This window comes from Eptatretus burgeri, chromosome 4 (assembly GCF_056783735.1).
Source record: "Eptatretus burgeri isolate ZD-2024b chromosome 4, Ebu_testis_v1, whole genome shotgun sequence".
Taxonomy (NCBI): domain Eukaryota; kingdom Metazoa; phylum Chordata; class Myxini; order Myxiniformes; family Myxinidae; genus Eptatretus; species Eptatretus burgeri.
In genome coordinates, this window is record NC_140964.1 from 132,522,194 (window position 1) to 132,652,605 (window position 130,412).

General features: G+C 47.0%; 1 protein-coding gene and 1 long non-coding RNA gene across 9 annotated transcripts; one reads left to right on the forward strand and one right to left on the reverse strand.

Moving 5' to 3' along the window:
• Positions 1–6,554: 6,554 nt before the first annotated feature.
• On the reverse strand, positions 6,555–90,532 carry LOC147029146 (uncharacterized). Of its 8 annotated transcripts, none has more exons than XM_085876273.1 (7): positions 90,099–90,475; positions 56,157–56,279; positions 55,825–55,906; positions 55,468–55,640; positions 26,313–26,745; positions 18,103–18,237; positions 6,555–10,863 (listed from the first exon to the last, which is right to left on the reverse strand). In XM_085876273.1, the coding sequence occupies exons 4-7, from the start codon at positions 55,594–55,596 to the stop codon at positions 9,473–9,475; spliced, it is 2,088 nt and encodes a 695-aa protein (XP_085732399.1). In that variant the 5' UTR covers positions 55,597–55,640; positions 55,825–55,906; positions 56,157–56,279; positions 90,099–90,475; the 3' UTR covers positions 6,555–9,472. The 8 variants fall into 8 exon arrangements, with proteins under 8 accessions (XP_085732399.1, XP_085732398.1, XP_085732400.1 ...); XM_085876272.1 differs by having other exon boundaries at positions 55,779–55,906; XM_085876274.1 differs by adding an exon at positions 56,869–56,987 and having other exon boundaries at positions 55,468–55,906.
• LOC147029147 (uncharacterized) lies at positions 60,838–62,076 on the forward strand. The gene is made up of 3 exons (XR_015056810.1): positions 60,838–61,312; positions 61,406–61,564; positions 62,033–62,076. It is a non-coding gene; the product is annotated as an uncharacterized LOC147029147 (long non-coding RNA).
• Positions 90,533–130,412: the final 39,880 nt, after the last annotated feature.

Consider the following 130,412-nt stretch of genomic DNA (forward strand, 5'->3'; position numbering starts at 1 on the left):
ACTTTTCAGCACTTGTATGGACTGGATTTTAGGGAGGATGTCGGAGAGATCACGTTGCGGTGCATCGTTTGGGAATGTCAAGATCTCGGACCTTGATTTTGCAGACGATGCAGTCATCTTTGCGGAGACTTTAGACATCCTTTTGGGGGCCCTCGAGGTGCTGAATGAGGAGTCGGAGCCGCTGGGATTACGGGTTTCTTGGGTCAAAACTAAGATCCAGGCTTTCGGTGACATCTTGGATGCTGCTGTCCGGTCTGTGTCTGTTTGTGGTGAGGATGTTGAGGTCGTGGAGAGATTCACTTACCTTGGCAGTGATATTCATGTCTCTGCTGGCTGCGAGTCAGAGGTCAATAGACGTCTGGGTCGGGCCTGGGGAGTCATGGATTCACTGGATCATTGGGTGTGGCGCTGCCGGTACCTGTGCGAGAGGACGAAAGTCCGAGTCTTCAGGTCCTTGGTACTTCCAGTCTTGCTCTATGGTTGCGAGACTTGGACTCTGACCAAGGATCTGAGACGGAGACTTAATTCCTTTGGTACCAGGTCTCTTCGGAGAATCCTTGGCTATCGCTGGTCGGATTTTGTATCCAACGAGCAGTTGCTGAGAGACTCGGATGAGATTTGTTACCTGCATAGTCCGTGAGCGTCAGTTGCGGCTGTATGGACATGTGGCTCGTTTTCCTGACGCTGATCCTGCTTACCAGATTCTCTCAGCGAGGGAGTCTCATGAGTGGAGGAGGCCAGTGGGCCGACCACGTGCCTCATGGTTGCAGCAGGTTGACCATCATCTCAAGGAGATGGGGATGGGCCTGGCATCTGCCTGGGGGATGGCCAGACGGAGGCCCCTGGAGTACCGGCGGAAAGTGGACGCAGCGACGCGCTGTTCTGGCACATGCTCCCATACCTGACCTGGGGGGTGGGGGGGGTTGGAAATCACTTAAAACATGTAGAAATGCAAAAAAAAGAAATCGAAATTTTGTAGGAAAAAAAGTTGGAAAAATTTTTTTTCTCAAACAATTTTTTTTGGGGGGGAAGGGGGTGGGGTTGGAAATGACTTAAAACATGTAGAAATGCAAAAAAAAAAATTTTTTCTCTAAATTTTTTTGGGGGGTTGGAAATCACAAAAAACATGTAAAAATGCAAAAATAAAATTTTTTTCTCTTCATTTTTTTTCGGGGGGTGGGGAACAATTTGGGGGGGGGGTTGAAATCACTTAAAACGTACCAAAAAAAACGCAAAAATTTTTTTTTTCTCGAACAATATTTTTGGAGGGGGTTTTGAAATCACTGAAAAGATGTAGAAATGCAAAAAAAAAAAATTTTTTCTCGAAATTTTTTTTGGGGGGGGCGGGGGGGACCAAGTCCAAAATCTAATGGCATGATCCTTGGAACATACATACCCCCCCCCACCAAGTTTTGTCGAAATTCCTCGAGGAGTTTTTCCGTAATACTGTTCACAAACAAACAAACAAACAAACAGAAAGGGGTGAAAACAGCAACCTCCGATCTTCGATGGCGGAGGTTAAATATTCGTTGGTTCGCTCTTTGAGTTGAATGAAAACATAAAAGGGAAGAAGTGCTTTCATCAGTCAGTCTCAATCTCTCATAGTCTCAATTTTACATTTGCTTGTATGGGAGGGAAGGGGATAGGTGGGGAGAAAATCACTCCTATTTTGGGCTTGAGTCAGAAAGTTTTTCCCTATCCCCCGTCCATTTGAATGAGAGTCCCAGAAATCCCATTTATCATCCACTACCCATCACCATCCCACACAACCCCCTCCCCCTCCACAATCAACCATCATCCTCCTCATAGTCCCCCCCTCCTCCATACCCCCATACTTACTCATCACCCGTGCAACACCCACCACCATCCCACACACACCCCTCCACCCACCTCCCCCCTCCACAATCCCCCATCCACTGGGGCAGGACATGATGGTGTGTCACAGCATGGCCAAAAATGGCGTCCGGGGAAAGTATGAAACGGGGTGATCCTGCAACATTCAAGACACCTGGTCAGCCTGCGATGATGGGACAAAGCATTCGTCGCCAATTTTGTCTGTGGTGTCTGAATGTGCCTGGACAGTGCCAGCTGTGGAGCGATGATGGGTATTTCTGGTCGAGTAATACACTCAGTGTACAAAACACGAGGCACACTTTCCAAACATCGAGATACACTCGCTTTTGCCATCAGAACAGCTCGAATTGTTGGGGTAAGGACTCCACTAGTTGTCAAAAGTGTTCCATGGCGATGTTGCCCCATGTTTACTCCAATGCTTCCCACAGTTGGGTCAAGTTGGCTGAAAGTGGATCTCCACTCTGAATGCCTCGTTCCATCTCATCCCACAGATGCTCAATTGGATTGAGATCGGGTGAGTTGGCAGGACACTGCAGGAAGCTGAATTCACTGTCATGTTCAGGGAACCATTCATGGACAATGCTAGTCTTGTAGCATGGGAGATTATCCTGCTGAAGAAATCCATTCGTAGATTTATACACTGCTGCGATGAAGGGATACACCTGATTGGCAATGATGTTCAGATATCCTGCGGCATTCAATTGTTGCTCCACTTTTATCATGGGGCCCAATATGTGCCATGAAATCACATCCCACACGACCAGCACCAGTCTATAATGTTGACACACGGAAAGATGATGCATGTACTCTTGTTGTTTTTCTCCACACTCAATTCCTTCATCAGCGTGAAAAAGTAGGAACCGGGATTCATCAGACCAGGCAGTGTTTATCCAATACTCCAGTGTCCATTGTTGTTGTTCCTTCACCCACTGTAACTGCAGGTTCTTGGTTTTTTTTGCTGAAAGAAGTGGAACTTTGTGCATTCGTCGGGTGCCACGCCCCATTCATGTCAAGGTATGGCGAGTTGAGCATTATTTTACGGGTCTTTTCGCACCAATGTTGCACTGGACTGTAAGTTGACTAACTCCAGGCCGTCTGTTGCTCTGCACAATTTGTGTCAGCCTGCTGTGGCCTCTCATCAATGAGCCGGTTTCCACCACTGGCCTGCCGTTAGCTGGATGTCCTTTGGGTGGTGGACCATTCCTGATACACACGGGAAACTGTTGAGCATGAAAAACCCAGCAGTGTTGCTGTTCCTAACATTCTCAAACCGATGCACCTCCCCCTACCATACCCTGTTCATAGGCAGTTAAATCTTTTGACTTTCCCAAATACCCTCTGAATGTCATGTGCACACAATCCTTGTTTGAAGGCTTAAAAATTCTCCTCCCCTTCATCAACACTGATTGAAGTGGATTTAACAGGTGCAATCAAAAATGAATCATAGCTGAAACCTGATCAGTCTCTTCAGTGGAAGGAGCACGTGATCCTTCTGTTTCGTACAATGAGTGGGTAGGGAGGGTGTACACATTTCCCTACAAGTACACATTTCACCAGCCATTCTCGGAGAACAGCCTCAGTGGTGGTGAGTCTGGCAATCCATCAGGCAAATTGGCAGGGAATGAAAGCAGCCATCACACTTCAGGACTGGCCTCCCATATCTATCACCCTTGTTATCAACACAGCTTGGGAATTTTTTCTTCAGAGACCTGCTCTCCTTCATGCACATCCAGTGGCCTGCAAAAGTATTGTTGCAGGCCGGGATCCGGTGGCGAGAATGACCACGAGGTGGGGGAAGTGACCTCGTTTCCCACCAGACTCCCGGAATTGGAGGCCGTCGCTCACGCACAAATCCGTGAAGCGGCGGGTCACTTAACTGACCGTGGACGCCAATACCTCCACCGAGTAGCGTAGGGTCCGCTTGTCTCAACTCAAACTACTTCATTAACTATGCAGTTTCAACTACCAGGGAACCACGCCCTCAGTACACCTTGCCCGAACTGGATCACTCCACCAACTACCATCTACCAACTACCTTTCAAGTTCGGATGCAGTCGAGCGACCCTGCCAAGGACATTCCGGCAAGAATCAACCGATTATCGGGGATAAAAACCCGGCTAAACTCAGATGCGAACCATGTTGGACCAATGAAGAAAAAGACAAAAACGAACTGGGAACATTTCTACAATTATAAATTTGCAATTAACTTCCAAAAGAAGGACACAGAGCAGACTTACGCGGGAATAAAACAGGCAAGATTGAAAATGATCAATAAAAACACTTATGCAATTCTACTTAAAGATGGCGCCACACACTCAGATGAAAATAAACCCAGATGTATGACAAAGGACCCCCGCAGCCAGAGAGAGAGGTGAGCTGAGGTTGCAGTTCTTTTGGGGACCTGAACGTTGGAGGGAAGGGATGCTCCGTGGTGCGGCACCTGTCAATGGCTGTGCAGCTCGGTCCACGGCCGCACGTGTGGAGACCGTGTCTGCGAAGGAGCCCGGGTCAAGTTGAGCGGTGTCAGAGGCGGGGATCAGGGCTGCAGACAGGACCCTACGAGAGATCCAGTCCAGTTCGGGTCGAGGTCTTCCCAGCTCTCTCACACTCAAAACGAACGACCCCCCAAAGAGCGCAACCACTCTACAACCTTCCTCCTTTCTTTCGCTACCAGCTGACGATCTGCCTTACTCCAACGCTCCTCACTCCAACGCTCGCCGCTCTCAGGGTTGTTTCGTAATTTATAGGTCTCCCTCAGCGGGGAGTGGCCTTGGTGAAACTGACGTCACTGTCCGTCCTGATTGGACGGAGCTTCAATGGGTCCGCCTTTTCTGGGCGGGATTTCGGCAACGCAGGGAGCCCGCCCCCTCCACAAGTGTCTGGACTCGTCAAGCAAAAGTTGCAAAGTTGAATTGGAATGTTGGGGAAGCGAAAAGGAACTGCGGACTGGAAGATTCTGCCTCTGAAAGCGAGGGTCCGAGTCGGCAGCGGGTGGACAGTGGATCGTTGTTGGATGGGATAGAAAGATTTATTACCCACTAAAATAAAACATCGCAACGCACCCCTTTGATTTCCTACTAAACCCAAGGAGGAATCTGTCTGCACATATACTTAAAGGCACAACTAACTTCGGGCACCTGTATGATTGTATGCATACGGTTCCGAGAACCATAACCCCCTCCAACGTTTTCACATTTTGATGCCACCTGAGCATATTTCATGATGTTTTCAAATAAAACATCATATCGTCTTCACATACAACTCCAAAGTAATAAAGCAAAAAATGAACACAAAATGTGAACAAATTGGATCAACAGGTAGAGGAAAGATCAAATGCATGTGAAAAGGCTGAATGTCTAAACTCTGTGTATGCATCTCAATCTTGTGTCCGAAACCAAACGTTTTCTGTACCCACCCATAGCCAGTCGCACCAAGCTGTCCCTGGACTGTATCATTTTCTCCAAACAAGGTGGAGAGCTTACTGTCAAACCTCGACTGAGACACTGCAACCGGTCCAGGTGGCATCAGCCCACGTGTCCTAAAAACCTGCTCTTGCTCACCCTCTCTCCATTCTATTCACCCTCTCATTTGTTCATGGTCCTCTGCCATCTGTGTGGAAATCAGCAAACATTACCGTGCTGCATAAAAAGGAGCAAAAACAGATCACTGCAACAACAGAGCAATCAGCCTTCTCCTCATCATCAGCAAGGTTATGGAATCCATCATTGCTTCGGACATTAAATCCTCTTCTCCAATGGCGTGATTTCCAATCTTAAATTTGGATTCAGACCAGGTCACTCTTCCGTGGAAAGGCTGTTTCTGCTCTCCCAATAGTGGATGGATGTCCTCAAAGCCAGACAATAAATCAGAGCCATCTCCTTGGACATATCGCATGCTTTTAATTCGGTCTGGCACCCTGTCCTGCTCACTAAACTCTCTTCCAATGGAATCCAAGGCCATCTCCACTCATGGCTCGCAGACTTCCTCTCCTGTCACAGCCAACATTTGGTCCTAAATGGAGTTCTCTCATCCCCTCTTCCTGTCTCGGCTGGAGATGCTCAACGCAACATCGTGGACCCTGTTCTTTTTTTTGGTTTTCTTCAATGATCTCTCCTTTCTGGGAAATCCTCTATATTTCTTTGCTGATGACTCCACCTTCTGACAGACCATCTGCCATCCCTCAGATTGGCAAGCAGCAGCCTTTTCACACTCTGCAGATCAGGATAAAATCATCAGGTGGTCCAACATGTGAAACATGTCTTTCAATCCTGACAAATCTCACACTCTCACAATGTCTCTCCAAAAGGAAACGACCATTTGAACCACCCCCCCCCCGACTTTCTCAACAATCTTCTGGAAGAAGTCCTTTCATTCAAGCATCTGGGAATCATCATTTGCAATGATCTTTCCTGCGAAATCCACGTTTAAAAACTGGCCTCCAAAGTCAGTCTGCGCATCCTCCGTCGTGCAAAGTACTTCTTTGGCACACTTGATATTCTGACCACATACAAAGCTTTCGGCCAAAGCCTAATGCAGTACAGCTCTCCCCTTTGAGCTGGTGCTCCCACCTCTCACCTTTTTCAGCTTCACACTGTGCAAACCAAGGCATTTAGGATCATTGGTATCTCCTGCGATGAGGCTGAGTCTTTGAGTCTGTCGTGGAAGTTTTGAAACACCTTGAAGCAGAAAAGACTTGAAAATCTCAGTTGAGGTTGTTTATTGAAGAATGAAACAGAAGGAACACACACGTGCGTTGAAACATAGCCTGTTGCGAAATCCAAGCACTCACTTCACATTAGATTACATCGTGAAAATATGTAATTTTCGCAAGACGTGGTTTTCTCCACAAGCAACGTTTCCAAGAAAACTAATTAATGAACGAAAGAAACAGAAGGTTTGAGTAAGTACAGATGGGTTTTTGCAAAGTTAAAATCACAAACACAGCATGAAGAATGGTTCCTGATCTGAGCCTCACTCGAAATAGCCTTGTCGAGGAAGTGAAGAGAATGTGACCCTTTGGCCAGGGCATGGTTGGTCTAACGCAGCAGAGATGAGGTCTGCAAAAGGATTTTAGTCAGAAAGAATGTGCACACCATGAACAAACCTCCCTCCTTGATTTTCTCAGTATATATTTATTAAATTTGAATACATTCGCAAAGGCTAATTAGCATTTTACCTCATTGAAAGTTCAATTAAAATATACTTTCGCACAGGTCTCTCTCTCTCCCTCGCCACAGAAATGTTGGTGGTCTTTCTGTCTTCTACCGTCTTCTCTCCGGTTTTGCCTCCTCTGTTCTGTCTGTGATATGTCCACCGCCCCCCCCACCCCCACCCTCCCTACCCATATTTGCGCATAGCGCTCAAGGTTCCCCAGTAATCCCTTTCTCGTAAAATTACCAAAATCACGAATCGCTGCTCACCTTCATTCTATCATTCCGGTGTTTTTTCCCGCCTTTAGAATAAGCTCCCGAGGTCTTCAAAACAACTGTTCACCACCACCTCTTATCTTCCCCCCATCCAAAACCACGATAATTATCTACCCCCGTTAATCCACCCCAAACCCACCTCTTTCAAATTCCCAGTTTTTCTCCAAAAGTTCCCTGTCGTGTAAGGTCCTGAAAGTCCCTGTGGTGTCCATCTTGTTTACCATGTTCCCCAACCCATCCTTCTTCCTTCCACAGATCTAATATCTGTTCCCCACTCTTTTGTCCTCTCATCTCTTGTTCCCATTCTTGTACATTCTGTGTGTTAGCACCTCGACAATGCACACAAAAAATAAAAAAAATCTAACGATTTTCAGTTGCATAATATTCAGACCCTTTGCCGAATTAACCCAAAATCACTTTTGGGGAAAATTAATTGTTTGAAAGGTTACAAAATAAGTGTAATCGGTTTAACCTGAATGTTATCACTGGTTTAAAAATGAAACTCCTCCACATATCCAGGGAGTCTATTGCAGTGCAACTTATTTGGTCACTTGTTCGCCCTTTGAGTACGGTGAAATCCATACTGAAGAAGGGGAGGACGTATCACACCACCCGGACTCTTCCAAATCCCATCGCTCATCCAAACTCGGCAGCCAGGCAAGCAGGAAACTGTTCTGGGATGTCCCTGTATATCCAACAATGACTTTGATAGATCAGCAAGGCTCCTTGTGTGAGATCGGGGTGAGTGTTCATCAATCAACAATATTGCATTCCCTTCACAAATATGTAATCGAGGGACAAGTGGCAAGAAAAAAGCCATCACTGAAAAAGACATCGAAAAGCTCGTCTGGAGTTTGCAAAAAATCATCTTCGTGATACTGTGCGCATGTGGAGAAAGGTTTGGTGGTGAGAGGAGACAAAAATTGAAACTTTTTGGTCGAGATTCAAAGCGTTACATCTGGCGTAAGCCAAACACGACACATCACCCAGTCAATACCATCCCCACTGTTCGTCACGGTGGTGGCAGCGCCATGTTAAAATAATAACACCATTCCTTTCGTGCCAGGAAGGCACATCGGGCTGCCAAGGCAGTTTAATTGGCAAGGAGTACAGTCTTGGACAGGTCACACACCATGACACAGGTTACCCCGAATGGTTATGACCTCAGTGTGCTGCTACTCATTTCACCAACCTTCGAAGGATGACAGGCTGAGTCAACCCCATCTTGCATTAAATCAACGGTCACAAGAGCTCAAACACAGGACCCGAAGGTCCCAAGTCAGCCACCTAAACCGCAAAGGCAACAACAGGTGAGAGCATCATGTTACGGAGCTTATTTTCATCAGTAGGGACTGCCAAGCTCATCAGGATAGAAGGAACAATGGACGGTGCAAAGTACAGGAGAATGCTGAATGAAAACCTGCTTGAGTCAGCCATGAATGTCCAACTCGTATGAGATTCACATTTTCGCAGGACAATGATCCGAAGCACAAAGCTCAAGCCACACTGAAAGCCAATCAACAGGATCCTCTCCTTGTCAAGGTCTGAGTGCACCAAGGCTCCGGGCCCCGTTTCATTCCTCATCTTCGTCAACAATCCTGACTATGTATAAAATTGAATTGTAGTCTTGACTTTGCTGATGATGCCACGTTCTTCAGTATGTTTCCTTCTTTCTGTTTCTAAATTGTTGATCTCCAGTTGTGTCGAGTTTATAATTGCACAGCGATATTGGAATATCGGAACTGCAAGTTGGTTTTTCGCTTTGGTTAAGTTCATTGGAGAGAGGGATGACTTTAGAATGTCTTATTCTGCGTCGGTATTCTTGGCTGTTTGTTTTACGCATTTTTGTGTTGTATCTGGGGGGCTTCTTCTATTCCAAGGTATTTGGAGGATACTTCATTTTCTCGTTCCAGTGTTGTTTTGCTTTCATCGATTGAGATGTTGTCTGTTCTTATTGTTTTTCCTTGTACAAATGCGCACTTGGCACAACTGTCAAGACCAAACTCCATTCGAATATCTTCTGTGTTCTGCTTCACTCATTTCAGTTGATCTGCAAATTTCTTATCATTCGGTGTGAAGAGTTTTAGATCATCCCTGTACATTAGGTGTGTCATCATTCTTGTTTCTTCAATTGTATTTCTGTCTGTTTCCTCATACGCTTTTTAAAATGGTAATTTTGAGAGAAACCTTCATCATATTTGGAGCATCCTTGAAGACGTTCCTGTATGGATTCTCATATGGCTCTTCAAATTGAATTTATGAGAGAAACCTTTATCACAAGTGGAGCATTTGTAAGGACGCTCTCCTGTATGGATCCTCATATGGCTGTTCAAGCCGCCTTTTTGAGAGAAACCTTTCTCACATATGGAACATTTGTAAGGACGCTCTCCTGTATGGATCCTCATATGGATATTCAACCTGCCTTTTTGGGAGAAACCTTTATCACAAGTGGAGCATTTGAAAGGACGCTCTCCTGTGTGGATCCTCACATGGTTATTAAAGTCACTTTTTTGAGAGAAACCTTTATCACATATGGAGCATTTGTGAGGATGTTCTCCTGTGTGGATACTCATATGCCCTTTCAAACTGATTTTATGAGAGAAACTTTTTTCACACATGGAGCATTTGTGAGGACGCTCTCCTGTATGGATCCTCATATGGCTAGTCAAACTGCCTTTATGAGAGAAACATTTATCACACATGGAGCATTTGTAAGGACGTTCTCCTGTGTGTATCCTCATATGCCCAATCAAAATGAATTTATGAGAGAAACCTTTTTCACATATGGAGCATTTGTGAAGATTCTCTCCTGTGTGGATCCTCATATGCGTTTTCAAACTGACTTCATGAAAGAAACATTTTTCACATTTGGAGCATTTGTAAGGACGCTCTCCTGAATGGATCATCCTATGGCTATACAAGCCGCCGATTTGAGAGAAACCTTTATCACATATGGAACATTTGTAAGGACGTTCTCCTGTATGGATCCTCATATGGATATTCAAATGGCCTTTTTGAGAGAAACAATTCTCACATATGGAGCATTTGTAAGGACGCTCTCCTGTGTGGATCTTCATATGGATATTCAAATTGCCTTTTTGAGAGAAACATTTATGACACGTGGAGCATTTGAAAGGATGCTCTCTTGTGTGGATTTTCAAATGTGTTTTTAAAAGGTATTTATAAAGAAAACCTTTACTGCAGACAGAACATTTGTGTGGGTGTTCTCCTGCATGGGTGGTCCGATGGCCATTCAAGTTCTCTTGAGAAATGAAATCCTTATCACAAATGTAGCATTTGAAAGGATGCTCTCGTTGGTTGTTGTCTCCATTTGCAGGTTTTTTGAGGTCACCTGTTGTTGCAAAATCCATCGTGCTCACATTATACTTGTGATGTGTTCTCCTTTCGAGAACAGGTGTGCGTTTCATTAATTTCATATTAAGTTTTGTGTTGCGAGGACCAGACATAGACTTGGATTTTAAGGGTGGTGAGTCTTGACCTCGCAAATGTTTCTTCAAAAAAGACTTCTTCCCTGCCAAGCTGCACCGGGAGGTAATTTGTCCATTTCGACCTCTTGATTGTTCTGCAAAAACAAAAAGAAGAACAAGTCATTGTGCAGTTTTTTTTGTCAAAATATTACACACCATTTGTAAAGATTCATAAACCACAGACACCCACTCCCCATGTGATGAGTGACCAAGTCTTTCAGGCTGGAACCATAAAATTCCAGTGTGAATCATCGTGAAAGTTCTTCTCCCTCACTTTTAATAATTTGAATTTTTTTTTGCCAATCACAAAGTGTGAAAAAGCCCGAGGGTGTGGATTTTCAATTTTCACAGTGACGTCACATCTGTTCGCCGCCTTCATCCAAATGACTGCTTCACACGGAGAAACAGTGCATCTCGAGCTCAGATTCTGATACCGATTCCACCATTATCAGGAACTCTGAAGGTTCTCAGAATATTGAAACTGATATGTAAGTTCGTGAAAAAACGATTGGAGACAAAATTATTGATGGAAACTCTTTCAGGGGAATTATGGAGCCGAATCGTTTCAAGTCTTGTGTGACAGTTTCAGAGCAATAATGCGGAAGTGAAGATGGAGCTGTTAAAAAATATCAAATCGTCGGTCACGTTCACAGCAGCTTGATCGGTTTTGCTTTACGTTCAATTGACGGTTGAGAAGGGAGGGATTTTGTGTTCAGTGATGAATCAGTTTATATAATTAAATCAAGCAGAAATTCCCGTGATCGCTCGACAGGACAGATAAAATGGGTGACATGCTTTGCTAAACTGTCGCCGGCGGACTCGTTGTCTTATATGTTCTGGGATTGTCCTGTTTTATACGTTCCCCAGATACAATTTGTGTCTGTGCCATGTCCATGAGATGTTGATGTCAATCTCTGGCCCCCATGGAGGGGGTCGCTGTACTTTGGCAGAGGGGTGGTGTTGTGTATTGTGGGGGGGGGGGTGGTAGTTGCTGGAGGATGGTGAAGGGGTGGGGGTACCCTGAAAGTTTTACCATCCTCCATCAAATCTTCTCGGAGGAGTAGATGGTATACTTTCTGTCCACCACATGTCGATGGTGGTTCATCTGATTTGTGGAAATGTGCTGACAATAGATAATTATTTGCAGGTGTTCTTGCATAACTGCCAGGAAATAGCAACGGATGTTTCATTCAACGCTCAAATTGTCTGTGCGCATGTGCCGGTAGGTGGGAAGAGATGGTGTTCGTTTTGAGCAACGACTATTTCTTTCATGTCATCATCTTCTCAATTGTGGCAGACAACCACAAGACCTCACCATCACTTTTGTTTCACAACAGTGCTCTGCAACATGCTTTGAACACAAAAGCAAACATTGTTAGCCCGATCCACACTCAGGTATTTCGGACAAACCTTGTACAATTTCGAGCATACTTAGGGTGTTTCAGGCGTTGGTGTGGCATGAAACCTTAGTTTGTATTACCACACACACCAAGGACAAATCGACTCGGAAAACTTGTTTTTTGTGGACAATGTCGAGTCTCGTGTGAAAGGTAACACACAGAATGTACAACAAAAGGTGAAGGAGACAAGAGGGGTGTGAGAGGGAAGGACAAAATGATTGGGAAAAGACAAGCGATCTCTGGGAGAGGGATGGGGTGGGGTTCACAGTGTAGACAAGATGGACATGACAGGGACTTTCAGGAACGAAAGCAGAGAATTTCAAATGAAGGTGAGCAGTAATTCTTAATATTGAGTTTTTTGAAAAAGGGAGTTGCTGGGGGACCTTGAGGAAAAATGGGGGGGGGGGGAGGAGGGCAGGGACATATCGCAGACAAAGCAGGAGGAGATGGTGGAAGCCAAAGACCCCCAACGTGCCTGCGGTGACAGTGAGAGACTGAAAGACTCAGCCTCATCTTTGGCGATACCAATGATCCAACGTGCCTTGGTTTCCACAGCATGAATGAAGGAAAGGTGAGAGGCAGGAGCACAACCCATAGGGGAGAGCAGTACTCCATCAGCCTGCAGATGAAAGCTTTGGATGTAGTCAGGAGCTCAGGTGTGCCAAGGAAGGACTTTGCACGATTGAGGATGCTCAGTCGGCCATTGGCTTTGGAGGCCAGTTTAGAAATGTGGCTTTCCCATGAAAGATCATGGCAGATAGTGAGACCCAGAAGCTTGAATGAAAGGAAGCTTCAAGAAGATTGTTGAGAAAGCAGATGGGAGAAGGGGGGTAGGGGTTGCAGATTGAACTTTTGGATCGACATTGTGAGAGTGTGAGATTTGTCAGGATTGAAAGACGTGTTCCACATGTTGGACCACCTGGTGATTTTATCCAGATCTGCAGATTGTGAAGAGGCTGCTGCTTGCCAATCTGATGGATGACAGATGATACGGCAGAGGGTGGAGTCATCACAAATCAGCAAAGAGATAAAGAGGGTTTTCCGGAGTCAGAGAGATCATTGATGAAAACTAGAAAAAGAACAGGGCCCAGAACGCTGCCTTCAGGAACTCCAGCCTGGACAGGAAGAGGTGATGAGAGAACTCCATTTCAGGCCACACGTTGGCTGTGACAGTCGATGAAGTCTTTCGAGCCATGAGTGGAGATGGCCGTGGATACCACAGGAAAAGAGTTTGGTGAGCAGTGCAGGGTGCCAGACCCCATCGAAAGCACGTGATATGTTGAGGGAGATGGCTCTGATTTCATTTCTGACATTGAGAATCTCCATCCATTGTTGGGAGAGCAGAAGCAGTGTATCCAGGGAAGAGTGATGTGGCCTGAATCGAAATTGATTATTGGAAATCAAGCCATTGGAGAAGAGGAAAGATTTAATATCTGAAGTGATGATGGATTTCAGAACCTTGTTGATGATTGGGAGAAGGCTGATCCGTCTGTCGTTGCAGGGATCTGTTTTTGCACCTTTTTTCTGCAGAGCGGTAATGATTGCTGATTTCCAAGCAGATGGCAGATGACCATGAATAAATAAGAGGGTGAACAGAACAGAGAGAGGGTGAGCAAGAGCAGCAGAGCAGGTTTTTACGAAACGTGGGCTGATGCAGTCTGGACAGGTTGCAGAATCTGAGTCGAGGTTTGACAGCAAGCTCTCCACCTTGTCAGGAGAAGAGGACACAGTCCAGGGACAGCTGTGTGCAACTGGCTCAGGGTGGGTTACAGGAAGCGATTCAATTTGCAGCAGATTCAAATTGACAGCCAGTGTCATTGCTTAACACCAACGATAAAATCATGTAAAAAGTGCTCACAATGCATCTGAATAAAAAATAAATTGTAAATGTTGTGAATGTAAATTTTGTAGTTGTAAATTGTAAATGCCAATTGTAAATTAGCAAACGTAAATGGAAATTCCTGAGAGATCAGTTTCACATTCCTGAGAGATCAGTTTATGATCCTATATTTTTGGTGAGACTGAATTGGTGAAACTGCATCTCCTCGTTTTGGGTTGCCATTCCTAAATCAGGAAAAAAAAAAATCATTTCACAGTGTGTGTCCATTCCTTCTCATATGGAACTCATACCAAAACAGGATTTGCAGAAAATTTAATTTTTCTTGCAAAAAAGTACAAAAAATAAACAAATAAAAAAATAAATAAATGCATCGTGCCTGTGAAAAGTAAATAATAGCCTGTGTCATCCCTTCCCCTTTCAGAGATGCATCCATCAGGGCTTTCCACTCAGGCATCTTGTGCACACTTTTTCAGTGAACTCTCATTGGCTCTTCTCCACCCCTCCTTATCTGGGTTGTCTTTTTCAAGTAATTCTAAAATTATTCCTCTTCACCTTTTGCCGATGACCTGTGTGTTGTGAAAGATGTTTTTATGTTGTCTTGTCTTGTCTTGCTAATTTTGAATTTGCCTCATCTGCAAGAGTAAATCAGAACAGGACAACTCTTTGGCAGGGACCACTCCTTGGCTTTTTTTCACAATATCTTGGCTATTCGTTGTTCACCTTAGCGTCTTGGTTTTCTTGGCGTTTCGGTTTTATACTATCATCGCATTTCCGAAACCTAGTGAATTCTTGGCTTTTTCATTGGCTCACCTTGGCATCTATGAAAATGCGGAGTGGTCACACTGCTCTTGGGCAGTTCAAGAATAATTTAATCGAATTGCTGAAACAAAAATCTCTGAATGCAAATTTGGATCTTCACCAAAATGTCACAGTCACACACCCAACTTGTCGAACAAGTTTTTTCTGAATCAATGCACAACTTGATGAGGTGTCATGCTGTGTCTCGTTTTTGCTCCATCTCTCAATGCTGAAGAAGGGTTTTCAGCCACAGTCTCATAAAACGAGCGAATTTGAGTCTGTATGATTGATGTCTCATAAATGAAGAAGATAGAAGCACATCTGGTGCAAGGCCGAGGCTTCAGATTTTGGGACACTCACGAGACTGTACTGTCAAAATGAAACGTCCCAGAAGATAAAGCAAATGGATTCACATTTGCACATGTGGCATCTTAAAATAATGCTTCTTGCTTCAAAACATCATATCTTAAAGTCTCTGATCAATTATCTATGTTACAAAGCAGGAGTGTCTGTCTGTCTGTCTATCCCTGAACTACTCCCTCAGTTTTAGGGATAGCCACACCAAACCTTCTGTGGAACATTATGGGGTCCCAGCCAGTGTGCTCACATGGGTGGGAGCTTTTATAAATACCTCAATACAATGACGATTTTGAGTTTTGATCTGTACGAAGATTCTCTCAATCCGGATACAACGTCAGAATGGCGTTTGCCTTCGCAACACAGTATTTTGTGAAATTAATGGAGTCGTATTATGGTGCTGTTTGATTGAAAATATAGAGAGCTTGAGTTTAAAGCAGAATGAGAAATATGTGAGTAATTTCACCCGTGACATTCCTGGATTCGGCATTTGTAGTCTTTTTTTAATTCCAAGTTGTTCATAAACCGGTTGTCCCTGACGTGCAAACCAAGTTCAAGGTCCAACCCTCCCAAGAATAGCACGGATACCTCACCAGTTTCAAATAAAATAATTCCATCCCGTCATTTTTGACTGGCTTTGATGATAGTTTTTGAAAAGACCAAAATAAGGTAGCTGGCCATTAAAACTTGGCCAACTGTGCTGAAGTATCTGGGACACAGGTCGTGGGTACAGCACATCATCATGGAATTAAACTGGGAAAGTGCAAAAAACAATATTGTTGTGGTTACCAGATTCGCAAACCACCATTCAGGTCCCTTAGGTGAGGTATCTCGGTAAGTGCATGTGTAGTTAGGCCCAAACCCGTTGTCTAGTGGGAATACATGTCATTTATACGTGCTGCGACTCTTCAGGATAGCCGTTTTTCTTTTACTATCTTTATTTTGGACCAACCGCCATGATCACAACCACAACAACAACCACCAACCACAACGCCGCTTCACCACAACCGCCACGACCTTCCCGTCACACCTCGCCACCGTAGCATCGCCACCGTTCTTGCCCCGCTGTGGGTACCGTGTTGGACTCATGCAGAACGCGCGTCGAACAGCGTGTACAAAATCACGGATTTTGTGCTTCAAAAACGGATCAAAAACGACACACGCCCACTTTTTGCCGTCCAATCGGTGAGCGAGGGGCGATTTGGCCCCGCCTCCAGAACGATCGATATATGCAAATTTGTGGATCAAAAAGCCTTCACGCCCACTTTTTCTCGGGCCAATGGGGAGCGAGGTGAAAGGTCAAAGGGAGGGGGTCAAAGGCGAAGTTACGGGGGGATAAAAGGACGGTGTTCGTCAGTCAGAGAGAGTCGCAAAGGAGAACGAGAAGGAGTCGAGAACGAGAAGGAGTCGGAACGGAGGGGACGAGTGTGGAAGACTGGAGCCCGAAGCCTGCAGTGGCTGGAGAAGCTGAAGAGAGTCGGACGAGGGGGTGCTCGCGTCGGTGCCAGGAGCTGCACGCCCGAGGGAGGCCGGCAGCGCGACCTGGCCGAGGTGGAGACGCACACCAGGGATAATAAAGATCCTCTATACCCCGAGCATCAGCAACCCCCTCCTGTTTCCCCCCGCGCTGAGATAGTGCGACCAAGGGGGCCCCGTTCCCACCCCCTGCCAGGCACTGTCCACGAGGCCCGCGGGTTGCGGGGCCATCGCCGCTCCGCGTCTCATCACCAGACGGGTAGGCCCGACCCGGTCTCGGCCTCAGCCCTGCCTCATTCTTGAGGGTATTTCTTTTCCTTGGTTTTGGGTATGTGTTGTCGGCGCCGTCTGTGAAGTAGAATTGTATAAGTGTTGCCGTGTGCTCGGTAGTCGGTATTAGCTCTGCACTGTGTTTTCACTTTTATGTTTGCTTTTTGTGGAAATGGAATTGTGTTTTCTTTTTTTTGTGTGCATTTGGTGGAATTGTATTTGTGTGCTTTCCGTTCGTCGCGAATAAATGTGCTTTATTGTTGAACTGTTCTCCCGCTCGCTCGTCTTTTCCTCCATTGAATCCCCATCTTGCTTCACGTAAAGGGTTGGTAGTGGGCTGAATACGCCCGATAATTAATCGAACCGTCGAGGTCGACGATAACACCGCTCGGTTATTCTGATAGTACGGAACGGGTCGCTTAAGTGGCCCGTGTCCGAAGTCGACCTGCGGCGAGGTGCGATCGCCCGGTCTACCCTCCGCGTGGGTACTTAGGTAGTTCGAATTTGGCGAGCAACCCTATCCCACGCGGGGGCTGATTGGCTCGATCGCGGTGAGACCGAAAGGTCCACCCGTGACTGGTTCCCGGCGTTAGTCCGAGAGGGTCACGACTGGATTGTCCGTCCGGTGGGCGACGTGCCGCGATTCGAGTTACGTGGCCGTCGCACGCCGGCAGGCGCGAAGACCGCAACAATATAAATGTGAAAATGTTGAAGTGTGCTGAACTGGAGCTCTAAAAACACAATTCCCTTCAATGCGACCAAGCAATTTTGTTCTCGTGTTTCTTGTTGTCCTTCAGCAAGGAATCATGATGGCATGTTGTATTAAAAAACAAAGAAAAGAAAAGAAGGGAGATCTGAACTTTTTTCATTTTTGCAAAAAGTGCGGATGAAATATATATTTAAGGGAATGAGAAAATAGGGAGAAGGGTTGAGGGAATGGGGGGGAGGAAAGAGAATTTGGGGTAATAGGATGAAAGAAGGAAGAAGAGGATGTATGACGAATCTGGACTGCAATGCAAACAAAACTTTACAACATTGAGGAGCAAATGTTCCAGCTGGAGTCAAAATATAATTATTTTCCCCACAAACTTTGAGCAACTTTCCTGCCATTTTGCAAGATGTGCCTTACACAGAACATGAAACAAAAGACATATTTCAACATCACACAGCACTTTCTGTTATGTTATACAAACTTGTTACAAGAAGAGAAGCACTGCTGGATTCTCGCATTGATGAATCGTTTGACTCTTTAATCGGGACAGATGAGTTCAAAAGGTTTTGAGGAATGTCCATTTGGAAAGTTGTTCCCTCTTCCAGATCACCTTCACCTGCACACAAGCCAACATTAACCCAACCACTGAGAGGGTAGATGTTCAGAAACTGCAGTTGCTGAAGTTTAGTTTTGAACTCCACAGGGTGTTCAAGATCCACCAGCAACCCCTTTCTGGTGGAACTTTCTTCCCTTTCCTGGGAAAGCCATATTTCAAACCTCGCCTCCAAAGCCAGTCACCGACTGGGAATCCTCCGTCGTGCAAGGTCCTTCCTCGGCCCACCTGAGCTCCTGACCACTTACAAAGCTTTTGTCCACAGCCTGATGGAGTACTGCTCTCCCCTCTGGGCTGGTGCTCCTGCCTCCCACCTTTCTCAGCTTCATGCTGAAGAAATGAAGGCATTTCGGATCATTGGCATCTCCCGCAATGAGGCTGAGTCTTTGGGCCTCTCACTCATTCACCGCAGGTTGGTCGGTGGTCTTTGTCTTCTACCGACTCCTCTCCAGCCTCGCCCCCCTGCTCTCTCTGCGATTTGTCCCCACAATTCCGCAGGACGCTCAAGGTCCGCCAACAACTCCCTTCTGGTAAAACTACCAAAATCACGAATCACTGCTCACCTTCACTCTTTCATTCCTCTTTTCCCCACCTTTGGAATAAACTCCCTCACTCTATTCATTCCCATTCTTCCCTCCAGGCCTTCAAAACAGCTGTTCACCACCACCTCTTATCATCCCACATCCAAATCCTCGATCTTTTCTACCCCCGATAATCCACCCAAGATACCTCCTTCAAATTCCCTGCTTTCCTTCTATTCCTGAAAGTCCCTGTAATGTCCATCTTCTATTCCCCATGTTCCCCGTCCCATCCCTCTCCCTTCCACAGATCTCCAAATGTCTCTGTTCCCAACATTTTGTCCTTCCCACTCCCTTCCCTCATGTCTCATGCCCCCCTTGATGTGCGTTGTGCGTTAGCTCTCACACGAGCCTCGACAAGGAATAGAAAAAAACAAAAATAATACTTCCAAAATCACGAATCACTGCTCACCTTTATTCTTTCATTCCTCTTTTCCCCACCTTTGGAATAAACTCCCACACACTTCAATCCCACTTTTCCCTCCAGGTCTTCAAAACAGCTGTTCACGATCATCTCTCATCTTCCCTCATCAATAACCACGATCTTTTCTACCCCCATTAATCCACATCCTTCAAATTCACTGCTCTCCTTCCATCCTGTTTTCCCCATGTTCCCCACCCCATCCCACTCCCTTCCACAGATTTTCTCATGTGTCTCTTCCCCACTGTTTTCTGCTTCCCTCTCCCATCCCTCCTGTCTCCTTGTTACACTGACTGTGTGTTTGCTCTCGTGTAAGCTTTGCCATTGTATTGATTTTTAAATAAAATTAAATAAAATAAAACTCAGACCTTGATTTAGATTTCAATAAAAAAATTCAGATTTAAATAAAAAAAAATTCAGATTTAAATGGATTCTTCTTTTTAGAACAAAGACAGAGTTGTTAAAAAAAATCCATGTTTCATGAGTTTTATCATGTTTTGGGGTCTTGTCAACCTTGTGACGACTTTTGTTTCCTCGAGACAGTTAAGTTCGCTATCTTTTCGGTGCACCAGCATGAGCCGAGATGACAACGAATAACGTGTATTGCGGACGGCCCGTGCAGGGGCTGATCCGAGGATCTCATCAAACCGTCTGATCGGTTGTAGCGAAATGCGGCGTCTACAAAAGACAGATTTAATCAACATGAGCTGATGAATCAGTCTTACTGGGAATTCCTCATTCATGGAACAATGCCTTAAGTCCCAATCCTCATCAAGGACGGAGCTCAGCGGTTTTGATTAACAAGAAGAAGGGCAATCAGAGATTGCAGACCCTCGCCAGGACTTGTTTTCTGTTGATTTGTTTCGTGAATTTTGTGTTCTGTTCATGGACTGGTGTGTAACATCATTAATAACAGATACAACGAGAAAGACCAGTTCAGAGATGCCAACTTTTGGAAATCAGAATTAGGGAGGATTTATAACCGACACCAAATAATGTGCGCGAAGCGCACATCTCGAGCGCGGAGCGCTCGACCCTTGCGGCGGGGTCCAGGGCCCACCTTAGGGCCCTGGAAGCTCTGGGGTTCTAGACGCTCTCTAGTGCCCTCTGAGCCCTATTTTGGAGCATTTAACATGTTAAGAATTCCCACTTTTTGAACAAAAAAAGGGGAAAATTGTGCACTTTTTAATGTTACATGTATGTTAATATTAGTAAGTTAGGGGACAATCAAAGATTAACAAAAAGCACAAAAGAAGCAATATTTTTCTTACCTTACTGGCTGGTACTACTGCTGCTTGCTTTTTCCATGGCAGCTTTGCTGAGTGACAGCTGTGTGGCTCTTTTAGCCCTTCTGATTATGTCTTTGCTGTATTCTCTCTGGTAGCAAGGGGTGCTATGAGCTAGTTTTTCAATTAAGAGAGCTTCCAGGGTTTTGACACTCAAATTGGGACGAAATTCAGTATGATTCTTCCGTACAAGACTGAGTGCCCGCTCACATGATGCGTTCGAATGAGGAATGACCAAGATTCCCTTCATCACTTTGCTCAAATTAGGATACTTCTTGGCACCAGTGCAGGGATCTGTGAGCTGTGAAATCCGATGCCACTGCTCATCCACTCTCACTGTCTCAGTAGCAATTGTAGCTATGGAGGCGTCTGCCTGGTAGTGAGCGAATTCACTCTCAAGACTGTCTATGTCACTATCACCGCCACTGAACAGACAGGGGAATTTCTTGATGAAAAACTCCACACAGTCAAACCCCACTTCTTGGTGTAGCTTAACATCCAGCACCTGAGCATGCTTGGCTAATTCATCATCTAGCGGCCAGGTTTTGAAGATGTAATTGCAGGCTTTCACATAATATGAGCGAACTGCACTGAAGAAACCTTGGATGTCTGACTCACTCAGAGTGAAGGTGGATTTCTTGAGACTCCTTTGTTCCCTTATATACAGTTTGGCATCGTTCCCAATCATGAGGTCCTCATCATTCTTCTGATGATTTCTGTCAGAGAAGGGTACATTTACCAGAGGAACCGATGACACCGATGGTTTCAAAAACCGTACGAAGATATCTTTCAGAAGACCATTCAATTCTCCGTGCAGGAGATGAATACAGGGTTCGTCTCTTTGGAGCAGAAGATTCCCCTTCTCAAAAAGCTTGTTAGCATATCGAAGGAAGAAACAATAGAGTTTTGTTTGTGGAGACAAGAACATCCTGTTGACACGTTTTTCTCTAGATTCCTGCACAGTGTTTGAGGAAGATGCGCTTTTAGTTGTAGAACTCGTAGTACACTTAGCCGCAGGGCGATCACACTTGCGTTTACTGCCAGCAGAAGAGGTCAGACTCGTAGTACCAGATCCAATTTTACGTTTGAGGAGAGAGCTTGAGGTAGGTGCAGCCAAGGAAGAAGACCTCTGATTCGAAGGTTTTGCTGAGCTTCTATCAAGTGATTTGGCAAAAGCAGAACTTAACTTGGGTCCTTCTTTGCCTGTAGATGGGACTATCACAGTCTTTCTCGACTCTGAAGGGATCTGCTTTGTAGATGAACGTGATGAAGGGCCGGTGATGCTACCTGCTCTCAGCATTGGTTTTGGTGCTGTCCCTGCTGTCTTCTTCGCAGCAGATACTGCAGTGGTAGTGGTGAATGCTGCTCCACTAGTGCTTGATCCTGCAGTGCCAGTACTGGCAGTAGATACAGTGCCGTCCTTCTTGCTCGTTGTTAGAGTCTTGGCTACAGTTGGTTGCATTTTTCTTCGTACTTCTTCTTTGAAGAAGAGGCGAAGTGGCTCCCACTGTTCAATCAGCCTGTCTAGGCACTGACCAAGGGACAGCCACCTTGTTGCGACATGCTTCAGAATCTTGTGTGTCGGGGCATCACAGAGTTCTTGCAGTGCTTTCACTCCTTTGACGCGTTTACTACTTTTGTCCAAGTAGTAGTAAATATCGATGAGAAAGTCATCTAATTCAATGGGTAAGGCCTGAGCCGCCTTCTTGGCCGTATTGTGCATCATATGGCAAGGGCATCCCATGATGTAGCACTCTGGATTTTGTTTGTGGATATAAGCAGCGACTCCTTTGTGCTTGCCCACCATGACAGAGGCATTATCAGCACAAAAGGAAACACAATTTCCCCACGGAATTTTCCTGTCACTGAACTCATGATCAAGCAGTTTGAAAATGTTTTCTCCAGTGGAATCTTGTTTGCACGCAGGCAAACTTAGCAAACCTTGCTTCACAATCCCAGCACTGTTGTCATAGTACGAAATCAGGACAGGATATAGCTGGGCCTCACCACTGTCATTGCTACCGTCTGTAGCTAGGCTAAATGGAGCTAGTCTAGCAATATCGGCAATAGATGAAGCAGTAACATTTGACAACTCACCAATTACACTGGTCAACAACAAATTTGTTGTCTGCATTTTTTAAGCTGATTTAGGACGAATCTGATGCGCTGAATCCAAAACTCACATTAGTTTTGTTCAATCAGGTCAAGTTTTTGAGATATGGCCACATGTCGTTTTTACATTTTTGTTCACATGTACGCATGTGTGGAGCATTTTAGAAGAAGTTGGTGGGGGTAAAATGTCATGTCAAATAATTGTTTTGATTGGAAATAATATGACAAGAAGTATTCAGGTACGATAGTTCTGGGTGATTATGTCGAAAAGGGATCAGTTTGAAGTCATAAAACCTCAAAATCTTCCAAAAATTGGTGAGGCAAAGCATAAAGTTCGTGGATCAAAACTAAAGTTAATGGGGCAGATTTTGTAATGATGTGATACAAAAAAGTTGTATTTCTTGAAATAACGAACTCTGAAGAATGTACAATACCTACATGCGCCAATTTATGACATGCGCTTCTGCTCAAGCTTGGAGTGCCACAGTACGAACCCAAAGATTGGAGACTGTTCATTGACAGCAGCAAGCGATCACTGAAATGTGTTCTGCTACACAACGGCAACCAGTTTGCCTCTGTACCCATCGCTCACTCGACTACACTGAAGGAGAAGTATGAAGCGGTGAAGTAAGTGCTGGAGAAAATTGGTTATGATCAGCATAAGTGGTTTATTTGTGTTGACCTGAAGATGGTGAACTTTTTGTTGGGACAACAGTCTGGCTTCACCAAGTACCCATGTTTTCTGTGCATGTGGGATAGTAGGGACCGTGCTCAGCATTACACGAAGAAGGACTGGCCTGTGCGGGAGGAATTGGTGCCATGCAAAGAAAGGAACGTCATCAACGACCCTCTGGTGGACAGAGACAGAATACTCTTCCCACCGCTGCACATCAAGCTCGGCTTAATCAAGCAGTTCACCAAGGCTTTGGACAAAGATGGTGACTGCTTCACTTACTTGTGCCAGGCTTTTCCAGGATTGACCATGGAGAAGTTGAAAGCTGGCATCTTTGATGGTTCTCAGATCCGTCAGCTCATCAGAGATCCAGAGTTCAAAAACTCAATGAACGAAGTGGAACTGGAAGCGTGGAAGACATTTGTTTTGGTAGTGAAGAACTTTCTTGGCAACAATAAGGCCAGAAACTACGCAGAACTTGTCAACAACATGCTGACTGCTTTCAGAAACCTGGGCTGCAACATGAGCATCAAGATGCACTCCCTATTTTCACATATGAACCGGTTTCCTGAGAACCTGGGTTCAATGAGTGACGAGCAGGGGGAGAGATTCCATCAGGACGTGAAGGAGATGGAGACCAGGTATCAGGGTCGCTGGGACGCAGTCATGATGGCTGACTACTGTTGGAATCTGAAGAGAGACCTCCCTGCCGCTGAACATTCCAGGAGTTCGAAGAAACGGAAGTTCAAGCCCTGAAGTTTGAACAGTGGTGACGCAACATGCAATTTACTTGTACTTACCTTTATCAATGCCCACCATTCAGATGACAGTAATCGATGTTTCTATCATGTAATCAATAAATGTTGTTGGCAAAACATTTTTTTTTCTTAAAAACATGTTTAGGATGATATGTGTTGACAAAAATCAGCTGATAATGCCACAAAAATGTAATTGATTTTGTCACAAGATCTGATTTTTTCAAATCAACTTAGCACAAAAACCTGACCTGATGGAGAGAAACGGATGCCATTTCCTGATTCAGCAGTGCCAGAATACCCTAATTCACTTGTAGAAATCTAGACAACATTCAGAAAGTAAAAAATTGTTGACCAGTGTTCTTTTTTCTTCTTTGTTCTTGTTTTTTTTTTTTTTTTGTTCTTTTTTTTCTTTTTTTTTTCTTGCTTTTTGTTCTTGTTTTTTTTTTTTTTTTTTTTTTGTTCTTGCACATCTTGCACATCTTGCAAGTTTTTGTTCTTGCACATCCATACTTTGAAGCAACTTTTGAATCTGGAAACATCTTTTGAAATAGAGGTCCAGCATGATCTGAGACTGATATGGGCAAGTTATGTTCCACAATCAATCCACTAAAGAGAAGTTCCGCTCGGGTAACATCCTCTTCCTCGCTTGTCCCTTGTTTGGTGAAATAATTCAGAAGTGTACCGGTACTCGTGCTCGAAGATCTCTCCTTTGCAATGTCTGTGTGCCGTTTGCTTCCAACGTGCTTCCGAATATCATCACGACCTCCGTGCTCAACTGAAATATCAACGCTGCATACTGTACAATACGCATGATGAATTCCTCTTTCAGACTTTCGAATACACGGGTATTGGAGACTGTATTCGGTCTTGCACTTCTGAGAATATTTCTTGGTCTTCGTAAGCTTCTTTTCTGCCATTTCGTAATCAACATGGAGGGCTTGAAGCATCGGTAACTTCGAAGTCGATGTTCCACAGCTGCAGCGCGACTCGTAGAACTCTAGCGGCTGTTAAACACCGCACGGTGGTCGCGACCGCCGGGCTGGTACGGGGCCCAGCTGCATGCAGTGAGCGTATCGCATGCATATACACTGTGCATACATACCGCATGCACTAAATCTCAGTGCATGATCGCATAAGCGAGATCCAGACCCAATGTTTCGCTGCTCCTCATTTGAATTTGCAATTTTTTACATACAATTTGGTAGCAGCGAACGTTATGGAGTTACCACATGCTATACGTAGCAGACGATGCTTTTCATTCAATTCTCATACTAGTACATTCTGATTAGTGAACAGTGCAAAAATATCAAAATTTCGGGAGGATAAGGATAGTGATCGTAAGAGCGGGAGTTTGGGTGAATTTTCGGAAGCCTCCCGATGAAATCGGGAGGGTTGGCATTGCTGCCAGTTCATAACTGCTGGCAATAATGATCGGGTGTTAAGACGTCCCACTTTGATGAAACCCCACTTTGACCTGACATTTTACAATGACCCATCACATTTATTTTTATTCAATTGAATTCAGAATGGGAATAAAATAAATCAAATTCAAATCAAATAGAAGATCAAATCCTGCATTTAAAGGACTGCATTGGAGTCATCAAAAGGAAGCCTAACAAGCAAAAATCAAGCACGAAGTCATCAGGAGGAACATGGATGGGATTCCAGTTTCAGCTGCTCTCTCTCAACTCTCATGCCAACCATGCTGAAGTGAGCCATGTTGAAAAAATAACAATATAGTAATAATAAAAAAATAAACAACCCAGATTCAAAAATAAATAATAAAATTCTGGCTGGAAAACCATGTATAGGTTGAACCATGATCAGGTTGAAATTTAAAATGTATATTCCCATCACCACTCGATGATAATTGTGAATTTTCATGCCAATTGATATGCCTGGTGTTGGCTTTATGATTGGGGTGGTCGGTATGGGATCCGAGGATCCTGAGTTCAAATCCCACTCAGCTGTTCAATGCATGCCAGGTGGGGTTGACTCTGCCCATCATCTTTCCGAGGTTGGCAAAATGAGTGCCAGCTTGCTGGTATCCTGTGTCGGAGTGGTGACCCATCCAGGATTGTGCACAATGGCCACGGAGACTGCTTCAGCAGCACCAACATTCAAGTCCACATTTATGTTCAACAATACTAAATTGTTCCAAAGGAGATTGTACAAGTTACAAAAACTAAAAAGGTTTATGGAAGATCAAGGTATTTATTGACATGCAAGGAGTATAAAATAGTGACATACCAGACTTGGGTGTTGATCCATCATCCTGACGGTGGAGGTTGCAGACATCACTGAAAGCAATTCCAATGAAGCCAGGAACGTTTTCCAGCTGCACATTTTGGAATCCAATGAAGTTTTGACAGAAACTGGAAAGTTCTCGAACAACATTCTCCAAGTTAACGAACAGACTTCCCAACAGAGGAGAGCCCGCGAGACACACAACCTGCAGCTTCAAAAAAGATTTCACAAATTTGCAGAAGTCAGCATACATTGCAAATTTAAATTTCTCTTTGGCGAGAGAGAGGAGCTCTGTTCGCAATGAATCGGAGTCTGTACAAGCTCGAAGCACCTTGTGATTCTCAATTCCAAGCACATTGATCACTGCTTGGGCTGTTTCTGTTCTCAGGCCTTGTGTTTGAAGCCATTCCAAGAAGTTGTCCATTCCACCGATGACCTGCAAGGGACACAAGCCTTATGTTAGGTAAAATGAATGTTTCTATTGTTGTGGTTGTGCCCTCGACCCCGTTGGAATCTGGCGAGACATCTCAATATGACAGTAATGGTGGAGCGTTTTGAGGTCTTCCCCACCAAATTATGTGCATCTGCTGTGATACTGTTTGTTGTGGAAGTCCGAATTGACCCAGAATTCCACCAATTGCCAAATATGTCAAATCCAAGTAAGGCTGAAGAGACTGATGTGGGACGCAGTCCAGGTGTGTGGCATTGAATCACCACGGCCAATGAATCCCTTAAAGACCCTTTCAAAAAAAAAAAAAAAAAAAAATCACCCCAGAAGAACCACGACAACCATAATTCACCCCCGAGGCCAGTCATATCTTGGAGTGCTGTTGTGGACTTGGGGTCGGGGCATCCTTACTTTGCATCCTTCTCCAGAGCACAGCAAGGAAGTGCAAGAGTGAAAATTGGGTGTTTGCATTAAAAAAAAACACTCCTTGTGAAAATGATTAACTGCCACATTTAATTATATCCTTCATCAGGTCATGCTCGGCCACCTCACTCTCTGGGGTCAAAAGGCGTTGCCTGGGTAACCTCGCTGGAGTCAGAAGCCGCCGTGTTTTTTTGGCCTGCATTTGCAGCACAACCATGCATTGACTTGGAACAGGCCGCAACGATTTCTTTACGATAAAGTCTTCTATTTTGTTTTTTTCCCCCACTTTCCTCAATCATGTTATCGAAAGAATGCCTGTTCATCATTTCTCCGACACGTTGTGCACATCGCTTTAGTAAGTGCTATAGTTTTCAAATAAGGAACTTGGAGCGACTTCATGCATTATATCTGACACAATTTTCCACGATCTACTCTCACAAAGTAATTAAAGTATATCATCAAAATATTATTTCGGTTTTGAGGATCAGGCATCATCTTCTTAGGTATCACTAAATAATCACTAATCACGGATATCACTGAGTTATCACTGATCAGGTATCACAAAATAAGTGTCAAAATCTTATAATTTCAAGAAACGAGTGTTAAAACTAATCCGACATACCCATTTACTTTAAGCAAGCAAGGCTATGTTCCCTCCTTCTCCATCGATACACAAGAAAATGTGAAATTTCCAAAGCATTAAACTTATCTTTTTCTGCTCTTTGGTGAAAGTGAAACGATTTCATACATTCACTGTGAGACCTCGCATCCTGTCCCCCTGAGGGACTGCCTTTCCATAGCATCTGCCAAATCTGTGTATATTTTTGGAAGTTTTGCGAGGTGTTTTACAGGGTATCAAAGCAAATCTGGCAAAAAAAAAAATGGACGTTGAAAAAAAAAGTTATTACGTTTGCGCGGACCCCGAACCGACGTGACGCGTGCACAGACGAGCAGGCAAGATGGCGGATTATCTGCAATGCTTATGTCACAGGCGATTGAACTTTGCGATGTCTCCAAGGTTGTTCTGCATCGAGCTGCAACTTTTTTGTGGATAAATTAATCATTTGAACAAATTCAGTTTATTTCATCAACTCCTGCATGCACGGTGAAGAGAAGCTTTAAAGTTAAAGGGATCCTTGATGATTTGCAGTGACAGCCTGGCCAACCATTCCATGTCAAACATTAAATTGGAGTTCTTGCAGGAGTGCTTAAGCCAATTGTCGAGCACCTTTCAATCGATAGTGGTCCCGCGCACACATACTGCGTCCTCCTCGGTGAGTCGTTCACTCACTTCACTGCGGAAGCTTTTGTTCGTGCTCCGTCACAGCTCAAGGTGGTTGTGAAATACTCGCAAGTTCCGAGTTGTTTGCCATAGTAACGTTTTCTAAATTACTGAGCCAAACATTTTTTTTTCCATGTCCATGTTCCTTGTCCCATAATCTGTTCATTCACACTCAGCTGTTCATAAAAAAATTAATGTTTGTGAACATATCCCTGAAACGTCGATAGAAATGCAACATTGTTTTTCAGTGAAAGCTACTCAGGTTTTTGGGTTGCTACCTCGGGTTCCCTCGAGACTCGAAAATCGCAGGCAGTCACACATGAATAACTTCATGACGCAGAGGGTCGTAAATCGACTGTTAATACCAATAACTCGACCATATAGACTTAGGGTCCTCTGTCGGATGAATACCGGTTACCTTATGGTCACGTTTTCAAATTACTGGGTGACACACCCTCGGTGCACCTTGTTCAAACCAGATCACCTTTCCAGATCAGTTGCAGCCGAGTGTAACTGCCCACGGACGGACTGGCTAGAAAAACAGATCGTTGGGGGATAACGTCCCGGCTTAGCTCGGATAGGAACCACACTGGACCAATGAAGGAAAAGTCGAAAACAAGCTGTGAACATTTCTTCACAAGCATTTATTAAGCGACGAAAGGTATGGGGCACAGTTCATTGGTTTATGATTATGTACAGCAGGGACAGCAAGGAATTCATGGGATGCGACAAAAGGCAAGCAATTTATAAAAGCAGACAGAGCAGACTTATCCCATTAGAACTTAACTTATGCAATCTGAACTTATGCGATGAGAGATGCCATCACACACACACACAAACTCGAGGAAGATCAGATAGTCAGAAAGGAGAGTAGATGAGGACGAACATCCTCGCAATACCTGGCACGGTCGGCCGACCAATGCAACCCGTACGCTTTGGGGGTGGGAGGAGGGAGAAATACTGGTCTCAAAGTTGGGGGAGTGGGAGGTGTCGTGTGGTGCAATATGGGGTGTGTGGTGTCATTCCAGAGGAAACTGCGATTGCGAATCAGTGGGATGCTCTTTTGTACGTCAAAAGGGGATGAGATAGAGGAGTGGAAACAGAGATGGGAGAGAAGATGCATGAGGCAAAAGATCCCTTGCCTCGAGTTGCATCGGTCTGTGAGTGTAGCATGTACCTCAGTGGGAGGCTCCGCTTGAGCGTTCCCACCTCAAGAGTCGGCCCGTTATCTCCTGCTTATTCACTTTGCCAGGGCTTGTGGAAAAGAACGTCAGTCGCAAACCAACCACGAGTGAAGATCCAGCGACGGGCAGACGAGGAGCAGTGAAGAAGATGGCGGAGCAGAGAGGTAAAAAATGAGGACGAGGCAGTCAGGCAAAAAAAAAAGGAGGGAGAGGCAGGCAGGCCAAAAAGAGGGTGGATGGCTTAACGATCCACCTTAAACTAGTCCCAGGTGAAGGGTGGGGTGACAACCCGAAGCGACGTGCCGTGACCAAAATTGTGCTTCCCTGTTGGGCCACGCAGTTCCACCAACACCTTGCCATCCTCCTTGAGCCAGAAGCGGTCTCATTCGCACATCCAGCGTGGCATGGCCCGGAGCTCTGCACCACTCTTCCCGCGACCTCCATCCCTCGCTGCCCACCCTGCCCTGTTCTGGTGATGGGATTGATACGACCCTCGTCCACTGTGCCCATCCGAGGCAACCCAGTGAGATGTGGTTGGTGCTGTGAACATTCTTGGCTTTTCCCCGCATCACACTGTCCGAGTCACCCGAGCCGTGTAGCACACCTCTGTTTCGTGGTGAATTGTATCGATACGGAGGTACGAGGAGGCGCAGGATAATTTTCCGCAAGTGCGGGAAATGTTGGTGGTTGAGGTGATGAGTTTTTGGGTGAGCAATGTGAGATACCGTTGTCAATTGGTACGCAGATTTGAAGGAGAGGGCGTGCCATGCGCGCGCCAGACAGTCTTTCTTCTTCTTGTGATTTTCTCATGGGAGGCTGTGCGGATGCTTGTTATTCATATTGTGTGTGTTTGCTTGCTTGCTTGATGTGATTTGTACCATGGATAAAAGAATATGGTTGTAATGGAAATCAGGATTTAAGGGAAGATAGAGATACAATTCGACTTCGCTGAAAGACCCATGCAACGCACTTCGCCCCGTTAATCCACTGGATATGAGTGTAAGATCAGACTGCACAAAGACTGACGAAATAACTGCCTGGGGATCACTGTATATTGGGTGCCATTGTCTCAGAGGCATGTGGTTTTGCAAAACCGCAACAGAATGACAGTATTCCATGTGTGGGGATGTTACGGGGAAAAAAATGGCTGCCCATTCAAATGTGGACATCATCATATGCTTCAAAACTCCGACAGAGTGAAATTGTAAGCATTTAAAAGCCATCCATTAAATAGGCAAACACACAGGGAAGGAAACACAGATTCACTGTTGGATGTTACAAATCTCCATATATTGTGTCCCATGTTGACAACATATCTATATGAATATGTACGTGTACAGGTGTGTGTGTGTGTGTGTGTGTGTGTGTGTGTGTGTGTGTGTGTGTGTGTGTGTGTGTGTGTGTGTGTGTGTGTGTGTGTGTGTGTGTGTGTGTGTGTGTGTGTGTGTATAGTTGCGGGCCAGCGGGGTCGGGTGAGAAGACCACTAGGTGGGAGAAATTACTTCGATTCCCACCAGACTCCCCAGAATTGTAGGCCGTCGCTCATAGATAATTCCGTGATTCGGCAGGTCGCTTCACAGACCGCAGATGCCAATATCTCAACTGCGTGACCTCGGGTCCTCCCGTATGCGGAATCGGGTTACCTAATTAGCCACGTGGTTTAATTAGCAGAGAACCACACGCTCGGTACGCCTTGTCCGAACCGGATTGGATCACTTCTCTGGATCGGATGCAGCCAAGCGACACTGCCAAGGACGTACCGGCAAGAAAGAATGGATCGTTGGGAATAAAGACCCGGCTAAACTGGGACCAATGGTCGATGCTGGACCAATGAGAGAAAAAGAGAAAGGTGAACTGGGAACATTCCCATGATAATTATTTATTAACAAGCAAGCGAGTAAAAGTATGTGGTACGACAAATATTTATTGGGTATGTAACGGACGGAAAGAGGAGAGAGGTGCGGTGCGACAATAATACAAGCAACTTACGAAAGTAGACACAGAGCAGATTTGACCTGAGATTAATAACAGTTACAACAATATTCCGCTTCTGCAGACTTACTTAACAGAGAGGCGCCAGCACACTCAGACACACGCAGAAAAAGAAACCCCAATGTGAAGGGACATTGGCAATCAGGGAGGGAGGTGGTTGAAGTTATGCTCTCGGTACCTGGGCGGTTTGGGGGAGGGGATGCTCTGTGGTGTGGTTCCCGACAGTAGTCGCGTTGTTTCTGGCCCAAGCCGCAGGTGTGGAGCCTGTGTTCTGAAGGAGGAGCTTGAGTGGAGAAGGGCGGAGTCCAGAATGCGAAGGTGGAGCAGTGGGCGGAGGCTCGAAGCAGGTGAGGTCGACGTCGTGTGGGCGGAGATGAGAAGCAGGATGCAAATTGTCAAGGCAAGACATGGACACAGTCAAGAAGCAGGAACACACCACGCGAAAACACTCTGAATCACACACAAGACGGAGGAGCTCCTCCGTCTTTTATGGAGCCCGAAGCTCAGAGGAGGGGATCATGCCGAATTCGACGTCATCGCCCGAATCGGGAGCCTTGATTGGCCCCGACCCATCATGTGGTCCACCAGCTTTGGCCGGGTTTCGGGTAGACGTTGGTGCAGCCCGTCCAGCTTAATGCAAAAGCGTACGTTACTCACAGCACATGTCAGGTTTCGGGTCGACGTTGGTGCAGCCCGCCCACCTCACTGCGAAAGCGTTCGTGACCGATTTATCCCAGGAAAGATCAGAGGGAGGATACCGTGGGTTGTCGTGGAATCTCAAAGTGACAGTCCAGCACCCAGCGCACGTCGTGGATTTTGCTTCTCCCTCTCTCTATCGAGTGCAGCCTGCATCTGCTGGTTGCATCATTGGTTGGGACGCGGATTTTCCCGCTGATGTCGTGTCCCCCTTACCAGTACACTGGGGCTCATTTTGACGACCTCGGAAAGATGACAGGCTGAGTCAACCTCCTGGTGTGTATTAATTCAGCGGCCAACGGGGCTTGAACTCAGGACCCGAGGATCCCAAGCCGCCACCCTAACCACTAAGCCAACACTCGGCTGATTTTGCCTCAGAAAATAAAAATAATGAAATTGAGGGGAAAATGATTTAATAACCTGAACTATTAGACCATCGCAACGCACTCCCTGTTGTCCTGCTAAACAAAAGGAAGGGGTCTATCGACACGTATTTTAATGGCATAATTGTCTTTGGACACCTCTCTGTTGTATGCATGTGGTTCCGAGAACCGGAACAATATTGTTACGAATTCGCGCCCGCCTGCACGCGGACATGCCGCTTTTAGTCGAATCGCGGCCGTATGCCCACCGGACGGACAATTCAGTCGCGACTTTCCGGAACAATGCCGAAAACCAGTCACGGGTGTGCTCCAAGCGCACACCACGGCCTAGTCAATATTCTACTCGCGCGTGACAGGGTCAATGGCCGAATTTGTCGATATACCTAATTATTCGCGCGGGCAGACTACCGAGAGACCATACCTCAACGAAGGCCTGCTTGGACACGAACCGCTTGAGCGGTTCGTTCCGTTCTGAGATAAATCGAGCGGTGTATTATCGCCAGGCCTCGTTGGACCCGATTCTATTATCTGCAATCAAAAAGCCCGCAATTATTCCGAAATGCAATACGGCAGCTCAATTAAGGGAAAATGACGCGACGAACAGGTTACATTCAAACAAGCACATTTATGATTTTACACGTATACAATCAAGCAATAAATGGGTGAAACACGCATGCAGTTACACAGCCAAACACAATGCAAAAGAAAGAGCCAATACCGTCTATTTATTATGTACAATCACTTATACAGTTCGACTTGCGGACATGGCGCCACAACATTCATTCGAAAGCAAAGAAAAGCACCAGGACAGACAAGGGGCAGATTGGACCTCTTTAGGTCTTTATTGCACGGAGCCGTGTAGACCGCAGAGGCTCCGTGAGGCCGCGCAGGTTACCTTCCTCGCTGGGGCGACCCACGATGCTCCCTCCCCACGGCAGCTAGCGTAACCGCGGCTCGGCCGCAGCCTGGTGATCCGGCCCCCAGCCGGCAACGCCTGAGAGGAACGAACGGGTCTTTGCTCTCTTAGAGTTGATGCTCTGTAAAAACCCGTCCATTCCTCAGCGATGCTTGGACTGTCCCGAAGCCCGATCACCTCGGACCGTCTGGCGCTGGTGGGCGAGCTCTCTCCGGCTCGTACACGTTCCGCAGCTCTGCGCGGTACAGCAGGCTTAGCCGCGCTCCCCATTCGCGCCTCCTCCGTTCTCCTCAGCTTCTCCAGCTACTGCAGGCTTCAGGCTTCGGACTTCCACACGGCTCCTCGACCTCTCCAGACTGACACTCCACCGACTGACTGCGCTTGGCGTTCCGCTAGTCATTTTCTCGGGTCCGTGAGGCGAGATTTTGACCTCCGCTCTCCGACCTTCGACCCCCATTGGCTCCGCCCCTTTCTCTCTTTTGATCTGAATTCCGAGGCGAAGCTTGGAGCGAGCGGACGTGGTAGAAATCACCAACGCTGAAGAGAGAAGGAAACCATCGCGTTTGTTTGCAGCGATGCCGTTCGATGCGGACTCGCCGTGGCTGGCGCCAAGATGGCGGCGCTTTGGAGATGAAGGTGAGGCGATGTTGTTCGTGTTGTTGGGTATCGGGGGAGATGCGGTTTGGGAGATGGTGAGGAGATGTCGTTGTTGTGAAGGCGGTTGTGGAGAGGGTGGGTGGTGGTGGCTGTAGTGTCCGAGGTGCAGACAGACACGAGAGTGAAGTAGCGACTCCACTTTATTGCTCAATCGGATGCACACTACAACAACCCCAAGCGGGCGAGTCATGATATATGAAACCCAACCACGTGATACAGCACACTCCTCCCCTCGTAAAATGACAATTATAATGATGAAATGACAATTATAAAATGACAAAATGAAACCAATCAACATTCAAAATCCTCCAAGTAACGCGGTCGTTTTTTGATCCGCCTTGGGCGGACAGCGCCGCCCGACGGCCCAAGCTCAGACGCCTCCTGGCTTGGTCGAGGTGACACCCTCATCAGACTTGCCCCATCTGAAACATCAAGCGCCCCTGGCCGAGAAGCTTGCTCGGCTCCCTCGGGCAGGACTGAATCAGGTGAACACCCCGTGGGCGCCGGCACGTCTGGCCTTGGCGATACAACGTCTGGCCTCGGCAACATCACAGGTGGGGCCCCATGTCGCTCGGCACAGGGGGGCGGGGGGGTGACGCTGAACAGCGATCATGCATTTGGTCCACCTGCCGCTTCCACACCTCCCCACCATCAGTCCGCACCATGCAATTTGCCAGTCCCAGTGTCACAGAGACCACGGCCGGCACCCATTTGGAATCGTGGTAATAATCACGCACCATTACCCGCTGTCCCACATCAAAGCCACGCACCAGCACCGGGCGCGACACCACCCCCAGCCACCGACCTTCCAGGTCGCAGTAAATCGAGTCTTGACCTCAATGCCCATCCATACAGACAAATGGCAGGAGAATCACTGGTAGCAGGATGAATAGCATTTCTGTATTGAAGCAAAAAGATATCAACGACTGTCTGCACAGGTGCAACCTCCCCTCGACACAAAGCCCGTTTCAACATTTTAACAAATGATTCCGCCTGCCCGTTCGTGGCAGGATGATACGACGCGGACCTCAGATGTCGAATACCGTTTTGACGCAAAAAAATTATCAAATGTACCTGCGATGAACTGCGGACCGTTATCAGAGACCAGAATCTCGGGTATTCCTTTATTAGCAAAGATCGTCCGCAGTTTCTCTTCCGTAATGTTTGCCGAGTGGCGTTGGCCACCGTGAAGGTCATGGACGGCGATGTGCGCGACAATTCCGACAACCCTGGGCAAGTCCTGCAACCGGTGCGAGGTGACCCCGGCGACCTGGGGCGGAACGTGCAGCCGATGATGAGCCTGTTTTCAATTGGTCCTGCAGAGACAGTGGTTGATATCTTTTTGCTTCAATACAGAAATGTTATTCATCCTGCCACCGGTGATTCTCCTGCCATTCGTCTGAATGGACGGGCATTGAGGTCGAGACTGGATTTACTGCAACCTGGAAGGTTGGTGGCTGGGGCGGTGTCCGCCCGACGCTGGTGCGCGACTTTGATGTGGGACAGCGGGTAATGGTGCGCGATTATTACCACGATTCCAAATGGGTGCCGGCTGTGGTCTCTGTGATACTGGGACCAGCAAATTGCCTCCACCTTCCGAGGGCCTTTCAACAGCCCCTCCAGCGTGATGATGTGCCCGAGGTATTCCAAGCGCTGCTTGAAGAACGCGCACTTGTCCCTGTTCAAGCGCAGGCCGCACGCTTCCAGCTTCGTCAGCACTTGGGCAATGTTCGCAAGGTGCTCATCTGCCGTTTTCCCTGCAATGAGCACATCGTCCAGGTAGGTTTGAGCGGGCAGGCCAGTGCAAACCTGATCCATGGCTTTCGGACACAAGGCCGGGACCGAAGCAATCCCAAAACAGAGTCGGGTATATCGATAGAGTCCTTGACACGTGTTGATTGTCAAAAGATCGCTACTCCCGGGATCCATCGCCAGATGAAAATATGCGTCACACAGGTCAAGCTTCGTGAAGTATTGACTCCCTGCCAGCCGTGCAAATATCTCATCGATTGACGGCAGCGGATACTGCTCCACGCTGAGCCCCGGGTTAACCGTGGTCTTGAAGTCCCCGCACAATCGGACGTCTCCATTCCGTTTCAGCACCGTGACGACCTGGGTGGCCCAATCTGAGTACGACACCCGTTCGATCACTCCACAGGCCTCCAGCCTATCCAGTTCACCCTTGACCTTGTCCCGCAGGGCATACGGCACCGGTCGTGGTTTACAAAAACGAGGAACCACCCCCTCCTTCACGAAGAGCTTTGCCTGCACGTCCTTGAGTTTTCCAAGGTCGTCAAAAAACAAACCTTGATGTCTTTGAAGAATCTTCTCCAACTGATCCTCCCTTGAGCTCGGCACGGGTTGCACAAGGTTTACGGCGGCCCAGTCTAGCCTGATGCGGGCCAGCCAGTCCCGGCCTAGGAGAGACGGCCCCCTCCCCCACATCACATACAACGGAAGCGCGGCGACCTGGCCTTGGTAGACTACAGACACGTCTGCCATCCCGACTGGCGTTATCTTCTCGCTGGTATACGTGTACAGCGTGAGGTTTGACCTGATAAGCTTCAGGCCGTTGAGTCGACACACAGTCTGTTCGCCTATGATCGACACAGCCACTCCCCTATCAATCTGAAATATGATCTGCGTCTTGTTCACTTCGATTTCCACTGTCATCGGTCATGTCGCTGCAGGACCAATTGAAAACAAGCTCATCATAGGCTGCAGGTTCCGCCCCGGGTCGCCTCGTACAGGTTGTAGGACTTGCCCCGGGTCGGCGGAATCATCGTGCACATCGCCGTCCATGACCTTAACGGTGGCCAACGCCACTCGGCACACACGTTTCAGATGGCCCACCTTGTGACAATGTAAACACACGGTGTTTTTATAAGGGCACACACGCCGCAGGTGTCGACCTCCACATCCCCATGTCTACGGGATCACCTCGCCGCTTGCGCGTACACGTTGCGACGTCTGGCCCCGGTCCGCACCGAAGGTCGCGCGTGCGGCCTGGGGCGCTCGCGACACCGCGTGGACCCCTGGGCCATCTGGCATGCTGTTGTCGGCGATGGCCTGAACATCTCCGAGAGTCTGCTCGACAGCTGTAACAGTTTTGACTGCCGTATTGAATGTAATATCTTCACCCCTCAGCCGTAGAATCGCCGAAACCATTTTTGCATCTTGTAATCCGGAAATAAATTGATCTTTGAGTCCAGCCGGACGGTCCTCTGCCGTGAACTTGCAGGCCATGGACGAATGCTTCACTTGTGCCACGAAATCCATGATGTGCTCTTCCGTACCTTTCGCGAGGGGATCAAACTGGTATCGAGCTAGTTATAATGACTTCTCTGGCGCCATGTGTGCTTTCATCTTCTGCACAATGTCCTGAAATGAAAGTGTGTCCCCACTGCGCTTGTCCGGTGCCACCAAATCACTCAGTAGTCGATAATGTTCTGTTGACAGCGAGGCGAGCAAGATCGACTTTTGCTTGCTCTCGTTGACCATGTCATTCGCGTGGAAATAGCACCACAATTGTTCCGAAAACAACTCGAAGTCGTCCCCGACAAAAAGGGCACCTTTCCGTGCGCCGTGACTCAGTTATCAACCATCCTCGTCGCCAACTGTAGTGTCCGCGGTGCAGACAGACACGAGAGTGAAGTCGGGACTCTGCTTTATTGGCTGATCGGATGCACACCACAACAACCCCTCGCGGGTGAGTCATGATATATGAAACCCAACCACGTGATACAGCACAGTGGTGTGGTGGAGAAGGTGGTTGGTGGTTGGCATGGTGGAGAAGGTGGTTGGTGGTTGGTGTGGTGGAGAAGGTGGTTGGTGGGTGGCGTGGTGGAGAAGGTGGTTGGTGGTTGGCGATAGCGAAAGAAAAACGGCTAACTCAAAGATCACAGCCCGGGTGACACAAATAATTCCCATAAGACAACGGTGGGGAAATCTATCTGAACACTGACTTATCGGCATAACTGATCTCAGGACCGAGATGGTGCTCTGCGAATTTCCACAGCCGTAACAATATATATGAATGGAGGCAATACCCCTGGGCAGTCATTGGTGGAATAATTATACTGAGCAGGAAGTCAACATGGAACAGAATCAGCAAAATCTACCAATGTGATGGCAAATTTCTATTTTGGAGAACAACCCCCCCCTCCTCAACTGCCATTAATCCCCTTCAACCCCGACTTTTTAAATCGCATGAAAAAACTTTGGTGAATCACAGGTGATGAAGGCTGCAGTCAAGTTTCATCAGAATTGTATGTGTTGTTTATGAAAAGAAAGCAAACAGTATTTTAGGGGGCAACCCCCATAGACCTCCTTCGGGGCCGAAATTTTTCAATGCCATGAACAAACTTTGGTACAATCAAGGTGATGAAAGTTGTGGGAAATGTTTCATAGAAATTTTGTGTGTATTTTTCAGAGAAATAACAGCAAGTATATATGGATGGACGGACGGACGACACGCCATCCCATCAGCTCCCCGGAACGTAAACTGAAAACGAAAACACGTTCCATCCATGAAGCTGTCCGTCAGTCAGTGAGTCCGTGAAGACGATGTGTCAAGTAATCACCTCCTGCAAGCCTGGAGTTGGCTTCATGGTTAAGGTAGATGTCTTGGGATCCGACGGTTCTGAGTACGAGTCCCGTTGGCAAATGAAGTAACCTGGTGGGATCGACTCAGCATGTCATCCTTCCGAGGTCAGCAAAATGAGTACAAGTATACTGGTATCCTGCATCACAGTGGTGACCATCCAAGAGTGTGCCCAATAGCCCAGGAGACTGCTTCGGCAGCACCAACGCGAAGCACAGAGTATTGTCCCGATGGATGGTTGGATGGACTGGTGGAGGGGCACAGCATCAGCAGCACAAACGTGCTCCAAGAAATTATAGCGACCTGGCAGCCAAGCTGCAATATGGAAGAACAGAACAGAGAACGTCCTGTTTGAATGTTTCTTTTGGACTGCACTTATGTCGATTAGTTCGGTACTATTGGAATGCACCTTTCGACACTTTGGACTGCTGAGACCCCTTTGACCAATGCAGACCATTCAAAACCCCTCGGACCTTCAACACTCCAAAAGACCAGAAAGACCCAAAATACCCTGAGTACCACAAAAATCCAAAACACCCCGAGGACCCAAATATCCCTGAAGATGCTTTAGACCCTTTACACATTTCATATAGATGAGGCAACTTTGACGCTTGACCACTTCGACCTTTTTATATCAGTCCTAATAAATGTCAGTGTGTGTATGTGTATGTGTATGTGTTTGTGTATGTGTATGCATCCTCAACTCTAAAATCATTCAACTTTGCAACCTTATCCAGAACACACCAAGAAAGTGCAAGCGTGAAAATTGGGTGTCTGAATTGGGTGAATTGGGTGAAAAACATAAAAAAACACTCCTTGTGAAAATGATTAACTGCCATATTTAATTATATCCTTCATCAGGTCATGCTCGGGCACCTCACTCTCTGGGGTCTTAAGGAGTTTCCTGGGTAACCTCGCTGGAGTCAGAAGCCGCCGTGTTTTTTGGCCTGCATTTGCAGCACAACCATGCATTGACTTGGAGCAGGCCGCAATGATTTCTTAACGATAAAGTTTTCTATTTTGTTTTTTTCCCCCACTTTCCTCAATCATGTTATCGAAAGAATGCCTGTTCATCATTGCTCTGACACATTGTGCACATCACTTTAGTAAGTGCGATAGTTTTCAAATAAGGAACTTGGAGCGACCTCATGCATTATATCTGATGCAATTTTCCAAGATCTACTCTCACAAAGTAATTAAAGTACATCATCAAAATATTATTTCGGTTTTGAGGATCAGGTATCATCTTCTTAGGAATCACTAAATAATCACGAATCACGGATATCACTTAGGTATCACAAAATAAGTGTCAAAATCTTATAAATTCAAGAAACGAGTGTTAAAACTAATCCGTCACACCAATTTACTTAAAGCAAGCAAGGCAATGTTCGCTCCTTCTCCATCGATACACAAGAAAATGTGAAATTTTCAAAGCATTAAACTTATCTTTTTCTGCTCTTTGGAGAATTTCATCGAATGAACAAAATTTTTTTTGGAACGTGCTAAAATTAACGAGCTTCATCAAGTGAAACGATTTAATGCATTCACTGTGAGACCTCGCACGCTGTCCCCCAGAGGGACTGCCTTTCCATAGCATCTGCCAGATCTGTGTATATTTTCAGAGGTTTTGCAAGGTTTTTTACAGGGTATCAAAGCAAATCTGGAAAAAAAAGGACGTTTAAAAAAAAGTTATTACGTTTGCGCGGACCCTGAACCGACGTGATGCGTGCACAGACGAGCAGGCGAGATGGCGGATTACCTGCAATGTTTATGTCACAGGCGATTGAACTTTGTGATGTCTCCAAGGTTGTTCCTCATCGAGCTGAAACGTTTTTGTGGATAAATTCATGATTTGAACAAATTCAGTTTATTTCGTCAACTCCTGCATGCACGGTGAAGAGAAGCTTTAAAGTTAAAGGGAGCCTTTATGATTTGCAGTGACAGCCTAGCCAACCATTCCATGTCAAACATTTAATTGGAGTTCTTGCAGGAGTGCTGAAGCCAATTGTCGAGCGCCTTTCAATCGATAGTGGTGCCGCACTGTGTCCTCATGGGTGAGTCGTTCACTCACTTCATGCGGAAGCTTTTGTTCGTGCTCCGTCACAGCTCAAGGGGGTTGTGAAATACTCGCAAGTTCCGAGTTGTTTGCCATAGTAACATGTTTTCTAAATTACTGAGCCAAATTTTTTTTTTCCATGTCCATGTTCCTTGTCCCATAATCTGTTCATTCACACTCAGCTGTTCATAAAGATTAATGTTTGTGAACATATCCCTGAAACGTCGATAGAAATGCAACATTGTTTTTCAGTGAAAGCGACTCAGGTTTTTGGGTTGCTGCGCCGACATCAGTGAAACGTTTCATAAAGCATACTATAGATATATGTATATACTCTCTACAGTGGGGAGAACAAGTATTTGATAGACTGCCGATTTTGCAGGTTTTCCCACTTACAAGGCACGTAGAGGTCTGTAAATTTTTTTATCATAGGTACACTTCCACTGTGAAAGACGGAATCTAAAACAAAAATCCTGAAAATCACATTGAATGATTTTTAAATAATTCATTTGCATTTTATTGCATGAAATAAGTATTTGATACATCAGTAAAACAGAACTTAATATTTGGTGCAGAAACCTTTGTTTGCAATTACAGAGATCAGACGATCAGACTGAGGACTGAATCAATTACTTGTTTTCCCCACTATGTGTGTGTGTGTGTGTGTGTGTGTGTGTGTGTGTGTGTGTGTGTGTGTGTGTGTGTGTGTGTGTGTGTGTGTGTGTGTGTGTGTGTGTATATATATGTGTATATATATATATATATATATATATATATATATATGTGTATATATATATATATATATATATATATATATATATATATATATATATATATATATATATATATATATATATATATATATATATATATATATATATATACAAATCGCCAAATGTCGATATACCTAACTACCTGCACGGGTAGCGTACCGAGGAGTTGTACCATGCTGCAGGTTGACTTCAGACACGAACCGCTTAAGCGGCTCGTTCCGTGCTGCAGGGATAACCGAGCGGAGTTATCGTCGACCTCGACGGTTCAGATTATTTATTGGGTGTCTACACCCACTACCAATCCCTTACGTGACGCAAGATGGAACTTTCAACGGAGGAAAGGACGAAGTGAAATGGGGGAACAATTGGACAAGCACATTTAATGCACGACACACGGAAGCATGTATTTACAGCAAAAGAAAGCAGGGAAAAAGTTAAAACCGAATAAGCAATTATTCACAGCACAGTCACTTACACTATTCTACTTTACAGGACACGGCGCCACACCATTCATACAAAAACCCAAAAGAAATGATTGAAAGAGTGTGACCGTAGGGAGCTCCCCGAGCTGGTGTCCACCGTGATCCGGCTCCGCCAGCACTGGCGATCCCCATCCGGAGCGACCCAACCAGCACGGTCCGGCGAGCGAGGTCGAGTCCGCGAGCCTCTCCTCAGAAACTCCACTCAGCTCTCCGCGCTCATGTTCAGCCTTTTCCGCCAAGCTCTCTTCACTCGCTCGCATTAGCGTTCAACCTTTCCTGCCGAGCTCTACTCACTCACTCGCGTTCGCGTTCGGCCTTTTCCGCCGAGCTCTCCTCACTCGCTCCCTTTCACGTTCGGCCTTTTCCCGCCGAGCTCTCCTCACTCGCTCTCTTTCACGTTCGGCCTTTTCCCGCCGAGCTCTCCTCACTCACTCTCTTTCGCGTTCGGCCTTTTCCCGCCGAGCTCTTCTCACTTGCTCGCTTTCGGCCTAAAACTCAACTTCACTGTCCTTCGCGTTTTTGTTCCGCCACTTTTTCTTCAGCAAGCCCCGCCCCTTGCACTCGCGTTCTACCCCCCTTTTTCACAAAGCCCCGCCCCCTCTCAACTCCCGCCCCTCCTTCCAGAACATGCTGGAAACTTCAGGAAGGAGGGGTCTTCTGCTCAATCGGCGACGCTCGCACCGCCGTGGCATTCTTCCTCCTCCCTCGCAGGGTGAAATCCACCGCGGCGCCATTCGTTCGGGGGAGGGGGGGGAACAGGGGCCGCCTGCTTTCCCTCGTCGAAGGCCAGGCCTCTGGCAACCGTGTGCAGAGTCAGAACGCGGTGGTTGTTGAGGTGGCGTGGTTTGGTGTGGTTGGCGCTGTGGTGGGGATGGCGTGGTTGTTGAGATGCTGTTTGTTTGAAATAAAAGAAATGAAATAAAAGAAATGAAATTTGAAATGAAATAAACAGAAAAATGGCGAACTCAAAGCGTCGCAGCCCGGTTGGATCACATAAATTCCCTCTATACAACGGGTTTGGGCTAACTACACATGGACTGATCGAGATATCTCACCTGAGGACTCTTTATGGTGTAATGCGAATTTCCACAACCGTAACACTTCCCCCTCCCCTTTTTACAGACTCGTCCCGAGTTGTCAAATTTTCGTGTGCCATCATGTGTTGTTCTCCTCAGTACGTTTTACCTTCGGATCCCTGAGTGTGACATTCAGCGTATTCGTGTCCCCAAAACAAATAACCTGAGGGCTGAGTAACTAACTAAACAAACCCACTCATACGGACGACTTAAATAAAATTGCCGGTGCGAAGACAGACATGCCGGGGGCGCACTCATATTTACAGTACATCTTAACACCTTAACTTACAAATTTTACACTAAACCATGGCCCAGAATCAATGGACTCTGCAGGGAGCAAAACAAAAGTCAACCGGTGCACGGGCCGCCACTGCAGGCCCGTGTTGTAGCTGCCAACAGGACAGTTCTTGCAGCTTGCAAACTTTTGCTTTCACAATGATCCCGGCGCGCATGGAAATGAACAGGGGGGGGGGGGTGGGGGCAAATGCAAAACAGAACGGGGCTGGTAAACATGGGCAGTGGGCATGGACGACAAAAGCAGGCAGGCAAGGCATGACAAGGCTGCTGTAGCAAACACAGCCGGCAGATGAACTGGCCGGCACAGGCCTTGAAGTAACACAGCCAGCCGATGAAGTTGGCCAGCCTCTGCCTTGCAGTGGAGGTTGGTGGAGGGAGTGCGGTGGTGCTGGCCACTCAGACGGCGGGCTCGGACCTACCTACCTGTCTCCTTCCCACCTATCGCCTTTGCCTGTCACTGTACCGACCCACTTCCTTAATTTGTAAAAACCAATTTTGCCCCAATTAATTTTTTTGTTGTTTTTATTTTTATCCTTACTTCCCCACTATAATTTCGTCCCCTAACCCCCTTTACTGTCTTTGTTCGGCAAACCTATCTCGTCCAAGCCAACTCCCAACCCCGACGTTCCCTTCCTGGAGGGGAATAAGGGAGAGCCAGCGTCATGTGTCGAGGCCCAACTCAAGCCTCAGGATGGCCTCCCCAGACTTCAGCGATCTCACCCAAAGTGGGTCCAGCGACCCACAAGGAGAGCGAAGGGATGGATGGTGCGGAGGGGTACACTTCCTAATCTACCCTAATCATTAACTCTTAAACTACCCCGGGGCTTTCAACAAGCACCTCTCGCTTAATCAATTGGTTCTAACAACCCAGATTCCCATCGCCTGTGTTGGTGTCCTCACAATTTCGGGCCTCGCCCCCCAATTTTCTTTCCGTGCCCTCACACGGTCTTCATGGCTGGGACGCGTGGCTCCCTTGGCAGGCACTTCCCTCTGCCGATTCTCTAACAATGGCACCCCCGGGCACTACACTGCCTCCGAGCCTACCAGCTCCCTAAACACCAGGGAGTGCCCTCCATGGTGACTCCCCTGAAACGCTCACGTGGCAGGCTGGCTTCCCGGGCCCCTTTCCGAGGGTCACCCGTGCCCACGACACTGCTGACGTGGCTAATGGCGCCCCGGGCCCCCGCATCATGCGGGCGCACCTGTGCCCACTACGCTATCCCGGCCCACGAGCCCGGTGCCCGGGGTACCCACCTTTCGCAGCCACGCTGCCAGCCCGTCAACAGGGCTCCTGCACCCCTCCAAATGGGTATCGAGCCTACTTTCCCACCAACAGCAAAACGACTTCCATTTTTCAATTTCGCTAACCCAGCGAACTCACTCTACACTGACCCCGGGGTCCCTTGGGCGGGAATCACTCCTCCCCCCAATCACTCATCGCACCATGCATTCCACATTCGCTCCATTCACACAGACCCGCTGGCCTCACTCACTCAACATGTCTCCACCTCACGACTCTTCAACACATACATCGCTGATCTCTGCCATCCTGCTCACTAAATCCCCTACCTACCTCGTGCTCCCACGTCGTCCCTTACACTACAGCACGTTCCATTTAACCTACATAGCTAAGCTACGTCCCCACTACACATCCACAGTCTGTCACTGTCCTCAAAATGTCCCATTTTCCAACCTAAATCTCACCAAAACCCCTCTAACTAATCCATTCCAAGGGCCACATGAGGACTTACCCCTGCCCCATGAAGCCGGTCGAGCTATGCTAACCCTTCCCCCTAACTCGTTCCATCCTGTGCCCAGACAGGGGGGTCTTCCACCCCATGCCCGGGAATCCTGTTCACCCGAAAGCGAGGCTTGTTATTTTTTTTTAAAATGCGCAGCACCAGCGCGGCAACTCGCAACCTGCGCACTTTGCCCGTGACGTCATGGCAGCTGTTCGCGTCCCTCATCACTCTTGGATGGTACCATCTGGCAGGGATTCACCCTGCTGCCGGATTCCAACCATACACGCAGCCATGACGTCACCCGGCACATAAAAAAAACCAAACCTCGCATTTTCAGGGGTTCCCCACGCAAACACATGTGCTCTGCCCGTTGGAGCTTAACACAAGCTCGCGTGGAGAACCCGTCCGGTCCAAATCCGAAATCCTGCCAAACCTTTGTCCGTCCGCGGGATCGGCAACATCCAACGCTGGCGTTTTTGGACCGGGTTTCACTCTCGCAAGCGAGCACGTGGCGGCCTCGTGCGGAGCACGGCCCGAAACTCGCGCTCGCTGCCGTGCAAACCCGGCGCGGTGCTCAAAATAGCTACGGCCATGACCCGGCCCTTGTTCCTTATCTGTCGCCGTCTCCATTCCCTCCACGCGCTCAAACTTCCACGTGTCACGAGACTCGCACACCTCACCATTACACTCACTCTTGGAGATGCGGCTGCGTGCTCCCGCATGCCCGTCATCTCCCTCACATACCGCGACCTCATACACGCTGTCCCTCTCACACACCGTGTGCTGGGAGGCACGCACTTCGGCACACTCGTGACCACACCACTCACACACGAGGGCGCACTCACACCTTGCACCACACACACCGGGACAACCACAGTGGGGATTCGTGTCTCCACAAGGGTTCCCGGGGCCTCCATACCCCCCAAGCTGCACATGCACCCGTTCGCAGCACTCGCCCCTCAAACTCGCTCGACACGACCGAACCCACCTGGTCGTGATCAGCTTCAAGGGAGCATAGCGTCTCCCTCCGTTCCCGAAGGAGGCCATCCAGCTGCTTGCACCAGGCCACAAAACAGTCCGCCAGCTTGCCCCCATTAAGCCTCGCTAACTCTGTGTGCGTGTGCTCTTCACTAACCTCGTCCAATTCACCCTCTATCTCCCGTGTCTCTGTACATTTATTAGTTTCTGTTTCTTTCTGGAGTTTTTCCATCTCTCTGGACTTCAATTTTACTCCCTCCTTGAGTTCATTAATTTCAACCTCATTTTGTTTTTGTTTCTTTTCCAAGTCTCTCCTGCTCTTCATTTTCCAGTCTCATTGTTTCTTTCAATTGGCTCATTTCCTTCCTGTGTTTCATTCGCTGTTCTCTCACTACTCTTCCTTGTTTCCTCTCCTGTCCTTCCTTCTCCAGTTTTGTGGTTTTCTTTATTTGGTTAATCTCCCTTTTGCGTTTCATTTGCTGTTCTCTCACTACTCTTCCTTGTTTCCTCTCATGTCTTTCCTTCTCCAGTATCGTGGTTTTCTTCATTTGGTTCATCTCCATTTTGTGTTTCATTCGCTGTTCTTCCATTATCTCTTCATACTTCCCCCTTGCTTTCTTTTTTAATTGTTCTTGTCTTTCTTTTTTAATTTCTTTCACCCCTTGTCCCTCATTCTCCAACCTCATAGTTTCCTTCAATTGGTTAACCTCAAATTCATGTTCTTGTTGTTTCATATTCCACTGTTCCTCTCGTTCTTCCCTCTCCAATCTCGTTGTCTCCTTCAGTTGACTGATTTCTCCTTCCTGCTTCATTCCTTGCTCCTTCACTTTCTCCTCCACTTTCTCCTCGTACTCCAACCTATTATTTTCCTTTTGTCGTTCAGTTTCAAATTCATACTCTTTTTGTTTTCGATTCCACTGTCTGTCTTGTTCCTCATTCTGCAATCTCGTTATTTCCTTTCATTGACTGATTTCTTTCTCCTGTCTCATTCCTTGTTCTTTGTATTTCCCATTCCACTGTCTTCCTTGTTCCTCATTCTGCAATCTGGCCTTCGCTTCCAGCTGTTCGATCTGTACAGTGTGGTTCCTTAACGTTTCATTCTCCGTTCTCGTTCTTTCCTCTCTCAACATCTTCAGTTCATTTTGTAATCCCGTTTCTTTGTTTTGGTGTTTCTGTTACTCAGAAGTTTTCTTTTCAAATTCCTTTCTCATCTCCGCACACTCCGACCTTGCTTTGGCTTCTCATTGTTCGATCTGTACAGTGTGGTTCCTTAACGTTTCATTCTCCGTTCTCTTTCTTTCCTCTTTTAACACTCTCAGTTCGTTTTGTAATCCCTATCTTTGGCTTCGTGCTCCAGTATCTCTTCAACTTTTTTCCATTTTTCCTCACTCTGTTCATCCCTTTCCTTGCACATCTCATCCCTTGCCCTGCTCACCTCCTCATACGCCAACCATGTTCTTTTCCTCATTTCGTCCATCTCATCCCATTTCTCTCTCATCTTGCTATACTCCAACCTTGCGTTTTCTTTAAATAGTTTCTGATATTCCTGTTCTCTTTTTACATTCTCTTCCGGTTGCTTTACTTCCAAATTGTGTTTCCGTTTTTGCTCCTCGTCTTTTCTTCAGTTCGCTCTCCGCTTGTTCCCACTTATGGATACTCAACTCTATTTTCCCTACTTTTCCCTCGAGTTCCTTGGCCTGTCTTGACTTCTCCAATAGTTCTTTCTTCAATGTTTTACTTCCAGCTCATGTTTCTTTTGTTCATTTTCGAGCTTGGTTTTCCATTCTTCCTCCAATTGTTTCCGAAGCCCGTCAATGTCTGGCGTAGGCGTGCTTGACCTCGCCTGCCATGCCCACGTGGTTTGAAATGGTTTGGGTCCCGTCTCCTAGGTCAAAAGGGAATTACATGTGTGTGCTGCGAAGTTTCTTTCTCGTTAGAGTTTTGCAATACCCAACACCAACAAATCAATCCTTCACTTCTTCGCACCATTGCCCACGTGCGTTTGACCACGGACGTGAGCGGAGGTTTCCTCACCTCAGGACACCGACTCCGCCCAGGAATGGAGGGATTCCCCCCCTGTCCAATCACCGATGGCCAGCATATCACCCCACGAAACCCTGTCCAATCAGGTCAAAGATTACCTCAGAGGATCGAACACCCCACCGTGCCCGGGGGGAGGGATAAGAATCGCTGGGTTCCCCTCAGTGCTCGGTGGAGTTGGGTTGGAATTGTCGGAGAAGAAAGGGGTCACAATTGCTCTTGGTGTACATCGTTGGTGGTCGTCGTTGCAGTGTCTCAAGCTGGTCCTCTGACTATTCCACAGTTGTCAACTTCCATCTCTCATTTTGTTGAGCAATAACCCAGAGTCCGAGCCGGGAATCTCCACTGGCCCTCGGTGAGGAGTGATCCTGGCTCCCGCCTGGGCCCCGCTATACCGTGTCTGGGCTCGCCGACGACCCCAAGTTTCACACCTGCAGTCGCGGGCCACACCGCACGAGGTGGCCAGATACCGACCACACTCTGACCTCCAGCCTGTCTATCCCCTTGGCTGCGAGGGTCGAAATAAAGATAATCCGGGTCCATTTTCTTTTGGTGTGTGTGTGTGTGTGTCTGTGGTGGCGCCATCCTTTTGTTGCGGATTTGGAAGTTTACAGCACTCAACATGCAGGTCCTTGTAGCTTAGTTATATCGATAAGTATGTGTTGCCAGTTGGGGTCCCATACCGTGTCAAAAGGGTGATTAAATGTAAATGCGCTGTGAAGTTTTCTTTTATTTTACACCACCAACAATAACAACACCCGAGACAACAGCCCCCACCCAACGATGAGCGAACTGAATTCCATTCCCTCATATGGACATGAATCGGCTCGCTTGGGCACTCCAAGAAATGGGATGCGACAGCCCCCACCGATGGTGAATGAGTCACGCGGGAAGCGAGTTGCGCCCGAGAGGTATAAGAAGGGAGTGGAGAGACAGAAGTGGGCTCTTCCTGGTTCTTGGCACTTCTTGGTTCATAGCTCTTCCTGGTTATTGGCGCTTCGTGGTTCTTAGTTGGTGGTTGTTCGGAGAGCACGAAAGGTAGTTGGGGGTTCTTCGGTTGAATAGACTCAGCGGATTGTGAAGGATCGGCGCCTCGTCTTCACCAGCGCGTGTTCTGGAGCGTGAGAGGATCCGCCAGAGCTTGGGAGGCTGATCGCATCTCGCCAGTGTCTGGATTCGGCTCGCCTCTCCCTGGCACCCGGACCAACTCAGCTGGAAGACCAGACAAGGTGGACATGTCCGAGACAGACTCTGGTCTTCAGCCCGACTATCCATCCAAGCTGGAGACCTCAATAAAGATCACTCTGGTCCAATTATTTTGTGCGTGCGTGCGTGCGTGCGTGCCTGCGTGGCGCCAGTCCATTAAGGAGCCATTGTTTAAGTGCTCTTGCTGTACATACCTGCATTGCTTGAAAAACGAATAACTCTGCTCTTGCGTGCTCCCCTCATTTCCCTATTGTAAATAAATCCCCATTTGTGAAATGTATCTGCTCATTCGTGTCCTTTCCTCCATTGGCTTGGTGTGGTGCGTGTTGGAAAATTAGTAAGGCCGTTGTGCCGTCGTAAGGCGACATTTGGACCGACGGGACTTCGACAATCGTCCGCTTGAGTTGCACACGGGTCGGGCACGCTAACGGCTCGACTCGTTCGAGTTCCGTCGAGGGTGTGATTCCTCATTAGTTCGCCACGTGGTATCGAGATATTTTGAAGATTGGCAAATAACCCTGTACCACGTGGTGGATTTCTCGACGTTTCACGGTCCGATAAGGGTCCCGTACTTTTTCGAAAAAGTACGATCTAAATTCCGGGTGATCGGCGGAGCCAACTCCACTGCTCCACCTCCCTCCTCTGTGGGTAGAGATGGTAGACAGAGTGTATGGGTGGGGAAGATGGTAAACAGCGTGTATGGGTGGGTAGAGATGGTGAACAGAGTGTATGGGTGGGTAGAGATGGTAAACAGAGTGTATGGGTGGGTAGACATGGTAAACAGAGTGTGTGAGTGGGTGGAGATGGCAAACAGAGTGTAGGGTGGGTAGAGATTTTAAACAGAGTGTATGGGTGGGTGGAGATGGTAAACAGAGTGTGTGGGTGTGTAAAGAAGGTAAACAGAATGTGTGGGTGGGGCGAGATGGTAAACAGAGTGTATGGGTGGGGGGAGATGGTAAACAGTGTATGGGTGGGTAGAGATGGTAAACAGAGTGTGTGGGTGGGTAGAGATGGTAAACAGAGTGTGTGAGTGGGTGGAGATGGTAAACAGAGTGTATGGGTGGGTAGAGATAGTAAACAGAGTGTATGGGTGGGTAGAGATGGTAAGCAGAGTGTGTGGGTGTGTAGAGAAGGTAAACAGAGTGTGTGGATGTGTAGAGATGGTAAACAGACTGTATGGGTGGGGAGAGATGGTAAACAGAGTGTGTGGGAGGGGAGAGATGGTAAACAGAGTGTATGGGTGGGGAGAGATGGTAAACAGTGTATGGGTGGGTAGAGATGGTAAATAGAGTGTGTGGGTGGGTAGAGATGGTAAACAGAGTGTATGGGTGGGTAGAGATGGTAAACAGAGTGTATGGGTGGGTACAGATGGTAAACAGAGTGTGTGGGTGGGGGGAGATGCTAAACAGTGTATGGGTGGGTAGAGATGGTAAACAGAGTGTGTGGGTGGGTAGAGATGGTAAACAGAGTGTGTGAGTGGGTGGAGATGGTAAACAGAGTGTATGGGTGGGTAGAGATAGTAAACAGAGTGTATGGGTGGGTAGAGATGGTAAACAGAGTGAGTGGGCGTGTAGAGAAGGTAAACAGTGTGTGGGTGTGTAGAGATGGTAAACAGAGTGTGTGGGTGGGGAGAGATGGTAAACAGAGTGTGTGGGTGGGGAGAGATGGTAAACAGAGTGTATGGGTGGGGAGAGATGGTAAACAGAGTGTATGGGTGGGGAGAGATGGTAAACAGAGTGTATGGGTGGGGAGAGATGGTAAACAGAGTGTATGGGTGGGTAGAGATGGTAAATAGAGTGTGTGGGTGGGTAGAGATGGTAAACAGAGTGTATGGGTGGGTAGAGATGGTAAACAGAGTGTATGGGTGGGTAGAGATGGTAAACAGAGTGTGTGGGTGGGGGAGATGGTAAACAGTGTATGGGTGGGTAGAGATGGTAAACAGAGTGTGTGGGTGGGTGGAGATGGTAAACAGAGTGTGTGGGTGGGTAGAGATGGTAAACAAACAGAGTGTATGGGTGGGTGGAGATGGTAAACAGAGTGTATGGGTGGGTAGAGATAGGAAACGGAGTGTATGGGTGGGTAGAGATGTATGGGTGGGGAGAGAGTGTCTGGGTGGGTAGAGGTAAACATAGCGGTCATGCTTGTCGTCCACGCCCGGCCTGCAACACTACAAGTAGAAATTGTATGTGTTGATTGCTCATTGTACATTGCCTGTATATTCGGAATAAGTCCACACTGTGTCTTATTATTGTAAATACATAACTGTTAAATGTTCCAGTCCATTGCCTGTCATTTCTTCCATTGGCTCAATATGGTTTGGGCTTGAGAAGTCGTAAGACCGTTTGTGCGGTAAATTGTAATCTGGACCAGCGCGGCTTTGGTAATTTCCGCTCAATTACGCCGGATCCGAGTCGGTAACAACGACTCTGTTTGGACAAAACCGGCCGAGGGTGTGGTTTCCCCCGTAGCAAGACTGCGAGGTTATTTCGGTATATTGGAGATCTAGACAATTAACCCTTCACCACACGGTCGAAATATTGGCGTCCACGATCCCCTAAGGGACCCGTGACCTTCGGAATTATCCGAAGGTTACGACCTTTAATTCCGGTGTTCAGTGGGAGACGGCCCAACTGCTCAATCGAGTGGTCGCCCTCACCACCGACCCCCAGCCCACAACAATATATCCCCAGGCAATGCCAGAAGAGGGGTGGAAAAACGGGTGTGGTGTGGACGGAAGGTCGTGTGTCGTTGTCGGCGCAAAGAGTTCGGTGGACAAGAGTTCTGTGGATAGGAGTGGAGTGGACGAAAGGAGCCGCGGTTGTTGATTTGTGCTTGTCGGTGGCTGCGCGGAGAAGGCGGTTTTGTCGGCACGTCGACGGATCGGAGTACGAGTGCCCCGACGATTTGCCACGCGGGTTCGGTCCAGAACCACGAGCCTGGCACGAGCTCCCGGACGTGTGCCCCGATGACCATTAGCCACCAGGTGCCGCATTTCCGAGCACGCTTACCTGCGAAGGCAGGAACTCTTTTACACTGACCTCCAGCTCGTCTCTCCTCACGGCTGCGAGGGAACAATAAAATCCTGGTTCCTTTTCTTTTGAGTGTGCGTCTGAGTGTGATGGGCCCGTCTTTTAAGGAGGAATTGTTTCAGTGTTTATATTTGCACCATTGCAAATATTCCTTGCTGTTGTTTTTGTGGGCTGGGGTTTGTTGGCGATAAATGACTACAAGGTGGAGCAGTGGAGTCGTCTCCCACCAAACACCCGGAATTTAGGTCGTGACTCTTGGACAACTCCGAAAGGTCATGGGTCCCTTCGAGGACCGTGGTTGCCAATATTTGACGGCGTGGGATCGGGTTAATTGCCTAATTTCAATTTACCGAAGTACCCACGTCGTCCAACTACCGGGAAAAATCACACCCTCGACCGACTGTGTCCGAGCCGAGTCGCTATCACCGACTCGATCTGGCGCAACCGAGCGGAAGTTATCAAAGCCACGGCGGACCAAATGAACAATTGACCGACACAAACGGCCTCGCTATTTCTCAAGTCTGAACCATGCTGGGTCAATGAAAAACACGAACAACAAACTGGGACATTTAACTGAGGAATTATTTTACAATAAATAATTGGGGAGAGGAGACACAGAGCAGAGTTATCCGAATAAAAGGCAGGCAATGTACAATGAGCAAAGAAAAAGCACTTGACAATCCTACGTAAAGATGGGGCCCACGGACACGCGCGCGCGCACGCACGCACGCACGCACACACACACGAAGTGGGTCTTAAGTCAGTCCTCAGCCCAGGAGAGAAAGGCGAGCTGGGGGACCAGAGCATCGCCGGGTACCTGTCCCGCCTCATGCAGTCACACCGACCCGAACCATTGGTGGGACTCGAACCCATGACCCGAAGTCCACGGCCCACGAACGAGACCGCTCAACCACTACCACCACCGTCTCAGACCACTCCAACCACCACACACGACAGTGTGCAATGACAACAGACTGCTAAGAATGGCCACGATCCTCCTGTCTGCCGCCCTCTCGTCTCCCACAACCACTCTGCCGTCCTCACGATCACCCGGTCTGCCGAAAACTGCTCATCACAACCATTCCACTCCTCTTTTGGTGTGAGGGGTCTCTTCTCCTCCCACTCGAACCCTGATTGGACGAGGGGCTGTCGGATGACTCGTGGTCACCTCCCGATTGGCTGGGGCGTGCATGTCATGCTCGCCCTTCGTTCATTGGCTGGAGGAAACGGTCCATGCCCTTCCATGGAGTGGAGCTTTGACAGGAAGTGAAGGAGGCTCCGCCCACGGCCTCAGCCAAAAACACGTGGGCAATGGCGACCGGTGGAACGAGGTGACGGTCCGTTGTTGTAAAAAATGTAATAAACCTGACTATACAATAATTCTTCGCGCACACATGTAATTCCCATGAGACAAAGGGGGGATTCTAACTGTAAACACATACTTATCAAAATAACTAAGCTTCGGGACTCTGGCTGTTTGTGTGCACAAGGTTTCCAAATCCTCAACAATATATTCGCTTTCGGTCTCGCTTCTCTTGTCTTTTATTTATTGTCAATAAATTATTAGAAATGTTCCCAGCTCGTTTTTGTCCTTTCTTTATTTGGTCCAGCATGGTCCGGGTTTGAGTTCAGATGGGGTTTCATCCCCAGTAATCGGCTTAACATAGGCGGGACATCCTGGACAGGCCCCGCTCGACTGGAACGAGCCGGAAAGGTAGGTGGCAAAGCGGTGGTCGGGAGTGTAAATTTACAGCTGCCGGGAGAGTAAATCCGGTTTGACCAGGCGTTAAGGGCGTGGCTTCCCCGGAAGTTTAAATCGTGTTAATTAGGTAAATTGGTTTTAGACAAATAGACCCTACGCCATGCGAGTCGGGTGAATATTCTGATTCTGGCTCACTTTTCCCTATGTGAGTGAATGGAGGATTTTCAGCGATTCATATTTTTTTTCCCTAAAAATAAACCCCCTTTTTATCCCAAGATATATTTATTTGTCTCCCCTTTTAACCTCGGGGCAAACTTTTCAAATAACCAATGCAATAAGATAAAGATTTGTTCAAGTAGTAAAGTAGCAATGTGATTTGTTAAAGGTGATTCTAAAGAAATATATGAAACATGTAAGCCGAGGGACACTCTTTTTCAAATAACCAATGCATATTGTTTAGCTCACTCATTGAACCTATAAAGATTTGTTCATTCTCAAATTCCTTCAATAGTTTAATTTTCTTTGCACAATAATCCCTGTCTAAAATATTTAAAAATAAAATATTTGAATCTTTATATTTTTTAAGATACCCCTTTTGTGTCATTATGAAATGACAAAATTCTCTTCATGCTCTTGTTTGACCACCTCCTGAGCCTCAGATTACTTTTTGCATCAGCCCCGCCCACTTTTGCGAACCCCCACCCACTTTTGCTAAGCCCCACCCACTTTTCAGGAGATATTTTTCATAAGCCCACCCACTTTTCATAAGCCTCGCCAATTTTTACGAAGTCCCACCTACTCTTACATACTTTCCAGGTCATCTCTGACTCACAAAGAAATCACGAGAAAATTCGAGAATGTTATGGTTTTGAAAAATTTTCAAACAACACTCCATTTTGAAAAAGGAAATCAAAGCAACTAGTCTTTCTCTATAAAAGGTTCAACCCAGACTCCATTTTAAAAAAAAATTCTGACAATGGAGTGCTGTCCTGACTTTGGGGTTCCTTGGAGTTCTACTACTTGTATGGAACGAAACCTTCAAGTTGATGAACTGGATTCAAACCTCTTATCTGTTGAGGTAAGATTTTATTTTCCTGTTTACAGTTTGATTTAAGCAGAGACTCATTTAATAATTAAATCACTTGATTAATACATTATCATTTTCATTCACAGGAAATTGTATCTGAAAATACCGATTTTGCCACAACTTGGGATGAAATTGTTGGCTTGGTTGAAGACCTTGTGAGCGACCAAGACCCACAGAACGAGCTCGACCTTGAGTGGGATGATTTTGGCGTTCCTTGGAGTTCTACTACTTGCATGGAACTCAACCTTCAAGTTGATGAACTGGATTCAAACCTCTTATCTGTTGAGGTAAGATTTTATTTTCCTATTTACAGTTTGATTTAAGCATCGATAGACTCATTTAATAATTAAATGACAAATTAATACATTATTATTTTCTCTCATAGGAAATTGTATCTGAAATAGGAAATGAAAATACTGCTTTTGCCACAACTTGGGACGAAATTGTTGGTTTGGTTGAAGACCTTGTGAGCGACCAAGACCCACAGAACGAGCTCGACCTTGAGGGTCCAACCAAAGAGTTATACCTTGGAGACCAGCAAAATCCTGAAAAAGAGTTTTACACAATGGTACTCATTGTGAGTGATCAAGACAATACCCACTGAACAAGTTATACCTTGATGAGCCAGAATACAAGTTTTACCTTGGAGACTCACAAATTTTTAAAAAAAAATCAGTTCATGAATTCTGTCTTCATGGTTTAAATAACGACCTTGGACACTTGAAATGTGGGTTCTGGCTTGATATCTCACAATGTGATCGGTATCATGGAAACTCAACAGGAATGTGGTTATACCTTGGAGACTTGGAAAGTTGGGTTTATTTTGGAGACTTGAAATGCTTCCACTCTTTGGGATCTCAACCAATCGATGTAGCTATTTGTTGGATGGTGCTTGATGAGAGCAATATCAAGAAAGTTCTGGGAAGAAAATGCAGAAAAGTTCTTACTCCCCCTTTCTACTTCATCAAACCTGAAAGCTTCAAAAGACAGAATTGGAAGAAGAGAAAAAAACAAAAAATATATATTGTTAGTTCTGGGAAGAAGATGCAGGTTCTTACTTCCCCTTTCTAAATCATCAAACCTGAAAGCCTTAAAAGACAGAATTGGAAGAAGAGAAAAAAAAAACATAAAAAATATATTTTGTTGAAATACGTATTTAAAAAAAGATATTGTGTTGGGTGAGGGTTGAGATTTTGAATGTGAGGGTTGGGGTGACGGTTGGGATTTTGAATGTGAAGGTTGGGGTTGGGGTTGAGATTTTGAATGTGAGAGTTGGGACACACACACACACACACACACACACACACACACACACACACACACACACACACACACACACACACACACACACACACACACACACACACACACACACACACACACACACACTCACACTCACACTCACACACACGTTAAGCCTTGACTATTCAATTGAGGATTCTGTGTTTTGGGTTCACAGATTTAAGAACGTCCCCCCTTGACACACATTATTTACGACAGATGCCACCTGTTATACACCTCGGACTTGGCCCTCGAGTGTCCACAACGGTGCATAGTAGGAGGGAGTGAAGCGCCAACCCATTGCTCCCATGGGTATTATCTGCTTCGTTTTGTCTTTTGTAATGCCTGTGAATAAAATTAACCCAAAATCTCTTCCCCTTCTAAATCATATATCTTATAATTCCAAGGAACCGTATCTATGACATCAACAATTTTAAAAAGTTCGTTCGTCCATCGTTTAGTTTTACCCTTTTCAAAATGAGATTTCCATCTATATATTCTTACGATATCACCAACTTTGAACTTAGGTTTTCTGACATTAATCTCTTTTTCATATTTTAATTTTGTAAATGTTTCTGATGGTTTCATATTCGTTAACGTGTTAATCGTGTCATTATACTTATCCACAATATCCTGAATAAAAGATGACCATTGTTGTGAACTGAGTTGTGTGAATTTTTTAATATAGTCTCTCTTTTAAGATACGATTAAAACGTTCAATAACAACGGCCTTTCCTTCATTAAAATGTACTGTATAATTTATTTGTTATTTTTTAGAAAATTCATAAATGTCTTGTGATAAAACTCTCTACCCTCATCAGTCCACAATTTCTTAGGTTTTCTCTTACTTTTATGAAATATCTGTTGAAAGGCCAACATAAGAGTATTACCTGTTTTGTTTTTTAATTGGACAACCCATGCGTATCGACTCCTCAAATCGATAACGGTAAAAGCATACTTGTACCCCTTATCATAATTGAGTTCAATTAAATCAGCGGACCAGATATAATCAACTTCCTTGGAATAAACCTTCCTTCTCTGAAACTTTGTGAATATTGGTTTATGCAATTCATCAACTCATTGCTCTTCAATCTTAATGACATCATTAGAGCCTATAAGTTTTTTGAATTTCCAAGTCCAAGTTTCAATTTAGCACTGATCATCTTCTCCACGATGAATCTATCAACTTTTTCTCTTAGCGTTGGATTTCGTATCAGAGATAATTTATACAACATTTCTCTATCGGCTTCATGCTTTTCTTCCGACGTTGTGGTATTCCCATAATCAATATCGTGTCTCATGCACACTTCATCAACCCGAATTGATGGGCTTACTCCATGATTTGGGATTGTCTGCCTCATCTAATGTTTTATCCAAGTTTGTGCCTGGACCACAGAAAGAATACCCTGGTAGATGATATTCCCCTGATATTCCAGTAGCTGTAAATTTCCTTCCTGATAAAAACTTGTGTATATCTCCTCCGAGTTTGTGTTTGGAAATGAATTGATTTTTTTTTTGAACCGCACACCGAACATTTTCCTTTTTGTATAACCCTGTTATTTTTACTTTTAAAATATGAAATATTTTTAGTATTAGTCTTCTTTTTTTACATTTGAGATAAAAACACTTATTTATGAGAAAAATTCCTTCAGAGTGGGAAAAACTTTTCAGTTTCCAACATGCACATTTGAATCTTAATTTTTAAAACATAAAGAATCCTGAGAAACGTCTTTCCTCTCTCTCCTCCATTTATTGAAGAAAAAAAATGAAAAACTTGAATTAAAGTCGATATCTTGTCCTTGAAAACAGTCTTGTCGAAAATATTGCTGACAGACTTGTCAATGCTTTGTTTTCCTCCTCGGTGGTTCAAGTTATTTTCTGTAATACCCCCAATCTTTTTTTAATCTCACTGGTTTCCATATTTTCATATTTATTCATCCTCACTCTTTCCTCCCTCTCTGACTTCTCTTTCTTCTCTCTCCTCCTTCTCTCTCTTCTCCCTCTTCTCCTTCCTCCCTCTCTTTTTCCTCCTTGTCCTCCTCTTTAACTCCTTCCTCATCCCTGACTATCCTTGAATCGCTTACACCCCATAGAATATCATACATATATTCATCGGGATTTCTTGTTATTCCTGTATCCAAAATAATTTTTTTTTACAACAGTAAACCAATAAAATTTCTTTTGAATTTCTAAAAGAGCCTTACGTTTTCTTAACTTAATAATTTTTTCATTATTTAACATTTTAATGAAATGAAATTAAGTTGTTGGTTTGTCAACATCAGCATAATGCCAATCTTTTATTGAAAATACCTCATTCTTATGTTGTAGAACATATTTATTAAAATACCGAATACCCTTTTCTTGAAGGTATGCTTGGACACAGAAATGACAATTTTTTTGAAGCCTTCTTGCCGTCATTTATGAATTAGAAATATATGTTAGAATAATATTATGACACGAAACACCTCCCCATCTTCCCATAGTTAAATCATTTTGTATTTCCCTACTTATTATATATAATCCTGTTTTTTTCTGTTTTCACGATATAAACTCGGGCAAAACCATAATTATATTTACCCTTATTAAATTCTTTTATTTGTTGTTTACGATTCGTGGCTCCACAAAACTCATTCTCCATCCCAAGTGGATAATATTCTTCCTTCCGAGACCGATTTAATTGTTCCAGGTCTTTTAGGTCAATTTTAAATGACCAATTATACCCTAAATCATTCATATCATACCCCCATTGTTCTATTCTCATACAAACGATTTGCCCTTCTTTATAAAAATTTATTTTAATTCAAACTGTGAATTCTGTATGACCTGGAGATAAAATCAACACTTCTGTATCTTTGGAATACACGGCTGTTTTATTTAAAGGATATATATTGTGATAAATCACATAATCTCACCAAGTCATTCGCGTTAGTCGGGCTTGGATAATTTTTTTAATTTATAAGCATTTTTCATATTAATATTTTTTGTTCTGCTATATTTACATCATTCAGCCTGTGCCTTTGTGTAATAATTTGATAAATCAATATCCAGTTCTTGGGATACACCAAAGATAGAACCATCTTTACCAACATAAGTCATTTATATTAGAATAAAAATAATGTCGTAAAAAAAATTATTTTTGTTCAGTTGAAATAACACATACAGACAAAATTGACCACAACACTTGGAATTTAATTCTTGGACTTGAAATGTTTGACAAACACCATTCTGTAAGAACTTTATGACTTCAACAGGTGGTGGAAGACCAAAGCTATCAAAATAATATTTGTCTTGACTATTAAAAATACAAACCCAATGAGGACCGTTCCCATTATTATCTTCTAAGTTCATAATAATATTAGGAGGGTGAATATACTGGTTCTGGCTCACTTTTCCCCATGTAAATGAATGGGGGATTTTGAGCGATTCATTTTTTTTTTTTTCCCAAAAAATAAACCCCCTTTTTATCCCAAGGTATATTTATTTGTCTCCCCTTTTAACCTGGGGACACTTTTTTTTTTTTCAAATAATCCATGCAATAAGATAAAGATTTGTTCAAGTACTAAAGTGGTAATGTGATTTGTGAAAGGTGATTCGAAAGAAATATCTGAAACGTCTAACCCTCGGGACACTCTTTATCAAATAACCGATGCATATTGTTTAGCTCACTCATTGAACCTATAAAGATTTGTTCATTCTCAAATTCCTTCAATAGTTTAATTTTCTTTGCACAATAATCCCCATCTAAAATATTGAAAAACAAAACATTTGAATCTTTATATTTTTTAAGATACCCCTTTTGTGCCATTACGAAATGATAAACTTCTCTTAATGATCTCATCTGGCCACCGCCCGAGTTGCAAATCATTTTTGTACATAAACCACGCCATAAAAAAAGTTTTGTTTCAAATGTTTTCAGTTCGTGTCATGAAAATGAGGAAGTGTTTTGTTTTTTTTGACACGGTCGTGCTGTGTGAATGAGGAAGTGTTTTTGGACAGTCATGCTGTGAAAAAATAGGAACTAATCTGTGAGACAAGGTCTCGTGTTTATATTTTATCTCAGAACACGAACTGAAAACATTTGAATCAAAACCATTTTAGGGTATTTTAAGTATGTTTTAAAAATGATTCATACAATTTGAGAATATATCTCCCAGTTATTTTCCAAGCTGTCTCTCCCAAAGCGTCATTTCCTGTGGCCACACCGAATGATTAAGCAATCTCCTCATCGTTGCTTTATAAGTGATTCGCCAGACAAAGTTTCTGCCAGACGGGATTTTCATTTTTACAACTGAGACATGAGCGATCTTTCTTCCGCGAACAAAACAGCTCAACACAAAGTTGGTAAGCCTGTGTATAGGTTCCTCTTTGAACGATGAAGCAATTGATTATAAATTAAATCGTGATAATTCTGATATATATATATATATATTTTTTTTTCTTGGCAGGTCCTTGGAAGAAGAGCAGTTTACATATCACGACGAGGTGCATGAAATTAATGCTCTTATTGAAGAGGTCAATCATCTTAGAAGAGAATTGAAAAACATTTTTAAAGACTGACACGACGTCTTATCACGGCCTCTGATCTTTTTGCCATCTTGTACCAATGGTAAAAAAAACTGAGACATGGACTCACTCTCTTCCGATGAAGATAACAGCTCACTACAAAGTTGGTAAGTTTGTGTATGGTTTCCTCTTTGAACAATGAAGCAATTGATTATAAATTAAATCGTGAAAATGCGAAAATATATATTTTTTCCTGGCAGGTCCTTGGAAGAAGTGGAGTTTACATATCACGATGAGGTGCATCAAATGAATGCTCTTATTGAAGAGGTCAATGATTTTAGAAGAGAATTGAAAAACATTTATAATGACTGGTACGAAGTCTTATCACGACCTCTGATCTCAAATAAATTAAACCAATGGTGAGACACGTGTGTGTGTGTGTGTGTGTGTGTGTGTGTGTATGTATATATATATATATGTATATATATATATATATCGTATATATATATATATATATATATATCGTATATATATATATATATATATATATATATATATATATATATATATATGTGTCTGTGTGTGTATATATGTGTGTGTGTATATGTCTGTGTGAATATATATGTGTGTGTGAATATATATGTGTGTGTGAATATATATGTGTGTGTGTGTGTGTGGGTGTGTGTGTGTGTGTGTGTGTGTGTGTGTGTGTGTGTGTGTGTGTGTGTGTGTGTGTGTGTGTGTGTGTGTGTGTGTGTGTGTCTCTTTGTCTCTCTCTATCTCTCCCTGTCTGTCTCTTTGTATCTTTCTCTGTCTGTCTTTCTACCTACCTCTCTCTGTCTGTCTCTCCATCTATACCCTTGACTCATTATTAATTTTTTTTTCAGCTCGATCACACAACATCAGCTGTTGAAGCAATCTGGTACAACACATGATTTTCTGGAGGTAAATGTTTCTGAATTATTATTTAGTTATTTGTTTATTAATATCACTCTCTCTTTGGAATGTCGTCTTATGTTGGTTGCATCATTCGTTTGGACGCGGTTTTACCAGTACACTGGAATTCATTTTATTGGCCTTGGAAGGATGACAGGCTGAGTCGGCCTCCTGGTGTGTTAATTCAGTGGTCAACGAGGCTTGAACTTAGAACCAACACCAGGCTTACTCATATTACCATGTAATTATCTTTATAAAACCTAATTATTATCCACTTTTTGTTTCAAAACAGAATATGGTGTCTGAGTTTCGAAATCACAAGACATCTGAAGAAGATTGCTGGGAAAGATTATACATTATCGCAAATGAATATTTAATATTTTCAATTTTGATTAATTATATTTGTTTTGTTTACAATTACTTGATTTTGAATTTCAAAAAATGGATCAAGACATTAAGGAGAGGGAGGGGGGTGGGGGGGCATTGGGGGGGGGGGTAGGTGCGCTCCCCCAATGACCCATCACCCCCTCATCCCACCCCTCCCCTCCCCGTGTGTGTGTGGGGAAGGGTGGGGGTGGGATGAGGGAGGTGGTGGGTCAAAGGTGGGGGCGCACAGGGGGATGAGGGGGTGGGGCTTGTGTGGGCGAAGCTTGTGTGGGTGGGGTTTATGTGAGCGGGGCTTCGGTGTGGGCGGGGCGTGTGGGCGGGGCTTGTGTGGGCGGGGCTTGTGGGAGGGCGTTTATGTGGGTGGGGCTTGTGTGGGCGGGGCTTCGGTGGGGTTTATGTGGGTGGGCTTCGGTGGGGTTTGTGTGGGCAGGGTTTATGTGGGTGGAGCTTGTGTGGGAGGGGTTTATGTGGGTGGAGCTTGTGTGGGAGGGGTTTATGTGGGCAGGGTTTATGTGGGCAGGGTTTATGTGGGCGGGGCTTCGGTGGGGTTTATGTGGGTGGGCTTCGGTGGGGTTTATGTGGGTGGAGCTTGTGTGGGAGGGGTTTATGTGGGCAGGGTTCATGTGGGCAGGGTTTATGTGGGCGGGGCTTCGGTGGGGCTTATGTGGGAGGGGTGAATGTGGATGAGGCTTCTGTGGATAAATGGATGGGTGGATGAGTGGAGCTTGTGTGGATGGGTGGATAATTTTTTAATTAAATAAACTAGTTGTGTGTGGGGAACTAATTAACTAATCACTAATTATGTGAATATGATGAATATTGGGTGGAGCTTGTGTGGGATTTGTGTGTGTGGAGCTTGTGTGGGGTGGAGTTTTTGTGTGGAGCTTGTGAGGGGTTTGTGTGTGTGGAGTTTTTGTGTGGAGCTTGTGGGGGGTTTGTGTGGTTTGTGTGGGGTGGGGTTTGTGTGGAGCTTGTGTGGGGTGGGGTTTATGTGGGTGGGTTTTGTGTGGGTGGAGTCAAAAAGGGGCGGAGTCAAAAAATTTCAATTTATCTTTGTCTTTTGTAATTCCTGTGAATAAAATGAACCTAAAATCTCTTCCCCTTCCAAATCATATATCTTATAAGTCCAAGGAACCGTATCTATTACATCAACAATTTTAAAAAGTTCGTTCGTCCATCGTTTAACATCACCCTTTTCAAAATGAGATTTCCACCTATATATGCTTACGATATCACCAACTTTGAACTTAGGTTTTCTGACATTAATCTCTTTTTCATATTTTAATTTTGTAAATGTTTCTGATGGTTTCATATTTGTTGACGTGTGAATCGTGTCATTATACTTATCCACAATATCCTGAATAAAAGATGACCATTGTTGTGAACCGAGTTGTGTGAATTTTTTATATAATCTCTCTTTTAAGGTACGATTAAAACGTTCAACAACAACTGACTTCCCTTCATGAAAGGTACTGTATAATGTAATACTGTTATTTTTTAGAAAATTCATAAATGTCTTGTTATAAAACTCTCTACCCTCATCAGTCCACAATTTTTTAGGTTTTCTCTTACTTTTATTAAATATCTGTTGAAAGGCGAACATAAGAGTATTACCTGTTTTGTTTTTTAATGGTACAACCCATGCGTATCTACTCCTCAAATCAATAACGGTTAAAGCATACTTGTACCCCTTATCATTATTGAGTTCAATCAAATGAGCAGACCAGATATAATCTGCTTCCTTGGAATAAACTTTCCTTCTCTGAAACTTTGTGAATATTGGTTTATGTAATTAATCAGCTAATTGCTCTTCAGTCTTAATGACATCATTAGAGCCTATAAGTTTTTTGGAATTTCCAAGTCCAAGTTTAAATTTAGCACTGATCATCTTCTTCACAATGAACCGATCAACTTTTTCTCTCAAGGTTGGATTTTGTATCAGAGACAAATTATACAACATTTCTCTATCGGCTTCATGCTTTTCTTCCAACGTTGTGGTATTCCCATAATGAATATCGTGTCTCATGCACACTTCATCAACTCTATTGATGGGTTTACTCCAGCATTTTGGATTGTCTGCCTCATCTAATCTTTTATCCAAGTTTGTGCCTGGACCACAGAAAGAATACCCTGGAAGATGTAATTCCCCTGGTATTCCAGTAGTTGTAAATTTACTTCCTGATAAAAACTTTTGTATATCTCCTCCTCGTTTGTGTTTGGAGATAAATTGATTTTTTTTTTGAACCACACACCGAACATATACCTTTTTGTATAACCCTGTTATTTTTACTTTTAATATATGAAATATTTTTAGTATTAGTTTTCTTTTTACATTTGAGACAATAACTCATTTATTTATGTGAAAAATTCCTGCAGAGTGCAAAAACCTTTTTAGTTTCCAACATGCACATTTGAATCTTAATTTTTAAAACATAAAGAATCCTTAGAAATGCCTTCACTCTCTCCTCCATTTATTTAAGAAAAAAAATGAAAAACTTGAATTAAAATGAATATCTTGTCGATGTTAATATTCTTGTCGAAAGTATTGCAAATAGACTTGTCAATTCTTTGTTTTCCTCCTCGGTGGGTTGAGTTATTTTCTGTAATACCACCAATGTTTTTTTAATCTCACTGGTTTCCATATTTTGATATTTATTTTGTCTCGCTCTTTCCTCCCTCTCCTTCTCTCTCTCCTCCCCCTCCTTCTCTCTCTTCTCTCTCTCTTCTCTTTCTTCTCCCTCTCCTCCTTTTCCTCCTTCTATCTCTTCTCCTTTTCCTCCTCTTCCCTCTCTTCTTCAACTCCTTGAAATCGCTTACACCCCATAGAATATCATACATATATTCATCAGGATTTCTTGTTATTCCTGTATCCAAAATAATTTTTTTTACAACAGGAAACCAATAAAATTTCTTTTGAATTTCTAAAAGAGCCTTACGTTTTCTTAACTTTATAATTTTTTTCATTATTTAACATTTTAATGAAATGAAATTAAGTTGTTGGTTTATCAACATCAGCATAATGCCAATCTTTTATTGAAAATACCTCATTCTTATGTTGTAGAACATATTTATTAAAATACCGAATCCCCTTTTCTTGAAGGTATGCTTGGACACAGAAATGACAATTTTTTTGAAGCCTTCTTGCCGTCATTTATGAATTAGAAATATATGTTTTTTTTTTTTTTTTTTTTTTTTTTTTTTTTTGTATACCTTGGTCGAGGCTCGTATGAGAGCTAACACACAACTCACAGCAAGGAGGCATGAGACAAGAGGGGCGGGAGTGGAAGGGACAAAACATTGGGGAACAGACACAGGTGAACTGTGGAAGGGAGAGGGATGGGGATGGGACGGGGAACATGGCGAGGGGAAGATGGACATTAAAGGGACTTTCAGGAAGGAAAGCAGGAGAATTGAAGGAAGTGGGCTTGGGTGGATTATCGGGGGTAGAAAAGTTCGAGGATTTGGATGGGGGAAGATAAGAGGTGGTGGTGAACAGCTGTTTTGAAAGCCTGGAGGGAAGAATGGGAAAGAATAGAGTGAGGAAGTTTATTCCAAAGGCGGGAAAAAAGAGGAATGAAAGAGTGAAGATGAGCAGTGATTCGTGATTTTGGTAGTTTTACCAGAAGGGGGTTGTTGGCGGACCTTGAGCGCCCTGTGGAAATGTGGTTGGGACAAATCACAGAGAGAGCAGGGGGGGCAAGGCTGGAGAGGAGTCGGTAGAAGACAGAAAGACCACCGACCAACCTGCGGTGATTGAGTGAGAGGCCCAAAGACTCAGCTTCATTGCGGGAGATGCCAATGATCTTAAAAGCCCTGGTTTCGACAGCGTGAAGTCGAGAAAGGTGGGAGGCAGGAGCACCAGCCCAGAGGGGAGAGCAGTACTCCATCAGGCTACGGACAAAAGCTTTGTAAGTGGTCAGGAGCTCAAGAGGGCCGAGGAAGGACTTTGCACGACGGAGGATTCCCAGTCGGCGACTGGCTTTTGAGGCAAGGTTGGAAATGTGACTTTCCCAGGAAAGGTCATGGCAGATAGTGAGACCCAGAAGCTTGAAAGAAAAGACTTCTTCCAGAGGATTGTTGAGAAAGTGGATGGGGGGTTTTGTAAACGGTCCTTTCGAAGAGACATAGTGAGAGTGTGAGATTTGTCTGGATTGAAAGACATGTTCCACGTGTTGGACCAGTTTGTGATTTTATCCAGATCTGCAGTGAGCGAAGAAGCTGCTGCTTGCCGGTCTGAGGGATGACAGATGGTACGGCAGAGGGTTGAGTCATCGGCAAAGAGAAATAGAGGATTTTCCAGAGAGTCTGAGAGATCATTGATGAAACCAGAAAAGAACAGGGCCCAGAACGCTACCTTGAGGAACTCCAGCCTGCACAGGAAGAGGGGATGAAAGAACTCCATTTAGGGCCACACGTTGACTGCGACAGGAGAGGAAGTCTGCGAGCCATGAGTGGAGATGGCCTTGAATACCATGGGAAGAGAGTTTGGTGAGTAGGGCAGGGTGCCAGACTGTGTCAAAAGCACGTGATATGTCCAGGGATACTGCTCGGAGTTCCTGTCTGGCATTGAGGACCTCCATCCATTGATGGGAGAGCAGTAGCAGCATATCTAGGGTAGAGTGACCTGGTCTGAAACCAAATTGATGATTGGAAATCAAGCCATTGGAGAAGAGGAAGGATTTCATGTCTGAAGCGATGATGGATTCCATAACCTTGCTGATGATTGGGAGAAGGCTGATTGGTCTATAGTTACAGGGATCTGTTTTTGCACCTTTTTATGCAGGGCAGTGATGTTAGCAGATTTCCAAGCAGATGGCAGATGACCTTGGGAAAATGAGAGGGTGAATAGAACAGAGAGAGGGTGAGCAAGAGCAGAAGAGCAGGCTTTGAGGACACGTGGGCTGATGCCGTCTGGACCGGTTGCAGAATCTGACTCGAGGTTTGAAAGCAAGCTCTCCACCTTGTCAGGAGAAAGGATACAGAGTCCAGGGACAGTTGGGTGCGACTGGGTAAAGTGGGTAGAGATAGTGATGGGTTTGGGACACAAGATTTAGCTGCAAACACCGAGTTTAGACATTCAGCTTTATCACGTGTGGAAACAGCAGTGCGGCCATTTGAGGTAAGGGAGGGGATGGAGGGGAAGATACACCAGAAACAGATTTGATTAAACGCCACCAGGATTTTGAGGAGGGAGAGAGGTTTGAGAGTTCAGACTTGAGATGAGAAAGATGTTGTTTTCTGGCTCTCCTGAGGGTAGCTACACACTTGTTCCGAGCTTTGTGGAAAGAACTGAGATTGCCCTCAGTTGGGTTTGCTTTCCATGAGGCAAAGGCAAGTTGTTTCAGGACAACTGCCTCGCCACAAGCTTCAGTAAACCAAGGGCGGGAGGAAGGGTAAGACAACTGAACACGAGAGGGGATAAATCTGTGCATGAGGGAGAGCAAGTTTCTTTGAAAGAATTCCCAGGATGAGTTGATGTTTGAGAAAGTAGTGATAGGAGACCAGTCTGTAAGTTTGATGGCTGCTCGGAGACCCTGCCAGTCGGCTTGAGTGAAATGCCAGACTCGACGGCGGTGAGGTGGTTCTCTGATAACAGCCAGAGAGATGTCCACTTTAACAAGGACGTGGTCAGAAGAACCAATTGGAGCGAAGGAAGAGCAGCAGATATTGTCAGGGAAATTTGTCAAAATCAGATCCAGAAGAGATGGAGTACCATTGGTTGAGATCCGGGTCGGGAAGTTGACCGATTGAGTCAGTCCCAATGAGTCACAGAAAGCTTTTGCTGATGTCCCATGGCAGGTGAGAGAGGTACCCACACCTAGCCAACTGGCGTGATGACAATTGAAGTCGCCACATAAGAGGAAGAGAGTTTGGATGAGAAGATAGAAGATGGTCCATGTTTTCGGAGAGTGAGGTGTAGATGGAGTCATCACTGTTCGGTGGACGGTACAGTACACATATAAACATGAGGTGGGAGTGGAGGGGAAGCCGAAGCCAGAGGTATTCCTGGGGGTGTGGGGGAGTGAGAGCAGTGCAGGGAGAGTGAGGAATAGAGTCTTTGATGAAGAGAGCAACACCTCCACCAGGACGAGGCTCAGGTCTGTCATACCGTAAGAGGGAGTAACCAGGGAGAGATACTTGGGAGTCAGACACGTCTTGGGAGAGGAAAGTTTCTGTTAGGCAGATAATGTCTGGTTTGTCAGTGGCAACCTGCATGGAAAGATCTGAAAGGTTTGAGCGAAGGCCCCGGATATTTGAGGTCCACACTTTTAATGAAGAGGTAGGGGAGGAGGCTTTGGGTGCAGGAGGTGGAGGGGCGGGGGAGGGTAGGGACGAGGGACGAGGGGGAGGTAAGGAGGGTTGCTGAAGGAGTGTGGGGTATTGCAGAATAGCGAGGGGAGGGGGCCGAATGAGGAGGAGAAAAGGCTCTGTGGTGCTGGGAGAGAGGGGGGACAAGAGACAAGGAAGATGGCAGTTGAGTATTTGAGGAGGTGGAGTGAAGAGATGGAGGTGAGAGGGCAGTGGAGGCAGGCAGGTTGGTGGATGAGAGGCGGGGCAACTTAGAGAAGGAAGAGTGAGGGGGATGAAAGGTGGGAGAAAGGTGAGGGGGGAATTTTTGAAAGAGGTGAGAGGGAGGCTTGGAGGGAGAAGAGAGGGATGGTTGCTTTGAGAGTGAGAGTGAGGGGTGAGGGGGGTGAGTTGGCACTGAAGTTGGAAAAAAGAATGGTTGATGGAAAGCGAGCATCCATGGCAAACTGTGGTTTTTAAAAGTTTTAGGTCAGAGATGCGATTTAACACAATTCTTGATGGATGCAATGAAGGCGAATTCAGAGCATGGAGAGAAGAAGCGCTGTAATAGTTGGATTTTTTAGGCAAGGAATGAAGGAGAGGTCGAAATGAAAGCAGTCTGTTGAAATAGCAGAAGAGTAGTGCATTGTGAAACAGTAAAGAGTACCACATGTGTGAGAGAGGAAGATGAAGCATCATAAGATCGTTTTTGTTGTTAATATTAATGTATGAGAGAGTTCAACAGATTAGGTCATGGAAAATGTAAAAAAAAAAAAAAAGAAATCGAGGAAGACGAGGAGGAAGTTAAGAGGAAGAAGAAGTAGCAGAATCGGGAGAAGGTGAGCGTGTTGTTGTTGTTGTTGGGTATTTTTTTTTTTTTTTTTTTTTTTTTTGAGATAAGAAAGAGATTAGTTGGGAGAATGGGGGATGTTTGGAAAGTGGGGAGGATGAAAATTGAAGGTAATGGGGAGGATAGAAATTGAAGGTAATGGGGAGAAAAAACAAACAAACAAAAAAAAAACGATCGAACACCAAGTGGAACCGGTAGGCCTCAAGCCTAGGACTAGGCCTCAAACACCAGGTAAGAACGTCGACATAAATACTCACAAAATAGCACGATTTTTGAAACAAAACCGAACTAGGAACACACATTAACATGTAGGTGAGAAAATTAAACAGTTAAAACGGGACAAATAACAACCGGAACTTAACTTTGAGAATGTCAGCAGGGAGCCCCGAAGGAGACCTCTTGCCGCTCCAAGATGTTAGAATAATATTATGACACGAAACACCTCCCCATCTTCCCATAGTTAAATCATTTTGTATTTCCCTACTTATTATATATAATCCTGTTTTTTTTCTGTTTTCACGATATAAACTCGGGCAAAACCATAATTATATTTACCCTTATTAAATTATTTTATTTGTTGTTTACGATTCGTGGCTCCACAAAACTCATTCTCCATCCCAAGTGGATAATATTCTTCCTTCCGAGACCGATTTAATTGTTCCAGGTCTTTTAGGTCAATTTTAAATGACCAATTATATCCTAAATCATTCATATCATACCCCCATTGTTCTATTCTCATACAAACGATTTGCCCTTCTTTATAAAAATTTCTTTTAATTCAAACTGTGAATTCTGTATGACCTGGAGATAAAATCAACACTTCTGTATCTTTGGAATACACGGCTGTTTTATTTAAAGGATATATATTGTGATAAATCACATAATCTCACCAAGTCATTCGCGTTAGTCGGGCTTGGATAATTTTTTTTAATTTATAAGCATTTTTCATATTAATATTTTTTGTTCTGCTATATTTACGTCGTTCAGCCTGTGCCTTTGTGTAATAATTTGATAAATCAATATCCAGTTCTTGGGATACACCAAAGATAGAACCATCTTTACCAACATAAGTCATTTATATTAGAATAAAAATAATGTCGTAAAAAAAATTATGTTTGTTCAGTTGAAATAACACATACAGACAAAATTGACCACAACACTTGGAATTTAATTCTTGGACTTGAAATGTTTGACAAACACCATTCTGTAAGAACTTTATGACTTCAACAGGTGGTGGAAGACCAAAGCTATCAAAATAATATTTGTCTTGACTATTAAAAATGCAAACCTAATGAGGACCGTTCCCATTATTATCTTCTAAGTTCATAATAATATTAGTAGGGTGAATATACTGGTTCTGGCTCACTTTTCCCCATGTAAATGAATGGGGGATTTTGAGCGATTCATTTTTTTTTTCCCTAAAAATAAACCCCCTTTTTATCCCAAGGTATATTTATTTGTCTCCCCTTTTAACCTGGGGACACTTTTTTTTTCAAATAATCCATGCAATAAGATAAAGATTTGTTCAAGTACTAAAGTGGTAATGTGATTCGAAAGAAATATCTGAAACGTCTAACCCTCGGGACACTCTTTATCAAATAACCGATGCATATTGTTTAGCTCACTCATTGAACCTATAAAGATTTGTTCATTCTCAAATTCCTTCAATAGTTTAATTTTCTTTGCACAATAATCCCCATCTAAAATATTGAAAAACAAAACACATATAGACATAATTGACCACAACACTTGGAATTTAATTCTTGGACTTGAAATGTTTGATAAACACCATTCTGTAAGAATTTTATGACTTCAACAGGTGGTGGAAGACCAAAACTATCAAAATAATATTTGTCTTGACTATTAAAAATACAAACCCAATGAGAACCGTTCCCATTATTATCTTCTAAGTTCATAATAATATTCTTTGTATGTTTCGGCACATTTGTTAATTCATCTCTCATACAAATAACCACATGATGAATTTTTAATTTCTTACAATATTTGACAAGTTGGAAATTTGATGTTGTATTCTTTACAAATTCTTTAAACCACTCATCAATGCTCTTTTATTTATTAGAAAGATATAATCCATTGCCTCTTTTCGTTAATTTTACACCTGCTTGTGCTATAGAAGAAAGCATATCTCCAACTTACAATCTCGCTTTATCAGGCAGACCTTCAAGTTTTTCAGCAAAATCTACAATTACACCACTTCCACTAATTTGTTTCTCCAACTCTTTGTTATGTCTTTCCAATTCTTTTTGAGCCTGGAGTTGAGCCTTCCTTTCGTTGGCAGTTTTCACCGCTGTTGAAATACCACCCGTCAATGCTCCAACCGCACTTAAACCAGCAAATAAAGGAATTAGAAATGGGAGAAATCCTCCACTCGTCTCTCTTATTGAATATTTTTTCAACATTGGTTTTGTCATTTTAATTTTAAGTGAGCCAGTGTCATTCAAGATTTTAACCTGTTCTCTTGTGAGCAAAACATCAATTCTTACTGCTCCTTTTCTCTGAATTGTATTAACGTTAATCGTACAAGGCTTTTGATTTTGAACACAAGATGATAGTTTATGAAGATTGATTTGATTAACATATACCCCAGTTGGTACTTTGCCACTCATTTATTTAACAAAAAATTATGTGAGACTAATCATCACACCATTATCTGAATTAATCTGTAATTCTGTTTCTTCCAAAAGCAAACAATATGTATCAACTTCTTCACTCTCTCCTCTTTCAATGTATAGGGAAGTATCCACTCGATTAGACTTTATAGTTTCCTTTTGAGCGCTCAGGTCAAACGCATTGATTGTATACAAACTTTAAATGCTGTCATATCCAAAATAGGTTCTTTATTTCCATTACTTTCACACACCTTTTGGTAAGACTTGTATGCTTCAGCAAAATCATTTTTCCCCAATTAATTTCCAATCTATCTCGTGGATAAAATGTTCCATCTAGAGAAACGCGAAGTTGTTTCACCTTAGCATTATCACTCAATGCATTATTCTTATCAGTCGCAGTATCACCATCTGGCTTTTTTAAAATGATCCACAGATATCGTGGCTTTCCTTCCAGAACACCCAAATTCCACGTGTAAGTAGTTTGGTTGAGTTTAACGTGTTGACATCTTCTTTTGAGGTATGATACACTGAGTGGTTTCTTTGAGTTAAGTCTTCGATTCAACATCTCTTCTGTTTTAAGATTAGGAGTATATTCACTGATATACCAGCTCATCTCCTCAATTACAAATTTATTCTGTTCACCAAAAGCACTACCAACACCAAAAAGCAATCTATTTTCATTATCATTCCTTTGTAGTTTAAATCTAATTTTAAGACTATACAGAACTTTATCATGATCACAAAATCCAAATATACCTTTAAGAGGAATTGCCACAGTAAAACTATTTTCTGCTTTTGTATCATCATTATACATTCCTTTCCTTTGAGTATATCCAGGGTCTGTGTTTGTTCGCGTTGACATATCAGGAATAAAACCTTCGACAGACCCCTTTCCCATTCTATCACTGAATGTATAGAGTGTAAATTTCATCATTTCAGATACAGCAGAGACATAATCAACCGCTTCAACTTCTTGTTTTCCAATATACAAACGCACACAATCAAACATTTTCCAGAAGAAATCATTTACAAGTGTAGCGTTTGTGTTATTCCCAGCTTTAGTGAATTTAAATTTACACAACAAGAAACTTTCGGAGAGATTCAAATAGGTTTGTTGATTTTTTATTTCAAACCTTTTTGTACCATTCGTATTCCAGTCTGTTCCAGTTATTGCATTTACCTTGAAGTAATCTTCTTTTTTAGTGGAGTTTGAGATAATAATAGTATCATCCAAATCAAATATACTATCAATTGCTTCCATACTTGTATTTATTTAGGAAAAAAAGATGTTAAAACTTTTGAAACCCTGATCCAAGTATTCGAATTATTTTCTGTCGTTCTTGGGGGGACAACTGAGTTTTGCCTTTCTTAATTTCTTTTATTGCTTGTAATTTATGAGATTCCTTCTGGGCATCTTTTATGCTCTTTACAGCACCTGCTACATTTCCCACAGCAGAAGCAGTTGAACCAATTAGATCTTTATGTTTTAGAATAGTTGAACCAATACCCATGAGAGTATCAATTATCCCATCTCCTCGAAATTGATGTCCAACACCCCTTTGTCTCTTAGGTTTATAGTATCCTCTACCAAGATACATACCTTCACCCTTGTAGTATGGGGAAAGGAACATCCCATCCCCTGTAATTATTTTATATTTTCCCAACTCGTGTTTCCTCACAATAACCATCGTATTTATTTCTTGGAAAACTTCACGGAGGTGAATTCTGATGGATATAACTTCTCCATTAAAAGAAATCATACGATTATCTTGGTCGGTTATCCTAAAATTTACTCTGTGTATGGTTTTTCCTGACACAGGGAGATAAACCAAATTTTTGGGTTCCATATTGAATTTATAACCAATTGGGGTTGAGTATGCGCTGAATGAAAATATTGCATTTGTTTTTTTTCCATCATTATAAGCACCATCAATCAAATCACAGTGAATTAACACCGAATTTATTGCTGAGGATATTTGAATGACATTATCACTGTAAAACGTCCCATTAGTTTCAATCTTTTTTGAGGAGAAACCCAATAACTCTCTAAATGAATTATCAATTGTGAAATCAACCTTGTAGTTATTTTTAACTTTAATCGTTGATTTTGAAGTATGTTTTTGAATGTCTATCACAATATTTTTTGGTTCCTCACCCTGTTCTTTCATAAGACGAGCAATTTCGGAAGATATTTGAGAAATCTCATATGCTCCGGGTGAGACTGTTATCGTTTTGTATCCACTTCCGGGATTATAACTAAACTTGTCATTTTTATCAGTTATATTAAATAAGGTATTATAAGTTTCCATGGACAATAAAGATGCCTCATATTCTTTTGTTGGGTCAAGTTGTAGTGGGTATGGGAATGAAGATGTGTGGTCGCTTGTTGTGAAATTGAAACTAAGGATTGTGCTTCGCATCTTATTTAATGAGATAAAATGTCTTTATATTGATATTTATTAATTATTTTCATGTTCATCAACTGGTCCAAAATGGCTGATGCTTCATTAAAACAATTGTTATTTCCAGCCTTCTTACTACCTAACAACAATAACAGTCTATTAACTAATTGCGATGGGTCATTTGGAAGAAAACTCATACCTGAACTCAGGATACTTCAAGCCTGAATAATGTGTTTCTCCTTCTCATTCTTGCTACGTTTCCCAGAAAGACTAACCCGAAAAGCAACATAGTTCAGCAGATCAATATATACTCTATCATCAATATATTCCTTATCCAATGGTTTATCAAAATACTTTGATTCATTCCTCACAGTTGAAGATCGTCTTCCATCTTTTGTGAGAAGAAACATTAATCTGGGGGTTAGTTCAACAGGGGGTTGAGCAGACCACAATAACCTTAATTCATCATTCAATATCAATACCTTTTCTTGAATAAGATGAAATATTGCTGGTTGTTCTGTTGGAATGAGTCCTGTTTTGGTTTTTGAATCCGCTGAATATTCATTGTTTTGAAGAGCATTCACAATATAATCAGGGGATCGATTAATCTCTTCCAGTTGTTGAAATAGTCCTCATCATATTCTAATTACCCTATATGCTCTAATTCTTCCTCCGTCATTTGACTGAAATCTTTAGGAGTATATTCTATTGTGGGAACTGTGGAAACATCGATAATTTTTTCTTTGGAAGTTTTTAAAAGTGGTTTTCTCTTGTTTTAAAAAATTTCTCTTGTTTTCTTTCAAATGCTTCTTCACCCATTAGTTTCTGTCTGTGTTTCTTCTTTATGTCTTCCTGTTGTTTTACAACTTTTGAAACCAACTCTTGATGTTCCTTGAATCTTCTTGTTCTTTCTTTCACATCCATCTATTTATTGGAAAATATCACTTAATATCTCATCTTGTTTCACAACAATATATTTTTATTTTCAGTCGTGTGCTTCATGAAATCCCCAAATTCCTTTTTACTGCATAATGTAGAACAATTATCTCTCCAAAATTGTTATTATCTATTGAATTTAACTTGAATAAAATAAAAGTATTAGCATTGTTTCTGATGGAACGATGAGGAAGTTGAAAGTATGATTGACTAAGATAAATACAATAACAAGAAGAGTGTCTCCCTCTTGTGTAGTCGCTGTCCATTACCGTTTGGTTTCTCTCATTAATACAATCATCAAAGATAACGAGGTTCTTTTTTGATTTATCCAAATCTTGGGGAGATGGTATATCATCCGTATTATCACTAAGAATACAAGTTATCGGTTTTGATTTCTTTTTATATCTCTGTGTATCACAAAATAGTTGTATTATATCTTCAATATTGTAATCATTTAGGTTTTTTTGAAGTTTAAATAAACCGATTATATCTTCTTTTTGAAGACCAGCATTAAAACCTTGTGAGAGTTGTTGATACTCAGGTTTAAAACTCAACTTTGTGAAAATTATTAAATTATCATAATCTAAAAAGTTGGGAGTTCGGAGAATCTTTAAAAGTAAGCAGGTTTTTCCACATCCGCTTGAACCCACTATGAGACATCTTCATGAATTTGGAAGATTTTTATGATTGTTAAATTTTATCTTATTTTCCCAAATGGGTAAAAAAATCATTCATTTATATATTTGGAAAACAGGTTATTTAATTTCTTAACTCTATATTTTATCCTCAGTTCAGGTTTAATTTCAAGATAATAATCAATTATTTTATTTTTACAATATCTTGTGTTGATATTTCCCTGAAAATGACAATCGTGAATAATATATAACAACCATCCTTTGAACATTTCTCCAATACCTTCAGTTTCTTCCCTTGTCAGGAAGGGTGTGTTATCACCCTCATACTTTACATTCATTTCTCTAATCAATCTTGTTAAGTAATTCATCTTTGGTGTAAATCTAAAATAATGTTTTTTATTTTTTATTTTCATTAATTCGAAGATAATCACAGAATATACATTGTTTTCGCTTTTGACTGTTTAATCCACATCTTTCACACGCAGGACAATTCTCAAATTTGTCATATGGAGAATCAGGGAAGTCCAGCATATTTATAAAGTAAAACTTTACTTCAACTAAAATTCTTTTTTCGAATCATCGATACTCTCATACGTTTGAACTCAAACTCATGATCTTCAAAATCATCAGTTGAATATTGACTCATATTTAATTCGTAGAAACAACATTACCATTGATATCTAGATACTTTTTTTCCATCACCAGATTCAACTGCAACATTTTTTATGTTAAAGGTAATTTTAAAATGATCCTTGACAACCATTGAATGAAATGTCATTTCACCTGATATATTAACATCCTTTATTTCATCAGGATTTACATCTTTTGGGTTGTTGAAAAAAAAAAATTTCTCCTTGCATATTACAGATGGTCGTATCTTTTCTTTCTTAAGCTTCATCCATAAGGTTTTTATTTTTTGATACTTTTTCTTGTTTCATTGCTTTTTCTCGTTTTGAATGTATAACCAGAAGGAGAGGAGAAACTTTTGTTGGAGATACTTTAATTAATGTTCTTCCAGGTATACTAAAAGCCCTTCCACTGAAGGAAATTGAGGAACTCATTATTTACCATAATTGTTTTTATCCAATAGTTGTTATATCTTTGTTCAATTTTACATCCTTGACATATTTCTCAATATCTTTTACATACGAGGAGATTGATTGAAACGTCTTTTATGTCTTGAAACATTGTATTTATTAAGTGAAAAAAGTTGGAGGATAAAATGGTTTTAAGCACAGATTCACCTGTAAATTAAACGAAATTTTTATGAAGAAAATTTTAGTTTCAGCAAAGTTTTATGATATAAATATGGTGAACACAACATACTGCGATGTTTGTAATCATGAATATAAATATTATAAAAAAACACCTTTGAACCAACAAACACACATTTAATCTATTTCATCAAATATCTCCTCTTGAGTTGGAAAGAAAACATTGTGATATCTGCTCAAAGGATGTTTTGAAGAGTAGTGATAAGAATCACCTTCAATCACAAAAACACAAGAAAAATGAGTTTAAAGGAAAGGGAAACTATTATATTGAAAACACTGATGGGGCATTTAAAGGGCATATAAAAATGATGAATTTCTCAATTTGGAGAACCCGGTCCATCATCAATAGCTCAATCAATTGAAATAGTGAAACCTGATGTTTAAAAAGTTATTAACAAGACATTAAAAGAAATGAAAACTTTAAAGTTTCATATGGGAGTGAAAATGAATATGAAAAGACAAGATGAAGAACAAACTCATTATATGAGAACAGATCTTCATTTTATAACATAATTTCAAGATTTTTTGAATAGTGTGGTTTATGAAGAACGATCAAGACAAGAGGAGGATGTTGACAATACAGTGGTAGGAAGTGGATTTAATATTTTTAAAATCATCTTTTTAGATATCCACATTCTAAAATCAAACCCTCTTAAAGCTTCTTCTTATATTGAATTACCAAAAGAAATGAAACTAAAGAAGGCAGTTGTTAATATTAAGAACAAAGACAATAAATGTTTTCTCTGCTCTGTTCTTGCTCACTTCCATCCACCAAATTGTAATTCAGAAAGAGTATAACAATATATGAAATATGACAATACCTTGGACATTAAAGATTTTAAATTCCCAATGCCACGAACAGATATTCCTAATTTTGAGAAAAAGGATAATCTTTCTATTAATGTATATGGATTAACGGATACAAACAAAGTTCAAATATTAAAAATTTCAAACAATGATAAAAATGAAGAAACTCACATTGATCTTTTATATTTTAGTGTTGGAAAGAATTCACATTATACATACATCAATAATTTATCAAGATTAATCTCTTCTCAGGTATTCAGAACAGCAAACAAAATATATCCTTGTAAGCGATGTCTTCATTCATTTCAGACAAAAGAACGATTAGAACAACATTGAAAAATATTGTAGTCATCATAAATCAGCTGTAATTACAATGCCTACAACCTGGTGAAAAGATTTCTTTTTAAGATGATTATGAACCGATCATGCACCCATTTGTGATATACGCTGATTTTGATTGTATCCTAAAAAAGATAAATACTGCTTCTACAAATCCAAAAGAATCATATACAAATAAATATCAAAAACATATTCCTTGTGGTTTCTGTTATTATATCAAGTCATCTGTTGGAGAAAAGTATAATAAACTTGAACAAAATAGTGGAAAAAAGCTTCACAAGAGTTTATGAAACGATTAGAAAAGGATTGTATGAGACCAACGAAATTAATGAAAGAAACAAATGAACCAATGAAATGAACCGAAGAAGAAAAATTAGAATTTAGAAAGAACAATATCTGTCATATTTGTGAGGAGGAAATTGAGGAGTCTAAAGTCAGGGATTATTGTCATCTTTCTGGTAAATATAGAGGTCCCGCTCATTCCGGTTGCAATCTTAATTATAAATTCCCTTCTTTTATTCAAGTCTTTCTTCACAACAGCGCCAACTATGATACACATGAAGACCACAAGGGGAAAACCAGAGATGTCACTTTTTATAAATTTCAAGGTTATTGCACCTGCCAATAGTTGGCAACATTAGGTTTCCTCTCACAATATTACTTTAACAAATAACCAGGGATGTCACATAATTTATATGGTATAAAGTTTAGCTGTGAAATGAAAAAACAAGTGTTGTCAGAGCTGAACAAGTCGAAACCCAGAGTTGTCAGTACTTTACTCCTGGTTATCTCCCTTTCAATCATGTTAACTGTTCCACCATAATATTCAGAGTTGAGAAACTAAAAAATGAAAGGTTGTAAAACTTTCACAGCATAAAGTCTGAGCCCTACAATAGCCTATTTGGTTATATCATGGGCTCCGTCATTGGTGCATATCGTGGTTCAAGCCTGGCCAAACCTTTATTGTGACTTTTATGGGACCTACGCCGTGGCTTAATGGTTAGCGTGTCTGAGTACCCATCCTCATTTGATGTACCCACCGCCCAATTAACCTGCTTGGGTATATGAGGGAGTCACATGAGGTGACTTCGGCTATCGCGGGGGTGGTTTATCCTTGGTTTCCTCCCGGTTTTCCATCATATTAAGTAGTACGGAGAAAGAAATGGAGAATCTGTCGTCATATAAGCGGAATTCCTTTGAGTATGGCGTTGAACACCAATCAAACAAAAAACAATGACCGTTTAATGTTGAAAAAAATAATCTGTCATCACCAAAGTCATGTAATGTATGCTAATAACCAACAAGCATGAATTTGCTGCACATCCTGGGTTAAAATTGCATGGCAATTATTAAACAAGGGAATAACCAGTGATGTCAGTTTGCAACATTGATTCGTTCTTTGCTCTTAAATTAAATAACACAGAAGCTTGGCAAATGCTACATGCTTAATTTGATCGGCCAATGATCACTTTTCCTTTTACTGGAAAAGAAATCTATATGACAGTTATTAAACAGTCCACCAAAGTCTTGAAACTTTGTTTTTCAGTTTCTTCAAAATTGACTTATCCTGACATCTCTGGTTTTCCCCTTGTGGTCTTCACATCTATTAATAAATGAACTTTCAAAAATACCAGGGAATATTTCTGCCATAACAAACACAAGTCAAAAGTATATTTCATTTACAAAATGATATTCACAAAACCTTTAACTCGTATTAGGTTTCTAGATTCTTACAAGTTTATGGAAACACCACATCAAATCTAAGCTCCACGGGGTCTTTTCCAAAAGAGGAAATTCTAACTAAAGAGGAAATTCAGATTAAAGAGAGAATTCAAAGTAAAGAGGAAATTCTAATTAATGAGGAAATTAATGAAGAAATTCTAACTGAAGATGAAATTCTCATAATAAAGAAAATTCAAACAATGAATGAGATTCTAACTGAAGAGGAAATTCTGATTAAAGATGAAATTCTGATTAAAGAGAGAATTCTAACTGGAGAGGAAATTCAAACAAGGAATGAAATTCAAAGTAAAGAGAAAATTCTTACAAGTAAGGGAATTGATCCTTATGATTATTGGATTCATTGATGAGATTTAAAGAAACACAACTTCCTTCAAAAGAAAGTTTCTATAATAACCTTTATGAAGAAGAGATAAGTGATAAGGAATATAAACACGCACAAGAAATTTGGAAAATATTTAAGATAAAGAACCTTGGAGAATATCATGATTTGTATCTAACACAGATGTTTTATTGTTAGCTGATGTGTTTGAAGCTTTTAGAGCACTCTGTCAAAATAAAACTTGTTATGGATTAGATCCTGCCCACTATTTCACAGCTCCTGGTTTAGCTTGGAGTGCAATGTTGAAAATGACAAAACAAGATATAGATTTAATCAGTGACGTCGATACGCTTTTGATGAATGAGAAGTCGAAGAGAGGTGGAATTTCACAAGTATGTTCAAAAAGATATGCGAAATCAAATAATAAATATCTTCCAAATTATGATAGTGAAAAAGAAAGTAATTATTTGATGTATTTTGATGCCAATAATTTGCATGGATGGGCAATGTCTCAAACTCTGCGTTTTGGTAAATTGGAGTGGGTGGAAGAAAAGGATTATGAAAAGGCTTTGATGAATATTGTTATTTCTTCTCAAGAGGAACTGAATGAGGAAGCAGAAGGTTATTATTTTGAAGTTGATTTGAGGTACCCGAGTGATCTTCATAATAAGCATAAAGACCTTCCTTTTGCATGTGAGAAAAAAAACCCCAAAGAAAGAATGGTTAAGTGATTATAATAAAAGTTTTAATATTAAAGGCAAATACACAGAAAAGTTATTAACAACATTCTATGATAAAGAGGGATGTGTTTTGCATCAGAGAAGCTTGAAACAGTTTTTGAGAGAAGGATTGAGAGTCGCTAAAATTCATAGAGTTTAAAATTTAAACAAAGTCCTTGGATGAAAAAGTATATTAAATTCAATACAGATACGAGAACAAATATAAAAGTAAATTTTGAAGGGGAATTCTATAAATTGATGAATAATGCTGTCCTTGAAAAGACAATGGAGAATGTGAAAAACAGGCAAAACATTAGATTTGCAACATCTTGGAAAGAAGATTCTCAATTGATAAATAAACCAAGTTTTAAGAGAGAAGAGGTTTTTTTCAGAGAACTTTTCTGCTATTCATATGGAAAAGGAAAGTATTGGAATGGATAAACCAATTTCTATTGGAACAGCAGTTCTTGATTTATCAAAGATATTGATGTATGATTTATTTGTATAATGGCTTAAAGAAAGAGTATGGTGAAAATGTTTCATTGTTGTATCTGGACACTGATAGTTTTATCCCAGATACAAAAACTGATGATGTTTATAAAGATATGAAGAAAAATATTGGAGTATATGATACAAGTAATTTTAGAAAGAAGAGAGAGTTATTTTCAAAAAAGAATGAAAAGGTTATTGGTAAGTTTAAGGATGAGTTGGGTGGAAAAGAAATGAGTGAGTTTATTGGATTGAGAGCAAAGGCATTGCTTATTAGTATGGTGATCAGATTGATAACAGGTTGAAGGGAATAAAGAAATATGTAATAAAGAAATCAATAACTTTTAGAAATTATTATAATTGTTTGATGAATAACAGAGAAGAATATAGGAAAATGAATACAATAAGAAGTTATAAACATAAGATATATATTGAAGAAGTAAATAAAAAGGCATTAGGAGCCTTTGCTGACAAGAGATTTATTTTAGATAATGGAATAGATTGTATTCCATATGGATATTGTATGATAGAGTGTATAAAATAGATTGTGTTTTAACGATGGGAAGATGGGTTAGGGTTTTCAAGGGCTACCGCTGCGTTTTTCACAATATATAAATGGTCAAACCAAGTATTTATCAAACTAAAGAGTGGAGAAAATCTCAGTCTTGGTATATAAATGGAAAACATAATGAATGTGAAACATATCAAATAAGTCTTATTGAAAAAATAACTAAAACAAAGGTAAATGAAACAAATAAGCGAATCAATTTAGAAACTTGTAAGTTAGAGGATGTAAAGAAAAAAATAAATATCCTTGAATAGACTGAAAACTTTGATGGTTATCAATTGAACAATCGAAAAACAATTTACTATTATCTCAAAATGATATGTGGCTCAGGAGGTGGTCAAACAAGAGCATTAAGAGAAGGATATCATTTCACAATGGCACAAAAGGGTTATGTTAAATAATGGAAAGATTCAATTGTTTTATTTTTAAATATTTCAGATGGGGATGATTGTGCAAAGAAAATTAAACTATTGAAGGAATTTGAGAATGAACAAATCTTTATCGGTTCAATGAGTGAGCGAAACAATATGCATTGGTTATTTGAAAAAGAGTGCCCCGATGCTAACATGTTTCAGATATTTCTTTAGAATCACCATTAACAAATCACATTACCACTTTACGACTGGAACAAATCATTAACCTATTGCATTGGTTATTTGAAAAGAGTGCCCCGAGGTAAAAAGGGGAGACAAATAAATATACCTTGGGATAAAAAGGGGGTTTATTTTTCGGGGAAAAAAATTAAATCGCTGAAAATCCCCCATTCACTTACATGGGGAAAAGTGAGCCAGAATCAGTATATTCACCCTACTTACGTGGTTGAAATATTGGCGACAACGGTCGGTGAATCGACCTGCCGGCTTCGGAGTTATCCGGAGCGACGGCCTACATTTCCGGGAGTCTGGTGGGAGACGACGAGGTCGTGCTCGCCACCGACTCCCAGCCCACAACAATACATACCATATATACCATATATATATATATATATATATATATATATATATATATATATATATATATATATATATATCTCTCTCTCTCTCCCTCTCTCTCTCTCTCTCTCTCTCTCTCTCTCTCTCTCTCTCTCTCTCTCTCTCTCTCTCTCTCTCTCTCTCTCTCTCTCTCTCTCTCTCTCTCTCTCTCTCTCTCTCTCTCTCTCTCTCTCTCTCTCTCTCTCTCTCTCTCTCTCTCTCTCTCCCTCCCCACTTCCAATGGAACAGCACCCTTCTCCCATACCTCTCTCATTTTACCCACCCGTCTCTCTGAATCTGGACAAATCCAGACAATGGTTATGTCTGGACGGTGTTTGATTCCGGGCAGGGTTTGTCCTCGGAAGTCTCCAAGCAGCATTTGTCTCCAGGAAGCTTGGCTCCAGATGTGTCCGGGTGGGACATAATGCTCCATCGTACGTCGATCTTTCATTCCTTTCACCTCATGCTGTCTTCCCTTCTCCCCACCCCTCCTCACTCTCTCTCCTTCTTCCCCCATAAGCAAAATTAAAGGTGGTATTTGCTCATTTTAAATAAATATAATAACACCGATACAACAAATAAATGTTTGAATTATGATTGGTGTAAATGATGCAAATAAAGCAAGTCTGTGACGTCAATTTCTGTAACGCCGTGTGGAGAGGTGAGCGTGGCGAGCTGATCAAAAATAAAACCCATAAACACACAACCATTGATGTGCCCCTCAATCAAACAAATGAACCAGAGATCCTTTAAAGCCACAGGGCCTGATCAGACACGACAGAAGAGTGTTGTTGGGACAAATCTGAAAGTGTACAGGGGGAGTCCCCTCTGCAGTCCTGGCAGCTCAGGCTGGAGAACATCCCGTGCTATTTCTGCAATGTCTGGTTTGGAGGAGCAGAGAGGGCATGGCTCTGGAAGGAACAGCGGGCCAAGGAGCATAGCTTTTTGGTGTCAATTCCGGGATAACTCCTCCCCTCTCCTCAGTACAACCGCCCTTATGGCCTCTGGATCCTGAGTCACAGATAATACATAACGCCATTCCCCTTTCACTCACCATTGGACTGTGGACCAATTCTTCGATGGAGCACACCTTTAATGGGCCGACCTAAAAGGGCTACGACATAATGGTTGACATGGCTATCTTGGCTTTTCCGACCAAGCTTGCACCTCATGGCCGAGTGAAATACCACGTAGCCAAAAAGCATATACTGTGGAACTCCAACATTCGTGGATTCAACATTCACGGTCTACAAAATGTGACCTGCTTCGACATTCACGCTTTGCGTATTCATGGTTTCTTTTTTTCAACACTTCAAGGACTGGTCTTCCATATCCCCAGCTGCCAATATTAATTCAGCCTGAGAATTGTTCCACAAATCAAAATATTGTGTCCTGAACCCCTCCCTGTCTTCACACAGACTCACCCAGTCAGACCAAACTGATCCGAAATTGTCTCTTTTGCACCTGAAAAGGTGGAAGCGTTTCTGGCAACCCTCGACTGATTCTGCAACTGGACGGGAAGGCATCAGTTCACGTGTCCGAAAAACCCTTCTCTGCAGCTTTTGCGCTTCCTCTCTCTGCTCTTTTCACCCTGTTATTTACCATAGCTCATCTTCCATCTGCTTGGAAATCAGCCAACATCACAGCATGAAACTAGAAGGGGTGCACTCTGTTGAGTGCAAAACCTCCGCCGCCAATACTGCTGGGTCACTCAAGTGAACCTGATATCCTATTCATTCAATTTGACGTCAACAGTGCTCAAGAGTTATAGTTTGCAACTTTCCCTTTTACTTTTAAATACTCAATTCATTCGTCATAACTCGATTCCTTGAGACAGAAATTGATTTTACGTGGGTATATCCACCTGAAGTTCCAAAATTAGCCACGATTATAATTTTGGCATGTTTTTTGTTGGAAATCACTTACAACATGTAGAAATGCAAAGAAAAAAAAAATCGAAATTTTGTTGAAAAAAAAAAGTTGCAAAATTTTTTTTTTCTCCAACTATTTTTTTTTCAGGGGGGGGGGTGGAAATCACTTAAAACATGTGGAAATGCAAAAAAAAAATTAAAATATTTTTCAAATAAAATCGAAATTTTTTGGAAAAAAGCTGCAAAATTTTCTAAGTTTTTTTTTCTCTAACATATTTATTTGTTTTTGGTTGGAAATCACTTAAAACATGGAGAAATGCAAAAACAAAAATTCAAATATTTTTTTAAATGGCCGCCAAAGCGGGCATATTGGACTTTGGACCAAGTCCGAAATCTCATGGCATGATCCTTGGACCATACCTCACCCCCCCCCCCCCACCAAGTTTCGTCAAAATCCGTCCAGGAGTTTTTCCGTAATACTGTTCACAAACAAACAAACAGACAGGGGTGAAAACAGTAACCTCCGTCCATCTTCGATGGCGGAGGTTAACTGGAGGGGGAGCACTCAGGAGAGTGCAAAACCCCCGCCACCAAGACTGCTGGGTCACTCAAGTGAACCTTATATCTTATTCATTAAATATGATATCAACAGTGCTGACAGAGTTGTAGTTCTTTTCTCCAACATTTTTTTTTGGGGGGGGGGGGGTGGAAATCACTGAAAACATGAAGAAATGCAAAAAAAAGAAATCGAAATTTTGTTGAAAAAAAAGTTGAAAATTTTTTTTTCCACAAACTTTTTTTGGGGGGGTGGAAATCACATAAAACATATAGAAATGCAAAAAAAAAATTTCTCTAATTGTTTTGGGGGAGGGTAACAATTTTTGGGGGGGCTTGGAAATCACTTAAAACATGTAGAAATGCAAAAAAAATTCCCTTTTTGGGGGGTAACAATTTTTTCGGGGAGGGGTTGGAAATCACTTCAAAAATGTAGAAATGCAAAAAAATTTTTTTTTCTCTAAATTTTTCGGGGGGTTGGAAATCACTTAAAACATGTAGAAATGCAAAAAAAACATTTTTCTCTCACTTTTTTTTGGGGGGGTGGAAATCACTTAAAACATGTGGAAATGCAAAAAAAAAAAAATTCTCTAACAATTATTTGGGGGGGGGGGGGATCCAAATTAATGGCATGATCCTTGGACCATACCCAATCAAGTCCAAAATTTAATGGCATGATCCTTGGACCATACCTAACCCCCCCCCACCAAGTTTCGTCGAGGAGTTCTTCCGTAATACTGTTCACAAACAAACAAACAAACAAACAAACAAATAAACAAACAGAAAGGGGTGAAAACAGTAACCTCCATCCATCTTCGAAGATGGCGGAGGTTAATAAAAAGGGTGCAAATACATTGCATCCCAGTTTAAATCCAGTTGCTATGAAATCCTTCATTTTCTCCGCCGCTTCAACTCTCCAAACAATGGATGGAGATCATGAGATCAGGGATTTGTTTCTGGAGATTCTGTCATGGCCAAAAATATTGGCACACTTGCACATTTTTCAAATAATGCAATCAGTTTTTTCTTCCAGAAAGTTGCTGAGATAAAAAAAAACATATTTTGGTGTCCACACGTGTATTTCTTTTGTTTGCATTGGTACAAAACAAAAAAAAAAAAGGATGCAAGGGTTAATGTTTGAGTGCATCACACAGGAGAAGGATCTGGGGGTGGCAAGAGAAATGGGAGGTAATCAGGCAGGAAATAGTGTTTTTGGTTGTATTCGGAGGGGGATCATTTATAAATCAAAAGAGGTGGTGTTTACATTGCACAGGAATTTAGTGAGGGGAAATCTCAAATATTGTGTGCAGTTCTGGTCACCACAACTCAGGAAGGACAAAGATGCCATACAGAGGTTTCAGTGCAGGACGACTGGAATGATTCCAGGCAGAGCTCAACTGAGCGATGAGGAGCGGCTGATGGAAAAAGAGCTTTCTACACGAGAAAGGAGGCGGTTACAAGGAGATATGATTGAGATGTTTAAGATGATGAAAGGTTGAGATAAAATAAGTCGATATGAATTATTCAATGGAGGAGACAGTGATACAACCAAGGGCCAGATGTGACTTTCACTCAGAGTGTAATTAATGAAAGGAATGGTCTCTCTAGAAAAGTAACGGCAGCAGAAACAGAAGATAAGTTTAAGTTAGAATTGCATAGGTACCTGGAAGTTATGGGGATGGAGAGGTAGGGGGGTGTTGACAGGACTTTTAGGTCGTTTGAGCATTAATGGGGGATTGTGTGCATGTGTATGGAGTGCTGTTTGTGGAGGTCTTGTTCAGGGGAGTTGTGTGGTTGATGTGTGTTTTTAATCAAGCCCATGCCCCCTCCACTGAGGGAAGAAAAAAAAAATCCAAAAACAAAAACTACAACAACAACAATACACCCGAGCGGGTTTGACGTCAGCTCGGTGCTGTCTGGAATGTGGGTGAGGTGAGAAACGAGGTGGGAAAATTATATAAATAAAACAAATTCATGAATCAATTAATTTTTTTTGTATTTTCTTCCTTGGATCTTGTGTGGATAAATTAGAATGGTGTCCACACAGGCATGAAGGGATGAACGGCCTCCACCTGTGTTGTATTTCCTTGTGTAGAGTGTGGATCCGGCTCCTTCCCCACCAACTCAGACAAGTGTAACATTGTATCACGCAGACCCATGGAAGCTTCCCCTTGGTGGCTCTCGGAGTCCCATCAGGCAGACGTGAGTGCAGGTTTGACCGAATGACTCTTGGTAAGGAAAGCTTGATGAATCGAACGCACGAGAGATCGAGATGTTCACAAAGGGCTTCAATGTCCCTTGCTTAACCTCTTCCACATCCTCTCGTCTCGGAGACCGACACGGAGCACCGCGTGTCGTCCACAGACACAGAGCACCGCGTGTCGTCCACAGACACAGAGCACCGCGTGTCGTCCACAGACACGGAGCACCGCGTGTCGTCCACAGACACGGAGCACCGCGTGTCGTCCACAGACACGGAGCACCGCGTGTCGTCCACAGACACGGAGCACCGCGTGTCGTCCACAGACACGGAGCACCGCGTGTCGTCCACAGACACGGAGCACCGCGTGTCGTCCACAGACACGGAGCACCGCGTGTCGTCCACAGACACGGAGCACCGCGTGTCGTCCACAGACACGGAGCACCGCGTGTCGTCCACAGACACGGAGCACCGCGTGTCGTCCACAGACACGGAGCACCGCGTGTCGTCCACAGACACAGAGCACCGCGTGTCGTCCACAGACACAGAGCACCGCGTGTCGTCCACAGACACAGAGCACCGCGTGTCGTCCACAGACACAGAGCACCGCGTGTCGTCCACAGACACAGAGCACCGCGTGTCGTCCACAGACACAGAGCACCGCGTGTCGTCCACAGACACAGAGCACCGCGTGTCGTCCACAGACACAGAGCACCGCGTGTCGTCCACAGACACAGAGCACCGCGTGTCGTCCACAGACACAGAGCACCGCGTGTCGTCCACAGACACAGAGCACCGCGTGTCGTCCACAGACACAGAGCACCGCGTGTCGTCCACAGACACAGAGCACCGCGTGTCGTCCACAGACACAGAGCACCGCGTGTCGTCCACAGACACAGAGCACCGCGTGTCGTCCACAGACACAGAGCACCGCGTGTCGTCCACAGACACAGAGCACCGCGTGTCGTCCACAGACACAGAGCACCGCGTGTCGTCCACAGACACAGAGCACCGCGTGTCGTCCACAGACACAGAGCACCGCGTGTCGTCCACAGACACAGAGCACCGCGTGTCGTCCACAGACACAGAGCACCGCGTGTCGTCCACAGACACAGAGCACCGCGTGTCGTCCACAGACACAGAGCACCGCGTGTCGTCCACAGACACAGAGCACCGCGTGTCGTCCACAGACACAGAGCACCGCGTGTCGTCCACAGACACAGAGCACCGCGTGTCGTCCACAGACACAGAGCACCGCGTGTCGTCCACAGACACAGAGCACCGCGTGTCGTCCACAGACACAGAGCACCGCGTGTCGTCCACAGACACAGAGCACCGCGTGTCGTCCACAGACACAGAGCACCGCGTGTCGTCCACAGACACAGAGCACCGCGTGTCGTCCACAGACACAGAGCACCGCGTGTCGTCCACAGACACAGAGCACCGCGTGTCGTCCACAGACATAGAGCACCGCGTGTCGTCCACAGACACAGAGCACCGCGTGTCGTCCACAGACACAGAGCACCGCGTGTCGTCCACAGACACGGAGCACCGCGTGTCGTCCACAGACACGGAGCACCGCGTGTCGTCCACAGACACGGAGCACCGCGTGTCGTCCACAGACACAGAGCACCGCGTGTCGTCCACAGACAGAGCACCGCGTGTCGTCCACAGACACAGAGCACCATGTGTCGTCCACAGACACAGAGCACCATGTGTCGTCCACAGACACGGATCAATGTGACGAACCAGAGGAGGGAACTTCCCGCCCGTGGTCGCCAATTTAGCAATGGATGGAATGTTAACCAGGAATGTAACGTTTTAGATCCACACGATCATTTTATTTGTATTTTTGGGATCAGGAAGGAAGTTTCCATCAAACACCTCATTAAATCAACAAACACAACAACAAACATTTAATAAAAATTACTTAAAATTTTCTTCCTTCCAGATAATCATCGAAAATAAATTATTTTATCTTCAAATTAACGTTTTCTAAATCTTCCTCAAAATTAAATAAGAATTCGAACACACCTCTGCAGTTCAGGAACGACCACCACCACCACCACGATCACGAGCTGCGTTGCAGTTGCTGCACAAGGTTCAAAAGATCACCCGGAAGTTTTTCGTCGTTATCCTGTTACCACATATTCCTCTTCTTCCTCTTCCTACTCGGTTTGTTGTTTCTTGACGGAGTCAGAGTCCCGATTCTCCCCAAACTCCACGGACCCGAACTCAAGATTACAACCAAAAACGGAAAATATATTAATAAAATGGAAGTAAACGATAGAAAGTAAAATAATAATAATAATAATGATGATAATGATAACTTTACACTGCCCCCCCCCCTATTCCCGTTTTGAATTTTCAGACAGATTTAAAGAATCGAGGGAACATCCGGTTATTCAGAGAATACATTTAAGGATGTAACCGGGGAGAGGGGAGGCGAGGGGTGGGGTGGGGTGGAGGCGAGGGGTGGGGTGGGGTGGAGGCGAGGTGGAGGCGAGGGGTGGGGTGGGGTGGGGTGGAGGCGAGGGGTGGGGTGGGGTGGAGGCGAGGTGGAGGCGAGGGGGTGTGCCAGGGTGGGGTGGGGTGGAGGCGAAGGGGGTGGGGTGGGGTGGGGTGGGGTGGAGCCGAGGGGGGTGGGGTGAGGTGGGGTGGGGTGGAGAGCGAGGGGGTGGGGTGGGGTGGGGTGGGGGGTGGAGGCGAGTGGGGTGGGGGTGGGAGGTGGAGGCGAGGAGTGGGGTGGGGTGGGGTGGAGGGCGAAGGGGTGGGGTGGGGTGGGGTGGAGACGAGGGGTGGGGTGGGAGGTGTGGAGGGGAACGAGGGGTAGGGGTGGGGGTGGGGTGGAAGCGAAAGGGGTAGAAGGGTGGGGTGGAGAGCGAGGGTAGGGGTGGGGTGGAAGGCGAGGAGGGTCGGTCAGTCGTGAGAAGTCAGTCAGTCGTGAGGGTGGCGAAGTGGGGTCAGTCGAGTCGATGGAAATGTCAGGGAGTCGAGTCGGGATTAGGTGGAGACGGAGTCAGTCGAGGTCAAGATGAGTCATCAGGGTCTCAGGTCGATGAGATCGAGAAGTCAGTCGATAGTCAGTCAGTCGTAGTCGAGGAGATAGTCAGTCAGTCGAGGTCATCCAGGTCGAGAGGAGATGAAGTCGAGAAGTCAGTCGAGGGAGAATAGAAAGTCGGGGGTCAGTCGAGAGACAAAGTCGAGTCAGTCGGCCAGGTCGAGGAGAATAAAGTCGAGGTCATCAGTCGGGTCGAGGGAATGAGGAGTCGAGTCGAGTCGAGAATAAAGTCGGGTGAGTCAGTCCGGAGTCGGTATGAAAGTCGGAGTCGAGGTCGAGGAGAAGACAAAAGTCGAGATCGTAGTCGAGTCGAGGAAATGACAAAGTCAGTCGAGGGAAAGGGAGTCGGGTAGTCGAGGGTCGATGAAAGTCGAGTCGAGAAATGCAAAGTCGATCGAGGTCGGAGTCGAGGGAGAACAAAGTCGAGTCGTAGGTCGAGGTCGAGGAAACAAAGTCGAGGCGAGGGTGGGAGTCGAGGGGTGGAGGCAGCAGAGGGTGGGGGTCGGGGTGGTGTGGGGGAGGCGAGGGGTCGGGGTGAGGAGTGCGGGCCAGGGTGGTCGAGGGAGGCGAGGGGTGGGGTGGGGTGGGGTGGGGCGGGGTGGGGTGGGGGAGAGCGGAGGGAGGTGGGGTGGGGGGAGGGGGGAGGGGTGGGGTGGGGGAGAGGAGGCGAGGGGTGGGGTGGGGGTGGGGTGGGGGGAGAAGGGGAGGCGGAGGGTGGGGTGGGGTGGGGTGGGGAGAGGGAGACGAGGGGTGGGGATGGGGTGGGGGAGAAGGGGAGGCGAGGGGGTGGGGGTGGGGTGGGGGAGAGGAAGCGAGGGGGTGGGGTGGGGGAGAGGGAGGCGAAGGGGTGGGGGTGGGGTGGGGTGGGGTGGGGAAGACGAGGAGCGATGGGGGTGGGGTGGGGTGGGGGGAGAGGGAGGCGAGGGTGCTGGGGTGGGGAGAGGGGAGCGAGGGTGAGGGTAGAGGGTGGGGTGAGGGAGCGTGGGGTGGGGGAAGAGAGGGGAGCGAGAGGGGTGGGGTGGGAGTGGGGGAAGAGGAACGAGGGGGTGGGGTGCCAGGGAGAAGAGGCGAGGGTGGGGTGGGGTGGGGAGAGGAGGCGAGCGGTGGGGTGGGGGTGGGGGAGAGGGGAGGCGAGGGTGGGGTGGGGAGAGGAGAGCAAGGGTGGGGGAAGAGCGGAGGGTGGGGTGGGGAGAAGAGAGACGAGGTGGGGTGTGGGGGTGGGGGTGGGGGAGAGGGGGAGAGCGAGGGGTGGGGTGGGAGGTGGGGTGGGGAGAGGAGCGAGGGTGGGGTGGGATGGGGTACGGTGGGGTGGAGTGGGGGAAGAAGAGGAGAAGCGAGGGTGGGGTCGGTGGGGAGAGGAAGGGGGTCGTGGGAATGGGGTGAGGAATGAGAGATGGATGGGCGAGAGGTGGAGAACAAAGTGGGGTGGGGGAGAAGGGAAGATCAGTCGAGGGTGGGGTGGGTCAGTCGAGAGAAGGGGAAGTCGAATCAGCAGTCGAGGAATCGAGAGAAGAATGGAGAGAAGTCGAGATCGAGAAAAGGGTGGGGAATCGATCGAGGTAGAAATGAGAGAGACGAGGGGTGGGAAGAAATGGGTCAGTCGAGAGAAGAGAATAAGTCGAGGAGTGGGGTGGGGGTGGGGAATGAGGTCGAGGGGTGGGGGTGGGAAGAGAATAGTCGAGGAGTCGAGAGAATGAAGTCGAGGGTGGGGTCGAGGGTGGGAGATGAAGGGGCGAGGGGTGAGAGAGATGAAAGTCGAGTCGAGGTCAGAAGGAGAAGAGCGAGGGTGGGGTCTATAAGTCAGTGGGGAGAAGGGAATGAGTCAAGGGTCAGTGGGGTGGCATGAAGTCAGTGGGAGAGAGGCGAGGGGAAAATGAGGGTCGGGGTGGGGGAGAGGGGCTCAAGGGGTGGGAGTGGGAGTGGGGGAGAAGAGAGGCAGGGGTCGGGGTCGGGGTGGGGGAAGGAAATGAAAGTCGAGGGAGTCGAGAAGAAATAGTCAGTCTGGGGAGAGGGGAGAGCAGGGTCGGGTGGGGGAGAGAGGGGAGAAGGTCATTCGAGGGGTGAAGAGGTGGGGGGAAGAGGGAGTAGTCGAGGGTGGGGGGAGAATGGGAGCGAGGGTGGGGTGGGGTGGGAGTCAGGGGTGGGGAGAGGAAGGCAAAGAGGGGTGGGGTCAGGGGGGAGAGAGGGAGGCGAGGGGTGGGGTGGGGTGGGGAGGAAGGGGGAATGAGGGTGGAGATGGGGGGAGAGGGGGAGAGCGAGGGGTGGGGTGGGGGAGAGAGGGAGGCGAGGGTGGGGTCTGGGGGAGAGGGAGCGAATGAGGTGGGGTGGGGTGGGAGAGAGGAGACGAGGGGTGGGGTGGGGTCTGGGGGAGAAGGGAGCGAGGGGTGGGGTCAGGGGGGAAGAGGTGGGGAGGGTGGGGTGGGGGAGGGTGGGGAGGGGTGGGGTGGGGGAGAGCGAAGGGGTAGGGTGGGGGTGGGGTGGGGGGAGGCTGAGGGTGGGTGGGGTGGGGATTAGAGGCAAGGGGTGGGGGTGGGAGTGGGAGGTGGGGGGGGAAGGCGAGGGGTGGGGTGGGGTGGGGGGAAGCGAGGGTAGTCGTGAGTGGGTCGAATCGAGGAAAAAAGTCGGTCGAGGGTGGGGTGGGGCGAGGCAGTCAGTCGAGGTCGAGAAGAATGAAAGTCGAGTCGAGTCTCAGTCAGTCGGGTCAGTCGAGGCGAGGAGGTCGGTCTGGGGAGAAGATGAAAGTCAGTCCTCGGTCAGTCGAGGAGAGGGAGCGAGGGGTCTGGGGTCGGGGTGGAAGAGGAATGGGGTGGGGTCTCGGGGTCGGTCAGGAGAGGATGGTCGGGTCGAGGTCTGGGGGGAGAGGGGCAGAGTCAGAGATGGGGTGAAGGAGGAAAGAGGTGGGGTGAGAGGGAAGGCGAGGAGGTGAGGGATGGGGTGGGGAGTGGGGAGAGAGCGAGGGGTGGGGTCGGGGTGGGGGAGAGGGAGCGAGGGGTGGGAGTAGAGGGTGGGGGAGAAAGGGAAGCGAGTGGAATGGGGTGGGGGGAGAAAGGGGTCAGATGGGGTGGGGTCAGGGGGGAGAGAGAGGCCAGAGGGTGGGGTGGGGTGGGGGAGAAGAGGGAGCGAGGGGGTGGGGTGCAGGGTGGGAGAGGGGAGGTGAGGGGTGGGGTGCAGGGTGAGGGAGAATGAGGCGAGGGGTGGGGTGGGGGAGGAGAGGGGGCCGAGGGTGGGGTGGGGTGGGGAGAGAAGGGAGAGCCGAGGGGAGGTAGGGTAGAAAGGAAAGCAGGTCGGTCAGTCGAGGGGTGGAGTCAGGGGTCAGTCGGTCAGGAGAAATTGAGGGTCGTCCAGGAGAGAAATGAGGAGTCAGTCGAGGTCGAGGAGGAGAGGGAGCGAGGGGTGGGGTCGGCGAGTCGAGGAAGGGAGGAACAATCAAAGGGGCGAGGGTCGAGGAGAAGAGATGAGGTCAGTCGGTGTGAAGAGGAATGAAGTCGAGGTCAGTCCAGGAAGAGATGACGGGTCGGGTCGAGTCGAGGAGAAGGAATGAGGTCGAGTCGTGAAGAATGAGTCGATCGAGGAGAAGGGAATGAGGTCGAGGGTCGAGGGGGAAGAGAATGAGTCGAGAGATCGGAATGAAGTCGAGGTCGAGTCGAGGAAGGAATGAGGTCGAGGTCGAGGAAAAGGGAAATGAGGTCGAGTCGAGGGAAGGTGGTAAAGTCAGTCGAGAGAAGAAGGAGAGCAAAGGAGTCGAGGTCGAGAGAAGGGAGAATGAGTCGTCGAGGAAGTCGAGGAAGAAGGAAATAGTCAGTCGAGTCGAGGGGAGAGGAATGAGGGTCAGTCGAGGGAGAAAGTGGGGGTCGGGGGAGAATGAAAGTCAGTCGAGAAGAATGAGGTCAGTCGAGAGAAGGGAAATGAGGTCGGGGAGATCGGAGAAAGGGAGTCAGTCAGTCGAGAGAATGAGGCGGAAGTCGGGTCGAGGAAGAAGAATATGAAGTCGAGGTCGGGGAGGAAGGAGAATGAGGTCGAGGTCGAGGGAGAAGGGAGAAATGAAGTCGGGTCGAGAGAATCCAGGTAGTCAGTCAGTCGAGAGAGAAGGTCGGGGAAAGGGTCGAGGTCAGGGGAGAAGAATCGGCGAAAGGGTCGAGGTCGAGCGAGAGAAGGTCATGAAGTCGAGGTCGAGGGGAAAAAGGTCATGAAGTCAGTCCAGGTCGAAGAAGAGAGTCATGAAAGGGGTCGGGGTCCAGGTCGAGGAAGAAGAGTCATAAGGGAGAAGGTCGGTCGAGGAGGAGAAGTCGGGCAGTCGAGTCGAGGAGAAACAAAGTCATAGGTCAGGTCGAGGAGGAAGGTCGATGGAAGGTAGTCGAGGAGTACTCATCGGTCGAGTCGAGGAAAGGTGGGGGAGGGGGATGGGGGTGGGGAGGGTGGGGGTCAGAGGTGGGGGAGAGGGGAGGGCGAGGGGTGGGGTGGGGGAAGGGGAGGCGAGGGTGGGGTGGGGTGGGGGAAATTGAGGGATTGAGCGAGGGGGAGTGGGTGGTGGAGGGAGAATGGGGAGCGAGAGGGTGGGGTGGGGAGTGGGGACGAGGGGTGGGGTGGGGGAGAGAGAGGGAGCGAGGGGTCAGGGGGTGGGGGGGAGGGAGAGCCGAGTGGGATGGGGTCTGGGGGAGAAGGGAGGCGAGGGGTGGAGGAGAGGGAGCGAGGGGTGGGGAGAGAGGGAGGATGGCGAGGGTGGGGGTGGAATGAGGGGTCTGGGGGAGAGATGAGGGTGGGGCGAGGGTCAGGGGTGGAGAATGAGTGGGGTCAGGGGTGGTCGAGAGAGAATGGGGGTCGGCGGTGGGGTGGAGACGTGGGGTGGGGTCGAGGGTGGGAGAATGGAGGCGGGGTCGTGGGGTCAGTCAGGTCGAGATCGACTGAGAAGTGGGGGTGGGGTGGGGGGTGGAGTCGAGGGGTGGGGGTCGAGTCAGTCGACCAATCTGGAGCGAGGGTCTGGGGTCAGTGAAGCGAGGAGTCTCGATGGGGTGGGGTGGGGGAAACGAGGGTCGAGGTCGATAGTCGATCGGGAAGTCGAGGGTGGGGTGGGGTGGGGGGAGTCGAGGGGGTGGGGTGGGGTGGGGTGGGGGGTGGAGCCGAATGAGGTGGGGTCGGGGGGGGGAGTCACGGGGGTGAGGAGAATGAAGGTGGGGTGGGGGGAGGCGAGAATGAGGTGGGGTGGGGGTCGAGGGTGCAAGGAATAAGTCGAGTCGAGGAGTCGAGGGTGCAAAGGTGGGGTGGGGTGGGGGACGAGGGGTGGGGTGGGGTGGGGTGGAGGGCGAGGGGTGGGGTGGGAGGGTGGGGTGGGGGGGGAGGCGAGGGGGTGGGGTGGGGTGGGGTGGGGGAGGGAGAACGAGGGGTGGGGGTGGGGTGGAAGCGAGGGGTGGGGTGGGGTGGGGTGGGAAGGGGAGACGGGGTGGGGTGGGGGTGGGGTGGGGGGAGAGGGAGCGAGGGGTGGGGTGGGGTGGGGTGGGGGAGAGGGGGAGCGAGGGGTGGGGTGGGGTGGGAACAGAGAGGGGAGAGGGGAGAGCGAGAGGTGAGGTGGGGGTAGGGGTGGGGGAGAGGGGAGAAGACGAGAGAGGTGGGGTGGGGTGGGGGAGAGAGGGAAGCGAGGGTGGGGTGAGAGAGCGAGGGTGGGGTGGGGAAAGGGGTGGGTGAGGTGGGGGAGACGAGGGCCGAGGGGTGGGGTGGGGTGGGGGGAGGGGAGGCGAGAGGGGTGGGGTGGGGGTGGGGGGAGAAGGGAAGACGAGGGGTGGGGTGGGGGAGAGGGAGCGAGAGGGGTGGGGTGGGGGAGGGGAGAGGCGAGGGTGGGAGGAAAGAGGAGAAAGGGTGGGAGTGGGGTGGGGGGGAGAGAGAGGAGCCCGAGGATGGGGGTAGGGGGAGGGGGGCGAGGGAGAATGGGGAGTCTGGGGTCGAAAGGAAGAAATGACGAGGGGTGGGGTGGGGTCGAGAGAGAAGAAATGGTCGAGGTCGAGAGAAGAAGGAGAGTGATATCAAAGTCGAGTGGGGTGGGGAGATGAAAGTCGAGGGTGAGAAGAATGAGTCGAGTCGAGGTCGGGGAAGAAGGAATGAAGTCGAAGGGGTGGGGTGGGGGAATCGAAGATCGAGAAGAAGAACAAGGGGTGGGGTGGGGTGGGGGAAGAAGAAGGGAGACGAGGGGTCGAGGGTGGAAAATCAAAGTCGTAGTCGAGGAGAAGGGAGAATAAAAGTCGAGGGTCGGGGTGGGGTGAGGAAATGAAGTCATCCAGACGAGGGTCGAGGAATGAGGGTGGGGTCAGTCAGATCGAGCAAAGGGAGATTAAATTAGTCAGAGAAGGGAGAAAGCAAGGTCGTAGTCGAGGAAGGGAGAATGAAGTCAGTCGAGGAGAAAAGGGAATGAAGTCGAGTCGAGGAGATCGAATGAGAGTCGAGTCAGATCGAAGTCGAATGAAGTCTGAGTCGAGTCGAGGAAGATCGAATGAGAGTCGTAGTCGAGAGGAGAAGGGAATGAGAGTCTGGGGAGGGGAGGTCGAAGGGGTGAAGAAGTGAGTCGAGGTCAGGCGAGGGAAGGAGAATGAGTCGGTCGATGGAAGGAGAATGAAGTGAGGTCAGGGTCATGGCGAGAAGAAGGCCGAGAAATGGTCGAGGTCGAGGAAGAAGGGAATGAGGGTCGAGGTCAGTCGTGGTCGAAGGAGAAGGGAAATGAAAGTCGAGGTCGGAGGTCAGGGGAGAAGGGAAATGAAGTCAGGTCGAGGAAGATCGGGAAGATAGGTCCAGGTCGAGGAGAAGGTCATGAGGTCAGTCGAGGAGAAGGTCATGAAGTCGAGGTCGAGGGAGAAAGTCATGAAGGTCGAGGTCGAGGAGAAGGTGGTGATGGGGAGGGGTCGGGGTCTGAGGAGGAGGCAAATGAGGTCGAGTCGAGAATGAGGGTCGAGGGTTAAAGTCGGTCCAGGAAGGAGGAGTCGAGGAGAGGGTCGGGGGTGGCAATGGAGTCGAGTCGAGGAAGGAGAAAGTCAGGGGAGGAGGGTCTGGGGGAGAAGAGTCGAGGAGAGGAATGAGGAGTCGAGGTCGAGAGCGAAGGGTGGGAATTAGATGAGAGTCAGAGAGTCAAGTCTGGCGATGGGAGAAGGGAGAAGCGAGTCGAGGTCGAGGGAGAGGGAATGAATGGTCGGTCGAGGAGAAGGGAATGAGGTCGAGGTCGAGGAGGGAAGAATGAAGTCGAGGGTCCAGGTCGGGGAGAGATAGTCGAGGAGAAGAATGAAGGGGTCCTGGTCGGTCTGGGGAGAAGGGGAGAATGAGGTCGAGGTCGAGGGAAGGTCAGGAGGAGGAGGTCGAGGTCCAGGAGAAGGTCATGAAGGTCGGAGGTCGAGGAGGAAGTCATGAGGAGTTCTAGAGGTCGAGGAAAGGTCATGAGGGTCAGTCTGAGGAGAAGGTCATGAGGTTCGGTCGAGGAGAAGGTCATGAAGTCGAGGTCGTGAGAAAGGTCGAGGAGAAAGTCGAGGTCGAGGAGAAGGTCGTGAAAGTCGTAGGGTCGAGGAGAAGGTCATGGTCGAGTCTGGGGAGAAGGTCATGAGGTCGAGGAAGAAGAGTCATGAGGGAGTCTCGAGGAAGGTCGAGGAGAAGATCGGGGTCTGAGGAAGGTCATGGTCGAGGTCTGGGGAAGAAGTCATGAGGGGTGGGAGTGGGGAGGTGGGGAGGGTGGGGTGGGGAGGTGGGGAGGGGTGGGGGAGGTGGGGAGGGAGGTGGGGTGGGGGGAGGTGGGGAGGGGGGTGGGGGAGAGGTGGGGAGGGGTGGGGTGGGGGAGAGGGTGGGGAGAGGTGGTGGGGAGAGGTGGGGAGGGTGGTGGGGAGAGGGTGGGGAGGGGTGAGGAGGGTGGGGGAGGGGTGGGGGAAGAGAGGTGGGGAGGAGGGGCTGGGGGGAGGCGAGGGGGTAACAGGGGTGGGGGAGAGAGTGAGGGAGGGGGTGGGGGTGGGGGAGAGGGTGGGGAGGGGGTGGGGGTGGGGGAGGAGGCGAGGGGAGGGGGTGGGGTGGGGAGGCGAGGGAGGGTGGGGGGAGGGAAAGGAGAGGGGAAGGGGTGGGGGAGAGGAGAGGAGGGGTGGGAGGGAGGGGTGGTGAAGGCGAGGGGAGGGGGAGAAGGAAGGGGAGGGAGAGGGAGAGAGGTGGGGGGATGGGTGAGAGGGAGAGGGAGGGAGGGAGGGAGAAGGGAAGGAGGAGGGGTGGGTGGGGAGGAGAGAGAGGGAGGGAGGGAGAGAAGGGAGGGGTGGGAGTGGGGAAGACGAGGGAGAGAGAAGGGAGAAGGGGTAGGAGGTGAGGTGGGGAAAGGGAAGAGGAGGAGTAGAGGGAAGAAAGGGAAGAGAGGTGAGGGGAAAGAAGAGAGGGAGGGTGGGGGAAGAAAGGGAGAGGGGAGGGGGAGGGGAGGGAGGAGGGGAGGAGGGGGGGAGGGGGGAGGGAGGGGGGAGGGGAGGGGTGGGGGAGAGAGGGAGGGGTGGGGGGGAGAGGAGGGAGGAGGGTGGGGTGGGGGGAGAGAGGAGGGAGGGGTGGGTGGGGGAGGGAGGGGAGGGGTGGGTGGGGAGAGAGAGAGGGAGGGGTGGGGGAGAAGAGAAGGGAGGGAGGGGGTGGAGTGGGGAGGGAGGGAGGGGGTGGGTCAGGGGGAGGGGGGAGGGGTGGGGGGAGAGGGGGAGGAGGAGGAGGGGGGAGGGATAGAGGGGAAAGAGGGTGGGAGACAGCGGTGGGGGAGAAGAGGACTGAGGAGAGAGAGGGTTGGGGTCCAGGGCAGGGGGGAGGGAAGAAGTTGGAGGAGTGGGGTGGGAGAGAGAGGGAGGGGTGGGGAAGAAGGAGGGAGGGGTGGAGGGAGGGGTGGGGTGAGAAGAGGGGAGGAGAAGTGGGTGGGGAGGAGGAGGGGTGGGTAGAGGGAGGAGAGAGGGGAAGGGGTGGGGTCAGGGGAAGAAGAAGGGGAAGGGGTGAGAGAGGAGGGAAGGGAAAAGGTGAGTGAGGCAACGGTGGGGGGAGAGGACTGAGGAGAGGGGAGGGTTGGGGAGGCAGGGGGGAGGAGAGTTGGAGAGAGTGGGGAGGGGTGGGGGAGAAGGAGGGGAGGGTGGGGAGAAGAGGAGGGAGGGGTTGGAGAGTGGTGGGGGGGAGAGGGAGTGGTGGGGGGAGAGGGGGAGTGGTGGGGGGAGAGGGGAGTGTGGTGGGGGAGAGGAGGGGGTGGGGGGAGGAAGGGAGGAGGGTTGGAGGGAGTGAGTGGGGGGGAGTGAGTGGGTGGTGGAGAGAAGAGGTGGGGGAGAGAGAGTGGTGGGGGAGAGAGGGAGGGGTGGGGAGAGAGGAGGGAGGGAAAGGTGGGGGAGGAAGGGAGGGAGGGGTTGGGAGAGAAAGGGAAGGGAGGGGTGGGGGAGAGGAGGAGGGGTTGGGGGAGAAGGAGGGGAGGGTGGGGGAGAAAGGGAGAGAGGAGAGGGAGGGAAGGGGGTGGGGGAGAGGAGAGAGAGAGAGAGGAGAAGGAGGGGTGAGAGAAGAGAGGAGAGAGGGAAGGGAGGGTGAGAAGAAAGAAAGGGAGAGGAGGGGTGAGAAGAGGGAGGGAGGGGAGGAGTGAAAGGAGGAAGAAGGGAGGAGGAGGGAGGGAGGGTGGGGGAGAAGGGAGAAGGAAGGGAGAGGAGGGGAGGGAAGAGAAAAAGTGGGAGAGGCAGAGGTAGAAGAGAGGACTGAAAGAGGAGAGAGGTTAGGAGAGCAGGGAGGAGGGATGGAGGGGTGGTGGGGGGGGGGAGAGGGAGAGCATGGGGGAGAGGGTGGGGGAGAGGGAGGGCTGGGTGAGAGGAGGAGGAGAGGGAGGGTGGGGAGAGGGGAGGGGGTGGGGAAGAAGGGGAGAGGGGAGGGGTGGGGGCAGAGAGGAGGGAGGGAAGAGGGTGGGGGGAGACGGGGTGGGGGGGAGAAGGGACTGAGGAGAGGGGAGGGGTTGGGGAGCAAAGGGGAGGGGAGAGGTGGAGGAGTGGTGGTGAGGAGGGGGTGGGGGGAGAGAAGTGGAGGGAGGGTCAGAGGGAGAAGAGTGGAGGGGGGCAGGGTCAGAGGAAAGTGGAGGGAGGGTGGGGGAGAGAAGGGAGGGGTGGGGTGGGGGTGGGTGAGAGGGGGAGGGGGAGAGGGTGAGAGGGGGAGTGGAGGGTGCCAGAGGGGAGAAGGAGAGAGGGGAGGGAGGGGTGGGGGAGGAAGGGAGAAGGGGAGGAGGAGGGTGAGAGGAGAGAGGGAGGGAGAGGGAGAGGGTGAGGAGGGGTGAGGAAGAAGGGAGGGAGGGGTGAGGAGAAGAGGGAGGAGGGAGGAAGGGAGGGAAGGAGGAGGGTGAAGAGGAAGAGAAGGGAGGAGAGAGGAGGGAGAGAGGGAGAAAGAGGTGGGAACTTGGGAGTGGGCGTGTGAAGAAGGAGGACTGAGAGAGGGGAGGGTTGAGGGAGGCAGGGGAGAGAAGAGAGTTGGAGAGAAGTGGTGGGGGAGAGGGGAGAGGGTGGGGGGAGAGGGAGGGAGCTGGGTGGGGGAAGGGGAGGAGAGGAGGGTGGGGAGGGAAGGGGAGGGGTGGGGGAAGAGGGGGAGGGGGTGGGGAAAGGAGGAGAGAGGAGGGAAGGGTGGGGCAGGGGTGGGGGAGAGGGACTGAGGAGAGGGGAGGGTTGAGGGAGCAAGGGGAGGGGAGAGGTGGAGGGAGGTGGTGGGGGGAGGGGTGGGGGGAGAAGAGTGGAGGGGAGGGTGGGGGAGAGAGTGGAGGGGCAGGGGTGGGGGAAGAAGTGGAGGGGGGAGGGTGGGGAGAAAGGGAGGGGTGGGGTAGAGGGGTGGGTGAGAGGGGAGGGGGGAGAGGGTGGGGGAAGAAGTGGAGGGGGTGGGGGAGAAGAGGGAGGGGGTGGGGAAGAGGGGAGGGGTGGGTGAGAGGAGAGAGGAGAGAGAGGGGAGAAAGTGGTGGGGAGAGAGGGAGGGTGGGGACAGAGAGGAAGGTGGGTGGCAGAGGGGAGGTGGAGAGAGGGGAGGGGGTGGGTGAAGAGGGAGGGGGAGAGGGGAGAGAGAGAGAGAGAAGGGAGAAAGCGGAGGGAGGTGGGGGAGAGAGAGAGACGGAGGGGTGGGGTAGAGAGGGAGAAGCGGAGGAGTGGGGAAAGAAGAGGGGAAGCGGTGGGTAGGGGCGAAGAGTGAGGGAAGGGGAAGAGGTAGAGAGAGAGAGAAAAGAAGGTGAGAGAGGAGATGGGAGAGGAGGGAAAAAGAGATGGGGCAGGGGGTGGGGTGGGAAGTACTGTGAGGAGAGGGAGGGTTGGGAGGAGGGGTGGGGGAGAAGGGGTGTGGGGAGGGAGGGTGGGGGAGGTTAGATGGGGGTTTGGGGAGGGGTGGGGGGAGAGGGAAAAGGGTGGGGCCAGGGGGTGGGGGAGGAGGGACTGAGGAGAGGGGGAGGGGTTGGGGGCAGGGGGGAGGGGAGAGGTGGAGGGAGTGGTGGGGAAGGGTGGGGGAGGGTAGGGGGAGGGTGGGGGAGAGGGTGGAGGGTGGGGGTGAGGGAGGGAGGGGAAGGGGTGGGGAGAGGGAGGGAAGAAGGGTGGGGGAGAGGACTGAGGAGAGGGGAGGGTTGGGGGCAGGGGGAGGGAGAGGTGGAGGGAGTAGTGGGGGAGGGGTGGGGGAGGGTTTGGGGAGGGGTGGGGGAGAGGAAGTGAGGGCTGAGGAGAGGGGGAGAGGTGTGGGGGAGAGGGGTGAGGGGAGGGGTGTGAGGGGAGGAGAGGGGGTGAGGAACGGGGGAAGGGGGAAGGGGTGTGATGAGGGTGAGTGGAGGGGTGTGAGGGGGGGAGGGAGTGTGAGGGGGAAAGGGGGTGTGATGCGAGGGGTGGAGGTGGGGTGGGGGAGGTGAGGAGAGAGGGGGGTTCCTTCTTCTTCTCATGTTTCCTCTTCTTGATGTTTGTCCTCCTTGTCTTACCCTTCTTCTTCTTGTCCATTCTCCTCATCTCTTTCATTGTCCTTCAAATGGTTGGTTTCCACGACAGTCCAAGAGGGCTCATTGGCCAATCGGTTCTCTCATTGGTTATCCAAGCCTGTTCATGCATTGGCGACGATCACGGCATCGTCCGAACTGCCGGGTCTTCGTGACTTATACATCGATGACGTGTCTACACTGCTGGAAGGAGACATGCAGGTCATGAAGCCAGATGTCTCTTGGTTTGCAAACATCAACATCAATGGCCAGAAGGTAAAGGTGAAGGTGAAGGTTGACTGGAGCACATTGTATCAATACTCCCTCGCAGAGTATTCGATTCCATGGAAAAAAGTCAGTCAAGACTATTAACTCAATGATCCTCTTGAAAAGCTACAGTGAGGACACCATCCATCATACTGGAGTGGCCAAGCGACAATGCACTGCTGTTTCACCAAAACTGCTGTTGCTTTTCAAAACAAAATGCTTATTTTTTCATGTATTTTTGATTTTGTGCACTTTCCCAGAGACAAAGCAACTTCCTTGTATTGGAATCATCATCATCACTTGAGTAGTTATTTCGGTTGGTTGGGCTACAGTTTTGCATTGTTTTGAGACTAGAAGAAGCAGAAAAAGAAGTACAAATTGGCATTTCAGCGATTTCTCGTTGTGGTACTTTAGCAATGTATTTTGGTGGCTTTTTAAGTCTTGGTAATTCAGAAAATGCTCGAGAATAAAAGGTATGGCTTTTAAAAGCTTATCACTTCACTCGAAAGTCGCTTTGAAGCTCATCATTGTGTTCACATTTGAATGGGCAGCCTTTTTTCCCCAAATCATCCCTCCACATCCCTGCTCTTCATTGCACGGCCCGCGAGCCACTGGCAGCGCCTGATGGCCAAAAGTGCGGCCAACAATACACAAATGTGAAAACACTCCATCATAATCTGCCATAAATGCGATCAAATTGACCCAATGGTTTCAAATGAGTGTTCCAACACGAAGAATAAATGTCACATCACGACATCAGGATATGGTTCCAATGAACAAACAATTATGCTTGGAGCCCAGTTCACCACAATGAAGAAGAGTATGTGGAGACGGGGCCGAACAGCAGTCATTACGGAGACGTGCAGGCATTGTGGTGGCTTTCACACTGATGTCTTGTTGGCATAGGTGGGCCCCCTCTCATGAACAGGGGTCCCCATCCCCCCTCACCATTTACCCTGATTACCCCAGCACTGCTCCCCCTCCACAATCTCCCAGAAACTATGTCCTGAAATAGCCACAGGAGATGATAAATGGGGTTTCTGGGACTCCCATTCAAATGAACGGGAAAAGGGAAAAACTTTCTGACTGAAGTACCAAAAGCCCAAAATAGGAGACTGATTTTCTCCCCACCTATCCCCTTCCCTCCCATAAAAGCAAATGTAAAATTGAGACTGATTTTCTCCCCACCTATCCCCTTCCCTCCAATACAAGCAAATGTAAAATTGAGACGATGAAAGATTAAGACTGATGAAAGCATTTCTTCCCCCCAACATAATCACAGTCCTTTTATATTTTCATTCCACTCAAAGAGTGAACCAACGAATATTTGCTCATGTTCTACTTTAGGGAATAACATTCATTTCCATCGAGTATATTCACTTTATCTCTTCAAGCATGAAAGAAAGGGAAGCTTAAACAGCTTTTAAACGCGTTTTCTCAAAATCATTCAAAGCAAGCCGTTTCATTTTCGTGTTAAAATAAGTAAGTCTGGAGTCAGCCAAGCTGCCTTGCCCAAACCAAATCAAAAAAATTCCGGTCATTTCCTATGTGGGACACACCCTGAAAAACCCATTGTTGTGCAATCTCCCATTAAGTCATCAACAGGAGGATATTTATTGCTTTGTGTGCTCAGGCTTCGTATGTTTTATTTTGAATATGGAGCGTTCAGATTACTACAACAACCTTGCAGATCAATCGTTTTCACAAGATGAGAGGTGAGATCCTTGAACCCATTCATTATTTGTTGTTTTATACAGAATTAAATCACCATACAACCAATAATTATTGCATGTCTTATTCTAACAGGTTGTCACCAAGAAGAACATCGTTGATAACTGATCTGGAAAATGAGTCATTTGAATTACACAAGTGGATAAAAATGAATGACTTCCTTGAAGACATTCGTTCGTTTAGAAAATAACTGAATGGCATTTTTCTCGGCGAGCAAGAAGTTCTCTCACGTCCTCTGATCTGAATGAGTCGAGTCAAACGTGAGAAATAATCCGTGTGTGTGTGTGTGTGTGTGTGTGTGTGTGTGTGTGTGTGTGTGTGTGTGTGTGTGTGTGTGTGTATATGTGGGAGAAAATAATTATATTAATATACTCTCAATTATAATTGTTGCTGGTATTTTATAAATTTAATTTTTATGCTGTGAGTCGAATTGGATGTCAGTTCTGCTTCCTTTTACCTGAGAGTCTTTTAACCTAAATGTTGATAAAAAGGAATGTCTTGCAATGGAACAAAGTGACCTGGTTGATAACACCAACTTTTGCCATGATTACATCATTCGCTTTTCACCTCGAGGACACGAATTGCAGTTGGAGTTCTTTGCCTCAGGCTTACCAGCCCCCTCCACTCTCCCAAAAGCATATAAATGCCACAAAATGTAATCTTGTTTTAGTGCAATCATTGTGGATGTATACCATCTCAGTGGGTTGTACTCCTTGGTACCAAGTAAAAAAGTAAAATTATCTGATGTAATGTACTTTCTGTTGTGGACAGTGAATAAATTGTGGCTTTCATTTGAGTGACAGGATTTACATCGAGTTGGTTAAAACGTGAACTACAAAATTCTACAAGTGTGTGTGTGTGTGTGTGTGTGTGTGTGTGTGTGTGTGTGTGTGTGTGTGTGTGTGTGTGTGTGTGTGTGTGTGTGTGTGTGTATTGGGTCGCTGAAATAGGTGACCCTTATTGTCAGTAAAATTCTGTCTGTTTGGATGTTTGTTGGGATGTTTATTCGTTTGTCATCAGCATAATTGGAAGTAAACGTGGGCTGATATTGACCAAACTTAGGTGGTAGGTGCATCTTATGACCTCGTGCTTTGCAAATTGTGATGGTTGCGAGGGACACTTTGGTTCCCCAGCAACAACCGAAAAACCTTCAAAATCGGTACCGTTCACGCGAAATCAATTCCAAAAGCCATTAATCCCATGTCGGGTTATGAAATCTGGCACAAATTATCTACACGTGATGCTCTATCAAATGTATTCCGGTTTTTGTGATATATGGAATACTTTACTTTACCCGCAGCGCCCTCTACAAATAGGGTGTGCGCGAAAATTGAAGGCCCCCTAGCAACCAGGTGAGTGCATCGATACGAATGAAACTTTGCAGGTTCATGGTACTCAATGAGTACTACAACTTTGCATCAGGACATATTTACCGATTTTGCTTAGGTCAGGGGTCAAAGGTCAATTTGTGCAAAAATCGATAACATGCAAGAGCTGGAGGTGCCTTCGCGCCAAATGCTAATCCTCCTTGGGTTATGGTCGGATGGTCATGAAAATTCACATTAATCATCTGGAATACATTGTGCACAAACAATCGAGCTGGATTTTCAATTTAGGTCTTTGTTCACCCACAGCACCCCCTCGAACTTTGGGGATTTCCGATTTCAAACCGCATTTTCGGTACTTTTCATTCAAATGGATACCGTGCACAAACTGCTCTACCCCGAAGTTCCTGTGAGGCTGAGAGAGAAATTAACATCCAATTTCTAAAGCCTGACCCTGGATACAGCACCTCCAACTCTGCAAGAACCCGTGCGGAGTTCTCCATTATGGTTTTTGTCCCCTGTGTCAAGTTCTGTCCTGGTGGCATTTCTATTTCCTCTTGCACCTCAAACGTATTCCCAACATCACCACTCATGCCACGCTCAGGACTCCACATACAGCAGGCTGCACACATTCCAAGGTTATGTGTTGACATTCCACACCTTCGACCTTGCCTGCGCACTGACCAACCGCCTCGCACTCCAGGGCTACATTCCCGACCGCCACATGAGTACCCACACATGCTTCGGCCTCGGCAGCACACACTGGTGCTGTAGTCTGGCCTGTGGGCTCACAGCATTCATTCACAGGCACTCCACACACACATTCAGGGGTCATGCAAACGTGCACCCAATCGGACAGAGTCTCTTCATTAACATAAAATTCAATTCATACCTTAAGCTCATCGTCCGCACCATGTACGCATGTACCCCCGTACCAAACAGAGATTAAAAATACATCTCATTCACAAAAACAATTCATACATCCCCCAGAACCCATATCAGATTTATTGACACGTAAAGTTTATGCAAATCCATTATCTAACTTGGCATCAAATATTAAAAACTTACCGAATCTTAAATCACATTTCTCAAATGAAGAAGAGATTGATCTCTTCTCACAAAAGGGAATATATATCTGTATGACTGTATGGATTCATTTGAGAAGTTTAAAGAAACACAACTTCCTTCAAGGGAAAGGTTGTTGCAAGTTGAATAAAACTCATATTTCTCATTGAGATTATACACAAGCTAAAAATGTTTGAGAGAAGTTTAATGTAAAGAATCTTGGAGAATATCATGATTTGTATCTTAAAATTGATGTATTGTTATTGGCTGATGTGTTTGAAACTTTTTGAAGTCTGTTGTCGTATAAATTCTTATGGATTCGACCGTACTCACGATTACACAGCCCCGGGTTTGGCTTGGAGTGCTTTGTGAAAAATGACAAAACAGAATTTGGAATTAATCAGTGATATAGACATGCTTTTAATGATAGAGAAGGCTAAATGTGGAGGAATATCTCAAGTATGTCACAAGAGATATGATAAAGCAAATAAGAAATATCTTCCTGATTATAAGAAGAATGAGGACAACTCTTACCTGATGTATTATGATGCTAAATTTGTGTGGGTGGGCTTTGTCTCAATCCTTACCTGATGGAAAACTTAAATGGTTTAAAGAAAAGCATTATGAAAAAGTTTTACTTGACATTGTTATCTACTCTCAAAAAGAATTGGATGAAGCTGAAGTTGGATATTATTTTGAGGTTGATTTAAAATATCCAGAAGAACTTAATCACAAACATAAAGACCTACCTTTTGCCCCTGGTAAAAAAAAGTCAAAGAAAAGAATGGTTAAGTGATTACCAACAGTCATTTAATATAAAAGGTAAATCGACAGAAAAACTACTTACTGCATTAAATGATAAAGAAAGTTGTGTTTTTGCATCAAAGGAACTTGAGACAATATTTATCTGCTGGGTTGAGAGTGAGGAGAATTCATAGGATTTTGAAATTTAAAGTCATTGGTGAAAGAAGTATAAAATAAAAATGACCGTTTTTACAGCCATTTTTCCCTGCTGTGCAGGGGTTTGGCTTTTCTTGAGGCAATGTTTTATGGCCGGATGCCCTTCCTGACGCCAACCCTGGTCGCCTCTTACGACACACAGGGATATGGTACACCTATTCTTACCGGGGCATACACCGGGACCAGTACATTGGCACTCATTTTGCCGACCTCGGAAGGATGACAGGCTGAGTCAACCCCCTGGTGTTAATTCAGCAGCCAACGGGGCTTGAACTCAGGACCCTTGGATCCCAAGCCACCACCCTAACCACTAAGCCAACACCAGGCTTTGGTGAAAGAAGTATATTGATTTTAATACAAAAAGGAGAACAGAAGCAAAAACAGATTTTGAGAAGGACTTTTATAAATTAATAAATAATGCTGTATTTGGAAAGACTATGGAAAATGTCAGAAATCGACAAAACAGAAGACTTGCTATATCTTGGAAACAGGCTTCAAAGTGAATTAATAGACAAATTTTTGAGCAAGCGGAGGTGTTTTCAGAGAACTTTTGTGCTATTCATTTGAAAAAAAGAGAGTATTGAAATGGATAAACCTATCGATATAGGAAAAACAATTCTTGACTTGTCAGTCGTTAATGTATGACTGTTAATATAATAATTTAAAATCAAAGTATAAGGATAATGTGTCATTGTTACATGTGGATACAGAGTTTTATATTAGAAATTAAGACAAGTGATGTAAATGAGGATATGATTGATAATATTGATATATATATATATATATATATATATATATATATATATATATATATATATATATATATATATATATATTTATTTATTGTTACGGCTGTGGAAATTCGCAATACACCATAAAGGGTCCTTAGATCAGTTATGACACTAAGTTCATGTGTAGTTAGTCCACACCTGTTGTTTCAGGGGAATATGTGTGATTCATCCGGGCTGTGACGCTTTGAGTTAGCCATTTTTCTTTCTCTATCGTTATTTTGGATCCAACAACCTCAAACCAACCAAGGAGAATGGCAAAAAAGAAACCTGCGCTGGTGCGTGGGTTTGCGCACCCCTCTGCGGTGCCAAGGCTGGCATGGGAAGGGGGGGGCAGGGCAGCTTCCTCCCCATTGGTGGAGGCCTGGCGTGAGACGGTCGGAGTGGGGGAACGCCCCCCTTCGAGAGCCTTCTGGAAACGCCTCGAAGGGAGGTGGAGCCGCGAACGGGGCGGAGCCCCGCACGGCAAAGGGTGGAGCCCCGCCTTACAAAAGGCAAACGGACGTGAGGCTCAGCCTCTCTCTCTCTCTGATCGTGGCTCATGTTGGCTGTAGCTCTCTCTCTCTCTCTCCAAAAAGGCTCGATCTCTCTTGCTCTCTCTCCAAAAAGGCTCAGTCTCTCTCCTTGGGTCTCGCTCTCTAAAGCACTCCCTTCCTCCTCTCTCGTTCCCGCGCTCGTGGCCCGGCGCGGCCTGTTGGTGGAGACGCGGACGGGAGGCGCCGCAGTGCAGCCTGTGGTGGACCTGCGCGTCCGGACGAGGGGTGCCGGAGAGGGTTCGCCGGCCGCGTGGGAGGCCGGAACCAGGCGCGACCGCGCTGACGGTAGTAGGAGAGGACTCGACGGTCCATGAGGGAAGTCACTTCTTTTCTTTTATTTTCGGGCTTTTGTATGTGTGTTTGTGGCACCAGTCTGACAAGTAAAACCTGTATAAGTGACTGTGCTGTAAATAATTGCTTTTTATTCGGTCATAGTGCTTTCCTTTGTTCCATTTGCCTGCTTACGTGTGTGAAATAAAAGTGTGCTTGTCCAATTGTTCTCCAGTTTCGCTTCATCCTTTCCTTTGTTGAATCTCCATCCTGCATCACGTAAGGGATTGATAGTGGGTTTAAAACACCCGGTAACCAATCTGAACCGTCAAGGTCGACGATAACTCCGCTCGGTTATCCCTGTAGCACTGAACGAGCCGCTTAAGCGGTTCATGTCCGGAGTCGACCTGTGGCGTGGTACAACCCCTCGGTAGGTTACCCGTGCGAGTACTTAGGTATATCGACTTTTGGCGATTCACCCAATTTCACGCTGTTATAATGCGGACTGGGTTGTGGTGAGGTTAAACCCCCACCCATGACTAGCTCCTTGGCGATAGTTCCAGGAGGGTCATGACTGAATTGTCCGTTCCGGTGGGCGACGCTTCGTGATTAGACTTACGTGGCCGATCGCACGCTGGGTGGGCGAAATTCGTAACACTGGTGTCAGGAGTGGGATTCCAATCCATCCTGCCTCCAACAGCAATTTGTAACACTGGTGTACAGGAGTGTGGGATTCAAATCCACCTCGGTCTCCAACTAAATTTACGGGGATCGGACCAGGGGTGTGCGAAGCAACCGCCCCCCCCCCTGTTCCCCACCCCCTCCCCCCACCCAAATTACAAGCAGGCAAAATTTTAATCTCTTACGAGAAATAAGATGGAGTCTCAAAGCGAACGGGTGCCGGGGGTAGATATGTGTAGTAATGTAGAATTCATGGCCCAGGATGAGAGCCCCGAGCAGGAAATGCTTGTTGTGCAGGAGCAATTTCTCCCCCAACCGGACCCAGAGTTCGAAATGGGCGCGGCAGCGGCCGTGGTGTATGACACCTCCCCTCCCCCTCTCCGCCAAAACCCCCCGATCCTTGCCAAATCGACTCAGCCGAGTCCACTCGACATGATTTTGCAGGCAATAAGCGGAATGAAAAACGAAATGGAAGGCTTGAATAAAAAGTTGGATGGAAATACGCAAACACTGCGGGGTGAGATGCAGCACATGGGGCTGGATCTCCAGAAAGGCCAAGGGGCACTAAAGGAAAAAATGGCAAACGAGATAAAAACGGCTGTGCAATTGATAGACAAATTCGGACAAGGAATGAAAAAAGTAAAAGGACAAGACCAAATAAAGGGGGAAATGAAGAGGAACACGACGACGACAGAACAATTAAAAAAGAGCAGGGGAAAATAAGAGAGGGATTGGGAGTCGTGAAGCAGGAGTGTGAGAAAAGACATCAAGACATGACGGAGAGAGTGGAAAACCTGCGGCAGGAGGTAAAAGCGGAGACACAGAAGGGAATAGAGGCCGTGGGGAACAAATGTAGAAAGAGACATGAGGAAATAATAATGGAAATGGAGCGGAGAGCTAAAGAAAAGACAGTGGAACTGGGGAAACGAATAGAAACACACGAGCGCGAGACGAAAGAGCAATTAAGGACGACGGGGGAGGAAATATCCAAGACAAATAAGGAGGTGGCACAGGTAAAAGAGGAGCTCGGAAAACTGTCGTTAGAGACGATAGGGGAAGAATTAAACAAAGTAATGGAGGGGAAAATAGAGGATATAGTCCTGCAGTGAAATGCTGTTTTGGGGGTCAACCTTGCACTTGCGTTCCTATAAAGTTTTTTTGCGGTTTTTATATCTTTGAAGGGTGCTGAACAAGAATCCAAGTGATAACATCCTGTCAGGTTTGGGCAATTTGCATAACATGCAAATGAAGTCGGCCATTACCAAAATTCACTTTTTGTGCTATATCTATGGCTATATATTTGATAGGATGGAAATAATGGTGTCTAAACCTAGGTTTTCATGGTCAAGGAATATAATAATACTAGTTGCAAGTGTCTGAGATGGCGGCCATCTTGGATTCCAAGATGGCTACCACAGTGTTTGGCTATATCTATGGCTACATATGGCTTTATCTATGGGATGGGATGGAAATAATGATTCTAAACCTAGGGTTTAAGGGTCTCGCAGTAATGGGGAAGGATAATGAATGCCTTAAATGGGTCCACTATGACGGGGTGGCGGTGGGGGTGTTCCTATATCATTTGGCATGTATTGACCAATATCATTTTCTCATTTCAGACACCAGAATGAGATATGAGCCAATGCTTATTCCATCCATGTAAAGGCAACTTTACAAACAAGCCCTTGTCAACATCTGGTGCAGACCGTATTCGAAGCATCATCCGGGCAAGTAAGATCTATAAAGATGATCTCCATGTGTCTTTGGAGAAAATGCTTGCTGAAGATGAAAACCCATCTGTCCAGTGTCACTGACAATGTGTAACAATTTATACATCGCAGGTGTCTATAAAACGATTTCTGAAACATAATGATACTGAAAACGCATCACCAGCTCCAAAGCGATCTCGTCGTTCTGATTCGCAAGGAACGACATTTCACTTCCGAGAGCACTGCATATTCTGTGGTGCATTATGTATCATGGATCGCGATCCAAAACATCCAGATCGGTGGAGAAAAGTCACTTTGTGCCGTACGGCCGATCGTGCTGCCGATCGCACCTTCAAGCAAAAGATATTGGACACTTGTTTCGAGCGTCAAGACAACTGGGCAAAAGATGTTGAAATCCATGTTGTTGGAGCAATGAGTGATCTACATGCGGCGGATGCAAGATACCACATCAACTGTAGGGACGCATTCATGACAGATCGTGCTATAGCAGCAGCTGTCAGAAGCAGCCTTGATCCGAGTGAAATATCTTTGGACTCTTCTTTCCAATCAACTGTATCCGAAATGAAAGCAGACATGACAAAAATATGGAACTCTGTAGATGTTTATAACCTGTATCTTGAAAACGGTGGACAGAAGTTTCCCGTAGAGCCGAAGTTTCTCATCTGTCAGATCATTTTGGGCCTGATTTACTCATTTTAAGTGGTTCAGGTGTTGCCAGCCTTTTGGTATTTCAGAGTAAGGCATCAGGCCCGTTACATCTGGTAAATGATGAAGATGAATTCGATTGTGTATTGGAAAGGGTTGCAAAACGCATTGTCCATGAGACGTAGAGGTTACCAGCTGATAGGAAAGTATACCAAGCTCGTGTAGACATTGATATTGCACTGGACTCTGTCAGTGAAACACTTCGCTCACTGTTAGTTAAAATGTCTGACAAAATGAACTACACTTTGTCAGCTGCTCTCATTGGCAACATTGTCACCAGCATTTTAACCAACCGATCCACCCCTCTTCAGATTGCACTAGGTGTTGTCCTCAATCAGAGGTCTCTGATTGAACAGTTCTATGATTGCAGGGCAGCTTGTTCTTATGATGAAATATTGCGGTTCAAAGCTTCGGCAGCAGCAGCAGCGCTCAAGAACTTCACCATCATGGGTAAACCTGTCCCAAAGATGGTATCATTCAAGCTGTTGCAGACAACTTTGATGCAAACATATCCTCGCAGAACGGACTTGTTAGCACCCATTCCCTTGCCAATGTAATGACTTACTGACAGGTACTTGACTGAGGAATCACATCTTGAGTCATTCCCTAGACTGACAGCAAATGAAATGCAGCAGCAGGTCATTGATGACATCCCTGGAGAGAGATACAAAGGTCCCAAAAAACCTGACATGCCTGATACTGAGGCGAAGCGAGCTCTATTGCCATTACGTGTTCGAGCCGCACAAGTGGTATCACTTTTGAGAGCCCAATCCCTCGACTTCGACTTCTTGCAAGCCATTGACTCTGATGAGGGCATACTGGAGTTCAACAGATTCAATACAAAGTTGTCAAGGGAACAGGGCCAGACCATAAGACCAGCCACAAGAGCCATTTACCGCCCATTGATAGACATGAACCCAGCTGATCCCGACACAATCCTGACAGCAATGGTGAACACACAATATCTCACCAATAGCTGCGGACAGCACATTACCCTCTTCACCAATGACCAACAACTATACAGGGTTGTTGTAGGCATAAAGTGGGTCTACCAAGACCGGTTTCTTAACTTTATACCAAGACAAGGCGGAATTCACCTTCTGATGAGTTTTTTTGGATGTCAGGTCAGGTCAGGTATGGGAGCATGTGCCAGAACAGCACGTCGCTGCGTCCACTTTCCGCCGGTACTCCAGGGGCCACCGTCTAGCCATCCCCCAGGCAGATGCCAGGCCCATCCCCATCTCCTTGAGATGATGGTCAACCTGTTGCAACCATGAGGCACGTGGTCGACCCACTGGCCTCCTCCACTCATGAGACTCCCTCGCTGAGAGAATCTGGTGAGCAGGATCAGAGTCAGGAAAACGAGCCACATGTCCATACAGCCGCAACTGATGCTCACGGACTATGCAAGTAACAAATCTCATCCGAGTCTCTCTCAGCAACCGCTCGTTGGACACAAAATCCGACCAGCGATAGCCAAGGATTCTCCGAAGAGACCTGGTACCAAAGGAATTAAGTCTCCGTCTCAGATCCTTGGTCAGAGTCCAAGTCTCGCACCCATAGAGCAAGACTGGAAGTACCAAGGACCTGAAGACTCGGACTTTCGTCCTCCCGCACAGGTACCGGCAGCTCCACACCCCATGATCCAGTGAATCCATGACTCCCCAGGCCCGACCAAGACGTCTATTGACCTCTGACTCGCAGCCAGCAGAGACATGAATATCACTGCCAAGGTAAGTGAATCTCTCCACGACCTCAACATCCTCACCACAAACAGACACAGACAGGACAGCAGCATCCAAGATGTCACCGAAAGCCTGGATCTTAGTTTTGACCCAAGAAACCCGTAATCCCAACGGCTCCGACTCCTCATTCAGCACCTCGAGGGCCCCCAAGAGGATGTCTAAAGTCTCCGCAAAGATGACTGCATCATCTGCAAAGTCAAGGTCCGAGATCTTGACATTCCCAAATGACACACCGCAACTTGATCTCTCCGACATCCTCCCTAGAATCCAGTCCATACAAGTGCTGAAAAGTGTGGGGGCAAGTACACATCCCTGACGAACTCCAGTAAGAACTGGAAATAAGTCAGAGATGGTACCACCACACTTCACAGCACTCTCAGTACCAGAGTAGAGTTCAGACATCAGATCGATCAGTTTTGGTGGCACCCCACGAAGACCAAGAATCCTCCAGAGGACATCCCAATTCACTGAATCGAACGCTTTACAGAGATCAACATAGGCTGCAAGCAGCCCCTGCCGAAACTCTCGTCTGCGTTCGGTGAGGACACGAAGTGCAAGGATACGGTCAATCGTTGACCTCTTTGGTGTAAAGCCTGACTGCTCTGGACGCTGGTGCTCAAGCAGATGGTGGCGAACCCTATCGAGAATTATCCGAGCAAAGACCTTGCCCGGCACTGAGAGCAGCGTCACCCCTCGGTAGTTGTTGCAGTCTTGGCGATCACCCTTCCCTTTCCAGAGAGGGACAACAAGGCCCCTCTTCCAGTCAGTTGGGATGATGCCTGTGTTCCAGGCAGAGCACAAAACTGCATGCAACGACACGAGTGCAGCATTTCCACCAGCCTTGAGAAGTTCGGCATGGATGCCACAGATCCCTGGAGCTTTTCCCCGTTTCAACTGGTTCACCGCAGCCCGTGTTTCCACAAGCGTAGGTGGACCACAGTTGATTCGAGGGTCAGCAACAGGGATTGTAACACCCTTGACGTCCAACTCGACAGTTGGGGGATCAGCCTGGTACAACCGCTCAAAGTAACCGGCCCAGCGGGCCTTCACTTCAGACTCCTCTGTCAAGAGCCTACCACTCTCTGCTCGAACTGTAGTGCTCCGAGGGATGGGCTTGGATGAACGTAATGCGCGAATTCCCCTGTAAGCGGGACGAGAATCACCTGTCCACAGGTGATGCTCTACCCCCTCACAGATTCCTCGCACATAGGCTTCCTTGTCCACCCTCAGTGCACGTACAGTTTTACGCCTCAGCTCCCTGAACAGCTCAGCTCTGCCATTCAGCCTGGCCCTGCGACTCTGGTCAATGGTATCCAGTGTCCCTTGAGAGACAAAATTCTTCTTTGCCCTGCAGTGAGCTCCAAGGCATCCACCGGCAACATCAATGACGGTGGTCTTGAAGGCGCTCCACAACTCTTCAGGACCCCCCAAAGCACCCAGACCCCCCAAGTGTCCACTCAGCCTGTTCGCAAACTCCTCAGCTACTCTCTCATCCCTGAGCTTGGCAACATCCAGCCTCGGCTGGGATGGTACCATTCTCCAGGATTTAAGGTGCAGCTTTAGAGTTGCTACAACAAGCCTGTGGTCAGTATTGAGGAACTGAGCACTCCGGTCGACCCTGCAGTTCTGGATCATCCTCCAACGACCATCAATGAGGACATGGTCAATCTCCTTTGCCACACCGCCAGCGTTGGAATACCAAGTCCAGCGATGAGCTTGTGGGCGCTGAAACCATGAACCAGCCACCCTAAGTCCATGACTTCTTGCAAAGTCAAGGAACTTAGTGCAATTCTGGTTCATAGTTCCTGACCCATGGGGACCAACACACACCTCATAACTGTCCCTATCAGTTCCAGTCGATGCATTGAAATCCCCCAAGACTAGAAGTGTATCTCGTCTGGGGCACTGATCAACCACAGACTCGAGTGTGGCATAGAATGCATCCTTCACGGTGAGATCACTCGCCTCAGTCGGAGCATAAACAGAGACCAGGGAAATGACACCTAAGGAGTGACGAATCCTTAATCTCATAATACGCTTGTTGACCGGTGTTACCTCAATTATCATTGGGGTCAGCTTATTGGACACAGCTACAGCAACTCCTTGGGTATGGTAACCACCAGAGCGACCAGACCAATAGTAGGTGTAACCACCCACCATTATCTCGCCGCAATCCGGTCTCCGAACCTCAGAGAGAGCTGCAATCCCGATGTCCAAACGCTTGAGCTCAGATGATAACAGAGACAGGTGATCATCCTCTCTTAGGGATAGGACATTCCAGGCACCCACCCGAAGGGACCGCCTCAGGTTAACCCAAGGAGACCGCCGTCTGGTGGACGACACCTCAGCACCACTCCGACACACTCTCCCGCAATCTGACCCAGGGATGTTACCCCGTGGTTTCCCTCCTATCAAAGATTGGGGGTCCCGAAGGCTTTGCCCCAATCCCGTCATCCGGTGAGCTGCCCTGCGAAGGGAAGCTGCACAGGAGGTACTCCCACGGAGTGGGTTTTCAGATTTTTTTGCGTTTTTGCGTTTTGCGGAATGAAGGGTTTTACGGTGGCCGGAGTGCAAATCCTGTCACCAACCTCCTAATAAGAAGTGACCCAACTGCAGGAGGACGTCCGCAGACACAGTTGGGCACTAGATATGGATGGCCGTTGGCTCACAAGGAGCTCCTCCGCCCTTTGACAGGTTTTGTTTTTAATCCTGCTGGGTGTCCATATCCAAACACCCTCCTCACCAGAAAACCTGGTGGGGGAGACGGTTTAGTCGCCGACAACCCGACCATGGATACCTAATGGCAAACACTGGTCTAGAAGAAATCATGAAACAAGCTTTGGAGGTGTTCCGAAAATGCTTAGTGGGAAAAAGTTTCCTCAAAACGTCAGAGCTCTTCGGCTTGTTGTGGAGGAAGTCCTAAGAAGTATTGTTGGACAGTTGGAGAGTCACACCGAACTTCAAGAACATCTAGAAGTATTGTCACAAGAGAGCAGGACGACACGACTCTGGGTAGACTGTCTAATCAAGCCAGTTTTTCTTATGATGCTCTTTGTGCGAGCTGAACGTGAGGCTGACTGGCCACTACATCTATATGCAGTCAAAGAAATGATGCTGTATTTCTTTGCTGCGGGACATCACCACTATGCCCGTTGCGGCCTTTATTACCTGAGGTCATTGGAACGTCTCCCCGGTGACATCTTGCATCGTTTCCTGAAAGGGGACCATGTGATGAGGCATAAACCTGGTCTCTTGAACGGTATCTGGTTAGACATGTTTATAGAGAGCACCTTTATGCAATACGGCCACGGTGCTAGAGGCATCATAGGGATCAATCTCAAGCCGTCTGCACACAAACGATGGGCTCTGAGTATGCATGCATGCACCAAGATTGTCAAAGGTGTTGCAGACGTGACGAGAGGATACAAAGAGGTTGATGTCACAAGTCATAAAGAAGAGAAACCATCTCGGATCCACAGAGACAATCAAGACAGGTCAAAGATTCGAGAAAAACTGCAATTATGCATACAGCCACTGGATAATGACGACCATCCAAAAGGCCTGGTGAACATCCAAACCGGACAGATACAACCAGAGTCTGTAAATGTAGAGCACGCTGTTGACATAGGCAAGGCACAGATGATCGCTTTTGAAAGTAGTCTGCCATCTGGCTTCAACGCCCCTCTATCCAAGAAGGTTGTCACGATGGCTGTCACAAAGAAATCCATCAAGGTTGGGGGCAAAGATGTATATGATGTCAATCTGATATACTCACGGGTGTTGGGGCTTCAACAAACACGAGACATTGACTTCCCAACAGTTCTCAAACATGAACTTGCCCCCATGCCGACCTCCATGTTCAAGGAAAATGGCACCATGCGCATAGCGTCAGCAAAGTCTACACTGAAGAAAAAGCTCCAAGGGTTAGTTTCCTCACGTATTGTTCAGAAGGCAGAAGCTGCTATAGTTGATGGTTGTGCTATCCTCTGGTGTGTCCACTGGCCATGTAAGGGTACAGTCAAAGACTTTGTGGACAATGTGTGCAGCTTCATTATCCGTAAAATGTCGCAGGGGGATGTCTATCTTGTATTTGATCGATACTTCGATTTCAGCATCAAAGGCACAACACGGACAAAAGGGTGTGGTCAGTGTGGTGGAGTCTGCGGGCCTATGGGGAAGGGCATGGTGATGATGCATGGTGGGCGTGATGATGAGAGGGGTGGCCGTCGGGGTCGGCAAGGGATATGAGGTGTGCACGCCGCCTGAGGCGTCGTAGTAATGCTGGAGTCGTCCGGCTCGTGAGTGTACCGAATACGGAATAAAGGGGAGCCGCGGGCACAGTACGCCCGCGCTCGCACTCGTGCAACACAGCCCGGCTTGACTGTTCCTCCGCTTCGTGTCTGCCTGCTAAGCATCTCCCATTTCAGTACAGTACAGTTGGCGAACGAGGATCGTCGGATCGACGTGTGTAAGGGCGGCAAATGACCCGTGCGGTTCCAAGCTACGGAGCCAAAGGTCTCGCCAGCGCAAACATGGCAAAGAGTCGGTGCATGGCAAACGTACGCGTGCCCGCCTTCGTCGGAATCGACTTCGGCCACGTCGAGTGGGCAACGTTCGTTCGTTTGGTTCATTTTCCTGTTCGTTTTGTCGAGGATACGCGTTTCGGCTCGAACGCGGCGTTGGACGTCGCGCAAGCTCTGGAGAATGTCCGAGGTCTCGATGGTCGGGACACAGCAGATGGTCTAGGGGTCATCCCGATGGGCCAGGCGCGCACGGCCATGCGCACAGTCTGCGGCGCGGGTCGTGGGCGAGCGTGGCGATGCAATTACTCGGACGGCGGTCTGGGCTCTCGAGGTCGTCTACGGTGTGTGGGCCGAGGGTCATCGCCCATTGTTGCGGTCATAGATGGCGGTGTGCAAGGCGATCCTTCCGTCCCGCGTCGAAACCTGCTTGCAATTGATCCGGCAATGACAAGATCAGTAGCAGGGGGGGGGAAGTGAGCGAGGCACGGATCGGGTGTCGAATTGAGTCCACTCGTGCTGGCCGCGCATCGCATTCGGCTGTGCCGTGCAAATTCACGACAGAGGAGCGTCCGGCACGGTTCAGAGATCATTTTATTTCTGGTCTGCGAGCAGCCATCCTACAGTTGACCGACATCACATTCGACTCGGCGGTCGCGACTGTTTCATCTGTCGAGCAGACACTCACGGATGTCCGCGCCATGGCTGGCCAGGACGTAATGAGTAGCTCCAGCTGGAGCATGGCAACTAATCCCGAAGGCCACGCGGTGACCGCGCAAGTCCGCGCGATGGCTCAAGTGCCGCAGGGTGCTCGCGCGCCTAGCGGTGCGGGACGAGGGCGCGCACCGCAGCACGGTCGCACCGGGAGCGAAGGGGCACCGCAGCACGGTCGCACCGGGAGCGAAGGGGCACCGCAGCAGGACCCCAGTGACCTGGAGATCAGCCTGCAGCCGGGCCATGATGATGCCGGCGAGCCGGAGCAGGAGCCGGGCTCGGCGAGCCGGACCCTTTTGGGTTGGAACGGGTTTCGGTTCGTACCTCCAGATGTGCCAGTGCTCTCTTCGAGACCTTCGTCGAGTACCGAGGGCGAGGCTCTGGCGGCGGGGGCCACGTCGATGCAGCGGGAGCCACCGTTCGTTGCTGCCTGCGGCGATGATGTGCGCTCCAGGAGCGGCGAGAGCCATATCAGCTCTCGCGATGAGTTCCCGCGCTTCGTTCGCGATGAGTTCCCGCGCTTCGGCAGGGTTCGTGAGGCAATGCGCATCGGTGTGGTTCAGGCAGCTTCAGCAGGTGGCGGTGGGCCCGTGGCGTTAAAGGGAGTCGCGAGTCGCAACATCAAGTCGACAACCAAGAAGCGGACTCGTGATGTGGGTTGTGGGTTGTTGTTCAGGGCATATGTGTTTTTCCTTGCTCTAGTGATGCAGTTTAACGTTGTTGAAATAAATGCCAGCAGTTCTCATGTGAAAGTGGATTTGGCGGGGATCAGTCAATGGAGTTGGTGTTATGATCAATGTGATGTGAGGGCGAATAAAGAAGGTTTGTTGGCCTCCAGTTGCTCCAGGCCGCAGGTAATTGCTTTGTCATGTGCTGGGATTTTATCAAAAAAGCGCGCTGTACGGAAAAATCAATTTGCGATGCTTCGAATATTATTCGTAATGATTTATAATGAGCCTATGATTGCAGTGTGGTTTAAGTGGAGTTGCTCCCGTCTAGCGGCCGTGTGGGTCTCGGAGATCGACTCGGAACCAAGACTGGTGCCCTGGTCGGCGTTACCCCCACCTCTGATTGCGAGCGCAACTCTCTGTGTTCGCTCAAGGCCGTTGGGACGGGCGTTGGCGTCTCAACTGATTGTGGGGCGTGAGTTGTTTTGGCGCATTAAATGCATGCAGCCAGCGGCGCTATTCAGTGCCCCCGGCCAAGGTCTAAGGCTGGCGCCACGACTTCCAGATAGCGGGCTGCCGGCCTCGGGATGTTTATCTGCGTCGGGTCTGCCTGGGGGGAGTGGGCCGGAGGCGTTTGATGGGGCCGGAGGAGGTTGGCTCGAAAGGTCGTTACGACCTTGGCGAGGGCCATGTCAGCATGGGCCGCCTGGGGGCGTTTTTGCTGCGTAACGCTGCTGTGCTTCTCATTTTGCTGCTTCATATCGGTAACGCGGTCAGACCTGACCTTTGCTGCTTCACTCGCTCGCATCGACACATTATATGATGTGGTGTGCTATTATACTTTGCTATTTTCATTTTATTTCCATGATTATTATGCGAAGTCCTTCGTGTTCTGCATGCTTCTTATAATGGTAATCATTTAATAATCATAGTTTTAGGGGGGAGGAGTGTGGTGGAGTCTGCGGGCCTATGGGGAAGGGCATGGTGATGATGCATGGTGGGCGTGATGAGAGGGGTGGCCGTGGGGGTCGGCAAGGGATATGAGGTGTGCACGCCACCTGAGGCGTCGTAGTAATGCTGGAGTCGTCCGGCTCGTGAGTGTACCGAATACGGAATAAAGAGGAGCCGCGGGCACAGTACGCCCGCGCTCGCACTCGTGCAACACAGCCCGGCTCGACTGTTCCTCCGCTTCGTGTCTGCCTGCTAAGCATCTCCCATTTCAGTACAGTACAGTCAGCAAGCCAGTAGACACCATCGCCTAACCCTCCAAAGTCCTCTCCCACCATAAAAGGTCGTCCTAACTATAGCAGACAACAAAGTTCAACTCATCAAGTTGATATGCACAGAACTGCTCAACAGAGGGGAAAAGATGAAGAACAAGCTCGTCCTAACTGGCCAAGACCCTGTACCAATAGAAGTCAGCTGCGATGTCCTGAGACAGAGGGAAGATCTCGAGAACTTTCATGAAGAAGCAGATGTAATCATGGTTCATCAAATGTCGAAGCTGGCAGAAGAAGGTGCAACGGCCATCAACGTACTGTGCGATGATACAGATGTCTTCGTACTGCTCCTACATTTTTACCACAAACTTGATCTCATGTGCGGCCTAACAATGGAATCTACTCATTCTGAAAGAGCCTTGGTTGACATAGCAGCATCTGCCAAAGAGCATGCTAAAATAGCTCCACAGCTTCCAGCGATGCACTGCCTTGCTGGGTGCGATACTGTTGCGCAACTGTTTGGTGTTGGCAAATCAACTGCCTTCAAGATGCTTCAGGCCAGTCAAACACTCAAATGCTTGGGTGAGCTTGATGCTCCAATGTCAACTATTATAGACGAAGCTACCAAATTTATTGCGAAGTGTTATGGGTGCACGACTACTGCAGACATGTCCGGCACTAGGGTACAAGTATGGTCCCGGAAAATGGGGCGAAAGAACATGACAGCAGCGCCAAAACTAAAGACACTGCCACCAACAGGCCAAGCATTCGTAGAAAATGTTCGACGTGCTCATTTCCAGACAGCAATTTGGAAGGCGGCCCTTCAATCAAAACCCCCCAACATGAAGCCAGAAGAGTACGGATGGGCGCGAGAGGAAACTTCCAAGTCTCTTCTTCCTGTTCCAATGCCCACAGACGTTGCACTTGCTCCACCACAAATTTTGGAGTTAATAAGGTGTGGTTGTACTTCAGGCACCCCAAGTAGAACAGCGCAGTGTGGTTGTTGTGCCGCTCATTTACCATGCACTTTCTTCTGTGCATGTCATAGAGATTCAAATATAAATTGCCAGAATGAACGTACAAAACAGGTAGAACATGACATTGACAATGACGAGACCGACGAGGAGACTGCTGATGACGCCGACGGTGATTGACCTCGATTACGTACTTCGTGCTTCTCGTCCTTATAATGGTACCAGCTATAATCGAAAATGTTGGTTAGAAATAGAATCCACTCCTATCTTCATATATTTCATGTTGATACAAACTGTCCAATCCCATATAACCATAGTCCCAGAAATGGAATCCAAGATGGCCGCCATCTCAGACACTTGTAACTGGTATTATTATATTCCTTGACCATGAAAACCTAGGTTTAGACACCATTATTTCCATCCTATTCCATATATAGCCATAGATATAGCCAAAAAGCTGAATTTCGGTAATGCCCGACTTCATTTGCATATTATGCAAATTGTCCAAACCTGACAGGATGTTATCACTTGGAGTCAACTTCAGCACCCTTCAAAGATTTAAAAACTGCAAAAAAAACTTTATAGGAATACAAGTGCAAGGTTATGTGGAATTCTGCAGGACTAATATGGAGAGGAGGCTTGTGAGGTGTGTGGAGATCCAGTGTGAGAAGCAGGGTGTCCTCCTTCGGGAACAGGGGGAAGGATATGCCCCCTCGAGGCGGATCGTGCCCAGGTGGGGCCGGTGTCACAGGGCGGAGGAGGAGGGTTGCCCGACGCGGGGGTGTGCATGCCAAGCTTGGGGAGGGTAGAGGCCGCGGGGTCTTTTGGCCTAATGTGGGCACCCAGTATGACTGTTCCGGTGGGTGTGCAGAGTGCGAGTCCAATGGCTTGGGAGAGTAAGCGGGACGACGCGGGGCACGGACAGACACAGACAGGGGTGGTGGAGTCCCTGGGCAAATGGCTCGGTCCCTGCGGGAGTGAGGCGCCGTTGGGATCTGGGAGGTACACCCCTCCAGGTGTCCCTTGGGAACTGGAGGGGGGGACCTCAAAAGGACCAAGGGTGCCGCTACCCCCGTACGATGGCAAGACTGACTTCAGGACGTACATGGCCCAGTTCCAGTGTGTGGCCAGAGGCAATGGCTGGAACGAGGTGCAGGGCGTGGCACAGCTCACAGCGGCCCTGCGTGGCGCGACCTTGGAAGTCCTGACCACGGTACCCAGCGAGGGGGTGACCCTGGAGGATCTCCATTCGGCCCCAAAAAACCGATTTGGCATGGACCAGCAGAATGAGCTTGTTAAAGCTCAGCTCAACGGGCGCAAACGACGCTCCCAGGAACCACTGGGAGAATTGGCACACGACATTTGCCGCTTGGTGGGGATCGCGCACGCCAACATGCCGCCGGAGTACCGGGAAGAAATTGCCCTGGACTATTTTCTCCGAGCGATAGGGGCACCGATGCCGGGGCATTGCTGACCGTATGGCGCCCGGACAACCTCCAGAAGGCGACTGATACTGCTGCCTGTTGGGAGGCAGCCAGAACGCCGTTGGGAGGGGCTGGGCGGCATGCGGTAGCAGTCCGGCAGGTGGGCCCCGTCAAAGACGATGTGAGGGAAGCCAGGGTGGCTACCATGGGCGACCGGGCCAGCATCGAGAAGATGGTCCAGAACGCGGTTGATAACCGGTTGGCAAGATCTGGACCGAGGCGGTCAGGCCCAGGAAGGGCGGGGGATGGGCCATCAGGGGGTACCCCAATTCGGAACAGAGGGGGGTATAATTCGGCGTACCGGAGGCAAACACCTTAAGAGAGGAGGTGTTATAATTGTGGCGCGAGGGACCACCTGCAACGGGAGTGTAACGTCCCGCGCAGGGAAAGGCCCCCGCGATGGGAAGAGCCACGGCCCCCCAGACCACCAACTCCGCCCCGGGCCAATAGGGATAGCCAGGTCCAACCATCACCCCCCACCAGTCCCCGGGAAACGAAGAAGTGCCAAACATGTAGGGTCGTGTTCGGCAGACTCAGACGGAGAAGAACCCTCAGAACTGCGACAGGTCATCAATTGTGACCAAATTGGAAATGGGAGCTTAACAATTCGGTGCAAAATTGCTGGCGTCGGGGTAGACGCCATTGTGGACACAGGAGCAAGCACCACGATCATCAGCCCTGTGGTCCTTGATTCGAGTGCAGACGGTTGGGATGAGATCCACCATCTGCAAAACCATAGTTTTCAGCTTGCTTCCGGGGCAACGGCCCCGTCACAGGACGTGGTTTCGTGTCCTTTAAATTGGGCACCGTGAAAACGAGGATAGAAGTTTGGGTGGCGAAGGTGTGCGACCCATGTCTAATAGGGTTGGATGTGCTAACAGCCGGTGGTTGTAAGATCGACTTGGGCCGGGGGGTCATGCAGTTGGGTGGTGAGGAATTACCGTGAGGGGGCGTGAGCACGGATGAGAGAGTGGAGCTGGAGGCTCCCGACTCCATGGTCATTCCCCGGGGTGCCGAGGTGGTGGTCCCGGCCAGGTGGCGAGCACACCCAACGTGGCAGGGCTCCTGCAGCCTGGCGGAACTACCGGCAGGGCAATCAACCCCGGGTTTAGTCGTGGGCTGCACCCTGGAAAATACTGACGGGCCTATTGTGCCCGTTCGGGAAATAAACGTGAGCACGGAAACACGCACTATCAGGCGGGGCACGAAGGTAGCAGATTGCACCCCAGTGATAAAGGTCGCAGAGCTGAGGGACGATAACATCGAGCCGGACCGGCCCAAGAGGGAGCCTCCAGACTTTATTAGGAATTGGCCCAGTCCCATTTGCGAGATCGTAAATCGGAATAGTGTTGATTTGGAGGATGCCCAGCGGGAGGCCTTATCCAAACTGGTCGACCGACACATGGGAATCTTCTCCTTGTCACCCGAGGATATTGGACGTACGGGCCTGGTGCAACATCAAATCCACACCGATGGGACCCGGCCTGTCCGTCAGCCTGCTCGAAGGCTCCCATGGAGCAAGCGAGAGGAGGCTGATGAACAGGTTGAAAAAATGCTCAATGCAGGTGTCATTGAGCCCTCGGGAAGTCCTTGGATGTCACCGGTTGTGCTGGTCAAAAAGGATGGGACCACGCATTTCTGCGTGGACTATCGCCAGCTGAACAACGTGACACTCAAAGACTCCTATCCCCTGCTGAGAATTGACGATACCCTCAACACCGTTTCAGGCTCAAAATGGTTTTCAACATTGGACCTCAAGAGTGGGTATTGGCAGGTGGAGATGGATAAGACGGGAAGGAGAAAACGGCATTTTCCACAGGGAAGGGACTGCATCAGTTCACTGTGATGCCGTTCGGTTTGTGTAACGTCCCTGCCACCTTTGAGAGATTGATGGAGCGTGTGCAGGGCGGCATGCCATGGCAATCATGCCTGGTGTATCTGGATGATGTCCTGGTACACGCTAAAACATTCACCCAGGAGATAGCCAATTTGGACCAGGTGTTTGGGCACCTCAGGCAGGCAGGGCTAAAATTGAGCCCGGAGAAATGCACTTTGTTCGCGACAGAGGTGGCCTATCTCGGACACGTCATAGGCCGCGAGGAGGTGAAGACCGACCCCGGAAAAATTACAGCGGTAGAGGAGTGGCCCGTACCTACAACTGACAAACAGGTACGGGGCTTTTTGGGATTTTGCTCTGACTACCGGCGCTTCGTGGCACACTTTGCGGAGATAGCCAGGCCCCTTCACCGGTTGACAGAGAAGGGGTTGAGATTTAATTGGACAGGGGAATGCCAGGAGGCCTTCCTCAAATTAAAGGGGTGTTTGACATCCACACCCGTTTTAGCGTACCCCACCGATGACGGGATGTATACCCTGGACACGGATGCAAGCCAGGAAGGATTGGGAGCAGTCTTGTCTCAGACACAGGGGGGCGTGGAAAGAGTAATTGCGTATTACAGTCGGGCCATGAGTAGGCCAGAACGAAATTATTGCGTTACTCACAAGGAGCTATTGGCTCTGCTGTCTGCGGTGAGCCATTTCCACCTGTACCAGTACGGGAGGAAATTTTTGGTTCGAACTGACCATTCCTCCTTGCAATGGCTCTTACTGGAGGGCCAGATTGCAAGGTGGTTGGAAAAGTTGCAGCAGTACGATTTTAATGTGGCCCATAGAGCCGGTAAGGCTCATGGGAATGTCGATGCGCTCTCTCGACGCCCCTGTCTGGGAGAAAACTGCAGATATTGCACGAGGCATGAGGAGAGGGACCAATTGGCGGACACCTCCCCGAAACTCCCAGCCCGTGCGGCCCGGGTGGTAGGCCCAACTTTGCCACTAACCACGGAGGAGGAATTTGGCGGATTGGCGTGGAGCACGGCCCAGTGGGAAGACCCTGTGATCGAGCCCGTGTACAAGTGGGTCCAGGAAAACAGGAGGCCCAGTGGGGAGGAGATCGCCCCACTCGGAGCGCAAACCAAGGCATACTGGGCTCAGTGGAGGACCCTAGAAATGAGAGATAACATCTTGTATCGCAAGTGGGTGGAGATTCCTTCAGAACAAACTTCTTGGTTGGTGATAGTCCCTGATGGGTTTAAGACCCAAATTTTGAAACAGGTGCACGGTACCCGTGCCGGCGGCCATTTGGGCAGGGCCAAAACAAAATCTCTGGTCTGCCGGCGGTTCTACTGGGTTAACATGGGGCGCGATGTACAGGACTGGTGTCGAGCATGCGACGCCTGTCCTGCCAAAAAGGGACCGCCACGGAAGATGAGGGCCCCGCTCCAACTCCATCAGGTTGGGGTCCCCCTTGAGCGAGTGGCCATGGACATTTTGGGACCACTGCCCCCCACTCGCCAAGGGAATAAGTACATCCTCGTGATTCAGGACTATTTCACCAAATGGCCGGAGGCCTTTGCCCTTCCCAGCCAGGAAGCTGGGGTCGTGGCAAAGGCCTTCGTGGAAGGATTTGCATGTCGGTATGGGATTCCGCAGGAGCTGCACACGGACCAGGGATGAAATTTTGAGAGCGAATTACTAAAAGAGGTGTGCTGGCTCCTGGAAATTCGGAAGACACGGACAACGCCCCTGAGACCACAGTCAGCCGGCATGGTGGAGACGTTCAATAGGACCCTGGTCCAACAATTGGCCCTCTTCACTGCCGCTAACCAGGAGGACTGGGACGAACATCTCCCGTACCTCCTGATGGCCTATCGCGCGTCCCAGCACGGGTCTACCGCTTGTAGTCCGGCGCTGTTGATGTACGGACGGGAGCTGAGAATCCCGTCGATTTGTTGTGTGGTCCGACGCCTGAACTTCCTGATAGGCCCCCGGGGGAAGGCTATGCCCGTCGGTTGGAGGAAAGCATGGAGAAGGTCCATTTCTTCACACGCCACCAGCTCCAACAGGTGGGCATAAAGATGAAGCGCAGGTATGACCACCGGAGCCAGGTGAGTGAGGACCCACCGGGGGCGAAGATTTGGTTCTTCAACCCCTGGCGGAGGAAGCGCAGATGCCCAAAGCTCACCTCACCTTGGCAGGGCCCGGGGGTCGTCCTGGCGCAAATCAATGACGTGGTCCTGAAAATTAAAATGGGACCACGGGCCCTTCCCCGGATAGTTCACGCGGACCACCTGAGACCTCACAAGGGCGACCTTACGCCCTCATGGATACGTCTCGCCGGAGGAGCCGGTGTTGGGACAGCCCCGCTCCCGCAGAGGCGCAAGGCTCGCAGAGCCTTGCTACGAGTTCACGAGCCCAGTAGGGAGGGATGAAATCCCCCCTGCGAACAGAGGATTTTGAGGACATGACAGACTGTGAGTGTGTAGAGGGGACGGAGCTTAGCTACGTAGTGTTAAATGGAACGTGCTACTCGTTTAAGGGAGGACGTGGGAGCACGAGTTAATTAGGTGATGTAGTGAGCAGAATGGCAGGATTCAGCGATGTGTGAGTTGTGGAAAGGAAAATGTACATGTTGAGTGAGTGAGGCCAGCGGGTCTGTATGTATGGAGTGAATGGGTGAATGCATGGTGCGATGAGTGATTGGGGGGAGGAGTAATTCCCACCCAAGGGACCCCAGGGTCAGAATAAGGTGAGTTAGTGGGTTTGTCAAATTTATGAAATGGAGGTCGTTTTGTTGTTGGTGGGAAAGTAGGCTCGAAACCCGCTTGGAGGGGTGCAGGAGCCCTGTTGACGGGCTGGGAGTGTGGCTGCGAAAGGTGAGTATCGCTGAGTGGGTACCCCAGGCACCGGGCTAGTCGGCCGTGGTAGGCCAAGGGCCCAGGAGGGGGGGGCGGGATAGCGTAGTGGGCACGGGTGCGCCCGCATGATGCGGGGCCTGGGACGCCATAGGCTGTGTGGAAGTGTGTGGGCATGGGCGACCCTCGGAAAGGGGCCCGGGAAGCCAACCTGCCACGTGAGCATTTCAGGGGAGTCGCCATGGAGGGCACTCCCCGGTGTTTGGGAGCTGGAAGGCTCGGAGGCAGTGTAGTGACTGGGGGTGCCATCGTAGGAGAATCGGCAGAGGGTAGTGCCTGCCAAGGGAGCCACGCGTCCCAGCCACGAAACCGTGTGAGGGCACGGGCGGAAAACTCGAGGGCATGGCCCGGAATTTGCGAGGACACCAACACAGGCGACGGGAATCTTGGTTGTTAGAACCGATAGTTTAAGCGAGAGACGCTTGTTGAAAGCCCCGGGGTAGTTTTAAGGTTAATGGATAGGGAAGATAGGAAGTGTACCCCTTCGCACCATCCATCCCTTCGCTCTCGTTGTGGGCCGCTGGACCCACTCTGGGTTCGATCGCTGAAATCCAAGGAGGCCATCCTGAGGCTTGGATTGGACCTCGACACAGGACGTTAGCTCTCCCTTATTCCCCTCCGGGAAGGGAACGTAGGGGTGGGAGTAGGCAAGGTGACACAATAGGTTAGCTGAACAAAGACGATAATGGGGGTTAGGGGACGATTTATAGAAGGGAAGTGAAAATAAAAAAAATAAAAATAAAAAAGTTGGGGCTAAATTGGGTTTTGAAAAATTTAGGGGGTGGGTATGGACAGAGACAGGCAAAGGCGATAGGTTGGGAGGGAGATAGTCGGTAGGTCCGAGCCTGCCTTCCGAGTGGCCGCACCACCGCACTCCCTCCACCAACCTCCATCTCAAGGCAAGGTGCCGGCCAACATCGTCTGCTGGCTGTTTGCTGCAAGGCCTGTGCCGGCCGGATCGTCTGCTGTCTGTTACTGCAAGGCCTGTGCCGGCCGGATCGTCTGCTGTCTGTTACTGCAAGGCCTGTGCCGGCCACATCGTTTGCTGGCTGTTTACTGCAAGGCCTGTGCCGGCCACTTCATCGGCTGGCTGTTGCTGCAAGGCCTGTGCCGGTCGATCGTCTGCCGGCTGTTTTTGCTACGAGGCCTGTGCCGGCCAACGTCACCTTCTGGCTGTGTTTGCTGCAAGGCCTGTGCCGGCCAGTTCATCCGCTGGCTGTGTTTGCTACAGCGGCCTTGTCA

Bases quoted from the DNA above. Each gene is read 5' to 3' on its own strand.
- LOC147029146 (XM_085876273.1), bottom strand. From the start codon at position 55,596: ATGCAAGTAGTAGAACTCCAAGGAACGCCAAAATCATCCCACTCAAGG. The intron at 26,746-55,467 runs GTATTTTCAGAT...TGTCCCTTGCAG, and splicing joins CCCAAGTTGTGGCAAAATCG to GTCATCGGTGGAATGGACAA. The intron at 10,864-18,102 runs GTTTGTATAACA...TTGTTTTTGCAG, and splicing joins TGCTTCTCTTCTTGTAACAA to AACAATCAAGAGGTCGAAAT.